The 144,179-nt window shown below is 42.0% G+C and overlaps 1 protein-coding gene across 4 annotated transcripts; it reads left to right on the top strand.

The window, feature by feature from the left end:
* Positions 1 to 36,461: 36,461 nt before the first annotated feature.
* CACUL1 (CDK2 associated cullin domain 1) lies at positions 36,462 to 92,258 on the top strand. 4 transcript variants are annotated; one of them, XM_055803467.1, is made up of 10 exons: positions 36,463 to 36,928; positions 43,451 to 43,577; positions 48,161 to 48,263; positions 58,567 to 58,662; positions 64,615 to 64,717; positions 67,136 to 67,216; positions 77,816 to 77,905; positions 82,205 to 82,343; positions 87,602 to 87,645; positions 88,796 to 92,258. In XM_055803467.1, exons 1-10 carry the CDS (start codon positions 36,628 to 36,630, stop codon positions 88,834 to 88,836), a joined length of 1,125 nt encoding a protein of 374 aa, XP_055659442.1. In that variant the 5' UTR covers positions 36,463 to 36,627; the 3' UTR covers positions 88,837 to 92,258. The 4 variants fall into 4 exon arrangements, with proteins under 4 accessions (XP_055659457.1, XP_055659442.1, XP_055659462.1 ...); XM_055803482.1 differs by lacking the exon at positions 58,567 to 58,662 and having other exon boundaries at positions 36,462 to 36,928; XM_013301031.3 differs by lacking the exon at positions 67,136 to 67,216 and having other exon boundaries at positions 36,465 to 36,928.
* Positions 92,259 to 144,179: the final 51,921 nt, after the last annotated feature.

Below are 144,179 nucleotides of genomic sequence, written 5' to 3'. Positions count from 1 at the left end.
CTGAAATACTAGTGTTTTGTAAAGATATTATCTAAAAAATTGAAAATATTGAAAATTTTGAAAATAACCCTTTTTGAGCCTATTTGTTTACTGTAGATTTATTTAGAATAAACTTAAATTGTTTTCTATCTATGATGAGCTGGGGGAGTGTCGTGATACGTTACATGGTGTAGTTATACACTGGAGTTTAACAGAAGATGCGATTCCTGGGTTACAGATCTTGTCGCAGCTTTGAAAGAGTCCAGCCTGAGCAGTGGTTTGCTCTGGCTTTTGAGAACTTCGTTAGCTGAGACTGAAGTTGATGTAGATTTCTGGCACTGGTGAAGGTCTGTGGAGCTTGAAAGGTTTCCTGTAGACTAGAAGACTGTCTAGCCTGTGGGCTTGGCTTAGACGCAGCCTTAGTCCAAGAAGCATTTATTGGGTATAATATTTAGACCAGCTGAGGAAGGTCTGCTCCAGTTCAAAAATACAGTTTTAGCCTAGGCAAAAGGTAGAATAATTCAGCAGGAGGGAAGGAGAGAATGATTTTTTATTTTTTTTTATTTATTTATTTATTTATTTTTACAATTTGAGAATTGTATGAGCATCAAGCCATCTGTTAATCTTTTTTCAGCCTACTTTCTATGGAACTCAGAATCCCAGCAAGCTTATTTTCCCTGTGTTTTTTTCAATGTCCGATGTGTCGGTTTTTCTGTCTCTACCCAACAACACTTCTGCCTGCAGCAGTGCTGCATGCTTTTGTTCCAGGCCCTCATACAAGGAATGAAGTGAGGTGTGATGATGTCCAGCTGACTGCTTTCCCTCATTATAGGAGCCTGGCACCCAGGACCTCCCAGTTGTCTTCTGGGCCTGACCTGCAACCCCAGAATTGGTGGATGTGAGATTACTGTGTGCATGGGTTTGAGGACAACTTTAAAAATATAGGGGCCCCTCTCCTGGAGAGGTGACTGGCACAGGAGCAAGCCAGGACCCTTGGTGAGATGAGGGAAATGCACTGGGCAGGACAGACAGCATCCTCTGAGCTGGAAGGGTTAACAGGAGATTGCTGCTTTTCCTCCTTTTCCTTTACTGTTGTCATGATTTATATATTTGAAAGCAGGGGTGATTAATAATCCACAAACCCTCAGCCTGGAAGGAGAGCTAAGGCACTTAGCATACCAGAGCGTACTGTGATACAAACAGTAAGAAATGATTAACAAGACTAGCATTTCTCCTCCTCCCCAAATAACTCAAGAGCAGCACCAATGGCCCCCTGCACTTCATGACTCCCAGCAGGGGGGTGAGGGCTACCAAATGCCTCCTCTATCAAAAAGCCATGGCTAAAAGTGTGTGCTGCAGGTACCATGGTGATGAGTCTGGCACAAAATGGAAAGATATAGTTAGCATGCTGTTCCTGGAGTGGGATATAAATGTCTCCATTCCATATGTGCACTGTTACTCTCAAGAAAAGGAAAAACTGGCCTATAAAGTCCTTATTGATCTAAGAAGTCAATTAAAGTACAGAAAGAGACTCCGAGTACAGTGGTGGGATTCATCTGCTGTTTATCCACTTGGACTTCAACGCTTTCCCTGCTTAGCACTGGGGTAAGTGTAGAGGGAGGACAATGTGGCCACAGAAGAGAGAAACAAAACCAGGAAAGTAAATTGGAGGGAATTATTCTCTGGGGTAATGGCAAATTGAATGCTGAGTGGCATTGGTTCCCAATATCTCTTCAGTTCCTAAGGACTGATCACTACCAGCTTTGTTCTGTGGTCTCTGGTGAAAAAGAAAGAATCTACTTAATTCAGAAAATACTTTGGAGGTCAGAAGGTGTTTTTCTTTCCTGGGGGGGTTTCCATGTCAGCAGGGTGGGGGAGAGATTTGGTTTCTTAAATACAAAGAGGCATCCTAACAAGGTCCTGTCTCCGTGCTGATACGACAGGTATGAGGGGAAGTCCTAGTAACCCAGCAAAAAATGTGCAGAAGAAAATCAAATGGGAATGTGGACAGCTTAGACTTCCCTTTTTCATGTGATGGAATTAAACATGAGAAGGTAATCTGCATCATTCTTACATAAGAAAAAAAATAACGTTACCTTTTTTTGTGCTAACCCACATCAGTAGCAAAGTGGATAGATGGGAACTGGTAAGGGTTATCTGTGACCTACTTCTTTCATAATGGTACAAACAGCCCTTTTAAACAAGACACAATGGCAAAGCAGGGCCTCGGCGGAGATTCTGAGTCCCCTCCCTTCCTGCCAGGGTCAATAAGAACTAAAAGTCTTCAGCATCTTGCCAGCTAGCACTGTGGTGTTCATGGTGAGAGAGTGTTCAAGCCACCCTGTGCTCCTTGCATTGGAGGGTGAGGGATGGCAGCGTGCACCTGCAGTGATGCAGTTACTGCAGTAACACCCATGTGCAGTGATGAGGTTACTACACAGTAAGTGTGAGCGAGGCACTAAACAATATTCTCCTGGATTTTAATCAAATATGCACCATAACCAAGTACAGGCAGGTTTTGGTCTGGTATATTCTTTTAGGAATCTTAAGAGGAGGTGGGATTTAATTTTTAAAGTGAGACTTCCTTAGCAAAAAAGAAAAAATCCCATTAAGCTTCTTTCAGTAGACACCACAGTTTGCAGAGCTCCTCCACTTTCTGGGCAGCAGCTTTTCCCCAAACACTGCCCCAGCCATGCTCCCCTGAGCCTGTGGACCAAAGTGCCCACCAGCACACTCCGCTGTGAGCCATAAGAAACCTGTTAATGTGGCTGAGAAGTCCTCTGACATTGTTTTTAACAACTAACTGGACTTCCAGTGAAGTTAAACTTTTTGAGAAAAGTCCCTACTTTGTCCTTTACTTCCCTCCCCCCTTAAGTCAGATAACCGAGAATAACATTTTATTTAGAAATATTGAAAGGATGTCTTATGGGAATTTTATTTCCCAGATGGATGGCTTGTTCCCCCATGCACCACAAACAGCTGTCTCCTCACCCTGGAGAATATTTTGTAGCGTGTGATGAAGATATAACATGACAGGGTACGTGGCTTCTGGAGAAACTTGGAGTATAGGAATGTTACTCCAAGGAGGTTCCATGGTAGTATTTCAGTAGCGATACTGAAGTTTTCACTTTCCTCCTTTTCCACGATAAGCTTCAAGGGCTTTTTTTCACTCTAAAGCAGTCTAGTCTTGTGTCAAATGTGCTGTACACGTTTGCTGTGGCACATCAGCAAAGCTGAGCAGAGAAGGCAATTATCTACTGTACAACCATTGAGCTACACCACAGGTTTGGGAGAAGAGACTCTACAGCAATAGGTGGAGCCAGACAGGGATTATAAACAAAGGAGGTGTGTGTCATTCTGATTTTGTTCCTTAGGATGCTTTCACTGGCCCCCCCTACCTCTGCACAGGGTCTTTTAGCTGCACTTTGGCCTTTTTCCAGTACACTAGAGGAACAGCATCATTTCTGCAAAGTTATATGGGTTATACAGCCATCACTGTTACTGAGACTTATGATGGACAGGGGTCAACAGGAGGGTTTTCTTTGGCTCCACAATTACATTTCACCTAGTACCAGACGATGTTCTAGTCCTTCTGTAAATATGTTAATGAAAAGGCAGGACCAAGCCATGGCCAACACTAGACTAATGTCTCTTAAGATGGTGATTGGCAGAGGACAGAATGACCTGCTGTCTCTCAGTACCCTCCTCCTGCTCTACCCAGAAAGCACAGGGAGATGAAGTCTTGTCAAGATAATCAGCAACACTGAAAAAAATGAAAATGTTCTTCTGGAGAGTAACAGCTTTCAAGGATGGGGCAATGTCCTCCCAAGAGTGGCTGAATGATTTTTAGGATGCCCATCTGTGTTTTCTGCAAGAGGAAGGACAAGGCAACACTGATCACCCTCCCCAGAATGAAGGGAACAGCGCAAACAAAAAGTGGCAGTACGTCAGGGTGTTGGGCAACTTCATCTTCTGAGAAATTTCATCATGGTGGACAAGGATTGCTTTGAAGAGGTTGTAGAGAGTATGTTTGGTGCGTGAAGCTCTGCTGTCCTGAAGTGAATAAGGAGAGACAAGGGAGTCTTCAGAGGTTCAACAGGAGAGTTGCTTGAGAAATGCTTGTTCTTGATCCTGCTTTCTGCGGTGAAGACAGTACCAGTACGCAAAACCTGCTGGTCCTTGGAATGAAGTACCACAGACGGGATTTTAGTTACCCAATGAAGCGCTTCAGAAAACGAGAAGGTCAGAAAAAAAGATTAGTGTAAAGGAGATGCTGATAAAGAATGAGGGAGCTCCAGTTGTTCAGACACATCCAGGTTGCTTCCTAAAAGCCTTGGCCTTTGGCTGGGGGGAGGAAGGCTGTCTAGAAGGCAGACTGCTGGGGTGCAGCCAGGCAGCGGAGCTCAGTGGTGCAGCAGGGACTGAGAGACTTTCTCTGCTGCATCGCAAGGTGCAGCACAATGAGGAGTTAGCACCTAGGGCTGCCAGGTCACAGAGGGATGAAGTGACGGTAACAAAACTCTGACAAAAGCTGCATTCTGGAGTCCCTTTCTCTCTCCACTCCCTTCCTGGGGCACAATATACTGTGCCCTAGATTTGTACCGAGATGGTTTTGGTGGCATGTCACATCCAGGCCCTGGAGACCATCCTGCCTGGTGCTTCCAGCGCAGCATTGCTCGCAGCTGCAGGACATCTGACAGCTGCTAGGTCTTTTCTGTGCTCTGGTCTGTCCCTAAAACCAAACAGTGAAGGGTCAGCACTACTCTTCCAGGATCAGAAAGGCTTCCGGGGGGGGAGCTCATTACAGGCTCTGATGCATGCGTGGTAAGAGGACATGTCTTGGGTGTGTCAGTGGCTCAGGGCACCAGGGTAAATCCTGCATAACCCCAGTGTTACGTGGTGCAAAGGAGACCAGCATTTGGCCAGCAAATCCATCAAAAGGAAATGTTTCAGTCCATCCAGTTTGCATATTCCTCTGCCCCGTTTAATTTCTACATTTCCCACTCCTCTTTATTCTCTGCCATCTCCTCTCAGACCTGACTGCTTTCATTATAAGGTTGAAGGGCAGCGCCGAGTGAGTACATTAATCTCATACATTTTCATGAATATCAATTGCAAATTGGATGCCAAAGATTTTTCTTACTTTCAGCAGAGTCAAGACCTAATTCTTTAGACTGGCCTGGTCTCAGGTAAAACCTGGGAGCTTTTTCCAAAGTCAAGCCTGCCATTTCTTCTTCCCACACCTTCCCACCACGCTAATAGCCCTTTGCCTTCTTTCCATAGTATCTATATAGACAATGGTTATTAGGAAAAGCCATTCCCCTTTCTGCCCTTGAAAGGCAATATCCACACAGGCGCTCAGGCAGAATTTGGAGTGTAGAATCTCTTCTGCTCAATTACCATGGAGCTTATCTCTTTCATGTGTGACTAGAAATTGTATTTTTTTTTCTCTCCAGCAAGACTGAAGTTTAAAAGGACAGAAAATTTTCTAGTGCTTGAGATGGTGGAAAACATCTGGTGTTGAAAGGAGTGGAGTTTATGGACTACTGGCAAACAGGACTATTTCTGAGACAATAAATGTTTCTTTTATTTTGTAGTCTCTGCACTGTTGGTTAGCAGATTCAGATCATCATGACAACAAAAAGGTCAAAAGCAGAGTTTACATCTGTTCTTTTCTATGTATGAAACCATCTTTTGCTTTCATAGAGTCCATTTTACCTATGGTAAAATAAACCCTGACTGCATGGCAGCAGAGGTAAGGCCAGAGAGAACTGGCAATAAGTCTGCGGAGTTCTTTATTCGAATTATAAAAGTGCCAGTGAACTTCACTTACAAGTTAGCATTCCCCTTTGCTGGCTGCTCGGCAGAAATCGAGCAAATAGGCAGACCCACCCAAAGGGAATTTGGGTTCAAGCCAGTGGTTTCCACATGGAGTTTGCTCAGGTACCGCTGCTGCAGGAGGACTGAGAACTGACGGCGGCAGCTCTCCCCACCACCTCCAGTGCTGCAGCTCCTTGCAGGAGATGAAGGGCTCAAGCCTTCCTGGTAAACAGACCACAAACCAGCGGTGCTGGCACCTTCCCTGCTGCGGGAGCTTGCATGCTCCTTGCTGGCGAAAGCCCGGTCTAAGTGATTGTTACCAATGATAATTACAGCTGTGTCTCCCAGAAACAATGATCTTACCCTTGTGCAGTGTCTTTCAGATGCACTCCTAAAATGGTGGGGAGCTGGAGAGCATCTATTATATGTACACGGACTAGGCAACTGAAGAAAGGGGAAATATATGATCTAAGGTACATCTATTAATTTTGGGTCAAGATGTGGCAGCCTACCATGAAGTTTTATAGCTGTAGATAGTAACAGGAGCAGTGACCTTTAATTATAGCAAGATAATGGGCACTGCTCTAATACAGAAACAGCTAAAAATAAAAGGCAGTAAAAAAATTAAAAGTATCTCAGAATGTGATCACTTCTTCCACTAATGGAAAACATAGCTCAGCTCTCTGCATTACTGAAAAATGTTTTCTTTTATAGATACTAAGGTTACATTGAGATGCTGAGTTGGAATGGCTTAATTCAAGGTATCATATTAGACTTGTAAATATAGAGTAACCAGAAAACTGTGGATAGTCCCACTCTGGATTGAGCTGGAGTTATTAAACTTTGGTTGAGTTTGATTTGATTTGGTTCAAATTGTAAGTAAGTGAAAGCCCCCGGTAAAAAATTAAATTTACCACCCGTGAATTAAAACAAAAGAGATTCTTTGATGAATTTACTTTAGCAAGTAATCCGGTGCTGTAGATGTGGAGGATGAGATGGTGCTGAGGCCCTGATGTCCATACTGTGTATGTTTCTGGTGGGTTGTTTCAGATTAACTCAGCCCTGCAGACTCGGTGCCCATTAAAGACCGCGGCATTACCACAGCTCATCCAGTGGTTTAGTTTCATCCAAGAGGAATTTACAGCGTGTGCTCCCAGACCGTGTTGTGGATGTTGCCCAAAGCAAAGTGGGAATGGTCAGGACAGTTGCTTTGAAAGCATACTTCTGATCTGGACTAAGATGCGGATGTGGTTGCCCCCTGGCTACCTAAATAGCCTTTGATAAGCTGGTGCATGTTTGTGTCAGAAGGGCCCACGGGAACTCCTAATACCTCACCTGGACCCCATTCTGTGAAATGGCTGGTACTGGGGCTCCCATGTGAGCAGGCATTGAAATGGGTGCTCCCAGAAAAACCCGTTAAATGTCTTTCCTGGAGGACAAACTTCCCAAAGTATCTGATATTTCTTCTGTGAACTGAAAATACGTTGCTTCGCTTTCCAAACTTTCTAATGTGTAGCTAAAGCTTCTATTAATGCAGGGAACTTAGCTTCATTTTTCTCTCATAGAAAGTTAAACTGGCCCATTGGAATCAAACCAGTGACCCAAGATAGGAAAGGACCACTTACAACTCAAAGCGTCTCAAAATAATACAGCCTATAAAAGCAGATGTGGTTCTCAACTTAGAAATGCACTTTTCACTTTTACAGAACTGTGGGCATCTAGTTTTTGGGTATGTGTTAGAGGCGAGGAAGAATTCCCACTTCCCAGGTTTTGCTGACAAACTTTCTGCACTTATTCAGATAAAGTGATTTGTGAACTGTCTCGAAGTGCACCAGCAATTGCAAACTGTGAATAGCAGCTCTATTAATATGCCAGTCAGGACTACCATTACGGCACAAATTATAGAGTGAGCTGAAAAAAAAGTTTGAAGAGCCGACTTCTGAGCATTGAGAAGCAATCAGCCCCCACCCCTGCCCCGGCACATATCCTTCCACAATAGGATCTTCCCCATATCTGTTGACAAACTTTGGCTAATGTTTCTGCTCGCTAAAAGGTTTTTTGCCAATACAGCAACATATTGCAGATAAAACCTAATGAGCTGAGTTTAACAAAAAAATGCCATGTGGCTTCCTTACAGTGATGCCCATCTGTCGGCTTAGTGAAGCAGCAGTGTGCTGCAGCTGTACTTCTTTGCTTTTTATCAAATCAAAATAAAGCTGTGCACCCCAGAGTCAGGTATGATAAACAGGCCAGCAAATTGCCTTACATGGGTATCACACAGCTCCTTATCTGTCTCACTTTTCAGAGCAGCATAACCAGATGGCTCCTAACGGTGGGTGAAATTTTCTCTGTTATGTTTTTGGCATTGAGCTAGAGGGACGTAGCCCAGAAGTCCACCACCAAAACAACAGATATTTAAATTGGACTGGGACTGAGATTACAGCCTGCAAACAGAACTTTTGAAATTGAAGCAGATTTCATTAATAGAAAACGAAATGCCTATTTAGAGTGGGTCTGGTGGAACAAAAAGGACACAAAACAATTAAAAAAAAAAAAAAAGGGTCTTTGTGAGCAGCCTTGCAGAACAATGAGGAGGTTGGCCTTCTTCCAACCTCCCATCCGGCTGGTGCAAAGAAACTGGCCTTTCCACACCTCCCTTATTTATCACAGGGGCAGTGGGAATAGGGAAAAGCTCCCTGGTTAACGCGTGGTGGCTGGAGGCACCATCGCCCACCCGTCCTCTGTGGTCAGGGGTGCAGGGGAGAGTATGTTTCTGCTGCAATTGGAAGCAGGGCTATTAAGGAGGGCTTGGGGATATGGAGCATCTGTCCATGATAGAAATCCCTGCAGAGAGCAGGATGTCACAGGCTAAAAGCTTCAGTTTTTCCAGACTCATCTCATTCCTGGTTCATTTGTCAGACCAATCTGAAGTTTAAAATTTAAAAGGAATTTGCATTTCCTTTAACTGGCTCCTAAACAAACATTGGCACTTTTGTCTTATCTGTGGTTTCAGCATCCATTCCAGATTTGGGGCACAAGTAAAAAGGGTCTAGATTCAGGGTAGAGCACTACTTCCTTGGTACATTGGGAACGGGTACTTTGTTAATGCGTGTGCCATGCTTCTGTAGGTGGGTTTTAAGGTCAGTTGTTTCTAGGTCTCAAAGCCGAATGTGAAATTCATCATTTGCTGCTGACATGTGTGCAAGCCCCTTCTATTGCTGGGAACGTGCAGCAGATTTGCATGAGGTTTTGCTGTCACCAAGAGAAATGAATGAAATAAAGCAGATTGAAATTTTTTAAAAATGTGATTGCTGATGAACTTTTTCAGCACATTATGCTGCTGCAAATTTGGACTTATCTGAACATTTGTGTTGTAAGCACGTGTGTGTGCGCTGGTGCCTGCCTTGTGGGCTGTCCCCTCCATGGTCGTACTAACGTTTCAAAGGCTGGAACCTGGAGCTTCTCAGTCATGTGTGCTCAGGTGACACGGAAAATAAAAATGTCATATACCGAAAACCAACCAAATAGAGGCAAAATTGGCAACTTTTGTCCCCAGGTTATTAAAAATTATCTGAATCTACCATACTTCTGAAGATCAGACTCTTTATACTTACGTGCTTTTGCATGTAGGTAGGAGCCTTGTTTTAGGCACAGATATCTAGAAAAGCTGTTCTCTCTTCTCTTGATGCAAGCTCTGTATGCCTCAGGAAAATATGCCTCTGCTGAAGACGAACAAAGCAGTATCAAACAAACTGTAGAGATGCTGAAGACTGGTACAGAGACAAAACCCAAAGATACCTAATTCTTGTGCGTAAGACATTTCAGGATGGTCAATACTGTGAATTGTGGTCATGCCTGTGTGGGTGAGATGGTGAGGGGTGTATCCACATCATATATGGTTGTCCTGCTTCAGCTATGATCAATGTCAGAATCAGGCAGCCCTGATTCACATTTTTTCTGTTCATTGTGTTGTGGCTGCGTCCTGTGGATATAATGAAATGGGAAGGCGCTTGCCTTGAAAAGGGTGTCAGAACTAACATGGAAAGTAATGAGTTACGTACAGTGCGATGGCATCTAAATGTAGACGAATAGAGTGTTCTTGTTTTGGAAGTGATGACAAATGCCGTGTTGAACTGGTTTTGCTTGACCAAGACTGTACAGTGGTGGCCCAAGGTTTGCTGGGAAGTGTTCTGTGGAATATATAGCTCCCTGTGACTAGAGTAATTTTATTACTATCTGACCAGTGTTTCAATTTCTGTCCCATTTGTTATGTTCCTAAGGTCACATCTTTTTAACTCTCCCATTTTACCTCCGAGCAGTGAGCTGTATGGAAATCCTCCTAAACAGAATGAAGAAAGCTGTAGAAATCCAGCCCTTTTCTGGATGCTGTAATGTGCCTAAAAGCGTGTTGAACAATTTGACTTTCTTCCTGGTATTTTATTCATGACTGCAGTTTCTCCCTTTTAGCCAAGCTGCAGACGGCAGGACGAGTGAGCAAGATGGCTGAGTTAAATATAGTGCTGGGGCTGAAGCATAGCAGACTGTCCAGGGCTGCAGTCATAAAAGAAGAAAGAAATTACTTCAGAGAGGATTAAGCACTTTCTTGCTATAGAAGTTGTACATGATGTCAAAGAGTGGAGAGTATTGAACAGCATGCTAGGAAAAGGAAAATCCTGGGATGCTGACCCAGAAAATTAACACGCTGCTCAATGGTTAGCTCAAAATGGAAGAGGAGTTTCACAAGTCTTTTTCCCGAGCTGGTGACAGCTGTGACAAAGCCATACGATGAAGTTACAACTCCAGCTTTATCCTGAGCATGTGCGTGTGTGCGTGCCTGTGGGTAAGGAAAATCACATCTTTGTACAGCTACAGTGAGTGAGCTACAGGGTGAACACACTGTGAGCTGGACTAAAGCAAGAAATACAGCCAGTCTCCCTCCACCCCGTAAATCTCTGCGCAGACTTCCAGGGGGAATTTTCTCATGCCAGGTCCTAATACTTGGAGGCACGAGAAAATTAATCCTGGAGGTATACATGAAACGCTCAAATGGAGGGAATGTGTTTGGATGCTGTCCCTGAGCCTTTGCAGAGATGGAGGTCTGTGGACCTGCTGTGGACAATCTGTGTTGCAGCCTCAGGTTCTGCATCTCTCATTGATCCATGTGTACAGCTCCAAGACCTGGCTAGCAGCTCCCTGCCCGTGCTGGCAATATTGAACTTTCCAAATCCGAAGATAAGAGCTGGGCTGCACCCAGACAAGGAGCTTCTGCCAAGGCAAAGGGAGAGGCAGGCAAAGGAGGGTAGAGCTGGGTTTGAGAGCTGGCGGTTGGAGGCAGAGGGGCTGTGTCTGCTAACACTACATCTCCATCCCCTGAGCATCCATCCCCTCACTTGCCACAGCGGCAGGCACGCTGCCTTCAGGACTTTGGCACAGACTATGCCACCACTGCAAATCTGCAAAAACCTGTTGGTGTGGGGGTGCTTTGCCTCCTGAAATCATGAGGTGCACAGTTTGTGTGAGTAGAAAAATACATGAAACAGTGGCTGCATTGCTTATGGTGTGAGCTGTGTGAGCGGGAGGGAGACTGCGTGATGGGGCAGGAGATGCTTGGGATTGCTGGGTTAGCTGTGCTGGAGGAGATCTTCCACCACCAGTGGCCAATGGTGAGAAAACATTGGAAATAGTTTCCAAACCTTTGCAAGTGAAGCAAATGCTGGGTTTTGAAGAGGTGAGAGGGTCTCGGTCACCTTGTTTGGTTGAACAAAGAGTGCAGCTGAAGCAGGAGGGGAGTGACTTCTCTCTTTTCCTACATGGTGAAAGCTTTACCTGTTTTTTAGTATCGTTATAAAATTGTGCTGTGTTGGATGCAAAAGGGTCCCTGTGGTGAAAGTCAAGCTGTCCTTACCCCATCATGCTGATAGGTGCTGTGTAAAGACCTAGAATGTTTTATTGCAGAGACATACTGGAAATTGTGTAGCTACAGAGAAGAAAATGTTACAACAGCAAGGGACCTGTTCGCACTGCTGCCTTCTCCTCTCTCTACGTGAATGTAAATGCCCCTGCTGCAAAGAGAGGAATGAAAGCAAATTGGACATTGAGAGCGAGACCATTCATCTGCTATCATCTATTTATTAAACTAACCTCATGATAGTGATGATTAGCAAAATGTTTCATTGAAATACATCCAATACCTTTCCCTGTACAGAATCCACTATGGTAAGATGCTACTTACGCTGAATGGGTAGCAAAATCATCATAAAATCTGTTGAACAATTTAAACCACACATCCACTAGCTTCTGGAAAACCATTCCCCTTCAATACCCACCTTTTGTGGAGAAAAGGAGATGCTGGACACTAGTTTAATTTCAATTTGTATGTCTCCAGATCTACACGAAAGCCATGTGCCCACTGAATTTCGTGCCTTTTATTAGGAATGACTTACTGGAAAAGAATGTGTTTCACATTTAGTGACCCTGAGCATTAGAAATGGGTGAGGAATTGATTTTTTGGTTTGCTGGCTGACCTAGGAATGTGTGAGGAAAACACTTGTGGGTTGATCCCCCCAACTTTTTTCATCTTCCCACAGAAATGTAAAATAAAAAAGCTAAAAAGGATTGCGTTGTCCCAAGATTCTCCTTGACACAGAACAGAATACATTGCTCTGAAAATGTGAAAACAAATGGCCTAGCATGCTCTTACCAGAAAAAACCTCAGTATGTTTCCAGTGAAAAACTAGTATTTGTGAACTATTTCAGTTAACCAAGGCTGCACTGTGTTTTGGTATAAACATTCTCTCTTGCCTGCTCGCCTCCAACAAATGTAGACATTGTAGACAATTCTGCTAGGTGCCCTGGGAGGCCAAGCATGACTGACTGTACCTGTTATGACTCCTGGAGTCTGAACTGGAGTTGGTTTTGATTGTGCTAGGTGCTGTATTACCGCTACCCTGCTAAGCTGGGGTGTTCTTCGTGGTATTTCATTAGCAGGATGTGAACATCTGCAGCTCCATCTGATCCTGCCTGTGCTGTCATTCCTAAGGAGCAATGACTCCCCCGCATGGCATCTCAGCTCCTACTTCTGGGAAAGAGTAAGGTCCAATCCCCAGCTCTGGCAGGTCATCAGTAGAGCCAGCTCATCATGAAACGGGGACAACCTGCGCAGGAGCAGCGCCTGGTTCTGCTGGGCTCACAGAGCATCCCCTTGTCCTCAGGTGGGAAGAACTAGCTGTCACTACTGCCTTGTCCCCGCTCGCTTCACTCCTGAAACTCTTGCGTTGGTGCAAACCATCAGTACCTTCAAATAAAACAAGAGACTAACGTACAGTGCTATAAAGAGACCATTAATTGCTTGTGCTTGTCTCTACTGATTCACCGGATTTTTTATGAATGAGCAGCAGCGCCAGCAACAGTAAAACACCTTTGCCAGGATTTTCAGTGGCAAAAGCTTTGGCAGAAATGGAAACTGCACCCAAAATACCACTTTTTTCAGACAGTTTCTAAGTTTTTATTTGAGGAAAAAATGCGGAAAAGTATGTTTTCCAGCAACTAAATCCTAAACTTTTGTGATTTAAAATGAAAAAAGATCAGTTTTTGAGTTTTTTGTGCAACTTCAAAAATTCTCAAACTTTTTTAAACATGGAAAGGGAAATGGTTTGACTTGTTCACATGAATGTCTCTGAAAACTAGTTACATCTCCATATATACTTAAATGCGGGGCAGTCAGAGCCCTAGCTTCTTGTGGTTTTTGTACTCATGGAATTCATCACAAGGCTTTTATTCACTTTCAGCTTGGAAAGGGTGATACGACTGTACATGAAGCTTTTGTGCTTGCTCTCAGATGAGCTGGAACATTTTATAACATTTTCTGGTCTATTTTCCAGTCCTGTATCAAGTAAATAAACTCTTGGATGTTACCAGCTGAAAGCCTAATCATTCCTATAATGATTCTTTGTAAAGTTACCTCTTTGCTTGTTGCCTGTGAAGATGTTTCCTATTGCCTGAGTTCAAGACGTTCTCTGAAAGGCCATTACGTGATACATTTTAGAAGTTTTTCCATAAAATACTTTGGAAACTTTGAATCTTGGTTATTGAAACAGGAGGTGTTGCAAACAAGTGTCTTGAAAGCCAAGAAAGATAACCTTGAGAGCTCTGCAGAAATGAAACTGCTCTATTTTAAGAGCACTCTCTCTTTTAACCGCTTTTGTACACTAGGCATTCTGTAATCTTGGGAAGGGGGGTGCTATTAATGGGAGAGAAGGGAGAAACATGAATAAATAATGACCTTCTGTCAATCAGAGCAAATCACTGAGAAGAGGAAGCCTGGTTTGTTGCAGGGCCGTGCTGTCTCACCCCAGCATGTTTCTGGCTGGCTCCAACCCATGCACCACTCAGCTTCTGAACCTCGATCCTTCTTGCACGGAATCAAAAGGCCTTAAAAGTAGCTCTTGCTGCTTCGAGGGAAGGCATGAATCCCTCGTGTTCATTGTACCTCTGCAGAGCAGAGGAAGCGGATCTTCCCACATCTCTTTACAAGGACGGTCGGGTGAGTTCTACCATGTTATTCCAGTCACAAGTTTGCCTTCTTGGCTGTTTCCAGCAACTGAGTGTCTTTTTCTCAAGTATTCCTTCTTCCCCAAACATGGTTCCCCAGTTGTGTTTGCTTAGCCTGGCTAATACAGACCTACTGCAGAAGTGGCCATTGGATGTGATTATTAATGCTGTTCCTTTTGTGTGTGGCATGGAGAATCTTCTTTAATTTCAGACTCACAGGTGCAATTTTCTAGTCGCTCTTTGTTTATTCATTATGCAGAAAACTGCAAGATTCAGCTGCGGGCTATTCCGTACCTTTTGCCCATCCGTTCGTAATTAAAGCTGTATGATTCTTCCTGCTGCTCTGAACGTGAAACACTAAATAATATGAGGTCAAGGAGTCAGTCAATAGAATTGATAGGAGGTAAACAGAGAAAATTAGTATAAACCAGCTGCAAAATGAACAGGGGCTGGAAACTGGCAGAGAGCTTTTAGGCATTAGGGGAATATGGTCTTGCAACAGATGCCACAGAGTTAATTAGTTTAAGGAGAGAGTTTGATCAATCTATGTACAATTTTACATGGAAGAGCTATGTGTGATAGCAGGGGTGAGTCTCAGCAACATCACAGGTCTCTTCCAGCACTAGGGTGTTGCTCTTATGGTTAGAGACACATGCAGTAAATGCTGCCACGTACACTTTTTCCTTAGGGAGGAAATATACAGTCTCCTGTATGACCCATTCCTGCTTGGTAATTTTTCATTGCCTCAGTGGGTTAGAAACATCTCCATGGCCCATGCTGTGGGAGAAGAGGGTCAGCAGCACAGGTGGGCGTGTTGCTCATTGTGCTTGTGTGTTTGGGGCAGGGGAAGGCGGCTGGCAGCGCCGTCTGTGGAGCTGCTTGAGGTACGAAGAGATTCTTGTCCTGGTGGCATCTGCCAGAAAAGACTGGCTCGTCTGTGAAAAACTCTGAAACAGGAGGCTGAGTGGGCAGTATGGGTTACATCGTTCAGGTTTAGGATCTGCGTTGAACAATAGACCAGGCTGCGAGTGAAAAGAAGCCGTTCCCTGCAGGTTAGTCTTTGCAAGCAAACATCCACGCTGCCAGGGATTTGTTAACAGCACATAGTGCCTAAGAGAGTGCGGAGCAGCTTAGTTCTCTAATGGGAACAAAGAACAGGCTTGAGTACAGGAGATTTATCATCTAGGTTAGATGTAAAGCACCATGAGTGAAAAGGGAATAAATGCCAAGGGGTTAGTAAATTCTGTGTAGATGGTCCCTGGGCTGTCTCAGCCGCCTGAAATGCATCACATGAAGGCCTGAGAGCACTGCTGCAAGGGTTGTCCCTCTGCCCCCTTTCTGGAATCCTTGCTCACGTTCTTGTTGCTTGGCCTTGTACTGGCCGTGGCATAGTGGAAACTTCATGTGTTTTTGTCCCCCAGATTTGATATCTGCCTTCTTAGTGAACTGAATCAACTTGAAGGAGGCTGGGGGTCAGTATAGGGGCCAGCACCAGGAAAGAGGGCAGGAATGTACCTGAACGGCCCGGAGGAGCAGGGCTGCCTGGCTTTGCAGGCAGGCAGTCGCTGCATCACTCAGCCCCACTGCTCTGACAGTGCCCTCAGTCTGTTTGCAATCATTGCACCTCAGGTTAGTGGGCAGGGAGCAGGTCTGCTGCTGAGCTGGCATGGGATGCCAGCTGTCCCCAGCACTGACAAGCTGTACCTTTTGTTACGAGTGCGAAAAGCACTTCAGCTGAAGAAGAAAAAGAAACTGGTGAAGCGAGACCAAGATATAATCCATTGTGAAAGAAAACCTCTGCCACCCCACAGAAAACACACTGCATCACATGCTCTGGCAGAGACTTCAGGTTGGCCTAATTTAATCAAATATTCATGTTGTGGTTAACCCTCCTCCTACTGTGATGGCAGCTGACATCGATCACCAAGAGCCTTTGACAGAGATAATTGTCCTTGTTGAGTCTTGCTTCTATTTCAGCATCCCGTTTAGCAGCATCTTTTCACACCTTCATAGATCTGCACATTTACTCCCATTACCTGATTTCAGGAGCCTTCAGCTTCCGAAGTTCTGGTGTCTCACAAGAAGCTGTGCATGCACATGTTGATTCGAACACAGCGCATCCCCACAGAGCCTGCATGCAACCTCCCTTGACAATTTTGGTATGACATGTGGTAATGTGTCATGGCACCTTTTGTACAGCTGACAAGTGTGCCACTTTTTAAGAGCTAAAAAAAGGCATTCATGAAATCCTGCCTTGTGTTATTGGCTTTCCATTATCTTGTCGGTGTTGTTCTCCCTCGTTATGTAGAATCAAATTGTGTGCCTGCAGAATCTGATAAACTGTAGCACTTCACACATCTGCAATGGACTAACTTGATTACAATAGTCTAATTCTGCTTGATATCAATCAGCTCTGTACACAGTAAGATTAATTATTGCTGTCACTTTGTCAGCTCTGTAATAAGAAAACGTAGATTCTGAATGACAGATGAAAATCTGCTGGGAGCAGGAAGAGTGAGTTTTCCTCCCCTGCTCCCCAGGGAGGGAGAAAACCTGCAAAAGGTGAGCTGACCTGGGAAGGGTTGCGCAGGCTGGAGCTGGGATTATCACCTGCTCCAGGTCGCAGATGGGTGCTTGTTAGCATCTAAACTGATTCCTCTCTTCTGTCAGCATGCCAGAGCATCTCACAATTACATTTGCCCAGGCAGACTAATTTTATTTGCAGGTATGTGACAGTGAGCATGGAAACTAGCTGCTGCCAAGTGTTTGTCTTAAGGAGACTGTGCTATATATTTGCCTCTCTTAAACTGTACCTCTTTATAGCGATTTTCTCTGATACAGAGTGGGTGTAAAATGCCACCAGATCAGAACAGCAGTGATTTCCACCTGCTCTGTGCTGCTATAAATGCCTATGCAGGAAACTTGGACTGAGAAGCTGCCTGCTGTTGCAGAGGTGACAGACATAGCTGTTATTTTTGCTTTGTTATTGTGCACGGGCATTCTAGTGCAAAAGCTATGCTGAGCTGTTGAATAGTATTTAATTCTCCTGGTTCTCAGCTGGTATGAGGTACTTCAGTTATCTTACTGCAAGGGAGTGAGCTAGAGCATCCATAAGCTGCTCCAGCCAGCACAGGGTATGGAAGGCTCTGAATCAGGGAGTAGTTGCAACCTCTTTACTCTTCCAGTTTCATCCTTGACATAGGGATGGAGCAGAGCTTGGAGCAGGGAAGAAAAGCCTGTGTTTTGGTGGGTGGCTTTGGTAAAGTTAGCCTTCAGGTAGTACAACTGGGAAAGGAACAGGCTGTTACAGTGTGACACAGTGTGGTTTTTCTCAACAGAACTTGCCTTTCTGGATTTGTGTCTTCTCATTTGCTGGGTCTGTGGCACCTGCATGAAGTGGTGCAAGATCCTCTCGTCGTGAGGCAGGGAGGACTTCTGCCGTGATGCTGATGTTGTACTCCTTAACTTGCAAGTTGAACAGCATAGCCACCCAAAACAGATGGCAACAGGTTTTCCTTGTTTCATTTTTCTTGAAAAGCTGGTGAATACATGTAATTGTCATAAATACACAAACAGGGCAGTCTTCTGGTGATCAAAAACTTGTATGTTTTTATATTGAAACAAGATGGGGCCACGCTATTCATGGGAGGTTGCTGAGGTGCCTCTCCATCTCCCTGTGCTAGGCTAACCAGGGCATTTTCTTGGAAGCTGATCCAGCTTTGCCTTAGAGGTACCTGTGCTGTGGCCGAGTTTTCAGGCTGCTTGGGTTGAGTGGGTGGGGAGGACTCTGAAGAGAGACAGGCTTAAAAAATGTTGTATGACAAGTGGAGCTGAGCTGAGATCCGCTTTTCTGTCCCTTCTGCTGGAAGCCCTCTTGATCTTGAGTTAGAGAATTGAATCAAGCACAATCATCATCTTCATCATCATCGTTTGTTGGTTGATGCTGTTGATAATCAGTCATCATCAAACATTGAATCAGTTGTCAGGGAATGGGTGGAGCAAGCTATGAACAGCCCCCAAATCCCAAAGCCTTACACAGGTTGCAGCAATGCTTACCTTCTCCCCAAAAGAAGTGATCACGGAAGGTATGGTCTGTAGGCTGCAGCATGCACTTAGCCACCTGACAGGGAAGTCAGGTGGCTCCTTCATCCTGCATGGAGACTCCACAGCCCCAGAGTATGTCTACAGAAAGCCAGCAGCAGGACTGAGTTGTCTGTCTGTCATTCTCAGACATCAGCCAGAAGACTCTCCTGGATAAGCCCTCAGTGCCCAGCCTGCATCATCTGCACCTCGCTCGTGTAGTTTGCCCTATGCTCAGAAGTGCTCTGCTTTCCAGATACAGCCTTTGAAACCAGCTGGGGTGGTTAAGCTTTAAAACCATGGCTTAGCACGATTAAGGTGATGAACCATTATGTTGTGTAATGACTTTGTGTCCTAATCATCTGCTTGGGTGTTTGTGGCCAAAATAGACAACAACATGGGGTTTTCTAAAAGGGAAGAGGCCGAGATGGAGGGAGCGGTCCCAAGCCTTCCCCCAGGGAGTGGACTTGGCTTAGGGTGAGCTTGCCCTGACCTTTTGCTCAGGGGGATGCTCGTATTCCCATGCCCTCTCGCAGCATGACTACTCTACTCCTCTGGAGCCTAAAGTCAAAACATCCCCCCTTCTCTTTTTTTAGACAGCGAGCTGGGTTACAGGTTTCCACTGCCATCACTGGCTAGTGGACTATATGGCCTTGTTTATTTTCTATAAAACCAGTAAATTAGGACAGTAAATGTGTCCTGAGAAGAGATACAGTTTAAATGCTTCTTTGGGAAGTTCTTTTCCTTACTTGAAAATAGAATTTCTGTTTAAAATTACACAAGAATTTCCAGATCAAACATTTCTGTGTGTGGGAGAGTGTTCACAGGCTAGTTTTAGATATCTAATTTATTTCTCTCTGCTGGTTATATGGGGAGCTGAGGTGGTGTGAACCATCCCCTGGAGAAGCTGAAGTCACCTTTGCTGACTGTCAGAGGAACCTTGAAATCTGGCTTGGCTAGATTGGCTAAAGGTCTTACAGCACTCTCAGACTTGCAATTTGTAGGAATAGTTTCAACTGCAAAACAAATGGCAGGCCCACAACTGAAATCTATGATTAAAAGCTTGTTATTATCTCAGCCTGTGGATGACTAAGAGCTGGGGCTATGCAAGCTGCGCTCCTGCCTTTCGCTGACCCATGCGGTGAACCTGAATCTCCATTTTCCCCAGTGCAAGAGACCGTTTATTCACCCATCACACCTCTGTTTGCTGGTCTCTTCTGCCTGGTACCCAGTGACAGGATGAGTGGGAATGGTTTAAAGCTGCATCGGGGTAGGTTCAGACTGGACATGAGGAAGCATTTCTTTATGGGGAGGGTGGTCAAACACTGGAACAGGCTTCCCGGGGAGGTGGTCAATGCCCCAGGCCTGCCAGCATTTGAGGCATTTGGGCAATGCCCTTAACAACACGATTTAAATTTTGGCCAGCCCTGAAGTGGTCAGGCAGTTGGACTAGAGGATCATTGCAGGTCCCTTCTGACTGAAACAGTCTGTTCCACTCTGTTCTGTATCAATTAAGCACTAAGAATCCTGCCTTACCCCAAAGCAACAGGGTGCCGCAGCCTTCCCTGCCCAACGACACTAGCAAGAGAAATGATGCATTGTGCATAATTCCTGTTTCATTTCCTTAATATACAGTGCATACATCACTGCGGTGGCAGCTGGGCCATTATGGACTACTCGAGAGCTGCCTCCAATATATCACATATATGAAAGGATGATATTATGAGGACTTTAATGTCATATGATGATCCCCTGGCATTGTTTGTCAGATTCCTGTTTTGAATTGGTTTGATGTTTGTTAAAGCCCACTGCTGATGGCTGTAACTGCCACAGTGCGTAATTCACGCTGTCCTCAACGTTCACTACCTGATGTCATGCATTTAAGGAAAGTGAATGATGATAAACTACAGGAATATATTTAACCTTAACTGTTATTAAATGATTGCTTTTCTCACCGTTTCAGCTGTCAGTGGTCAAATAGACACTTGCTAATGACTTCTCCTTTTAAAGTATGTGTTGAAACTCCTGAAATTCATCAGGGCCGTTATTCATGCAGTCATACTAACGTTTTTATAGCAGTAAAAAAGGACAACTAGCATAGGAGGAAGGGAACAAGCACTTGCCAATCATTCAGCAGAAGAGCACCATCTCACTGAAAACCCCACATCCCTCCCCAAGAGCTGTGCTATGGGCCATGAACCCTTGAGCTTAAGGAGGGGTTTCAGCCTGTGCCATCACCCGGAGCACGAAGGTCTGTCTTCTCACAAGGCTGGTGCCACTAGGGTAACCAGTCCGAGGGGCTGAGGTCAGCACGAACAATTCCGTAGGTTTGGAAGGCTTTTTTTCCCTTCCTGTGCCTATGATGCCGTTGAGCAGTGCCCTCAAGGCACAGGGATTGGGTCAGCAATGTCTCTTTGCTGCCTGGGCTTTGAAGATGAATCATCTTGTCCGGGGGATGGGCAAGACTTGAACTGGCAGCGCTGCTCTGCTTCAAGAAGCCAGCGGGGTAGTAGGTATGCTGAAGGAGTTAAAGTTTTCTTGGTCTTCCTCAAATGCTTAACTTAATTTAGGCATTAGACTGAGAAGAGGGGGCATTGGTGCCTGATACAATCCTGTCTGCAAGCACTGAAGAAAGCTGTGCTTCACTAGAGGCAGGAAAGCAGGAGATGGCATTGCTGCTGGCTGATGATCCTCTGCAGTGGAGACCCTCGCCACACGGTTTTGAAGGCTCACAGCTCTCAGATGCTGCCTGTGCTTTGTTGTCTCCCTCTCATCCATTCACAAACCAGCAGCTAACAAAAACCCTTTGCACATCTTTTCTTTGCTTTTATGGTTAGATGGCAAAAATGTTCTTCTGGTAGTGGTGTTTATTCAAAAAATAAGCATAATATTTTATTACAAATATTTTGATTGAATTAGTCAAACCAACAACCTTGCATTGTCCTTTGCTAAAATTAACAACAACCGTTTTTGTGATGGGGCTATCAAATATAAACCCAGCAGAGAGATCTCTCGTCTCATTTCTCCAAAGATACAGAAGACTCATCTTCACTTTTGGTTTAGGCTGGACTTGAATAGGTGACCTGTCTGAATGGGAAGGACTTTCCCAGTTGCCTCAGTTGCTTGCTTGATAGTGATTTTGATCTTGCTTCCTTTGATGCATTTCTACTGCTAATCTTTTGTTGATGACAATTCAGTGTTTTTCTCAGGTACCTTGCCTTTACTGAGAAGTACCTTGATACAAATCAGCTACTGTAGTATTAGGGAGATGTTCGAGGTAATGCCTGATATTGCAAGGCAAGTAAAGGCTTGAAACCAGAATCACTAAAAAGTATAGGTGTCTCTCCCTCTTTTTAAAAAAAATATTCTTTTTTTCCCTCCTGCTAAGAAAATCACACAAAGTGATTCTCAGTAGTCAAGAATACAGAAAGGGGAGGAGGTATTTATCACAGCAGCTTGAGTGCTGTAAAGGGACCATTTGAAAAGGACAGAGGATAAAAAGCCATGAATCAATATTTCTATGCGCCTTCTGCTGCTGTTTATTTGAATCCATTTGTTTTGCTGACATATTTCCCATGTGGCTGGAAATGCTATTTCCTTTGATAACATCAGCAATTGATGTGTTGCATTTGCTGTACAGCTAGGTGCATCCTCAGCAAAGGGATGTCACTCTGACTCTGTAACTCTGCTTTAAAAAAAAAAAAGTGCATGTTTCACCTTTATCTCCCAGCTATGCATCCTGCTATGACAGGCACTGGGTTCTGCCATGAGGCAATGCCGCCCTCGCAGGGAACCAACTGACAGACAGGGAACAAATTGCTGTTGACCAAGGGCATACTGTTATTTTTATTGCATGAGAGCTCTGGGATTCATGTGATACAAGGTCTCTGGGAATGAATGCCATCGAGGTCTAGCAGGTCTGTTGCTGATTCTGTAACCAGATAGTGGTGGGAAGATGACTAGATCGGTAGAGAGAACTTCTACAAGTTTTTAAAGTTAGAAAGGACCGCTGCATCAGAAGCCAGAAAGCATCACCAGTTTGCTCGGTGGTGATGCTTATAACAGAGTCCACTGCTTCCTTCACTGGCCACATCTCCCAATTACTTACTTTCACTACTGAGAATGCATCCCTTTTTGCATAATATATCTTTCCATTTGTTGATTGCAGTGGTGTAACAAATGCTATACATTTAATCCAATATTATTTAAATCTGCACACTTAGAATGCAAAGAATTATAAATGGTGAAATATTTCACTAGGAACTGATTTGGCCACACTTGGAATAATGGAGAATTAATTTTGTTAATGGTATATACACGTAGATATATGTACATACCAGCTTGGGGCTGATATTTTAACAAACCCAGAACTCCTATGAGAACATGAAAGACAGGTTTTGTTAAGCTGCAAACTAGAGTTTGACGTGTTGTGTAAAAGTAAGAGCAGACAACTTCTATTATTTATCTGCCTTCCTTTCAATGCATGTTCTGCGAAGACGGCACTTCTGCTAGAAACTCCCCAAGTCAAGCAGCAGTAATTTTAATGACTGACATATTGCTTTATGTAAAAAATGCATCTCGGTCTCTCTCATCATTACTGGTGTATAGAGAAAACAACTACATTCTCTTTCAAGATTCAACAAGAAGAAACAGCTTTCCAGTGAATCACAGAACTATTTATGTTTGGGGGGGAGCAGAGAGGAGAGTGGAATGGCAATAGAAAACATTTCCTGTGTTTTGCCTGCTTTCACTGACCTAGAAAAACGTTTTTTAGCCCCTCCATAGTTACCAGAATATCCATTTTTCTTTTTTGTTCTGTTTTGTTCTCAAAGCCCAGCACCAGCAGGAGGCGATTTCTGTGCTCTTTGAGCATTGGATCAGTAAATGGAGAAGAGCACATCCTTTCTTTGTAAAAAATGTGCAGTCTCCTATAGTTTTTCCTATTCAGGAGCTGCTCAAAAGAACATACCTTTCAAATATAATTCTTGCTATTCAGGAGGTGGTGCTGAACAAAGCTGAGGTTGGATACGAACCTCTTAGGGGGAATTCTTCCCTTTTCAACATGAAGCTGGCTGCATTCCAGTTCAGACCGGCTGCTGCTTCTACTTTTTGAAAGATGTAGAAGCAGATACTGACATAAAGGGATTCAGACTGCCACATGCCAATTGCCATTAACTTGAATCGTACTGTGCACGCTCACACAGGAATTGTGAATCTGTGGCTTCAGAGCCGTTGGGGGTGTGGAAACATATAAATAACGTGGTATGGTGAGGTTCAACTTTGGAGGACTTCTCCCATCATCTGGATGGTTCTTTATCTTCTGTCCAACATCTGTTCAGTGAGTTGTGCAGAGTAGAGGTTCGTGGTTGGATTGTGCTCCTCTCCAGTGCCTGGTGCAGCAGCCCTGGGGCTGGGCATGTGTTTCTAGGTAGACCGCTGCCATGGATGACTGAGCTGGTGCAGACCTTCGGTAAAGTCTAAAGACTGTGTCAACACACCCCATGGAAACCTGCCCCCTTCTTCCCCTTGCCAAGTCAAGTGAGAAATCTTATGACCTTTGAATTCAGGCCTCCTGGCTGGAGCCTACCGAGAAACGTGAAGGTTTTTCAAGTCATGTCACTAGATTTTTAACTTCCAAGGATGATACACTAGATATGTGTGAATGTGGTCTAGCCTTTGGTTCTTTAGAGAAACTGGGGCAGTGTGCAGCAGCCACCACTTTGCCCACTAGTCCTATGGGAGAAACTCTGGAGATTGGGATGTGGCTGGTCTCTGGACTGGTGGCTTTCCATGGCACCATGTCTGTTGGAATGAGGAGAAGGCTACCAGGCTCCCCCCAAAAGAAGGATGGCTTCTCAAGGCTTCTCAAGGTTTCTGATAGTTATTTCAGCTAAAATTCAGATGGCACCCAGAGCTGGAGGGTGGACACATGGCAAGAGCCTTGTGGTCCCTTCCATGAGTGTTGTTCTGAGTGGACCAGGCTAATTTTCCTTAGGCAATGTGAAAAGCCAGAGAGACTTTCTGGCAAGTTGCAGAGAAGGAAGAACTTGTGCATAGCGGCCTGGGTACACTGGGATCTTGTAATCAGCTTTTATAACAGGAAGGATGTGACATCTCTTCTGAATGGCAAGCACAAGCCATGGCACGATCCCGCTCCTTATTGCCCAGATCAGGCACCTGCCCAAAGTGCATTCATTTTTGACCCATGCCCCCAAGTTTTTCTTCTGGTTAAAGCAGAGCATCAAGGTCAAGATGGAGAGCGTCAAGGACTTTTCATGCCTGAGTCTTATCTTCACAAACCCAGCACATGGGCCCTGACCCGGGAACTGCAACAGGATCTGGGAACTCATTTGAGGTAAGTGTCCCCGATTGGTTACAGTACAGGGTGATTGGAATAAGAGCATGGAATTTTTCAGCAGTTTTCTTTGGGTGGAAATTTAGAATGTTTGGGTCTAAGGCAACTTGTAATTTTATAAATTTAAAGATTATTGGCCATCTTGTCTCTGGCATCCAACCCATAAATCAGCAGCATTAGTTCATTGCAATGTGTTGATGGCTGATGAAGTTCTGTAAGCTTTTCAAGGCAGTTCATGAACACACTGAATTATAAGTGCAGAAGTAGTCTTGTGGATATAGCATTTCTCAGCATTATCTGAAGCATGTTCTCTTGAACCATATTTGACAGGTGAATGCAGTAGAGGAAATATGGTTCCAGCGTGTATATTGAAAACAGATGCAGTAAACTGAGTTCAGTGGCTCAGAAGGGGGCAGCTGTTGCAAAGCTTGACGTAGAAGATAAATTATGAGGTGCTATTTCTGGCCTCTGGCAAAAAGAAAGGTGGGTGATGGAAGGTTGACTTGAAAACAACCGCTTCAAATGATTTTGGAATTGCATCAGCTGGAGATATACTGCATTTACACTGATGGATGAGTCCAGAAGCTAATCTAATTCCCCTTATTTTTGTCATACAGGCTTTTCTTTACTTATTTCACTTAGTGAAGAAACATTTAAAAAGCAGTTAAAGTAATTTCCTGCCTGTGACAGTAACACACATGACAGGCTACTTGCTACCTTTTTATTTATTTTTATTTAAGTAACAGATTGCTAAGTATTTCATTCATTTTGTCTAATTCAACCAGTTCCTCCACAGCGATTTATTAATTTGGGCTTTTCTGCATGGAAGTTAACTGCTTTTATGAAGCAGCACATAAAAGCTCACCTACAATATGGCAATTCTCATTGCATCTCAACAGAGAATACTTGAAGAAAATGATATGAAGGGTGGTTAGATTCAGCTGAGATTTCTGGCTGTAACAGTAAGTAGTCCCTGTGCTTTCCTTAATTATGCATTGCAGCAGTGAGTTTTGTAGTAAAATTTCAGCATGTCTTAAGCCCCACTAATGAATACACATAAAAAGAAGTGATTTGTTCATTATTGTTCTGTGTCCTTTTATTCACTGTAAATAAAGTTTATTTTGTTTATATTTACTCCTGCATTGTTTTCCATTTACTTTGTTGATTTGTAGCACCTCCCTTCTGATTTTGATCCTGGGTGACATTTTCAGCTGATGTATTTTAAAGATATTGCACCAATGAATTAAGCTATTTAAAAGCTTAGTCCCTCTGTTCTAGACTTAGGCATATGTCAAACTGGTAGTGTTTGCAGCACAAAGCATCAGGAATGCTATGCTAGCTCTGCTGCGACTATAATTCTGCCAGCAAAAGTTGCCTTAGAGAAGATTTATGGCTTAGAAATTGTTGTCTAAGAGGAAAACACAATGTGTTTGACCATATGAGTATGAAAGGCTATTTTCTTTGAATTCTGCTTTGACTTCAAGAGAGACATCTATGAAGCCAAGTGGATAGGTCTCTGATTTAGGAATAAAATCTGTCCTGGTGAATCAGTCTTGAAGCAGGGAAGGAGCAGCTTGCAAGGAGTGGCGAGGGCAGAGAAACTAATTGTCCTGAATCGTGGTCTGTTAATGTTGCTTATTGCCATGGAGCAATGACAAAACAGAATGGGATTTGATATTTTTTTGCAACATCAGAAGATGACATTTAAAGGATGCTAGAGTCTTAAAATCCATTAAAAGCCTCCTTCTCCTTCTATTTGTATTTACCCGATAAGGTCTACCAGTGGTTAGATACAAATACTGGACAGAAGCAAATGTGTGAGCTTACAATACTGTACATATAAAAACCTCCTAGGAATGCTTCTGCATGTTTTTTGTGCTGATAGGCCATCAGGAAGTTCCATATTTATTTTTCCTTTCATTCTGATATGAAGTCAGAACTAGTCTTCAATAACATTCATCGATGTTCTTGCTGGTTCGTTGCTTCCTTTCATTATGCAATGTTACATGTGTCGTTTGCACCTGAACTCCTGCAGTCCGTGGTGAACTTGGGACAAGTACACCATCAATTAGAAAAAGTCTGAAGCATAATTTTCATGGGAAAAGACCATGGATTGATTTACCCCCCTACTGTTGTAATACAGCAGCTGGTCATGGATCAAGACCCTGTTGTGGTGGGGGCTGTGAAAGAGAAAGGCGAGGTCTGTCCTTCAGAGCCTGAGATCTCAGCATCAGACAAGAGCTAATGAATGGACACAGACAGGGAGGGAGGCAGAGGGACATATGAGCCACTGTTAGTCAGAGGGTTTCAGCACACCGCCAGCCTAACACTTAAGGATTTTATTGAGGTAATGTCAAAGGAGAATTTTGAGGATAATGAGGATAGTTTCACAGATACTTGAAGCTGCCTGGGAAAAAGCACAAAGGTGCCTGAGTGAGTGTTTTAACAAGTGGGAGATAAGGGCTTTTATCCTGAATGGACTGGAGGACAGGGTTGGTTTCCTGATACTTAATGAAAGACAAGAACTGGATCATAAAGAACCTTGAAAGTGAAGCTTACGTTTGATGTGATGGAGAAGGGGGTCCAGAAACTCAAGAGGGGTCTGAAATGGTTTGGTAACATGGCCAGTTTAATGGAGAAGAGGGGAACATGACCGCATTTGCTGAAGGGAACTGAAAAAGTCACTGTAACTGAGGGAAGAGGAAAGAATCTACTCAGGCCACTCACACCTTCGGGTAGGTAAGAGAGGGCATATGCCAAAACGTTACTTGCACCCATTTCCAGGAATGGCAGGATGTGGGACATGGAGGCCCCAGCCAGGGCAGCACCCGGGGGTGGGGGGGTGGGGGGTGGGGATGATGGGACTGTGCCCAGGAAAAGAGATAAGGGAGAGAGATAAGATAGTGAGTCTGAAGGGAAATTAAAAGCTCTCTTTGAAGTTGAGCTTATAGTTTTTGGTATGTTGAGACTGTATTACTGCCAGAAAGGAAAGGAGGAGGAGGGAAAGTTAAGCCAGGGACACAAACCCAACCTGGGTGGAGGAAGAGAGGCCGAAGGGAAGAAATAACTGAAGAAGTAGGAAGAAAATTAGAAAGTACTGAGCAAAAAGCCAGGTTAAACAAGATTGTGGGTGGTAAATGATGCCAAAGCTCTGGGCAGACTGAGGAGGATGAGGCTGGAGCGCTGATTATGAAGTTTGATTAAGATAAGGCCACTTGCTGCGCTGATAAGAACAGTAATCACGAGGGCTAGAGGTTGGTGTCCCTGTGTCTTTAGTCCTTGAGTAACAACACTATGAATCTATTGCATTTGTTATTTCTGTCTTTAAGTTTGTCTATAAAACCTCCTGTATTTGTGTAATTCCTTTTACCCTGAAGTATTTTACCGAGGGGGCATTGGTTTGGCCAGCTGAGATTCTGGAGTCGATCAAAGAGCAGCTGCTGACTTCTGGACACCTGGACAATGCAACATGGAAAGCGGGAAGTGATACCAGCCTTACCGTGTATTATTGTTTGCTTCAGTATAAACACTATGGATAATTATAACAAATGCTAGCTGTGCAGCATTATATTGTTGAGGGAAAGTTAATCAATAACACCAAGAAAAAACTAAAGCAAAGACCTTGTGAAGCCGGATCTGAAACCATACTTGCCAAAAGAAGTTGAACTGTGGTCAAGACAAGTCCATACAGGGAAAGCAAACAGGTTCAGTTCTCGGTCAGCTGTAACTAGAAGGTCGACTGTTGTTTGAGACCCCCAGAAGACTCTAAAATACAGGTAAGGTGCATGCACAGTGCTTAATCAACGAAGTCCCACCTATTCTTGGAAGATGAATAACTATGACTCTTCTGAGAAATGTAATGCATAAACATATGCATGGTGTATATAACTTAGCCTAAGTGTAACATACGGCATGCACATTAGATGGAGCAATCCCCTGTGCATCCACTGCCGCAATACAGGAATGTCTGCTTCTTAATGCTACATTGTGTTAAGGAGTTTTCTTTATTCCCGATTTCGGTGACACCAGGTCCTGAAGAATACATGAGTGGAGCTTCTTTTAATTATTGAGTTGAAAGCAGACCAAGAAACCACACGACAGCCTGTCATTAAAGCCTTCCCCACCATGACAGCTTATTGGAAAAAAAAAGTTTTAATGGACTAGTATTTCCTCTCTTATAGCTGTGGAAAGATAGCGGTCCAGTTTAAAACTTGAGACACGGTGACTTCATGCCTAATCTCCCAGCAGAGGAACTACGGATGCTATTTTTCCATGTCCTGAGAAAATACCAAGAATGAGGAAGTTGATATCCAGTATCTAATACTAAACAAAGACTGGGCACCAGTTCTTCTGTTGCTGCATGCTGGTGGTTCATGCCAGCCAGATATATGCTGTGCAAATTATTTTCCAGAATGTCTTAGAAGTGCAAGCAAATGAAAGATGCAATGAAGAAAGCTTTCCTACTATCTGATTAAAATGTCCTGGAAAGGCCTATTTTTGAAACAGCAATAGAAGTGCTGCCTAACACCTAGAAGCACTGTGCAGAGAGTAATCAGTGGTGGGGCTCTATACGGTATGGTAGCAAAACATCGCCCTGTAAGGGAGGCACTACCTGTTCTCTTCCCCTTTATGTATTGTTTTAGTTTGTGCCGTGATTCTTCCTCCCTGCCTGTCTCCCTTCCCAGATTCTCCCCTGAAAAATCATCTTGTGGCTATCACAAATGTATTCTAAACCTTCCAGTTATCTGCTGCTCGCTATTGGTGAGGATGTATCACACACATAGAGCCATTATTCAAGCAAATACATATGTTATTTTTGCCCCGCCAGTTTTCCTGCATTATTGCTCAGAAAATGTTCCTCTGTGTTCAGCCCTGCAGATGACTGGCTCCACCTCTAGGCGAATGACAGTTGGCTTTACAGGGTGATCTGCCCATCACTGTTTATGCTGGGCTTTTTAATTTTCAATTTGGAAAAATCAGATCAGAATGTTTTGTTACATTGGTGGCTCTCAGTAACTGGCACCACGCTGCTGTTACACTTACCTGCAGGAAGTCTGGGACAAATAAAAGTTTTCACCCTATTCACTCTGTTATGAAAACTCCCAAATTTTTCCTAGATTTTATACCTAAATGTATTGATAATGTCCCTTTTTAAAAAGTTCCTCGCTACTGAGAAAATCCTATTGGCATCAGTTAATATCAAAATCCTTTTCACTTTTACTTTTTTTAAATTACTAAATTATTGTGCTTTTATACCCAACACATCTCGGTATTTGCATTCACAGCCAAAGAAGTGGAAATGGGAAACTGGATTGAAGATTAAAGCACAAAAGCTTTGGCAGATTTTCTGAAAATGTTACTTAATTTATTCTATTATGTACCCTTATTTTACTGGAACCAAAGTTTTCATGGACTCATGCATATTCTCTAAATACATTGTGAGAAAGAAATGAAATAATGATACAATAAACAAAATCTGTTCTGAGAAGTCTACAGTTTCCTTTTTGCTTTTAGTCAAGAAGCACTTGTTTGATAAATGGGGCGCATTTAGAGAGCTGACGATAGACTGCACACACGAGCAGAGGCGGAGGCTCGGTGGAAGATTACCAGGAGATAATGGAGTAAGTCAAATGTGAAAACATGATGAAACTGCAAAAAATTTACATGCTGTTTTGCTTCTTACTTTTGCATTAATAAAACTGGGGCTTTTGTATTTATTTCTACATGCTACCCTGTAAGCATATGTCATTGGATACACCCATTGCAACCTGCCCAGCACCATGGTCCCAGGGGAGTGGGCTGACATCTAATGATGAGCTGTGTAAAAACAGCATTGGTGAAACACCTTCTGCAGCTTTTTACTGCATTAAATGCATTGGGCCTCTTCTGAGAAATCTGAATCCATCGGGGAGCCAGAACGATGCATCCACTTTGGCCCCAGTGAGACCACACTGGTGCCGGCTGAGCTGCTGAGCGCAGGTGGTGCGGGCCTGGAGCCAGTTGTGGTGGGGACCCTCAGTGGGGAACCTGTGTGAGCAGCAGCCGGCGTGAGGGCTGACAGCCCCGGGTTTGAAGAGGGCTGCGTGGAAGTGGCATCAATCCCCTGCAAGGACCACGTGGTGCCAGGGCCCTTTGCCGGGAGTGGGGCAGCTGGACCTGGCTGGTGGGAGCGTTGTCTTCAAAGGTGTCATGCAATGGCCAAACACGTGCGACCTTCCTGTGTGGTATTAGCCACCATGGGTAGCTCAGATATGGCCAAAATCTCACCTTTTGTGTAACCGCACACAAGAGGTGGTGTGTGCTCTGGCCAAGAGCTGTGGCTGGCTGCCTGTGTGCATCCTGGACTGTCAGATGCTTGAAGCTTTCCCTGGTAAAAAGGTGATTAGGTCTTCAGATTTTGTGGTGCATAAGCAAGGATAGAGTGCACTCCAAATTTTTCACATATGCTGGAGGCAAGTGGCTGGTTTTGTAAAGTGTTGAACACAGTTTCAGAGACTCATTTCTATTGCTTACACTGGCCCAGTGTCATCCAGACGTACTAGACTGGTCAATCAAAGGCCCAAGAACCAGCCAAAATGAGGTTACTAATGAATACCAGCCCATATATTTTATTATTTCAATGTGAGTTCCTTTTGATACTGGCTTATGGGACAGAATAGTCACACCCATAGTTAGAAGGATTAACCCATATCACATGCCACAAAAATGCTTTTTCGTATTTTTGCAATTATGCTAAAAGAATTGTGCTTTGTATCGGTGCTGTAGAACCAAACCCATATGAACAAAATACATGCTGTAAAATTACAGGATACACATGCCACCCATCCTGCTACCTCCAGGGCTCAGGTGAGTGCATTGCTTTACATGCCTGGCTGACATGACAGAGCATCCAGCGCATGCTCAGCTGGGGCTCTGGGCCAGGGAACGTGGCTGCACAGGGCTGCCTCTTCTGCCTGTTCCCATGGGCCAAATACTGAGTTATCCTCATAGGCAGGAACTGGGTGATACAGCCCTTGAAATAATCCTGTTTGATAATTTATGAGGGTGAGCATAACATGCAAGACTTGATAAAGAAAGGTAACAGGACACAGGCAAAGAGTGAACCTCAAGCTCTGAGCTTCAGTGGCGCTCCTGGATGAAAGGGCAGAAGGTTTATGGATAGGGGTCCTAGGTGAGGCTGGTCATGTTAATTATAGCCAATTAGCACACTCAGGGCCCTCACATCAGGCACAGATGATGGAGGGGATGTGACCATTAGTGGGGAAGTTAGAAAAATTTCAGTGGCTATACTACTGTAGTCATTGTGCTCTTAATAACTTGCTGCTGATGGTGTTTGGCCAGAGAAAAGGGAGCTTGTTTGAAAATACATTTGCATTATAAAAGCTTCACACAATTCTGGGTCCTGTTCTCTTTGTAAGTCTGGAGAGGAGGAATACAGCCTTACTTGCGGAAGCAGGTATGCACTTGAACCAAATGTAAAGCTTTCCCACTTACCCTAAGTGCAAATTATTTGGCTGAGTTTTTGGCATATGCACCCAAGAGTAAGAGACAGCAGACTGCAGCGTGTCTGCTATGACTCTCCTGTTAGCTACAGGAGAATAGGATCTGATTTGACTATGTATTTTTGTTGCACTCTGCACTGCAAAAGCATACCTGTATGTCTGGCACAGTACAGGAGAAAAGCCAAACTTCTCTGGAGTGTTGTTTTTTTTGTTTTGATCAGCAGCATACATTTACTCTGCTGTTCCCTGGCTGTGCAACAAGTGTGTGCTTCTCTTCTCCACCAAAGGCACCATGCTGGCACCTGGCAAGAGGCTGCTCCTGCTGCCTTGGTGGAGGGTAGTTAGGATTTCTGTATTTTCAAAATACATTGTTTCTTTTGCTTTCTTTTGCTTCTGGAAGATGGCAGAGATTGTTCCAGTTCAGGCAGCTGATTTCTACTTGTGCTGTTTCTTTCTTCTGAACTCTCAGAAATCAATACTGCTGATAAAAATGTGTTAACAGCCTTTAGTGCCCCAGGACTTATCACATAAGCTGGTTTTGTGTGGTTTTTTTCCCTAGGCAGAGCCCAACTAAGAGATTGTAATACAACCAGACAGACTGTATATAGTCTGTGTTTGCAGACAGTATATGGTCAAGAAACACTAAGGGTGGTCTTTCCATACTGTAACTGGCATGCTTTCCATGAAAACTTTACACTAATCAGCTTGCCCTAAGCAGCAGTTGCTGTTGGAAGGGGTATGCCATAGATACTGCCAGACTGGACTATCAGTTCCCTGAGCTCAAGCAAGTCATCTCCCAGAGATTGTCAAAATATGTCTCAAAAATAATGAGCACTTGAGCCTTCCCTTTTGGTTTATCTACTTTCTGCCAGTATTCTGCAAGGGGCTGTCTTATTTGCCATTGAAAGAGCTATGTTTCATGCTCTCCCGACAGACTGCTATTTAAGGCTCTGCTTAGCATTCATATTTCTTTCTTGTCAGAATTATTTTCTTTTTTCATTTGGTGTTTAGAACTAGAGCTATAAATCTAGGAAGCATTTTACATGCTGTGTTAGGGCTTGATTGAAATCCCATTGAAATCAATGAAAGCTTTCCTATTGACTTCAGTGGACTGGGCACTTGGGAAATAAGGAAAAATGGTCTGTTTTAAAATAAGAAGAATTGTATCCATGTCATAATGTTTATTACCAATAGCATGAAATAAAACAAAACGTATTATGCATGGCTTTTCCCAACAGGCCTCATATATCATTTAATTGCCACCTACATACACCCAGATGTGACATGGAGTGCAGCAACAGCTGTCCTGGGGTACTTAATAATTCTGCTTTATGCACACAAGTATCTGAGGAAAAAGAAAATACCCTTATCTGTCTGATACAAATGTTCATATAAAATCAAAATGACACAAGACAGAAACATTCAGCAGAAGCTAGTGTTGCAGCCTGCTTCCAAGCGCCTGGAAAGAAAAGCTCCCTTGTAGCCTCATTTCTACAAATTTCTCTGTAGAAATTAGTTCTTTAATGAGTCACACTTTCCGTGGGTACTGTTAGGAAACCTTGATCTTCCCTTTTAATTTGTAGGAAAGCTTGCAGCTGTGACCTGGTTATCAAAAGTGCTGAGCAAAAAAATAAAAAAAAGTAAATATTATGAAGATGTAACAAATGCTTCTGATACTACTCCATGTAATTAAATACTGATCCAGGAGTCTGAAAGTGTGAAATCTGCATATTACTTTGTTGGCGAAAGTACTGTAGTCTACTGATGAGCTAGTTACAATGAAGATGAGTCTTAAGTCTCCAGGGATTTTTATGGAGATGTGAGGATACTCAGGTCTTGTCAGAATTGCATTTGTATGTGGTGTTCTCAACTAATATTGAAAATAATTATAGTTGTGGTATTGCAAAATGTAATTTTGCTAAGACTGTATTTAAAGCCTGAATCAAATTTTTACATGCTGACGAGGAAAAAAGGAAACGATGCGGAGAAGGCTCTGAGGTGCATGCAAAAACAAGCGTTGCTTTAATGATGAAGTATTTGATAGTGCCTTTATCAGCATGCAGTCATGTGTTTAAATAGCATGAGCCATACATCACTATTGCAGTTTGTCATTTGCCTTATGGGAGGGAAGAAAGAGCTTCTTGTTTGATCTGTAAGATGAGCTAACTTGTTGCACCAGGCAACAGAGGAGGCTCTGTAGAGAGCTCCACACTGAAGTATTTCCTAATCTTTTTTGGATTCCTGCCACAAGGAAGTGCAGTGAGGGTAGTCACAGTGCAAGGAACATTGTGAAAGGGATTAGAAAGGAAACATACCTCTAAAGATCATGGCAAAAAACCCAATCCCAAAAGACCCCAGCTGGTCAGTAAATTACAGAGGTGGTAAGAAAAATAGCTGTGTGCAATAAAAGAGTACAAAACAAAGGAAGAAATCCTAGAACTGAAAAATGCTGGGTTTTTCTTACTTTTTGACTGCTCTATGATGTCAACATAAGCACTTTCAAAATTAATAAAATGAAGATAAAGCTCTGCTGATAAGGATAAGTTCCTGATTTCTCCTCAGGTCACAGTGTTTTTAAATACTGGCAAATAATCTGAGACCCAGTCCTGAGATCAGTGGAAGTGGATGAGTAGGAGTTGCCCTGCAGGTTGAGAACACAAACATGTCTTTCTTGAAGCAGCAAAGATATGCAGACTTCATTTACGTTTCTTTGTGATCACCAGAATATTGCAACACTTACCTAAGCTAAAAATGGTTTGCTGCTTTAGCTTCCCAACTTTAATATTCACCATAAATATCTGTGCTGATATTTGCCTTGTATTACACATCCCACTCAGTAAATGCAAAGATGGAGCAGAAGTGAACAAAAATGTCCTTTCTGTCCTTTTTCCATCTGTGGTTAAGGTGTAGATAGAAATAAATCAACAGCCAAAATAGCGTGTGAATATGCTGAATCCATAATCTAAGAGCTATGCATAATGCGCCAAATCAGCTTCTGGTCTCCAAGACAGACTGTGATTTGTTGGTGTTTACCAAGTTAGAAAATGGAGAGGTTCAAAATTGGTTTGAACAATCCATTGATGCTCAGTGTGATTTTTAAATCTAAGAAAAACACTATTAGTTAAAATACATGAGAAAAAAATGCAATAGGGACAAATTCTTTTCATCACTTGCTTTTATCAAAGCAACTTGAGATAGACTGTTTCCACACTGCAGTGAAATCAGTGGCATCTTCTGCTGTTGTAAAAACAGGAAAATTTTGCCTCATACTAAAATACAAATTGGTGTTTCTATTTGGAAAACAAATCATAAGCTTTTCACTTTTCATGAGACATTTTAGAAAGAAGGCTAGGCATCTCTGCTGTTATCCTCATTTTTTGCTTTTTTTTTGTTTGTTTGCCAAATAAGAGCAAAAGCCCACACAGCTGATATTTATTTTTGGTAAAAAGCCGCTGTTGATGTCCGTTCTTCCATCGCAGTAGCCAGTTGCAAATGAAAATAAAACCTAAGGGAAGCAGACTTGAAAACAAGTTGATAATGCTGAAATTGGTTTTAACTGGTACATTGTTAATTGACAAGATAAACGACTTTCTATGTTATTTGTGCGGGCTTTTCCTCCATTCACAGGAGAAAGGAAACATTGCAAAATGGCAATGTTGTCTAGGCACTTCACAGATCACAAAGTAAGAGCGGTAAGGGTGGTATAACCGCCACAGCCACGTTTGCTTTTCTAACGGGGACTTTGCCGCGGTAGCGCCCCTTTGCCCGCCCGGCCCCCCGGCGGCGGTGGAGTGCTTTCCCGCTAGAGGGGGATGCAGCCCACGCGCATGGCAGCGGGCGCAGGCCCTGGCCGCTGAGACGGGCAGCCCTGCGGATCTCTCCTCAGCAAGAAGGGGAAGCCAAACGCAGGACCTGCTGGAGCCTCCCATCTCAAGTTAAAATTAGTCACTGGGCCTGGGACGAACGGAAGGGGGAGAGAGCAGCCCCCTCCCGGCTCGCCGCGTGCCACAGCTCCACCCGCCACCTCACGACGCCGGCGGAGCCCGCTCCGCCCCACAATGCATAGCAGGCGGCCCCGCCGCCTTCTGCGCTCCAGCCAATCACAGCTCCGCCCCTCCGGACTACACTCCCCAGCGTGCCCCGTGGCGGGGCGTTTCCGATTCTTCCGCCGTCTTCCGCCTGCCGCAAAGTGTCGCGCTGTGCGGCCGGAGCCTGGGCTGGCGGCCGCGGCCCGTGCCCGGAGCCGTGCCGCGGCGAGCCCCGCCGGGCGAAGAGCGGCCGCCATGGGCGGCGGGCGGTGATCTCCCGCCCCGCCCCGTGCCGCGCCGGCAGGCAGTCGCCATGGAGGAGGAGAGCATGGAGGAGGAGGGCGGCTGTGAGGCCATGATGGACGACCAGAACCACAACAACTGGGGCGCCGGCGGCTACGGGCGGCACCTGCTGGGCCCCGCTGCGGCGCCGCTCGGTGACCGCCTGCTGCGCGGCGTCTCCGCCGAGCCCCCGGCCGGACCGGAGTTCCCCGCGGTGTCCGAGGCCAACGGTGTGCTGCGGGGCTGCGAGCCGGGGGCCGCCGCCGCCGCCAAGGGGGGAGCCGGAGCCATCGCCGCCGCCATCAACATCAACGCCTCGACCTCCAAGTTCCGTAAGTGACCGCCCTGCCCTCTGCCCCGGGGGCCTCGGGCGCACGGAGGGTCACCCGCCTCCTCCGCTGCCCCCCTGCTCGCTTCTCCGTGCCCCTTGGCTGGTCTCGGGTCTGGTCTCGGGTCTGTCCTGCGGTAGGCCCCTTCCTTGGGTCTTGGCCCGAGAGGCTTCTCAAAGCAAAATCAAATGGGTTGCAGTGCCTTGGAGGGAGAAAATAACCTTTTTTGCTCGCACTCCAACTGCTGCAGGTTTCCTGTCATGGCAAGATGACGCGGTAGATCTGGCTGTAGAACTGGGAGAGCGAGTGTAGGCAGCTTTTATAGCTGTACAGAGGCACTGTTGAATTTCCTGAAGGTTTTAGCTCAGGTTGTGTTTTCCTGGAGGGTTTTTGTTTCTGGCTGAGAAGCCCAAAGCTGAGCCTGAAACCTTTTTGTGATTGCTGACAGCAGATGGCAATGAGTGCAGAGCTCCTGGGAAGGGTGTGCTGTCCTGGAAGGGACAGATGTCTGCAAAGGCCTGATGAGAACAACTGAAGACTAATTTACACACACATCTCTCCCCGCCGCCCCCCCCCCCCCCCCCCAAAAAAAAAAAAAAATAAAATAAAAGTCTCAAAATGTCTTTTGCATGTAGTTTTTAACAGAAATGGCAAATTTTTCAGTTGTTTTGCTGAGCTAAGGATGAGGCAAGGGAGGATTTTTTGCTGTTTCAATTATACTTTTATTTCCAGATGTCACCTCTCTGGGCAAAATATGCCCTTTTCTCTAATGGCTGTCAGAAAACTTGGATTTGGCTAGTTAAAAGGATTCCTAGAAGTGTAACTATGTAACTGCCATGATGAAATTTTGATGGGAAACACGTTTTTTTCATTGTTTCCCTCCTTTCCCCATTGCTAGCTTACCTGTCCAGCTCCTCAACAGCTCAGCTCTAGAGCTGATCAGAAGCTTGATGTTCAGGCTTCTGGACCCCTGCTTCCCTGGTGGCCTGGGTTTTGTGGCTCTAGGCACCTGGCCAAGGCAGCTGCTTTGAAGTTGAGTCTCCCAGACTCCATAAGCTCTCTGGCTCTGCCTGCCTTGCTTTGCTGAGCTCCAGGTACCTCAGGGTGGCTCATAAATACTTGAGACAGCTGAAATGAGATGTCCTTCAGTCTTGCTTAAACTAAGCTCTTGATTTCCCAATCCAGACATTTGGAGTCTTAGTTTTTCCTTCTGTTTCAGAATGAAAATGGTCTTCAAGCTGGATCTTTACCAAATGGGAAGGTGATTTTCCAGCTAATGTACAATTTATGTGTGAGGGGACGAAGAAGCAGCTGTGCGTGATTTTGCTTAGAGTGTGGGTTTTGAGTTCTTGTTTTCACTTCTCCACCACTGGTATCCCGACATAGTATCTGTCTTACTGATGTTATGTATTGTTTTAAAGAAAATTTAAATTCCTGTAAAATACAAAATTCTCTGACTTAAGTTCATTAGAAGTTTTCTACAACTTTATGATGTGGATAGTTTTGATGGTACATGTATGTGAACAGAACAAGTCCAGTGAAGTAGTACAGATTGAGAAAGTACAGGACCTGAGTTAGGATCCTGCCTGTTCTAATCCTGGCTCTGAGTGAAGTTCCCTTCGTCTCTTCTGATACATTTCCATGTATAGAAGAAGGAGGAAAGGTTACTTTTGATGTAAACATAGAATGAGAAGGGAGACAAGTGTGTGCTAGATTCTCTCCTGCCTTAGTTATGGCAGAGCACGTGTAGAGAAGCTGATTGTCAGCCTTAAGCTTGATAGGAAGGTTGTCTGTTCTTTGCTGCATGAAGAACTTCTTGCAATTGAATGAGCAAGGACTCATGCCTTGCTTGCTTCGTGATGTACAGGCTGAGTCTTAAACAGGTTATCCTACAGGTGACCTTAAAAAATGTGGGTGCTGTATGGTTTCCAAAAATCCTATATGATAAATTGGAGCACCTCTTGACATTCCGATAGGTCTCCTTCCTGATTCTTTCCTCCAAAACAAAAAAACCAGTGCCTGTGTTCCAGTGCCGTAATTACTTGCAGAGTGTTGGTCTTGTTTATGTTCATAGTAGCGGACTAAAGCTGTCTGGTGGACCTTTTTTGGTCTAATTTAGCCAGCAGAACAATAGAAGAAGAAGGTTAGATGGAAACCCATTAAAATCATTCGAGAGGGCCAAATCCAGTTCTCCTTCCTTGAGATCTTGGTGAGACTGAGAACTAAAATCAGATATAATAATGCATGGTTCATGTAAGTAGGTTTTCTTCTAGTTAAGAAAACTTAAGAAGATTTTCCATGTTGTAGTAAACTTACAAATAAATCTGTGTTTACAGTTCATCAGTTTCAGTCGTAGTAATGGATTTATAAAGCAGTAGCATTATGAAAAATATTTTTCAAAGGCCATAAGGGAGAAAAGAGTAAGAACTGTTAATACTTTAAGCAAAAGTCTTCCATAGTAGTAATTGTAGCATAACTCAATTATGGTGAAAAATGAAGAGTGGTTTGGTTGTTTGTTTTTTTTTTTAAATCCTTTTCAAGCAAGGATGGTTATAAATGTGTTTGATGCCAGTCCCATTTAGGGTGGGCACATGTGGCTGTCAGTGTTGACTACCCTGTTGCATAACATAGTTCAGCACAGTGTCTGTGCATTGCTGCGTAGGCAAATTGTCTGATGAAGAAAAAATTCAACATTACTTTTACTAACCAGTCTTAACACAGACTGAGAAACATGTAATAAAAATAGAATAGAATTGAAAGTAACTATGGGGCAGACTCGTAAACTTGCTAATGTATGCTAGGATGTGTCAGGCAGGGGTTATAGCAAAATCTATTGTGTAAACATGCACATGACAGCTGAGATTAAGGAAGGCGTAGAGCCACAGGGATAGCTACAAGTCTGTAGATTAGTCTCAGGCGTCTGCTTGAGGAGTTTGTACACTTTGAGAAAATATTTTAGGATTGTAGGGTGCGTTCCAAATTAAGCAGTAAAGCTTCATATATATGTCATTTTGTGAGATGAAATAATGCTTCTGAAAGATGCCTAGCTGCCGCCTTTGATTTTTATTGTCAGAATAAATGACAGATAGTTGTCAGACCCATATCTGCTTAGTTGACAGCAAGTTGGATTACCCGTCCTGCTTTTTTAGCTATAGTTTTAAAAGAAGGAAGGTTTTTTTATATGTGAATGTAGTGAAGTGTTTTGAGCAGCTTTTCAGGTTAAGTTGTCTCATCTAAAAAAGCCCCAACAGTATCAGTGATTTTTTTTTTTTTTTTAAATGGTATTCTATTTCTTCTGTCCTCTGCCTCTTATGTTCCAGCATCTTTTTTGAATTATGTGTGTTTGTAGATTTTTCTTATCAGTTTCATGGGGGATGTATACAGAGTCTTGGACTTTTTGGGTGGTTTTTTGTTGTTTTTTTTTAATTTTCTTGGGTTTTTTGCCATTCTTCTGATTGAAGTTATCAAAGAATTTGTTAGCTTGGAGCAGGCTGTGTTTCAGTTATGGCTATGATACTGAAATATCTAGGTTATGATGTAAAGCTCATGCATATTCTTTTTCACTTAAATGGTTTCACTGCTGCATTTGACTTCAGCAGTTTCTCTTTTGAAGTTTTCTGTATATGGAAAAGCAGCAGTTGTTTCTCAAGCTTTACCTGTGAAGTCTTTGGAAAATGCTGGCTTCCTTTCCATTCAATCAGACTGATTTCTCTCCCATCCCCTCCCCAAACATGGCTGTAGCTGCATAAATCATACATTCTAGGATTCTTTGTTATAAAGTATATGTTACTTCCAAGAAATTTAATAAATCTCAATGAAATGAAAGTCATATTTTAGTATTGCCCTTTCCTTGCGATTTGGAAATGGAGGCTGTTGAACAAATCCTTTTAAATTTTGAATAACTAATGTAGGGATAAACATTTAAGAGTGACTTCCTAAAAAGGTGGAAAAGTAAAAAATATGTTTCTAAAAGGGCAGTCTGTCTGCTTTCTAAGGATTTGGGTCATTCCTTTCTTTCTTGGTCTTGAGGTTCTGGCAGTGTTTGTAATTCAAGGGTGCTACTTAAACTCATCCTTCACTTTTTGTGTGTATGTAAGCACTGCCAGAAAAAAAAGGTTGTTACTAACTTGTGACAGTTATTAACATTTTAAAGTAATTTGTTTTCTGGATTAGAAGAATAAGTGATTGTTTGGTGTGTAGTCTTGGACTATTAACTGTATAAATGCTATGGTTGGCTTAGTTTCAGAACTGAAATTTGGAAATCAAATGAAATAGTAGTTGTAAGAGTCTTTTGAATAAAAATGAAGCTGTTCTGGAATGTTACTTTGAACTCATCAGTGTTTCCTAGGCAAGTGTCCCAAGGCTGTTCATAAAAGCATTTTGTCCTTTACCTGTGCAGCACTTCTAATGGGCAGGACTCCCTGTCTGCAGGTACTTGTATTTTTTTTTTTTTTAAAGTAATAAATGGACATCTCAACAGCCTGTTAAAAGTTATTTTGCAGCGTTCTCAATTCTTCCTTGACTATTTTCTTCAAATGAATAGAGCCCATCTAATATGTTAACCCAGATGTGGGTGTGATTATACATTGAAATCTTAAATCAAGACTTGGTCTAATATTTATGCTGACTTCAGTTTAATATCTGCAGAACAGAGTACTTCTGTGGAGACCCACCTTGTTTGATGTAACGAAGTAAGACACAAATGCTCAAAATTTGCTGCTGAGTGTAAGTGTGAGTAGTAAAGCTACTATGTGGAAGCTGCTTCTCAGAGGATCTGCCCAGAGCCTGGGCTCTGTAAGGGGCAAGAATTCAAGCGAGGCATTGCGAGAGAGACGAAGAAGGGGTGAATTTACAGTCAGGCAGGTGCTGTGCTGTTCCTGACTGCATGGAGGCTTTTACCTTGTAGAGGTGACTTGCTGGACATGTTAAGTTAGGTCCTACTAGTTGTGTACCCAGACCCTGTAACCTTTATCAACTTGTTAGCAAATGGTGGTGTACTTTCAGATTGCAGGGTGCTGTGTCAGGTCAGCATCCTGCAGCACTTGGTGGTGGTGATCCGTTCACTGCTCAGACACTTACTAGGTTAACTAGATCTGTTTCTGTAACAGGTATGAAGCACGAGTGAGCCATTGGCTAGTTGAGTGAAGAGAGTGCTAGGAGAACTACAATACTAAACAGATACACAACAGGAGTCTGTAATACCTGCTCTTACAGCTAGCGTTCAAACACCTCCTTGTCTCACACCTCTTTTTATTCTGCGTTCTGTTTGTAGTCTTCTTTTTCTCATGATACTGTTAAGTCTTGCCTGTACTTCTCTAAAATTGTTCTTCATAATGCTGCCAAAAGTGACTTAGCCAGCTCCTCTCAACCCCTTGTGAAACTTAACGTTTCAGAAATTGCTCTTTAAACCCAGCAGTGAATCTACGTTTACGCATGTATTTAAAATGCAGCTTGATCAAAATATTTCTTCTCAGTGTGGTGTCCAAACTGCATTGTTTGGGGTGGGAACTGTCTTTATTCTCTGTTCCATATAGCCCAGACCCACATGCAGAGTTTAAATGAAGAAATGACTTTACATTTCCTTGGCTGGATAGTTTTGATATGAAGTACACCCTGTGCTGTGAGTTACTGAGGGCTTTGTTTTCAGTGAGTGCCGTGAAGTTTATGGAGGTGTGACAAGCCAGCTAGGTAGTCCTGTGAGTACATCCTTGAAGGGAAGGTGTTAACCCTTCTGCTGTGGCTGCTATTGGAACTGAGCCATGTGTGGTTAGTTCAGAAATCCTCCCTGAAAAGAGAGAGATTAAAACTCTGTGTCTGTGAAGGCACACCGACTGACTGGCTTGCGTGGTAGGGTGCAGTGGGGAAGCTCAAAGGGAGAGTCAGGGAGTGATGGGGAACGCTAATTTAAATACCTCCTCTTCTTCCCTGTGTTGATCCTTATCTGGAAAAGGAGTACTATTGTGCCTGCTAGAGGGGGAACCGTAATACTGATCCAAAGGCAGAGGGAATTGCATCAGCTTTTAGGCCAAGGGAGTTGCTGGTCCTACCTGAGACTTGTAAAATATATGTGCTAGGAAGGAGTATTCTGTCAACTACTAGTCTTGGCCAAAGCTTGTCCTCCTGCATGTGAGGACCTGGTGTTAATTGTTGATTCTGGACTCCCACAAGATTGCATAATTCATTAATGTGAACCAACTACCTAACTAGTCTTTTTAATTGTTACTGTGTTGTCATGGTAGGACTTCCAGGAGTTTGTTTTTCAGTGCTACTTGGGCCCTTAAGAAATATCCAAGCACTGATTTGGCAGGTTTTCTGATTTTATTATATTTTCTGTAAATAAAAAGTTACAAATTCAAGTCTGGGTTTTACTTTTAGATTAGGCTATCTTAGTGGAAGTGAACTGTTCCCAGCTTTTTAGCCAGTTTACTGGTGTAACCTGAAATTGCAGAGCATTCACTTGCTTCTAAGCTTTTAGCTTTAAACTTTTAGCAAAGTTACTAATGTAGTTTTGTCTTTTTCTTGTAGTAATGAATGTTATAACAATTGAAGATTATAAGAGCACATATTGGCCAAAGTTGGACAGTGCCATAGATCAGCTTTTAACTCAGAGTCCTGGTGACTACATCCCTATCTCCTATGAACAAATATACAGGTAAGGAAGCTATGGTTTGTTTTTTTTTTTTTCTTTAAAGTTAAATGTTTGTTTTACCTTGCAGCTTATGTATATATCATATTTTCTTTGTGAGGAGGAAAGTGGGAAGGTTATGTGGAGTACAATATTGTTTAAATAGTTGGAATGAGTGAATAATAGATATATATATATCTTGACATCCCATGTTAACAGTAATAAATGGTAAAGAATTAAAATGTGTAGGTGCTGAAAACATTAACATTAAAGTAAGATCAAACACAGTTACTTGGTGTAATATATTAAGTATTAAAGTCTCAACATCCCTTTCCTCAAAGGGTAAGAAGACGACTGGCATGGTAGGTGTTTGACTTCTAATGTTTCAAAAGGCTTCTTTGTCATGTCTAATAGCAACCAGTTTGGTGCAGTAGAGGTGCAGAAGTAAATAGAAGCAACTAGTGCCAAGATCCATCCGTATAAACTGTCATTTGTGTGTTTTGCATTAGGTAGATTTGGTCTTGGACAGCCAGCTGACTGCATGCGCAGTTAGAGGCTGTCTGAAAGACTGATAAAAGGTTCAGTCCTTTATATCTCATTCTTGTCTGGAGAATGTTTGATTTGTACCTGGCCTGGGTTTACTTTGCTTTAAAAGGGATCTAGGCACACGCCAGAACTCCTCTGCAGACTAAACGAGTGCACGGTAGTGGGGATGGTAGGGGATTTGCTTCAAAACCACACTGCTGCTCCAAACTAGAATGCTAAATGCTTTAGAGACCTGGCAGTTTCTTAAGAGAGTGACTGAAACGGAGATTTTTGGTTCCGTAGGTGACAGGTATTCAGGGTGTTGGTAAACAGGATGGAAACTGGGTAGCTGCTGCTGCATTTATGGGCCAAGATGTTGTTAAAACTACTGGGCCTTGCCAGTAACACCGCTAGTAGCAATGCTGGCTTGGTTTTCTTTACCATAGTGTTGCACTCTATGAAATAACGCTGGTGGCTCTGTCACTGATTGCTATTTTTAGAGGCTTTCAGCACTACTGTCTACTGCCCACTTGCTCTTAGCGACTTGGTCTCTCCAGTTTGAAACTTTGAGTTAGGGAACCAGATACGAGAATGGCAGGTGTTTGGTCTTCCCTCTTAATTCCAGTTAAAAACTTCATTAAACAACTTCTTCCCTCTCCAAACTTTTGGAACTGCTGTTATCAGGACTTGGACTTCATCATGAGTATAAATAATTAAGATGGTCATTTGAATTGAGAGACATTTTGCAGCTTTAGTCTAAGTCATCAAAATCCTTTCCCCAGCTTGAAATCCCCAATGTGCAAACAGCCATTGCTAAGAATTAAGCCAACATCTCATCTCTTGACAGTCATCTCTGACGACGAGTAGGTGTACAAAATTAATGATTTAATACTTAGAGTAGTTCCATATCTAGTTGTGGTTTTCAGATAACTGGAGTTCATCCTTGTCACATTTTTATTCCTCAAAAGTTTTGTTTATTGAAGGCATAATGGGGTTTAGGTTTCTGCTAGATAACCCTTATACCATCAAGGTGACACTTTATGCAGTATTGTAATGATGCACAGATGTCTGCTGCATGTATTTTACAATTACCAAAACAAAATATTTTCTGTACTTAAGTGTTACTGATAAAGCTAGTGTGTTAATTTTCTTTTAAAAATTATGTCTGTGGTTGTAATTACTCTGACACAGCCTCCTCCAACCAGGAGATTGATATTTTATTTTTAAATTTTTAAACTATTTTTAGTGTTCCTTTGCTTGACAATCTAGATTGTTTGAGAAGGGAAGGAAAACTGATTTTTTAATTTTTTTTTTTTAAATTTATTGAAGTTAATGAGGATGCTTGCTTGGAGTATTATGGAAAGTCTGTAGCAGAACTGGGGTTTAGATCCTTTCTGCTTCCCTAGGCTAAGTCTTTAGTCTGAAAAACAGGGTGGTTTTTTTAAATGTTTTGAACAGCTACATATCTCATATATTTTTTTTTTACAGTGAAACTGAGCTGCAAATACAGTGGTGTTTTTGATCGTCCTTGTGCTGACTAAAGGAATCAAGGTTTCCATAATGTAAACTCAAAATATGTTATGAGATACCCAAACTATTATGTTTGTCATGATCAGTGATAACTGTAGGTGTCTACTCCGCAGCAGTGAAAGCTAGGAGATAGCTTCGAAGGTGTGTATGCAAGTACTTCCTACAGATCAGTTTACCCATAAGGTGTTGGTGTGATCAGTGACTGTTTTCATTTTGAGTCCAAAGCTTGCCTGCGCATAGTGCCCTCCTATTAAAAGGGTTAAATATATTGACAGAGAGATTTGAAGGAAACTTCGAGATGAGGAAAATACGAACAGCTAGGTTATGCTTGTGGCAACTTTTACAACTGCCTCCCAGGTACAGTGCAGTTAGATCAGTGTTCTTCAAGACACCTTACAGATCTCAGATCTGCATCGCTTTTACTAAATGCTTACCTTCTAATGCTCTGCTTGGCTCTTCCTTTTCCCAAGGTGTTTGGTTATGCTAGAGGACTAACAAACTGGTGACTTCTTTGGGGTAATAGCAGGGCAAGGATGATTCACAGAAACAGCCCGTAATCAGGAACTGAAAACAGGATCTGAAAATGGGGAAGGAACCTCTAAACAGCAGTGTTCAGATAAAATGTAAATACACTCTGCGCATACATACAGAGACTGGTGTTTGAGTAGAGAACAAGTTGCAGAAGTAGGTATAGTAGTATTATAGGTAAAACTAAGCAGAAGTACTTTAAAATTCATTTTGATTACGTTGTTGCAAATGAAGTGCTCAGCTTGTGGAAGTGGCTGTGCACTGGTTAGTTACAGAGCAAACAAACATGGCCATTTGCTGTTGTCACTTAGCTGGCTGGTTTGTAAAATACCACAAAAATCAGTCTGCCTTTTCTTGTCAGTGTTTCTATCTTTGATCCAAATTAAATTGATATTTTTCTGTGTACTGCATCATACCAAAATGTCCTTTGCACTTGCTTGTTCCAGAATAGGATCTGGTATTGGTAGACTTCATGTAAAAAAAAAGCAGGATGACTTTGACTGTTATTTTAAAGAATATCAAACTACAGATACTAAATTATTTAAAAAATATAATAGTGGGAGAGGTGTGGGGTTTTCTTTTGGTTTTAAAGAAATGGCATGGTTTGCCAAATGAGTAGACCTTGTGTAGGGATGAATGCTGTATTTTTGGAACTTTTGAAGTTTTCAAAGGGAATAAACACAAACTTCTGAAAGTTACTGATAATTCCCCTCTAAAACCTTCCTCCAGAAGACTGAGAGTGGCAGTTATTGAGTGAGAGCACTGTCTTGGCCCCTGAAGGCTTGGAGTTGGTGCCTAAGCTCTCACTTGCATTTGAAAATTCCAATAGCCCATAGTCTATGGTTGTTTTAATCCCATCTGCAGTTTGTCATCGTGCCACCTTCTCAGTAGAGAATTGGAATGGCTCATTCCCCTGCAGAGACACAGTGTTGCTCTACCATAGCTTTAGGCTTTTGGTGCTATTAAAAACCTGCAGAATCCAAGTCTGGGATCTGAACCTTGCTGGAAATTGTTTGCATGTGTCCTAAGGAGCAGTCTCTGCTCTAAGTTATTTGCTGTCATAGCACTCTGTACATAGAGATCATGGGAGAGGGGAGCAGAACAGACACGTGGGGAGGGGGTTTGGCTTGCACAAGATAATGGGTGAAGTCTTCTTTGTGCCTCTTGACTTTTGGCAGCTAGCTTTCAAAGTGCTGGCTTCAAAGAATTGAAGTGCTCAAGAGAAGTAAAAGCTGCTTGGTATAGATAATGTTGGTGTTACTCCTGATGGTGATGAGTGCCTTAACGTAACTACTTGCTGAAAGTAATAAATGTCTTTTGTTTTACAACTGTTGTAAATATGTTTTCAATACGTAGCCTTATTTTGCAGATATGTTATGTTGCAGTATGAGAGCAATAAAATGTTCTTAAAAAACAAAGGTAACACTGAAGACCAGGGTTAACACAGCCAAGCTATGGAATGTACAGTTAAAGTTTTGTTGCTCTTTCTCTGTGTCTGTTTATTATTACAATGTATGGTTTTCTTAGAATTTAAGTAACAAAGGATGGAGTAACACACTTGGGTCTGTAATTTTAGCACTTTTGTCATTTCTTTTTAAAACCCTAGCACAATTTTGGTACAACTTCTATGACTCTTTGTCAGTGTTGCCCTTTTTTTTTAATAAGAGTTTTACCCTAGAATATGCAATAAACATGCTTATTTTAATGGAGACTTCGTTCATATGGGAGAGGCAAAAGCCAGAATTAGGAGTGTGCTGTTGACAGAATTATCCTGGCTGTTCTGAAGTGCACTATTAGCTAAAGTGAGATTGGGGAGGGGGAATGGAACGGACACACTGGGGCTTCCAGGGGAGACTTAAGAGTCTGCCGGAACTCATTCCAAGCTTAGGGCTGTATTTAAAAGTTCAGCAATCATTCAGTTAACTCTGTCCTCTAAATTGAGACTTGAACAAAATAATTTTAAGTCTGTTACTCTTCATTGCAAACTGTTGTAAGTTCATTGTTTGTTCCTATATTTGTTTCTGCAGTTGTGTGTATAAGTGTGTATGCCAGCAGCATTCGGAACAGATGTATAGTGACCTAATAAAAAAGATAACTAACCACTTAGAGAGAGTCTCAAAGGAGCTGCAGGTAAGAAGCTGCACAATCTAATTCTGTCTTTCCTGGGATCTGTGATTATATCAGAGCAGCATGTAGGTGGCCCATGGAGGGGATTGCCATTTAAGACTGATTTATGCTAGTTCACTAAATTGTGGGCTACTTCATTCACTAACTGGCTGTCAGATAGAATACCAACTACTAGATCCAGGTGCATGGCACTGACTAGCCTTAGAGATCTGGAAAGCAGTGGCTAAACTTGAATATGTAATATAGAATCAAAGACCAGAGAATGGGAAATATACAGTGTAATCTAGGATGTAAATGCTTCAGTCAATCTGAGCACATGCCGTAGATGTCTGCCATTGCTATGTTAGTCTATATAAACTGCTTACGGTCCTTGTGCACCACAAGTAGTGTGAAAGGGAAAATCTAAAGGAAAAAACTGAAGTGAAGTAAATATGAATTGTGAAATATAAATTAGGAATTATTGCATATGTAAGTTTTCTGCTACATTTTATTCTGCATTTTTCTTGCCTATCTCTAGATGTCAGTGGTTTACAGCAGTCCTAATACAATTTGTATATCCCTATCCTTCTCTGCATCTTATTTGTGCATCCATGTTTGTTTTCATATGTGTTCCTTGTTGAAAATTCCTTCTCGGCTAGAATCTCCAGACATGTTCTTGAAATTGTCGTTGCTGTAGCAGCAACACTGTTCTATTTCCCTACAGCTTTTGTCATTTCTGTAACTGATGTTTGAGTTCTGTACTGACGTGCAATGCATCAAGTAGAGAATGCCAAATACAAAGGAACCCTAAACTACAGCAGCTCCTTCAGTGCTTCTAACAATTGATAACTAATTTCTGTCAGTCAAAAGCAGTCTTACTACTTTCAACTGCATCAGGTACTTCTGGCTAAATGTGCATTCCCATCAAAATATATAGCACTGTGATCACTCTGTCCTTGTCATTTCACTCTCTTTCACTTGTTGCTTTCCTTAGGAAGACAAATAACCACCCTGCATTTAACGAGCACGGTCTTTGGGGCAGTCTTTGACTATAAAATACCTGGGTTGTCTTGAGCTAGGTTCTTTGCTTCTTTTCTCTTTTACAATTTCTTTATTCTTCATGGAATGATGGCCTCGCTGTTCTGTAAAAATCGGTTAGCGTAGATGGATGTAGTATTTAAAATAAAGCCTACCCTTGGTCTGCTGAGCTCGTGCAGCTTGTACATTTTCCTTCTGCTTGTGAGAGCTACGAATCATTGCAGCTGTACAGGTTTGGCCAGTTCTTCTGATGCATCCCATGGTAGTGTACTGCATTACTTTGCTTTGAATTTGGGAATACCCCAAATTCTTTACTCTGTGGCAGACCTTGGCGTTTCCTTTAAAGTTCCAAAACTGACTGAGGCAGCTGCTTTTGAAATTTGCTTTAGCACATACATGCATTCAGTGCTTCTGCCTAAAAAGAAGGCTGCCTTCTGAATATCAGCTGTTGCAAGAATAATTAAGACACCTATTTAATGTAATCTTTGTCTTGCAAAAGTTTTTTTTACATAGGTTAGACACACCTTGTGGCAAGAGAACTGTAACATAACATGATATCATCTTTGAGTGTATTACGTGAGTTTTGTCTGATGCAAATGTGACTTTGGATTTGGATGGTAAAATCCATCTTTTTGAGCTGCTGGAAGAAAAGCTCATGTGCCTTCAAAAATTGTTCTGTAAAGAAACTGTTTTAGCTGTGAAATTTACCCTTAAGAAATTACTTGACTACAATATATTTTATTGTCCTGATACTTCTGTGATTTTAATACATTTCGGTGTCAGTCACTTGGGTTTTACATTGAAAATGTGGTGCTAGATCTTTAGTGTAGCAACAACAACAAATTATTTTGTAAATGTTGGTCACTTGGGAATTTCTGGTTCACACAGGCAAACAATAAAAAAACCCCACTATATATATGTGAATCCTCAAAATGCACAATGTGGTGTTTTGCTTTCTCTGACATAAGCTCATTCCATCTGCCAACAATATTTAATCTAATTGCAAAGTTCTGCTTAATTGGCAAGGTGTGACTTGGTGCAAAGTAATCTTCTTTTTACATGCGGAGATGCAAATGTAGCCCAATATAAGCAGGAATGTTAGTTTGTGTGAGAAAGCAGATGATCATGAAAACTGAAATTGCACGTAAATGTAATGTCTTATTCTGGACAAGCCATGCAACTTCTTTGCATAGAAGTGCAACAGTGTAATGGCAAGTGAATTGCAGAATATCTGCGCATGTAACTAACATGCCAGAGCAAGCTGCTTCCTACAAGAACACTCATCAACAGCAAAAGCAGTAAAACTGTCAGATACCAAATTGTAAAAGTGGGAGCATCTCAGGGAGCTGGTCCGACTTGCTCTTGCATGGTCGTGGCCATTTTGGATTTGTCTTCTTTCTGCGTGGCGTTCACTGCAGTAACTGTCGACATCTATATTTTTATGTATTTACCACCCCCACCCCCCCCCCCCCACCCCCCCCCACCCCGCCGCTTGCCTGGCCAGCTGGCCTCAGCTGAAGTCAGCTGAGTGGGGGGTGCTCAGTGTCCTGAGCTGGGTGTCGAAGGCACTGCCACTGGAGCCCCATGGTCATACAGGGACATGCACACACTCCCTGGTCATCCCCTGTGTGACTTTCGTTCTTCCACACTGCAAGACACCTTGTGTGGCATTTGTTTGTTGCCACATATATTCCTGAAAGTCTGCTTCACGGATTGTCACCACAAAAAAATAACTTTCAATGGTGACAGAGGCATTATGAAAACGTGGGTGTGCTGAAGTATTCTCTGCTTGTTAAACATTGGGTGAAAAGCAGTGAATGTTGCCTGCTGAGTAATAAATAGTATGTTTAGTTGGGATGAACTGCTTGTCATCAGACCATCAGCTCTTTATGGGTACTCCTATATCCCAAGATTTTCTGACTCCCTCCTTACTATGTGTGTACATAAATGATGCTCTCTTCATGCAGTTTGAGTTACGGAGAGACTCTGAGCAAAGGTTGCCTTCCTTTCTTGCAATTGATGTCTGACCAGCTTCTTTGCATTAATAAGGTTGAGTTTTGCCATGTGGAGCTTCCACTAATTGAGAATTAAATTTCCACAGTTCTTGAGCTGATCAGAATTTTGGATTTTGTGTGCTTTTTTTTTTAAAAAAAAAAAAAAGGATGGCTGCAGAAAGCACAAATGAACATGTTTCCTGTTGTCTTGGGGTCTGTGAAGCCTGTAGTATACAGATGATTTTTTTTCCGAGATGTTTTATTTGGAAACATTTTATTAGTGATGGACATAGCCCATTATGTTGTGGTTTAAAATAATGACAGCTGTTTTTGTGGGTAAGTGCTGAATCATTCAGATGTATGAGGTAGGGTGGATACACAGACATATGCTTTCAAATGAAATGCATCTCTTCTTAGAATGAATAAAATTATATTTGCATTAGGCACTAGTGTTTCTGGCTTCGCTTATTCTTATGCACTCTGATGAAGTAATTTAAAATCAAGTACCCTGCCTGTTACATATCTCTTCAGCAAAAGACAATTGAAAGTACTTCAAGCACTGGCAATCAAAATGCACGGAGGCGTTGAGATGGCCCGTAACAAAAGTAGATATATATTATTTTTTTTCTTGGTGGAAGTACAGTGGAATATTTTCATTTTAGTTAGAATAATATCAATATTTCCTTTAGGAAATGACTGAGAGCTGAAAAGCAGTTGTGTTATACCCTCTTTTAATTTAGAGAAAAGAGAAAAAAGGATCTATTGTTTTCTGCTTGTGTGTGTTTGGTGTTTCTTTTTTATTATGAACAATGTTTTTTGTTTTTTTTTTTTTATAAAGAACATGACTGAACTGAGCAGCCGCTGGTGTTGTAGATAATATGTATGACTGCTGGTGGTCACCAGGACCTGCAGATTTAGGGTCTTTGCTGTGCAGTGCCAGAAAGTTTTCTTGCCTTCTGTTAATCCTTACAGTTTCTCGAACCAGTCAGTACAGTGTATGAAAATACCTTCTCACTCATTGTTTCCTTGGAAGAATATGCATTGGAATCAGGTTACTGTAAAAGCTGTTCTGCTATTTTGAGGGCTGCCAGATCTCTGGGAACTGAGTGCCTTGTATCATGTCAGTTATCTGTTGCCATCTGTTCTTAAAAATGTCAGCAGTATCTGTTGTGGACAATTTGTTCTTTTCTTGCCTTTTCCTTTCTTTGTTTCTGTCTCACGTTTACCTTCTACTTGTCCTTTGGGATTATATGGAGTTTTGCCATCCAGTGGTGAAGAGCCTGTGATTCCTGACCCAACTCTTTCTGAAACACTAATCTGATAAAATACAGATGCCTTACTCCAAACTTCAGAACCTCATCTGAACTTAATTATTTGTCTTTTAGAAACACTGTGTAACTTCCAGCTTTTCCCCTGATTGCAGGAGTAAAAGCATGAAGCCTAAGTGGCTTGTCATGTTTACCTTGTAGGCTTTGCATATGGTCAGGGTGGTAAAAAATGCATCCCAAGTAGTGCTTGGAGGGACTAGTAAAACTGACCTAATTGTGGGCAGAGTTACGTGCTGGGTACCACCTCATAGCAGTTCTTGATATTTATACTTCAGGGTAATTTTACCCCAGATGGTTTTGCAGATATATTTTGCTTTCCTTCCAAGGTACACATGACCTTTATATAGTGCTGTATTGTAATTGAACAGTTATGCCAGTCTGTAAAACAGAGCTTTTGATGACATCATCTGTGGCTCGTTTTTGTGTAAACTTAGTAAGTTAGATTGCTAATGAAGTTATGAGTTTGACTTTAGTAATGTATTTATGAAGAAGCCCATTCTTATTACACTGTTTGTATGCGCATTGTCTGATTCACTAGCGAAATGAGAAATAGCGAGCCGCCTTCACGATTCATGTCTCATCATTTGTAGCATAGAAATAACACTCAAATTAGCTCTTGTTAATTTGAAATTAGTTGATTTGCTGGAATAATTTCCATAGTTGCAGTAGTTTCTCAAACACTTATGCAGAAAACAAATCCGCTTCCTCTGTTCTGCCTGTAGAAAACCTCAGAAATAGAGGTGGAAAATGGAAATTGAGAACTTGCATTTCCTAACTCTTTTCTTACTAAACATGTTAAAACCCTAGTGTTTCTTAAAGTCCATTTGGGTTAACTGAATAATCTGTTAATATCAGCAGTCTGTTTTTTAAAGAGGAGATTCAGACTAGCCATTTATCAGGTCCATAATACTTAAAAGGGGGAAAAAAAAACCAAACCAAAGAACACAACCACCAGACATCCAGTGCCACAGGCATTTATCTATCAGTTTTGCTAGGTGAACATTGCTTCACTGTGTGTGAAACAAGCCTTTACTGCTGTGAAACGCACTGAATTGCATGAGAACAAGTGAATGATCAGTATTAGAACTGAGATGGCAGAAACCAGAAGTGTTAGAAATGTGTGCATCTTCGTGTGTGGATGTCAAAAAGGTGGCTTTTGCTTTGAGGTAGAGGTCACCATGTTGCCAGAATTGCCATTAAAAATGGCATTGTCATGAGCAAGCTAACCTGAAAAAAGTATCCTTGTCTGCAACTTTTTGAAAAAGATTGTATTCCTGCAGTCATTTTGAGTTCCTTGCCACACTACACTGGGTGCTGCAGGCCCTTATACAATTATGGAAAGGTTTAAGTAAATATGGCACAAATTAGTATGTTTTTACTAGATGGAATTAGGACGATTTGATGGTCCTTAGATAAAATGTCATCTCGTTTTACAGACATAAAGAATAGAAATGGAAACATGTCCTATGTCTGCTACCCTGCTCTAAGACAATTATATGAGGGTGCATAACGATGATGTACAGCTTTGAACAGTTTTGAGTGCAGACTTGAATAGGAAGACACAGTCAGTCTTTAAATGAATTGTATTTTGGCTTGATGTCTGGCTTTTGTAAAAGGTTTTAATAGTACTCTTGTCTAGTGAGGTAGACCTGGGCATCACATATATTGTCTGCAAGGCAAAGTAAACAAATTACATTTTCTTGAAAAGAACAAAAACTGGTTTAAAAGATTCAGACCACTTGCATGAATAGCAGGTTAATTTGTATAGTCATAGCCATTCTCCCTTTTCACTTGGCAGGCGTGGGAGAGGTGCTGCAGCATGTATGCTGGCATTTTGGCAGTGAGCATGTTCCCAGGAAAATGGAACTGCCCATTCAACGTAGGAATGTAAGCTTTACTGAATATATTGCTGATTGTGCCAGACGACTATTCAGAAACAGATTAACTTTGTGTTCCTCAAGCAAAGAGCTGTTGTCACTGTTTCTTTCTTGTGAGCCATTTCTGAGTTGTCTTGAGCCAGCAGCATGCCTTCTGGTTTTGTTCCTATGTTTAGTTAAAGAACAATTTTCAAACTAAAAAAACCCACATCTTTTTCATGTGTACAGTTTCTTGCCCACAAATTCTTTGGAATGCCTAGATATTAGATTTCAAATAAGGGAAGGGTAATTGGGTCTCTAATAGCTTGCTTTGTTTGAAGATGTCTGTCTTACATGTCATCCTTTCTCAAATGTGTTTTCTTGTTACTTCTCATGTCTCTTGGTGCTGAGACGTCCACTATGGTGTGTAAGGAGGTTAAATGATGTCTTTAACAGCAGCCGTAGTATTTTATGCTAAGAAGTAGTTGGCTCAAAAGCAAGCCTGAAGACGTTGAACAAATGCAACTGCATCATGGCATCACGATTTGAGAAACCTGACCAAAACATCCAGTGGACAGAGGCACTATATATAGTTGCTACTAGACAGCTGTTCTTAACCCTGTGAGTGGTAGATGAGTGCAAATGGAGGAGAGGAGAGGAGCGATGTCTCCCCATACAGAGTGTCTTAAGAAAACCCCCAAAACAGCAAGCCCAGCGTGAATTGACAGTTTGATAGGATTCAGGATAGGGAAGTGAATGAATGAAGGAGCCTCTTCCTTCCTGGAAGACCTTAGGCTAGCAATATATTTTTGTTTCTTTGAATAGCTTCTGTAAATCATCCCTCAGGTATGATAGGAGTGGATTTAAAGACTTAATATTTTCTGAGGGGTTGTAAGAAGTAAATGTCATGCTTAATTCCACTCCTCCTTCTGTAATTAAAAAAGCTGAACGTATGTGTTATCTTTTCTGGACCAGGACCAAGAGCGAAAAATGTCAGCCTAAGCAGTTTATTTTCTCTAAGATTTTTTCAGTTATAGCTAATATATAAATGCAAGTTCTAATCTAATGATAGCCTCTTAATAGAAAAATCTTAGCAACATCTACTTATTCATTAATTTGGTGCTACGCACTGCTTTTTGGTTTATAAACTTCATGTAGTTTATATAAAACTAGTCCCACTCCAGTTACTGTCTCATTAATGTGCACGTAGAGATGTGGAGAAAGTTCCTATGCTTAAACAAGTCATTGACTTCAGTCTAGCAGTTTTGAGCAACCATACAGTAACACCATAATGAACAGAAGACAGATGGTTCTGTTTTCCCCACACAGATTATGATAATTCATAGATGAGCTGTGAAAATACTATTATTGATTTCTCCTTGGCCTGGGTTTTTGTTGGGGTTTTTTTTGCTAGTTTACAAGCAATAATTGAGGATAGTGTTTGATTGTGAAATGTGTGTGGGGGTTTATTTCGGGTTTTTTTTTTATTATTTGGAAACAAGCAGAATCAGGTAATATGTGCTTTCCTGTTAAGTGTCTTGACTGTTGAGGCTTGACATGAAACGCCATGAGAATAAAACTGGAAGGTAACATCTCATGCAGATAAAGCAGGTAACACTATGATTTTGCGTTCCAGGGGTTAAGACCAAGGCCTGATATTTGCCTGACACTCGTGGTTCCTTCCCCTGAAGCTGTCAGAACTGTTCTTAGCTTTTTTGTCTTTATCTATAGCAGTTGTTTTCCACTTGGTTGCAAAGTGCTGGTGGTTAACAGCTTCCAGATATCCTTCTATTAAACAGCTCTTGAGGTTGTTGTTGGGAGATAGATGAGTGTGCAGTTGTTCTTCCCTCTTAAAACATCTCTCAATATGACTTAGGCTTTGTGAGGTGAGCTAGCAGTTACTTTCAGTGGAGGAAAAAGATAGCAGTCCTTAATATCCCCTGTAAACACTGGCAGACTGGCTGTACACTATTGCCTAGTGCCTGTTCATGGAATTAAATCACACATTGTCCAGACAACTGTCTCTGGGTTTTTGTTGTGGTGGTTTTTTTATTTGTGTTTTGTGTTTTGTTTGTTGTTTTTGGTTTCTTTTTTAATGAAAAGTGCAAATTGTCAGTGAGAGAAGAGTGGTGCCCTGTGTCAGGCTATGGTCTCCTTTTGTCTGACATGTTCTTTGAAGCAGAATTTTCCTTTTTCTTTAATCTTAGAAACTGTATACCAAGTGTTTTCAAATCAAAGGGTATAACCATATTTAAAGTTGAGGTTGAAAATGAGCGAAGCAGGAATACACACTGCTTAGAAATGCAGATTTCATTGCATCTTATTTGCAAAAATTTATATATGTAACTATATATGAAAGGGAGTCCTTTGAGTTCATAGCCACTTTTATACATTGTTGGCATTTTGAACTAAAATTTGTTTGGCCACCCCTGAGAACTGCATCTGCAATAAGATTAAAAACTTAAGATCAAAATGAGGAATAACCATATATAACATTTGGCAACCACATATGGAATAACAGTCTTTATTCCTTTGCCAGTTTTGCTTTCCTTTTTTGAAATGTCTGCTCTGTATCGGTGTTTGCTGTGAAAATTATCCACATGTTCATTAAGCATATTAAGGAGGGAAGCAAAAGAAGCTAGTTTAAAGAAAAAAAACCCAAACTTCTATAAATTTAGAATATTAGTAGAGCAAGAAGTCAACATAAATTTTAACTGTTCTCTTAGGGCCCCTGGTGAATGTCCCTACAAAGGCTGAAAAATCTGCTTTGTAGAGATAAGAGCTTTACGTTCCAGTAAGGTGGTTGAGGTGCAGCTAGCTTTGAGCATTTCTCATGCCACACACGCTCTGGCTTTAGAAAAATCTTTGAGCTTTTTTTCTTGCAGGGTCCCAGTCGCTGCTGCATTCTCCATCCTCTTCTGGCTTGGTGCAGTCAGAGAGGAAAATAGTGCAAGGGAAGAGGAGTTTTGCATCTTGTTAGCAAGCAACACTTGTCCTTGGGTGTGTGCAGGTGTGCACATGTATATGAACAGTAGAAACTCAGTCAGCTACTCGCCTCCCTCTGAAGAGACCATGGTAGGGAAAGCAGGAGTTGGGCCAGAGCCAGAGCACATGGGTAAGCTGGGATGGAGGTGGGATGGTGAAGGAGTATGTTACCCCAGCTACACTTCCATCCCTGGGCGTGTAAGTGCACTCCTGAATGCCTTAACGCAGCTCCCCTGCATCCCTCCAAATAAATATTTATAAAAGAAACAGTGGTTAGTGCTTCCCATTTTTCTGGTCACTTTCTAAATTTAACTTAGCTTGCTGCAGAGCAGATCTTTTTAGCTGCCTTATTTCCTTCTCTGGGAAAGATGGTATTGTACACAGAACACAGAAGCGCTGTCACTGTGGGCTCTGCAGGGTCCATCATAAAGCAAGCTGGCACACTCAGGTTTTGTGTAGGGGCTACAGGGTAATGCTGTGTGTCGGAGCACTGCCGTAGATTTTCGTGGGCCTGATCTGGAGTGCAGGACGCCAGATGTGGGGCACTATCTGCAAACACTGCTTCACAGTCCCTCCAACTCAACACCCTGAGTACTTGCCTTGCCTTAGGTCACCCAGCAAAAATTTTAAAATGTTTTCTGTGATGGAGAACATTCCCTGGAGCTGGAGAATGTGCCACTTGCTAGCTCCTGCAAAGCAGCAGCTTAATGCCACCCTGCTGCCTTGGAGTAAAACCCTGCAGGGGGGTCAGAGCACACATCGCAGCACTTGCTGGAATTTGGTTACGGATTCTAGGTGTAGATAATTCTTCAAAAACAAAGGTTTGGTCTTTAATATGTGTTTTTATTTGCATATGCTAAATGCTAGTTTGTTACAGTCATACTGTATTTCTTATTGAATGGGCATTGACATGGTTCTAGGCAAAAACCAGTTATTGAAGAAAAACTGTTTTTGCTGGAGGGACTTATAGCAGAAACTCTGGAATGGTGTGTGGCTTGCTTTGTGTTTCAAATTTAGTGTTTCAAATACTTGGTAGTTTTTTGAGTTTGCTATGAAAGCATAGCCCATACTGTTCCAGATCTTTCTCTTGTTCAAATTACAACCTGACTTTTACGGTTTCTTGCAGGCCAGCCCTCCAGATCTCTATATTGAAAGATTTAACATAGCCCTTGGACAGTATATGGGAGCATTGCAGAGCATTGTGCCTCTTTTCATATATATGGTAAGTTTTAGAAAATTCTTTTCAAATAATGTCCATACACAAGATTCTGACTGAAAGTGAAAAGAATAAAACGCTGCTGTAATGATTTTTAATTTGTGGAACTTATGAGTCATGCTTTGCTTTGCTACCTGCATAACAGTACTAACCAAGTAGTGTGGGGAGAGGGAGAGGAAGCTGTGCTTTTAAATGTAGAATTTTGCAGTTGGTTTCTGCCCTGACATTTCTTTCCTGGCAATGGGGGGGGGGGGGGGGGGGGGGGGGGGGGGGATGGATGTTTTTTGTTTTGATTGGAAAAAAGCTGTCCCAAATAGGTTATTATTTATATCTTTTTTGAACAGTGATAATTATTGGCTTGTTATATGTTGACTTGGCAGTTTGGGCAGGTTGCAAAGATGATTGTTTCTTGCTTTTAAATTGCACAGATTCAGACAAGACAAAGAAATGTCTCTTGGAAATGTCTGTGTCACATGATTGAGCATTGACTGGATGAAGACAAACGTGTTCATAGCACTGTCAGGCATACTTGCAGAGTTTCCAAAACTATTGGCTATAAGCATATGTCATGCTGATTTTGTAATTTATGAAGTGTTCTGTACCTCTGAAGAAATGAAAAATTTTTGTCAAAATGTCAAGACTTTTGTTGGGTGTTTGTTGGGTTTTTTTATGGTAATGAATAACTTAAGCTTGAATTTATCCTTCTCCCAGAAACCATCCTTGCGTTGGCATCACTTAGAAATAAAACCCAAAGTGTCTATGTGTTGGGCAAGAAATGTTTTTATTTTTTTCAAGAAAAAAGTATTAAACTGATTTAGAGTGAATAAATCTTGACCTCTTCAAAATTATTCTCAGTGGTAGCTTCCCAGAGTTTGGGAAGCAGTATCTTTTAGAAGGGTCTCCTACATTTCAGAGAATGTGTCTGAAACGGAGTAACTTGCCACAGTCTTTCAGCATAGAGTTACCACACAGATTTGTTGCATTAAAGGACTAATTTTCTTCTTGAACTGGGTGTCTTCTAATGTGCTCTTTTGTCTAGTTAATACAGAGTGAAGTTCAGTTGCTATAGCTTCACTTAATAGCTGGAGGATGTGTTCCTAGTGATGATTTCGTTTTATTATTTATTTATCACCTGTTCCTGTTGTGAAGTGCTGGGGAAAAACTAGAAAGGGAGTTTTTCCCCCTATTGCATTCAGATATTTTTAATGTTAGCCATTTTTTTCACTTATGTGTGCTTAACTTGTTTATTGCAGACAGGTGTTTAAGCAGTCTCATAGTTTAATAGCCATTTACAGATGGAGATAAGCTGGTCAGGTGTGTACTTATTGAATGCTCATTTATGCTCATTTCTGTCACTGAGGTTCTTCCATCACAGAAGTCAAAATCTGTCCTTAACAATTAAGACTGTAGTAACTAAGATTGAAAAAATGTTCATGAAGAGCATATAGACAGACAGGTTTAATCATTATAGGCCTTGTCTATATGACCAGACAAGGTATAATTAATTGCCAAATAGATTTTGATAGCTTGTGTTGTACACAGTTGCGATGCGGTGTTTGTATCTTCAGAGGAGGAGTGCTGTCTATCCTGTGGTTTCTTATTTAGAATTTGAGTCTGATATCTGAACATATTAAAAATGGTTAATGAGTAATAAACCTGTAAAATGAGTAATTAGTAATTTTTTTATATTTGAGAACAAAGAGAAGTCAAAGTACTCTTGCAGTTTTAAAGGAGAAGCTTCTTTAAAGCATGACTAGTGATTTCTTCAGACAGTAAAACTCTGTTCCTACAAACACTTTCTCATTTAAATGACAACTCAAGTTAGACCTGAGAGTTACAGAATCACAGAATGGCTTGGGTTGGAAGGGACCTTTAAAGGACATCCAGTCCAACCCCCCTGCAGTGTGCAGGGACATCTTCAACCAGATCAGGTTGCTTGAAGCCCCATCCAGCCTGACCCTGAATGTGTCCAGGGATAGGGCATCTACTGCCTCTGCGCAACCTGTGCGTGTATCGCCACCCTCATAGTGAAAAATTTCTTCCTTATATCTAGTCTGAATCTACCTTTTCATAGTTTAAAACCATTACCCCTTGTCTTATTGCTACAAGCCCTGCTAAAAAGTCTGCCCCCATCTTTATTATAAGCCTGCTTTTGTGTAGAGTTTAGTGACCTAGGTGTTAGCGTTGCGTTTGGCAGCAAGAGGAGCTGATTTGGCTCAGCTATATAGCTGGCTTTGAAGACTAATGTCAAATTAAGTCTCATACTTTTTCTCTGAAATAATTTATTAACCAGTGCTGTGCATAATGTGGAAAATATCTCTAGAGAAGTCAGAATGAAAAATGTTTGCCTCATTTTTCTCTGTATGCATTTGCAAGTACTTTTATGTACAGCTACTCCTGCAATTTTACATTGTAGGTTCTAATCAAGTTTTCTCTCATGCAGCAGCAGTGGCTTCCTGTATTTAGACAAGAAAATACAATTAAAAAACAATTGCAAGAAGTGAAAGCCTAATTACAGTATAAATTAAAGTTTTGCAGTTACTTTAATACATACTTTCAGTGTATTTTTAAGTGAAGAGGACTAAGTTGTTGAGCTCTGCCTTTTTAGCAGAGGTGGCAGGGCTTTCCTTTTTTGGTAGTGATGTGATTGCTTTGGGCGGTTGAGTTGCAGTGATAAACTTTGTTCTGAAAGGGTAATTGTATCACTGCTTAGGAAAACTTTTAATATACATTTAAATATTATTTTTTTTAATTCTGTGATGCTGAGGAAAAGCTCAAGGTTGTTTGTGGGGGTTTTTTTTGTACAACTGGAATCTTGGGTTTTGGCCTTTGGTGGCCAGAAAAGGTACAGTATTTTTGCCTTGGGCTTAGTCCTGTGTGTTTTGGTATCAACAGCAACACTTTTTGTTTTTCCTGATAGATACCAAATAACGTTCTTGTATGTGAATGGTGGGAATACAGGAAAGATGTTTTCTTAACTTGCTTGTGTATGGTGACCAAGGTTTGTTTCAGAGCTTATCCTGAGTGATGTTTGAGAGGGCTGACTTTGCAATCAGGGGAGTTTTTCCTTTTTTTGTTAGGAGCATTAGTGGTTTTCTTTATCACATGATGATGGATTTTTTCGGTCTTATGCTGCTACAATGGACTTCTCAAGAAAGCATGGAGACCCAAAATGCTTTTATCCCTCCAAAGTTCTGTGCGTTTGAACTCCTTCAAAAGTTCTGGGAAGATAAAGCAAATTAAACTAGAAGTCAGCTTAGCACATAGTGTTTCATTCCTAAGCATAATTCCTAAGGAATAACTTTGCTTTGTAATCTAAGTGAGGCTATTCTGGATGCTTACAGGTTGTACATATCACAGTATGCTGCACATATGAATGATTAAAACTCATATTGCCTCTAAAATATTACTGTTCCTACTAGGTGGTATTGCACTTTGTTGCTTATGAGCTAGAGGGCATTTTGTGTGTGTCTGTATACGTGAGTGTAAGTGTGTGTGTATATATGTATATATATAGTTATATGTGGATGAGATGATAAGCACTCATACACTGTTTTTTCTGTTTCTAGTATTTATTGATCTCCTCTTAATGGTATTAACACAAATACGTCTCTTAACGTTTGCCAGATTGCTTTACTGATACAGTGTTTTGTAGAAGAAATGCTTATATCATATCTGACTTTCTCAGTTATTTATATCTGCTTATCTTTTTACCTGTCATTTAGACCTTTAGGTGACTTGACACACTTCTCAATAAATACTGGTACAGCCTAGGTAGTGACATCTTATACAGAAAATCTTCCTGGTTTTCCACTAACAAGAATGAGAAAGGTGATAGTTATTCTGCTACCTCCTTTCAGCACTGTGGACTGGAAATGAAGTACTTGGTTAGATCATTTTTCATTGTCTATTTAAATTCATGCAAGTGTAACATCTTTTTCAAAAGGTGTTTCCAAGTGAGCAGATGTGAAAGTATTTTACAGTTGTTCTATGTGAAAGCATTGTGTTGTAACTCTTCTGCTTGAAACTGCTGTTGGGGTTTTTTTTTGTTGTTTTTCTTGCTATGAAACTTAAGGCATAAGCTTTCCAACCCTTCAACAAAAGGAAGCGTCACAGTTTGTAGGTTGCCAACTGCTTTTAATGCAAGAAGCTTTTGAGACTGGGAAAGGAACAGAGTAAGCTATTTCCTTAGCTGCGTGCATCTCATCTGTCAACTCATAAGGATCAGCAGAATCAGTAGTTTGACATTGTCAGGTTTGACTCGGGTCGGTAGGCTTGTGCTGTGATGTTCTGGTCTCTCCAGTGTGTCACACCAGTGGCTGTGTGGTAGAATGTGGTGAGGAAGCTCAATGTGGAAGTGGTTCAGGAAGTTAGGTCAGATGAAGGAGGTAGTGTGGTGTGTTGCTCAACACTTCCTAGGAGATGTGTATCTTCAGTTGCTGTGAGTTTCTGTTGCAATTGAGATTCAGCATTGATCAGAAATATTACAAGTGAAGTTAGTCTGTTTCTTATGAGACAGGTTATTATGTCTATGGAGCCTTTCCCTCAGTCTCTTCAAAGAACAGGCCTAGGTGAGGGGGAAGCAACTGAGTAACAGCCCTTTATAAAACCTCTGCAGGTAGGATAGCTTCAGGGAGGGAACCAGCAGTAGGAAGTTACTCAATTTTTAAAAAATATCTTTTTGAGATTGTTGTCTATCACTGCAACAAATCTAAACTTCAGTAGGGGCATGTATTCAGCCCTCAAATTGCCTTCATTTGTGATTAATAGTAAATAACTGCTTGCCTTGAAAATTCAAGTGGTTTCTGCATGGACGGTTTATTATGGTATGTGTAGTTTTGGTAATGGCCAAGAGAATGGGTTTCACACAAAAAATGTAAAGATAGCTCTAATAGTGTTCTAAGGGTTTGTTCCAATTATATTAAATGCTTTAATGAATAGAAGAACTTGATTTAGTGTGTGGAAAAACCTTTCTCCCTTAAGATATCCATTCCTCTAGTAAATCTTTTAGATAAGCGTTCCAGGTCTTTATTTCTTGATTAAGTTTATTTTCTATTACAGTCTCTGCAATATCTGGTTACCTCTTCTACACAAGTTGTCCAGATGAATTCAGTTGTTCTACTTGCATGTTAGTGCTGTAAAATGATAAGAGATTTATTTTGAAAGAATTATTTTTTTCCAGCTTTTAAAGCTCACCTATGAATAAAATACAGACAAGAAATCTTGCTACTAATTGCAGGCTGGAAACTGAGAAATAACACCAAGTAGTACGTTGGGTATAGAGGCCCTCAAGGAACTCATGAATAGAATTTCCTTTAAGGGCTGAAGAGGTGAATTTATTATTAATGCTGAGTGGGTCAAGATAATTGAATCCTGCAGATCTTAATACAGTTCAGTTTTCTGTAGATTTGTATATGTCACTTCCACTGTTCATTAGCTCTGAGTAGTTACCCTCTTGAGACTGTCCATGATGAACCACAGAAGTGTATAGTTGTACTGATGATTTGTCTTTATTTTAATGGCTTAATCACTTTTAGACATTAGTAAAAACGTTTTCTTTTGTTGCAAACATGATGTCCAGCCCTACTTTGGTGTTAGAGCATTTATTTGGTGTTAGTTCTAAAATGAAGTGTTTTTTCTACAAACTCACCAGTCTGGATTGATATGGAGATGTATCTGTAGATATAAAGTGAAAAAAAAAACCCCACCCAACCAAACACCTATATGTAAGTGGGTTTGTTACCAGTAGCACCACATGTGTTCTTAATTTTAAATACATGGTTTTTTATTGTACAGGAATGTTCTATTTAGTATAAATGCAGTCACCAAGGAGGCACTTTTAAAGTTCTAGAATATTTGACCTGTAAATTTTGAACTATTTTTATTCAGGAAAAAAGTAAGTTTGCTTTATTTGCTATTACAAAAAACAAACTTGAAACCTTCTGTCTTATTTTCCAGAATAAATTTTACATAGAAACCAAGCTTAACAGAGACTTAAAAGATGACCTTATAAAGCTGTTTACGGAACATGTTGCAGAAAAGCACATTTACAACCTAATGCGTAAGTAAACTTGTCAATTTTTTCTTATAATGGGAGTCTGGAAAGCTACAGTGCTTTCAGATATTGCAGAAATCCACAGCAAATAGGGAGAAAATGGCAAAAGATTAGTGAAGTTAAATACAAATTATTTTTAAGACTTCCACATGCAGAAATGTGGCATGCTTCAGTTTTGGTTTTTTTTTTTTTTTTTAAATATGACTTTGTATGAAGTTATGTTTTTCTTGAGCAGCTGGGGGTACCAATATGTATTTTCTCTTAGGACTTGTGATTATGACATAGTGAATGTTTCATTGTCCTGTTGCTTATGCTGTTATTCAATTTCATTATCAAAATACTGACAGGTGTCATTAATAATGCAGTGTGGTCAAAGAATTATGATACCGCTGGGGATACTGTCATGATGTACTGGGATAATCCCTGCTAGTTAGGGAACTGCATAATGCTGACAACAATTTCTCTGTTAAGCTAATGGGTTAATGCAAATAGAGTATGTGTTAAGTGATACACTTCCCATTAAGTGCTCCTGGGGTAACTCCTGTGGCGAATCTGAGTCTGCCTGCAACCTGCCACCATCTGTGTGTGTTTGTGTGAGCGTAGGGACCTTGGTACTGACCTAGTTAGCCCCTCCAGAGGGCAGTTAGCAAAGGCAGAGGTAATCAGACTTGGAGTTCAAATTGGAAGAGTTTGCAGAGTGGTGAGCAGTTGACCAGTGTGCTGGAAGAATTGCAATTGTAGGTGCTTTGTGCAACTGGATGGTTCCTGTGCCCTGTGTTGAGTTCAGTGCCCAGCCAGGTGTCCTCCTTTCTGTAACTCAGCCCTACTGCAGTGTCTCTGTCTTCATCTAGCTGCTCCCCTCCTCTTTTCTCTGAAGCAGTTGGCATCTGTATGCTAAGTGGAGGCCAGATGATGGGCTACTAGAGTCAAGCGTATTTCTCCTTTTGTATTTACTTGGGTAGCAAGGCCCTCCTCTCTCCAATGAAGGGCTGAGGGAAAGGAGCTTTGCTGTGGTTTTAGGGTCGCTGTGAGTTGGCATCCTGGGAGAGGGGTGGGTGAAAAAGGTGACTACCCACACATCAGGGAGCCTGGTACCCTACAACAGTGGGAGATCATCATCTCTGATGCCGTCTTGCTCTTGCCATCTGCAAAGGTCTCCCGAAGAAGAGATTTTAGCTGTGTAGCAGATCAGATCACCTTGGGAATAGCAGGACGATGAGGAATGTCCGCCCATAGACCTGATGTTTTATTTTGTGCCAAAGAGGTTTAATGGTATCATGAAACCTAGTAGGAAGATTATTGTGACAGGACCATGGTAAATTCTGCTTATATTGCTTTAAAATTTAATACATTTTAATATATGCATATGTATACATTTTGCAGGTAATGAAAACATTATTATGATATTTTTTTTAATAACAAAGCAAAGGTAACAGGTCAAATCTTTAGAACAATGTCAGGTGTATGTTGCTATGTAATTAGTTTTCTGTGGATGATAATATGAGAATCAAATAGAAATTGCAGGTGAACTATTGAAAGCAAAAGACCTGTGGTTGTGTGTGTGTGTGAAACCTGAAATACTTCTCAGCTCTGTATTAGTTGCAGAAGTAAAATCAAAACAAAACATTGAAAAATGAAAGTAAGCTGTCACCAGCTGTGTTGCTGTATATGGGGTCTGTTGTTTAGAGCAACTTCAGTCTTACTGTCGGCTTGTTAAACCTAAGTTATTTAGTCTTTATCGTACTTGTAAGTAAAGTGATATATACTGACATGTATAAACTCAGAACTGTGATCTGACTTGGTTAAATCTTGGGTAGTAAGATCTTTAAATTGAGTAAAAATATACCTAAATAAAATTCTAAACCTGCTAATGGACTCCTGGGAAATAATTAAAGACACACAGCACATGATATAGTGCTCTGGAGGTGCTGAAAAAGTTCTAGTATTGTATTATTTTCTGCCACTCTCAGCTGTTCTTTTGTGGTCTGAATTTCAGCAAACTAGAAAGAATCTTGCCTTCAGTTTTGGAAGTGTAAGGGCCCTATGAAAATAGGGTCAGTCAGTGTTTGTTAATTACTTCCTGATGTTATTGTCAGTGTGTGGTGCTGTTTCCTGATATTTGATATAGATTTGGTTCAACAGAAAAGTGTTCTTGTATGAAAAAACCAAGGTTTTGAGTGGGTACTCTTACAAAATTAAATGAAATTATGATCTTTGTAGAGAAATGAAATCCTGGGGCTATTTTTTAGGGATGCTGCAGCTGCTACTTCAGTGAGAAGAAGCATGCCTTTCCTCTCTTTTTAAAAAACAGAGTAAAATGGTTAATCAGTTTGTGATCTAGGCACAGGGGACAAGAATAACATCTGCTCTTGCTCTTGAAATTTTGTTGCTATGTTTTTGGTACAAAGGAGTTTTTGTTTGTAGCTTCTTGTCATTCTATCAGAGCCTGGAAGCTGGCATTGCTGTTTGAAGCTGTGTTCAGGAAGGACTGTAAGTACATTTCAGGTCAGTTAAAGTTCCTGCTCCTCTTCAAAAGATGGGGGGGGGGGGGGGGGGGGCGGGGCGGGGGAAGACAGAAAAGCAGTGCAGCACAGATCTCTAAGTGTTTGATCTTGCTCAAATTCCCAGTGGTTGGGTCAGTCCTAGTCCTTGTGCTGTGTGGTTGAAGGCAGGAAGATGCAAAATGAACTTGTGGTACAATGGTCTCTGTGGTGGGAGCACTTATCTGAGCACTTAGTTGCAGAATATAGAGTGATTAAGGTGTGAATTCATTATTTACAGAAGAAGTATTGCCTATGTGACCTTTACTTGGACAAATTTTGCCTGCCCAAGCACTGATCTGGTTCCTTTTTTTGTGTAGAGGAAATGTGTTGGTATTTTTTTAAAAGCGCGTTACTATCTAGAGTACTTCTGAGCAGTTAAATACATGAAAAATAATATAATACACAGATCCATGAACACAGTTGTGTTTTGTGAAACAATTTTACACTCACACATATTTATCAAGTCAATGTTCTTCAAATTAAAGTGGATGCATTTGAATTAAGTGAATATAACCTGATTATTCTCCTTACAAAGCCAAAGCTGGCTATTGCTGATAAGACTGCTCTATTAAATGGCTTGGGAGAAGTTGCTATATGCAGAACTACTTAACTGAGTGTAACAAGGAAAGATACAGCATCTTAATTTACAAGAAGTTTTAGAAACAGGGTGGGAGGTGGGAGGGGGATGCAGATAATATCCCCTTGCCACTAGAGAAGGGGTGGCAAAGAATGTTGTCTTTGTTCCTGCTAAAGTCCTGCATGAGTTGACTTGTAAGTAGAAAAAATCAGAAACACATGGGTTTTCTCCTTGTGCAGCCATTGCCTCTCCTGGTAGGTGAGACCTGATCTCAGTGCTCTGGAAACATCCTGCCTGTTTGTTCTTTTGTCTAGAAGAATGACAATTTATTGCAAACTTTTAACTGTCTTCAGTGGTGAAAAGGAGTAACAGCTCCTGAAACTCTGTTTCTAATCCTTGCAGTAGGTAAAAATCCAGTGGCAGAGAGTATTTGCAAATAATTGCTACTTTTTTTCAATATTGGCAGCTTAGTGCCTGTAACAAACTTGCTTTTGAATCTTAACAAAAGGGAAAAGCTATTAACAGCTTAGTGGTGTTTGTCCTTGGTGGGTAGATCTCTTGGTTTCCAATTACAAGAGTTTGCAATTACACCTGTTCTCCTTCCCGAAACTAAAACGAGGAGGGTGGCTGCTGGGCTGGAGTCCTGCTCTGGGAGGTAGATCAGATTCTCAACATCTGGATACTGGAAAAAAAAACAACAATAACTTAAATGTGTCATATAGGTGAAAGCAGTTTTAGAAGCCAGTCTGAGGAGAAGAATTCTCCTTGGTCTTTGCCTGTGATGGTGTTTGTGGGGAAAGTAGGCTGTATCAGATTGATTATAGCACTTCCAAATAAGCGGTAGCCTTAGCAGATCGCTGTAGTACTTCAGCTGTTTATATCTGTATGTGTGTGAGTTGTTTCTTTCCTTCCATGTTAGTGTTTTGAGTTCAGGAAGTGGTTTCGCCTCTTGTAGGAGCAATGTACTGGGTGATATCACCCAGTACAAGCTGGTTCTTCCCAAAGAAGCATCTGTCTGTACTTCTGGACAGAAGTTACTCAACTAGGAAGACAAATGAACTCTATCAGAGGGAAAACCGCTTTTTTCAACACTTCTGATTTTGTTCCAATTGACTGTGCTAAGGAGCGAATATGTGCTTGTTCCTATCTTTAATCAGCTGAGTAAGGAATAGATTATAGAAACAGATCCTTTTGATCCAGAGGAAAGGAAACCTCTTGGGCCTTGGTGAAAATGTTATAAACAGAGCCGAAAGACTTGATGGGTCATAAAATTGTTATCAGGATCGAAGGTGATAACACAGCCTGTGAATGAGGCAATTTCCTGAAATTTACTGTTTCAGAACTAGACCATGGGCTTGAAAACAAGTGACATACAGGCAAAATGATTATTGGGGATTAAAGCATGAGCTCTCAGCTTCTGGCTGTCTCAGATTTTTGTTCGTGATGTATATCAAGATAATTACAGAATTAGCTACTGAAAGCTAAGCATACAGAGCAGTTTTCTGTATGCAAATTCTAATAGCATGTAGGCAATTGTTGAATGTAGTTTTCCTTGTCAGTGCTTGTGTGAGTACAGAGCTAAAACCCAGTGTAAAAATTTATCATGTATAATCACCAAAAGTAGCAATTTTTCTCATGGTTTTCCAAGAAAACAGACTTTTTACAAAGACATGAGGAGGGGGAGGACTCACAGCCTATTTCATTATGTTAGCAGGTTCTGATTAGTTACTGTGAAAAAGATTCTTACGTATGATGGCTTTGTCTCTTTCCAGTTACGTCACTTGGATTCGGCTGAGGTAAAGGTATCTTGCTGCTCTGTGTTCTTAATTTTTATTTTTTTATTGGAGGTATATTGTAGTTCAATAGAAGGTTGTTTCTGTTGGAAAAAGTTTTTCTTTATAAAGATGGGTGTAAGAATATTTCCACTGCATTGGTGCTTTCTGAAAGGTACCTGAAAAGTTAAATCAGATGTTAGAAAGCTGTTAGCAACTTTTCTTCAACAATGAAGTTGTCCAGCTGTCCTTTTTTGGTTGCAGCAGGTACAAATTTAATACAAAGTTATAAAGAATGAATCTAGTTAGAGCTGTTAGAAGTTGATGAATGTATCAAGGAGCATGTTTCCTGTGCAGAGATTTTCCTGCTGCTTATGCAGTGGTACACAGGAGAGGGTGTGTTGCTCTGTAGGCACCCAGACCTACATACATAGCAGATGTGTTTTGGTGTGGTGACCTCCAGAAGCCTATTGATGTCAGCGAAGCAAGGAACCCTCATCTCTTATAGCAGTACACAGCCAAATATAATGCATTTCATTAATAAATTCCATATCTAGCTTTTGTTTGTGAGTACCCCAAGAGAAGAGGAGTAGTGCAAAAGGCTGAGAGAAGGACTGTGATACCAGGTTCATAGCCTAACTATACAGCTACAACAAAGGACACAGGTTTTATTTTGATGTGTTGGGGGCTTTTTTATGCACTCCCCATGCCTCACCCTTTGGCGGAGATAGACAAGAAAAAATGAATTGGACTGACTTTTTTCCCTGCTTGATCTCACATCCCCCCCATTTTGACATCTGTCTCAATCTGCATATGAGAAGCAACCTGTTACTGGCTTGATGCACAAACTGCAGAGAAAATCTCCTGTAAAAAGGGGGAAAAACACTCTCATTTTTCAGCTTCTTACGAAAGACATTGCCCCTACCCTTTCTGTATGCTGTCCTTCTGCATTTACATTCAGGAAATTACTCTTTGTGCCTGTCATTTTTGTTAGATCTAATGCTTATGTTTCATAAGTAAAAAACATTTAGTTTCATAAATGGGCTTGTTCTTGAATGGCTGTACTGAGCTGGATCGAAAGTCAGTTCAGTCCAGTGTCCTGGTCTTGACAAAAATCGATAGAGCATCATTGCAGGTTTGGTGCAGCAGTTTTGATGACCATAGAGATGTGTGCCCTGTAGGAAGAGCTGAAGGTTGCCTTGCGCGGTTTAGGCTATGTCTATGTTAATAAGTGGTGTGAGGTAAAGGGAGCAGGTCTGCAGAGTATGAAACACTTGTGTGCTGGTGTTGAGGACTCAATGTTTGCCTTTACATGTGTTTTGACGAGTTTTATTTTGCACTTGCTAATGTCTGGTCCTGTGGATAGAATGCCAGTTAGTAGTTCAAGCACATCTGGTTTAATCTTGCGCAAAAGGAGTTAATATACTCCAAGGCAGCTCTGTCATATGAACCATGGAGCAGTAAATGGGGATGATCTGTGAATTTGCTTCAAAAGCACATTTCTAATCTGAACTAAAGCATTAATGTAGAATCTGCCTTTAAGCATTTGAAATCACTATTCTTTTTTTCTTCGAGACACAGAGTGACAACTGTGGTGGCAGAAGCGATACGTTGTGTATCTTTCTTTCTCTAATATATTGGATGTTACTCATCTCCTGGACACTGCTTTACTTACTTTTTTTCCCTTAAAGTGTGCAAAACCACTATGAGAAGACAATCTGCACAACCTTACTCTGCCACCTTCATAAAGCTATGTTTCTTGCTTTTTAAGTTTAAGAATGATACAGAAAAATAAAACAATACGTTTCTTACAAAAAAAAAATGAAAAAAGGCAGAATTACTTGCCTGTAGAGTGACTTGCTGTCTGTCTTTAGAATCATGCCTCTGGATAGGTAAAATGAAATGAGAAGATTCCTTCCTAAGGGCCTTAAAAATGAAGCAATGTAGCAGAGCACTAGAAGAAAACAACACTGATTCATGCCAGTGCATTTGTACCACACTAAAATGGGATGATTTCTGTTAGAATCCCTCTACAACAAGAAGCTAATTTACTCTTTTTTCCCCAGCAATAAAGCTGTTGAAATACCAGCTTTTGACAGCAGATGTTTTGGGTGGCCAGAAGGTTCTGTAACATAAAGGATCCTTTTCTGAGATGTAGGGAAGGGATGCATTTATTGTCACAGTCTTTGTTAAAAGTAATTTTACAAGATTTTTATGCATCTACAAGTTTGTGAATTTGTTCACAGTGTTTAATATCTGGCTAATTCTACATAGGCAAATAGTTTGATCTTATGACCTTCATTTCAAATTCCTAATTCTAACCTTAAAATCAACATACTCCTTCCCCTCCTTCCTTCCTGTCTCCCTTCCGAATATTTGTAGACACAGATAATTGATAGTGAAAATCAACTGCACTTAACGTTATACTTTTCCAGCATGTGAGGAGATTGCTGGGATGCTGCTACTGCAGGATAATTGACTGTTCCTTCTTTAAAACACTTTTAAAAAATCGTCACGTTAATGTCAGTCTGCTCTTAAACCTCAGCAGGTACCCCTACGCTCTTAAGGACTATAGGATAGATTTTGTAGCTATTAATCTTTCTTATACCTTCTGTGCTCTGCAGATCTGATGGAATAATCAAGAATAACATGCTCACCAGTTTAAGGGTGGTATCACTAATACTGAAGTGGTAGCTGTAACTTGACAGCTAAGAGCCAAGTAATTGTATTGTAACCATATTCGAAACAGCATGTGTTGTTACCAGGTATTATGGAACACACTCAAACTCTTTAAATAACACTTAATCTACACACAAATTTTGTCACTGAACTAAATTTTTTATCGGAGAACTGCGTTATTTTAAAAAGTTACAGCTATCTTTCTTTTCTTATTTCATGTTCAGTAAATTGCAGCACCTCAAAGGAAGGGAATTTTTTAATAGGAAAATAATAGTTTTAAGTAATAACTGTCATCTTTAGTCTGGCTCCTTGGTAAAGAAATAGGAACAACGTTCCCATTTCAATAAGCCTTCGTAAAATTGGAAACATGAAAATATCATCTTATTTTCCAATTATAGAAGTCCAAACGTATGTATTTCTACATTTATAGCTTCCATATTTATTCTTTCATATTTATTTCTTTCATATTTATTCTTGCTACAACACTGAATATTTTCCTTGTGATTAAGACTTGATTTTTATTTTGTAGCATTTTTATTAGATACTTAGTAAAGCTTTTGGGCTAGATAATGAGTATTTTGAAAGTAATCTCTGGCTTTCTTAAATGCCTGGTGGGAAATGATTAGTAATAAATACAACTTTTTATTTCTAATCTAAATTTTAATTACAAACTTTTGAAGAATTTAAGTTGCTAAAAAATTATTTTAGCTTTTTTTAAAGGAAAATGAAAATGCAGAATCTTGAGGAGTTTGATGTAACTGCAAGCATGAGGGTGAAGCCAGAGGATTTTCATGCAAAAGGCTTTTGAAGTTCTAGATTGATAGTTATGTACAAATTGTACATGGGTTAAAGTAATGAAAAGGTAATATATGCTCAAGGTTCATCAGTCAATTTAATAATAAAATAGGCAGCAGGTAAAAAAAGCCAACAAACCCAAAATGCCAAAGAACAGGGGGGAAAAAACCCCACCATAAAAAAACACCAACCAACCTCCCAAAGAACCTCAACCCAGGACAACAACAAAAATCTACAGCCGCATCTGGGACACCAGCCATAGCGGTTCCCTCCCTGTTTAATTGCTGCTGGCATGTGGGGTTCAGTCAAGTGCTTTGCATGGACTGGATTTGAGAGTAAAGGCTGGGATACAGGAACCATTGGAATTCATTTAAGGTGAATATGACTTTACCACAGTAAGTCGAAGGGTATGTATGGTCAGATGAATCCTATATGTTTAAGCTGAGAGAAGGTAATTCATTACGCTATAGATTTGTCTACACGTGATCTGATGATATCTGTGCTATTAAGGTTCGGTTAGGCTGTGCACTGATGAGAGCTCCATTGTTCCTGCTCTGCATCCCTGTATATCTCATGCACAGTTGTAGAAGGGCTCAAGTTTTCATTCTGCAAAACAGTATAAATATTGCATACATATTGGAATTAAGCACTAAAGAGAACAGTTTGTACAATGGGATAAAGATCTCCAGAATACATTTATTTGACTTCGTAGCTTCGTTAAGCAATCAGTTCTGCTTCTGTTGGAGACTGGAGAGCAGCAGCTGACTTAATTAACACCTTAGTTGTGGAAGCTGTTGGGGTTGTTTTTAATGGGAATACACTTTATAATTTTAAGTGCATTGTTGAATAATAACAACTTTGAACACATCTGCCTAAGGTGTACTTATATATGATTTGTTAAAACATCTTGCTGTGAACTTCTATTAGATTACTGCAAAAGGATGAAAATAATCTTCTGAGCTAACACGCAAAAGTTGTAATCTTTTTGGCAGAACAGTAAATCTTTGCCAAGCAAAATCTATTTTGAAAGGAATGTCGAAGTATAGAAAAATATTTTTTTAGAACAGCTAAAAATCTTGGGTTTTGCAAGTGAATCTTGAGTTATGAAGAAGTGAGTTTGAACTTGTTAAGATACCATCTACTATTTCTGGAATTACTGGGGTCCCGGATCTTGCCTCAGGTACCCCACTGTAATTAGGCGGTAGCTTAAACCTTCATAAAGGGACAAGCTTCTTCAGCGTTACTGTGCGGTAATGGAGTAACTCAGTTACTGCAGTGCCTGAAGTGCTGCAGGTTCATACCTCACTTACTCCACCATCCCTCAAAAAATCCTGAGGCCATGCTGGGTATTGTCTTACCTCAGTTCGACAATATTTCAAAGCATCTTGTATCTTTTCTGCAATTAAAACATTTTATCATGGGAACCCACACTTCTCTTCTTTGATTCTGCCATGAGTTATTTTCAAGACTATTTGCAGGTTAATTAACTTATTTGCATATTGGTTACTTAGTCTGTAGAATGCAATATTAGTTCATAAACACTGTGGAGGTGGTCAGATACTATCATAGTGTCATTACCACTGTCATTCATCTGAGGCTTAGTTTTGTTCTGCCTCGCCCTGCTCTGTCTTTGTAAGTGCCGCAGGTGGAGCTTCTGGGAGTAGGTAGAAGGAATCTGTGCAACTTCTGTGCGTAGAGTCTCATTAATTATTCTAATAAGGCTAGAGCCAAAGCCGTAGTATTTGGAGAACTTTTGTAGGATTGTAAAATAACAGGTAACTTCAGTATGTCTAGCACAGCTGTTTCTATTCCTTGAGTTTAAGTGACCCTCTCTTAAGAAGTAATACAGGATTGAATGTTAATGTAGTTTCGCTGCAAAACTGAAGATGAATTTGTGCGTGAGGAAGTTTTACATCTTTTATTTATTTAAATCTTTGTCTATAAACTTGCACTGAGATTTTTCACTTCTATCCAGAGTAGTCTTGTTTGTTCTTATGGAGATCATTCTGAAAATGCATGTTCTACAGGAGTGCTATTTATTCTTCAGGTATCAATGTCTAGCTTCTGGAAAACGTGTTGGCTGGATTAGTTTATACTGTATGGTTTAATGAATAGTATATTCTTTTAGTTTTCTTTATTAGTAACAGGAAATATATGCATTACTTTGTTATATTGTTCTTGAAGATAATACCATCATACCTGTATGCGTTAACTGCAGTTTGCATTGTAGTGTGTGGTGTAGTCAGTTGCAGAAAGATAAGAAATGTTAATTTCTGAAGCTGCAATGAAGTGGTGAAGAAGATAGTTCTGTAGGATTGATTTCCAGGTGTATTCTTCCACTGATTCTATTCATACAATCTGTTTCTAATGCCAGGTAATGTGGTCAGTAACCTAGAACAAAAGCAAGTGGCTGCTCATTATACTTGCTTTGTTTTGCAAATATATCTCTTCGTGTTATCTCAAGGGATCCCTAGTGAAATGAGCTTCATGAGTGAATATTACCTTAAAGTAACAAATAGTATTGCATGTTTATGATGGTGAACTATCCTGAAGATATGGAACATCCTCTTAAACTGTTGCTTCTACAAATAATTTGGTTGGTCAGCACCTTGAGCATGTTACGGGGACTCCTTATGGGAATGCTGTGGGGGTTTCCATTAGCTGGAAGGGAAGAATAAAAGGTGGAGCATCTTGCATCTCTAGCGTGTCTCCAATACCATGGACTGACAGAAATGAGGTGGGTCACCAGTCTGATTTACTCATCGCCTCTTGCCTTTGGTTCTTATATACCATAAAATAAAAAATTTGTTTCTCTGCCATCTACTTGTTCTCTCTCACAAAAAAAAAAAAAAAAAAAAAAAAAATTAAAAATTGAAAGCTGACCGTACATACGACTGCTCAGAGTATAGGCACTGTATTTCATGTTTCATCTGTAGATGGGATAAGTGTGGCTTGCAATTTTCTGTTTCCTCAGAGGTATCAAAGTAGTCAATGCCCTCTAATTAGTTATGTAGTTTTGGACAGCTTCTGTTAATGCTTGTGTTTGTCCCCAAAGCAACTCCAAATGACATCTTTCTCTCCCACAGTATGTCCTATACATGTACAGTTATATAAAGTAGCTTCTGAAATATTTTGTAATTCATCTTGCTAGTTATAACTTGGACACTACTGAGAGCACAATTTTCAGTTTATCAGGAATAAAATCAAGAAGCTATGTTTATTTTCTTAACGCCTTTCAAAATGTTAAGGGACTTTTAACTCTGGACTTCATGGTCTGTGTCAGTATTAATTCCTAGGCTTATTTTCATTTAAATAATTCGTTATACATATTTTAGGAATATAATTTGATGTCTGCATACAAAGAACAAATGTCCAGAGAACTGTATGCTTCGCAAACCTATCGGTGAAGCTTGGGCTGAAGTAGCTCCAGTCTAATTAAATATGTATATGTATACACACACATTGTTTGGATTATGCATTACTGTCTCATATCTTCCTTATAAACCATTATGTCCTGTATGATGTGCATCTTTCTTGGCTGTCAAGAGGCTGTTTGAAAAATCTTTAGGGAAGAGGCTGTAAATATGTCATTACAAAACAAATCACAGGCTCTTCACCCCCCTCAAGGCTTCAGCTGAAATGAGCAAGCACTTTTAAGATGGTTCTTTTTAAAATAAATTCATCTATAGCAGTTAAATATAACAACTTTGATTACTTGACGGTTAGAAGAAATACTTTATTTTTTGATCACCCTATTATATGAGCCACATAAACAGTTTCAGAAAGAGAAGAACATGCTACTAAAGATATTTTTTTTTGTGGTAAATACTGTAGTGGCAGATGCTGAAGCTGGAACTGGAGGTGCTCTGAAGCTTAAAAAGCAGTCTCTACAATGTAAACACTAGAAACATGCCCTTTAGGTAGAATTGTAAGAGTCAGTTCTCCGTGTAGTACAGAAATGTGTAAATATATTACTCAAGCCTTTTTGTAGAGGAATAAAAACTGAGAGGCAGCAGTTGATTTAAACCTTACTGATTTATTTTCTCTTTTTTGGTGTTTCTGTAATTCAAATGCACGTATTTGAGGTTTGTACATACAAGGCAAGATAAAGGGCTGGATATTGTAATATAAGCAGTAAACGTGTATTGGCAGGTTTTTCCACAAGTGGAAGATGCAATTATTGCAATGTTTACTACAGAAGATACAAGAATGAAATAAAGATATTCACTTGTGTTCAGAAAAACAACTTTTCATATATGATTATTTACTTATTTTTTGACACTACTTGTACTTAATTCAGACATTCAATCCATCCTTAGGTTTATGTTCAAGATTCTAAGTACTGTAAGGCAAGGATTTGTGGATCTCCAGGTGTTTAGCGCACACAGTATGAGTGTGCTTCTAAAAATAAATTGTTTGCTTCAGTTCTGCATCAGAATACTTAGAGCCATCACTGGCTCGGTTTTTTCTTGCAACTCCTGCTGCTTGTCTGAAAATGGATGAAAAATAACTTATTTCACATTTTCATCATATAATCTGAACAGAATGTCTATTTAAAGCTGAAGTGTTATTACTCTTAAGAACTAAATTGTCAATCAGGTACCTGGATGTTTCCTTTGTCAGGACATCAGATAACAAAAAAAGTACAGCTACTGTATTTCTTTGATACAAAAATGTATGTGTAAGAGTTGCTATTTCTTGATTAGAAAAATTGCTAATTCTCTTAATTTTATTTCAGCTTTACTTTTGGAAGCTCAGTCAACACCGTTTCAAATAACTCCTTCAACCATGGCAAATATTGTGAAAGGCCTGTATACACTACGACCAGGTAAAAAAGAAAAATATTTCCAGGAGTCACTCATACTTTGGTTGTGATATATTTTCCTAAATATGTATGTGCTCGCCATCTATCTAATGCATGTTTAACAAATGAATGTGTGTTCTGTTCTGTCCATTGTAATGCTTCTATCTATAATTCTACTATCCAAAGGCCCTGGTTCTTATTGTTGCCCATCTCTGTTACCTGCACAAGGTACCATGTGAATACCAAAGTCATTTTTTAAAAAAAACAAAGCCTCTGCTCTGGAGTCAAAGGGAAGATTTACTACTTTTGCTCTGTGGAAATAAAAAACGCTGTTTAATGAGTCAGTCGTGGCAGAAGTTTAGAAGTACTGAAATGGTGAAAATTATATTGAGTCACACTTAGAACAGCCAGATCTTTGACATGAGATGAATGACCGTTTCGTCTATGAAGCTATTATTTGGTTGATGATATTTCACAGAAGAGCTTAATTTAATTTCTGAGTACATCATGACCTCTTGTGCAACAACAGTTATATTGAAAGGAAAATAGTGTTGCAGTTTTTAATAAATTTTGTATCAAAATCTTTGGTTCTGTAAGTTTTGGAGAACCGAGTAGAGCTCTAGCCTGTGTTTGAAAAGACTTTAGAAACGGGAAGTATTCAGAATATCCATAAATAAATAGTACCTGCTTCTCTTCCTTTTACAATACTGATACTTTCTTCTTGGTGTGACAGAGAGAAGGATAATGTCTAAGCTTCAGTCTAGCTTTGCTTTGCAATCCCCATTTATAGAAATAGAAATGAGAATGGGAAAGCTTTACAGAAAGTTTTAGTGCAATGTTTAGCATGTGTACGAGCCAGGAATGGGGTGGAGTCTCTGTTTATAAAATGCTTGGATAAAGCACTTTAGGCAAGGATTATTTTTACAACAGCAAAATTAACATTGCACCATCATTTTTAAGGCAATATTAATTTCATTTTTATGAACTGTTCAGTACCAAAGAAAGTAAGGGTGTATACATCAGTATAAAAGTATAATTCTTTTGCAAGTAGCTCAGTGTGATTTTCTTTTACTGCACTTAATATTGTAGATGATGGACTTGTGATTTCCCAGTTTTCAATTTCATATGATCCCTGTCTTGCTGTATACTTCACAACACAGTAGAAACTGGCGTGGGTTGGTATCATGGGCCTAATCAGATTTTGAATAATTGCCTTATGTGTGTAAGATATTTAACTATAAATATTGTTCCTTCAATTTGTGATTATCTGCCTTTCCACAGCTGGGTAGGAAGACCCAAGTGACTGCCTTTAAGCTGTTGCTTAAACAGATAGACATTTGCTTTAATTACCTGCCTCTCAAACTTCTCAGCCTCTGAGAAAATGAGGAATTTTAATGTTATTCCAATCAGAAGAGCACAGGATAGACTTCTTGATGTAAAAGGCTGTTCTTTGGTGGTGCTGGTTTTTGAGGATGAATTCTGAAACAATTAAGACAAGAGTTCCTCTGAGGTAGTGCTTCTCACTTACTCCATGGGATATACTCTGTTGGATGTATCATGGGGACTGGTGAGCAGGTGACTGGGAAAGTAAAGCAAAAAATGTGGCCAGTGGGAGATGCTCAGGGATTAGAGCAGCACTGGGAAGCATCTGTTTAGGCAGTGCAGAGAGCAAGAGGAGAAGCAATGCTGATGTGGCTGGTGGCCATGAGCTTTCTCTTCTCTTTCTCTTCTTTTATTTTATCTTCAAGTTGGAGATACTTGACAGCCGTTAGATTCAAACGTTGCAGAAAAGACTGTCTTCTAACTCCAGCACATGGTGGCTGCAGTAGAAAACACTGAAGCCTGGACAGGTGCTCAGGCTGCTAGCTGGCCCACTTGGATTTAATGTGAAATGCTTTTTTCACCTCGCCTATAATGATTTCTCAGAGGCATGAAATACCCTACCTCAGTATTTCATGTTGTGAATTCCAAGTCAGTTTCTTGGCTTGGCTCAGTTATTCAGTAGCAGTAGCTTTTTGGTAGGGAACACATTCTACATGTACCTTTTTACTGTATTTCATGAGATGAAAAGTACCATTTCATGTCTGTAGAGGGTTTGGGGTTTTTGTTGGTTGGGGTTTTTTTTTGTTTTGAGTGGTGCTATGATCGGGGGGAACAGGTGCCAGGGAAGGTTATGGAGCAGCTCATCCTGAGGGCCGTCATGCAGCACATGCAGGACAACTGGGGCATCGGACCCTGCCAGCCTGGGCTTGTGAAAGGCAGGTCCTGCTTGACAAACCTGATTTCCTTCTTCAACAAGGTGACCTGCTTAGTGGATGAGGGAAAGGCTATGGATGTTGTCAACCTGGACCTTAGTAAAACCTTTGACACAGTTTCCCACAGGATTTTCCTGGAGAAACTGGCTGCTCATGGCTTGGACAGGTGTATGCTTTGCTGGGTAAAAAATTGGCTGGATGGCAGGGCCTGAAGAGTGGTGGTGAATGGAGTTACCTCCCGTTGGTGGCTGGTCACAAGTGGTGTTCCCCAGGGCTCAGTTCTGCTTAATATCTTTATTGATTATCTGGATGAGGGGCTCCAGTGCACCCTCAGTCTGCAGACAACTCCGCAAGTTGGGTCAGTGCTGACCTGCCGGGGGGCAGGGGGCTCTGCAGGGGGGTCTGGGCAGGCCGGGCCGATGTGCCAGGGCCACCTGCATGAGGTTCAGCCAGGCTCAGTGCCGGGCCCTGCCCGTGGGTCACACCAGCCCCAGGCAGCGCTGCGGGCTGGGGCAGGGGGCTGGGAGCTGCCTGGGGGGAAAGGGCCTGGGGGGGCTGGCTGACGGCCGGCTGGGCAGGAGCCAGCAGGGTGCCCAGGGGGGCAAGGGGGCCAACAGCACCCTGGCTTGTATCTGAAAAAGTGTGGCCAGCAGGACCAGGACAGTGACCGTCCCCCTGTACTCGGCACTGGTGGGGCCGCCCCTCGAACCCTGGGCTCAGTTCTGGGCCCCGCACGACAAGAGGGACATGGAGGGGCTGCAGCGTGTCCAGAGCCGGGCAGCGGGGCTGGGGAAGGGGCTGGAGCACAAGGCTGGTGAGGAGCGGCTGAGGGAACTGGGGTTGTTCAGCCTGGAGAAAAGGAGGTTCAGGGGGGACCTTATTGCTCTCTTCAGCTCCCTGAAAGGAGGTTGTAGGGAGGTGGGAATCGGCGGCTTCTCCCAAGTAACAAGCAGCAGGGCAAGAGGAAATGGCCCCAGGTCATAAACCTCCACTGGGGGAGATTTAGATTGGATATTAGGAAAAAAATCTTCACCAGAAGGGTTGTGAAGCACTTGAATAGGCTGCCCAGGGAAGTGGTTGAGTCCCCATCCCTGGAGGTATTTAAAAGGTGTGTAGATGTGGCACTTAGGGACATGGATTAGATAGAGGTGGACTTGGGCGCGGTAGGTTAATGGTTGGACCTGATGATCTTAAAAGTATTTTCCAACCTAAATCACTCTGTAATGAGTGAGGCTAGTGCACTGGTTTTTGTTTAAACCACCTGTATACTGGCAATGATTGTTCAGTGAGTTTGCTCATTGAAAAAACTGTTGAAGCTTGGCATCAAGCAAGTAAATGTGGGAACTGGATAAAATCCAATTGCATTCTTTGCTCAGTCTTCTGTGTTTGTTATAATAAGCCTTGAAGCAGCGCTGAAGTCTTGCTCTTGTCTTGCTCTTGTAAGGCAATGTTCAGTGTAGTGAAATTAAATCACATTTCTATCCTGAAGCTGAATTAATACAGGTTAAAATTATATAATGAACGTTAAAAAAGTGTTCATCTAAGCTTTGGAAGATCACGAGAGAATTGCATTTATTTGTAATGGGGAATGGAGAAGCAGGATTGTATGGTGATACTACTGTACTTTCTAGAAGTAAGGCTCAGGGAAGAGAGGTGTAAGCTTTGTGAATATGCTTCCTGGAGTGAAGTGTTACAAGTGGTCTGATTATCAAGGTGAATTTGCTGATCATCAGTGCCTGTCCTTGAGAGTGCCCAGAGACTCAGCAGGCCCTGTGAGATGCAGCAAGAACTGAATTTCAGTTTGGTGATGAGGTTGATGACAAAAAGTAATTACTTTATCTACATGTAAACATCTGATTTTAGCAGGCCGATTATTTGTTCTGCTTTAAAGCTTGGTTTCTGTGGCTTTTGGGGATGGTTTTGGGATTTTTTTGTTTGTTGTTGATTGTTGTTTTTTTTTTTAATTCAGGATCCTAAAATGTATTTAAGAGTAAAGTTACATTTGTCAAAGAGTAAAATTTTCATAAAATCCCTTCCACCTGTTTTGTTGCTTTTCCTTTTTCTACAGAATGGGTACAGATGGCACCAGCTTTATTTTCTAAATTCATCCCAAATATCCTACCCCCTGCTGTGGAATCTGAGCTTCAGGAGTATGCTGCTCAAGACCAGAAACTTCAAAGAGAGCTTATGCAGAATGGATTTACTAGGTAATAATTATTAGTCTGAAGTAGTAATTGAGCTGGACAGTGCTGAAATGGTAAAACCGGATACACCTAAAAATCCTGAAGAAATAATTTAAGAATTAATAAATAACCTTCCCATCTGGAGTATCATCACATATCTGAAGTATGGCAAACATTCCAGATGTTTTGAGCACTACCAACCCTGCAGATGGTACCAAAAAGTAAACTATTTGAAGTCTTGACATATTTTCATGAAACAGATTACTTTCAGTTCATGCATCGCTGTGTTTTGATTGTCTTCTAATGCATGATCGTGCTTTTGTTCAGCCTTTACTTTGGCCGTTTATTTTCTGTAAGCTCACTTTTTTCTCATGATGCCTCTGAAAATGTCAGTTGATGACTTCTTACTCCACTTTCAGAGCTATTTATACAGACGAGTGTTTATTTTAAATAGGTATTTATCATCCAAGTAATGAAGGGGGGTGGGGAAGAACAAACAGTAAAAGAGACAGTGGAAAATGTTCATATCCTGTATTGTTCACCCTGGGCAGTGGCTGTTGCTCTGTGCTCTGCTATTTAATCACCAGACAGAAACACAGTGCTTTCACCACAGTAGTCTATCACTTTTGCAGTAGTTTGACAATCTAAGATCAGACTGGGGAGGCTGTTGCGCTCTGTTCCCAAGCTTCTGCATGAAGAGAGAACATAATCTTTCCTGTTACTTGTGCAACACTGAGAACCTGGTCCTGTAGTTTGAACACCTACTAGATGGGGGTATGTTTACTATTAGATATAATCCTGTATTTTCTTTGAAAGTAATCTCTCTCTTCAGAGCTTGGTCAATTATTGAGCTTCAAAACTCTACTACTGATGGAAATGGTTTTGTAACTCTCTCCTTGTAAAGCTTTCCAATGAGGAAAATAATTTTTTGATAGATATGCATGAGTTAAGACACTAAGAACAAAGCCATAAGCACTTTGGCTGAGAAAAGCAGTGCTTTTGGCCCAAGAAATAAAAGTTTGAGACTTTGAAAATGAGTAGGCATATAATGCTGACAAAAGAACGTAATGCACAGAACAAAACAAAAAAAGGAACTTCTAGTTTAGTCTTAACTTTCAGTCTTACTAGTTTTGTAGGTGACTTACAGTAGTTCTGCTTACAACTGCATTTCAACAGTCCATGGAGAATTAAAATGAAGTTTCGAGTAGTAACAGTCTATATCCACAAAAACAATGTTTCAAAAACATTTTTCCACTAAGTACCTGAGAATAAGACAGGCTTGTCAGCTTGGCTGTGAAGTTCTTTGGCTGGTACTGTGAGGAGGATACTGTATAAAAGGCTAAAGAGTAGTAGGAAGGATACTGACCATTGCAAAGGCTAGATGCTTCTGTGGTGCTGTTAGTTGTTAGAGACTTGGTGGGATCCTCAGAATATATTTTAGCAACTCCTGTTTCATCCAGAAAAGTAATTCTCTACCACTGGAACTAATGCAAATCCATAGGAAACTATTTGTGTCCTGTATTGTAGATGGGGACAAAGAAGAAATTAGGGCTTGAGGATAGTCATAAAAGAAAGAACTAAGTCAAGGTTTCTGTGTTGCATACTCTTTGCAGAATCTAAGAGTTCCTTTTCCTTTTGGCTTTCTGCAGTATGGGATCCTCTGGATATTAGACGTGTGAAGAGTTTTGATGTGCCTTGTAGGCTTAGAACTGGCCCACTATTGTGCAACTGCTGTTTCAATAATCAGCTGAAAGCAAGCTGTGTAGAATGCTTTTAGTCTCTGAATAGGTTTTGCACAGTATATTTTATATGGTTGTACTACCAGGGAGTCACTGTAGTCTGGTAAACATGGAGGCTATATAAAGTGTTGGAGTCTGTCATCATTAAAATGACATAGGTAAAAGAAGACTGAAGTACAGGTAATGTGTTTGCAACATGACATTTTGCAGTGGTATTTGAAATGCATTTTGCCTTGTAATGTGTCTCACGATGTAATAAGGTTCTTCCTGTGTTATGAACATAGATAATATTTATTTATAACTTTACAGAATGTTTCTGAGTTTATATTCCTACACACACACATATAAATTTTATATATATATATTTATATATATATGTCATGGTTTAACCCCAGCTAGAAACTAAGTACCACACAGCTGCTCACTCTCTCCCACCCCCAGAGGGATGAGGGGTAGAATTGGAAAAGAATGTAAAACTCAAAGGTTGTGATAAGAACAGTTTAATAATTAAAATAGGAGGGGAATTAAAACAATAACTATAACGAAAAGGAGAGAGCAGGGGAGAGGAATAAAATCCAAAGGGAAGGGAGAAAAAAACCCCAAGTGATGCACAATGCAATTGCTCATCACCTGCTGATGCCCAACCATTCACATGACACAATTTGATTAATTGGCTGTTTTCACCCAAAATGAAATCCCCTTGAGGCACACATCAAACTTTCCCCATCCTCCCACATTACTCACCAAGTGCACCAGTCCCATGGATCAGTTTACCCTTGCCCGGGGCACTGCCCCAAACTGTTTTCCCAAGCATCTTTCTAAGGCACACTACAGGAACTTTATCCCCTTCTACAGTAGGTAAAAGCTTTGATTGGGCAGGACCAGCTCACTTGGCAGTTCCTTTGGCATTGACTAACCAGGTGGCTTTTGCTAAATGTGTATCCCAAGGTTTGATGGTCCCACCACCCGCTGCTTTCAATGTAGTTTTTAACAGTCTTTTTAACAGTTTTTAACATGGTTTGATTTTCCCAGAGACTGGTGTGTGGTAGGGGATGTGATATACCCACTCAGTGCCATGCACTTTGGCCCAAGTGTCTATGAGGTTGCTTCAGAAATGAGTTCCCTTGTCTGACTCATTTCTTTCTGGGGTGCTGTGTCACCGTAAGACTGATTTCTCAAGATCTGGGATAGTGTTCCAGGCAGTGGCACAGGCTGTGTTTCCAGCCATCTAGTGGTTGCTTCCACCATTGTTAGCATGTCTCAGCTATTAGGAGCAAGCTCCCTTCAGCCCGAGAGGGAGGATCTAGGAGGTACGCACCATGGGGTACCCTGTGGTTTTACCTGTGGGACCACAGAGGGCACATGGTGGGGAGAGAAGATATAAGTAGATTCCATGATTGGCTCTCCAAAAAGGAAAAGCTAAAGGTGCGGTTTATCAATAATCTCTGCCAGAGAACACCTGAATAACAGGGGTGACAGCAATACTGAGTATGCAAACTAGATTAGTTTCACAGCCAGTAAATATTATCATATCATAAACCAGTACTGTGAAGGACAGTGCAATGATAGCTTTAACCCAGACCCCATGGGCCATCAAGAGCACCACAAGGAACACATACTGCAAGTAAGGTACATAATGCAACCCTGAGATCATGAGCAGCAGCTGAGAGAAAAAAGAAAATAATGAGGCCAGTGAGTATTTAACCAATACAAAGAATACTTATAATAATTTTATTTTAACACACTCTAGTCAGATCCGTTGTTATCTTAACCCTTTGTGCCCCATGTTGGGTGCCAAAAAGAGCTGTCATGTTTTGACACCAGCCAGACTCCCCCCTACCCCCAGAAGGATGGGGAGGAAAATCGGAAAAGGATGTAGCACTCAAGGGTTGAGATAAGAACAATTTAATAATTAAAATAAGAGGGGAAAAAAACAAACCAATAATAATAATTGTAATGAAAAGGAGGGAGAAGGGAAGGGAGAAAAAAACCCCAAGTGATGCACAGTACAGTTGCTCACCACCTGCTGACAAGTGCCTAGGCAGTTCCCCAGCAGCAATCCACCAGCCCCAGCCAGTTCCCCCCAGTTTATATACTCAGCGTGATGTCCCATGGTATGGAATATCCCTTTGGCTAGTTTGGGTCAGCTGTCATGGCTCTGTCTCCTCCCATTTTCCTGTGCCCCTCTAGGTTTCTGGCAGGGCCTGAAAAGCTGAAAAATCCTTGACTTAGTATGAACATTACCCAGCAGCGACTAAAAACATTAGTGTGTTATCAACATTGTTCTCACACCAAATACAAAGCAGGGCACTGTACCAGCTACTGAGAAGAAAATTAACTCTATCCCAGCTGAAGCCAGGACGATGTATACAAGGTTTTTTTCTCTTTTGCTAAGTACTGTGCCCAGTCTGTTCTCTACTGGCTTAGTATGAAATGTCATCTGTTCTCCTCTAATTGAGTTAAAAAATGATGATGTCTTTGCTGTTGCATTTCCTACAACAATGAGCATGAGGAACATGGCACAGCGAAGCATCTTCAGCAGCATTAATGGCATGTCGGGTTCTAGCCGAAACAGCTTATTAATGCTATTAAATACTGTCGTTGCAGAAGGTGGAAAGACAAGCTAGTTCCTTGGTGGTATTTCTCTTGTGAAAGACCTTAATTAAGGCATATACAGTGAGTGCACCACTTTGAGAGTGGTTTCAGGGAAGAACACTTTGTATTATTAGAAAAACCTCCCAATTTCTGCCAACTACCAGCAGATAACTGTGAAATTATAACCACTGTGATGAAAATACATTGGAATCTCTTTCTTATATAACAGTATCAGTAGCATATCTGTCATCACAAGAAACTTGAGAAGCACTAAGATTTTCCAGCTTTAAGAGTTTGTGTGTACAAGGATAAAAGAAAAATATTTTTATAAATAGATGGGAATTTGACATTTGGGTTTTTAGGAGCAATGATGTTAACCAGCGTTTATACAACTTTAGCTACTTAAATCTTCTGCTTGAAGAGGGAATGCTGGCTGTCAGCTCAGACTTGTGTAGAGTCTGATTGTTGGATTTTTCAGGAGCATCTTACCTCTTTAGACCGATAGACGCAGAGTTTTTCATAGTTCTATAAGGTTTGGTTGAGGAGTTTGCATTGAAGACAATTTTATGCGTAATTTGAGATTACACTGCATATGAGCAATTTTCCTCATCTTCATTTTGTAGAAGTCTATCGTATAAAATCAAACCTACTAATTTTAACAAAAGCGTGAGCTAATTGAATCTGTAAAAAAATAGCTTATACTTCTGTTTCAGTAAATTGATGATTCCGCAGTCACATGTTATTGCTACTATGGTTGCATTTTGTTTCTAAAGTCCATAAAAGTCAATGATTGTGCTGAGGTATTTCACTATTTTTCCCCTTTTTTAAAATCACAGAATGATTTGGGTTGGAAGGGACCTTTAAAGGTCATCTAGCCTGCAATGAGCAGAGACATCTTCAGCTAGTTCAGGTTATCATGAAAATACCTTTCTTCCCCTTCTTTCCTAGAGGTGACCAGTCACGCAAGAGAGCTGGAGAAGAGTTAACTTACAGTAAGTATGCATCTAACCCTGCCCTCCAGTGTGCTGCAGTCCCTGATGGCTTGGGCACAGACAAGTAGTGGTGGACTTTGGGTTCTCGGGGGGTGGTGGAGTGTCAGAGGCTGCATGTCCACATGTAGCTAGCTTGTCTGCCAATGTAAACTTTACCATTCTAATTAAAATTCAAAATTATTGGATTTAGAGCCTGGCTGACTGTGCTGGAGTCCCACAGCCACCTGTAAGGTAGTAACATACCCCAGCAGCTACCGAGGCCAAGGTACTTCTACTTCATTTAAGTGGAAGCTGAGGTTTTGACAACTTAGTTGTCCCAACTCTGTCTGGTCAGGATACACATAACAGGCAATGAAATGATGAGCCAGTCCAGCTTGGATATAAATCACCTACTAGTGATGTGTGTTTCTGTGGGAGTTTGGAGGGCTTGTGCTTTTCAACTTGGAACCCTAAATTACATGTCTGATACAACCTGGGATCCAGCTGCATTGAGATACTATAGGCAGTATTTGGCTATAAATGTTTGAGTCATGAGCAGGGAAGTTCTCTTCCATTTTTAGATGGAAGTTTCTTGCTGCATGTTTAACTGTGAGGTTCTTCACTTTGTTACTCCGTTAATCTCCCCCAGTATAGATTAGGGAACTGGGGGATGAGACGCAGGGAGAAATGAATGATGTTTCCATACTCAGTTGGTTGCTCTACTCCAGACAGCCCTAATTTGGGTGCAGTCAGCCAAAGGTCCTGTCTTCTGTGCTGACTAAATATTTGGCCAGGAGAGACTCTAGTCCCATACATTGTAGGCTAGGACTGAAGTACAAAGTTCTGTTTGTCATTAAATGGCTTTGGGGACTGGGGAATACCTGGCACTGTGTACTTCAGTTCATTTTACCACATACTTCCCACCAAGTTCCTTCCTGTGCTTTCAGCTGAGTATGTTTGCTTTATTACCTACCATAAAATGTCATCCAGTTTTATGATGAATTCTTATTACAACCTAAAGTGAACGAATGGGTGTTTTATGTGGTAGATCAGCTTCTGTTTGCACTGTTAACATTTTGCAGGCAATGCTGGGTTTTGGGGCTGCTGGGGGAAGGGAGGCAAAACCCTAAGTTTAATATGAGAATTTCTTTAACTTTTTATATAATTTCAGATGGCTCGTCAGCTTGTGCAAGCTCCAGGGGGTACAGATAGTGAATATACTGGATCAGCTTCTATTTCTAGCCGGAACAGACACTGGAGGAGCACAGGTGGTATCTGGAGCCTCCTTTGGCGACTGCTGATACTTGAGCTCTGACATGAACTATGCCTCAAAGAAGAGTTTTGGACTTTCTTCTTTATATAATAAAACGTCAGTTGCTGCTACAATTGGGATACCTTTGAAAGACATGATCCCTTGGTCTAGCCTATCAACAAGTTCGTGTTCTGCGATTTTTGTGAGGAATGCACCTTGAAAAACAATCCTTTCGAAGTGGAAATGGGCAGCCGAAATCAGCAGCTTCCAAAAGTGTTAGAATGGAAGAATCTTTTTTGCACTCTTTTCTTAATATTAAGGACATTCTTAAAACTAGTTAACACGTCAGTGTATTAGTTTTTAAACTTCAAGGTATTTTCTGGAGCTTTTACTTAATAAGAATAAAGTTATTTTGCAGTATTTGTTCGTTAGTTTAAAAATTGTCAGCTTTTAAGAGTTGGTCCCATATAAATGTATCTTCTGTCAGGGAGTTTAAAATTCCAGATTTTTCTTTTATCTTTTTTTTTTTAATTGGTATTTTGAAATCTGTTTTCCTATGTGTTTGTACTCTGTGCCTTCAGCTTGTGCACTTTGCAACTTTATAGACCATATTTTGTTACTGCAAAATGTGTTCTTGAGGAAAAACTTGATGCGAACAAACATGCTGCAAAGCTGCACTTTTCTCTTGCATTAATGGGAGGTGAATTTAAGGAGGAAGGAAGAAAAGTTGAACCTATATCACCATCACTAATAATGACTTGGAAGTTTGTCCCCTTTTATGTTTCATATGTATTAGTGTTTAATGCTGGGACCAACTCTTGTAGAACTCTCTCATTGACTTTTTATTGGCTTCCATAATTGCAATAGATTGAGATGTGAATTCCAGACTGAATGAAATACTAAGATGTGTTTTATGCTGTGCTATGTAGAAACATTGTGGGCAAAATTCTCCAGTCAAGTAGGTCTGCAAAGTGCATCTCTGTCAGCACAAACCAGATTTGCACCTGGTTGATCGGCGAACAATGGTACCTGTCCATGATCACTTTGTGGTTCCTGTACCATTTCTCCTGTTTCAGGGATGTGATGGGGGTATGCTAGTGGATGTAGTCGGAATCAGGGAGTTGAGGAGTGATCTAATACACGCATGTGTACTCGTCACCCTCCTGCTTCCAGTCTTGTGTAAACTCAGCTGGAGATCCAGCTGAGCCCAGTTCCAGGAGATCTGGACCTATGGTCTAAATCCTAGTGATTGTGACATGGTTTTTAATCAATAGTATGAGCAATGTGATTCTTTCAGGAGGGGAGAAACATACTTGAAAAAGCAGTTTGAATACAGGTTGTTTTTTGTTATTACTATGGATTTATTTTTTATCACCTTTAGTTACGAAGAGAAATGAGTTGGTAATATAAAAATATTTCTGAAGTGAAACAAAAGTTTGTTCAGGTTTGTCTTGCACAACTCTTATGCCCGTTTAAAAAAACAACACAAAAAACAACACAAAAAACCAACACAACCCCCTTTATGCTTGTATGGGTTCATTACAAAATGCAGGAAAAAAGAAAAAAATAGATGCGGCAGGGACAAAGATTTTTTTTCTTTTTGTTCTGTATGCAGGCTTCATGTAAATGAATTTAATTCTGTCAGTTTCACGTCAGCCACTTTGGCAATGCCATTAGTTCGGAGGGTGGTGGGGAGGAAGAACGAGGACGACGCTGCTGTGATTGACCAAGTCTGATTTACCTATATATTCCTTTGCATATTTGCAAAGCCTATTTAATTTGGAGGAAGGTTTTCTTTTAAAATTAAAAATGAATGCTTTTGTTTTGTTTTCTGTGTAGAACATTGCCAGCAGTGTGATCTCGTCCCCAATAGTGGAAACCCAAACCACTCTGAGCACAGATTTTTGTTGGTAGTAGGTGTTGGTAGTGTTTGCTTCAACGTTGCTATCAGCTACTTAAGTTGAAGCAGAATGAGATAAAAACAGGGGGTTTGAAAATTTGGCCGAAGTATGCAGTAGAGAAGTTAATGAAGGCTAATAGGGAACAAAAAATGATTTACCAGCTTCCAGGTTTTTATCAGTTTTGGTTTTAAACAAAATTTAAGTCTCTGATAGTGTCCTTAGCTTTAAAAAACACTGCTGAAATGACAATATTCTTGAGTTAAGAATAGATACATTAACCTAATTTGGTTGGTTTGTTTACAACTTCATTAGCGTTCTAGTTCACATAATACAGTAATCAAGCTCTGTCATCTTTGTCAAGTGATCATAATTCTTTTCTGTTCCTAAAGTGGTTTTACTGGTTCACGTTTGTAAATAACATGTAGTGCTTTTGCTTCATATTTGAGGCAAGGGTTCAACATTCATTTTACATTGTGTTATGTTTGGGACACAGACTTCTAAACCAGTCATTCCATCAAAAGGTAAAGCATTCCTGTCAGCGTGGTTCGCTTCATACTCACTGAGTAGCGCTTGGATGCTTCTCAGTCCTGTGTAGCATTCTCACTTGGCCACCATACTTGAGAAATCTGTTTGTTAAGCACTGTATTATGTTGTAAATTTGGCATTAAAATTCCTGTGTGTTTTGGCATTATTAACACAATGCTGAAATATTGTTTATCTGTTAAAGACGTTACCATTGTGACTGAGCATGAAACAGAATACAGCATACTATACTAAATTATTTTGTTCCTCTGTAAACTTGCATTTTACTTACAGTAAAACTAACTCAGCCAACTTGAGCATTGGTACTGCAAAGCCACAGTCACCAACAGCATGATCCTAACTGCAGTATTTAATTTAACCAAATAACTTGTGGTAAATCCGTTGCACCTGTAGCTTACTCTGTTAAGATTAAGCAGTAAAGTTGGTTATACAATGGGTGTCCTCTTTATGTTGCACTGGTTCTATAGCCGAACTTGCTACATTAAAATATTTTTAGGTTAATTTCACTTCTTGATTTGGGAAGATGAATATTTACATTAGTCCTGCTGACCACTGTAATGGTAGGCCATTGTCAATATATGGTCAAGGTGGTCTTTGATACAAACAATGAAGGTGTGTGGGGGTCTAACTGGATAAATACTCAACTCTTCTGCAGTTGGATCTCCTTGATGACTTTCTGCAGTTGTTGAGGAAGTGTTTGTGGATGAATCTTTTGAAGCAAAAGGTTTTGACTCTTGTCATTTGATAGAAATATGACCAGCCAGATTCATTGCTTTTAATTTTTCCCTGATGTGATTGTTTACTTTCTACATGTTAAAAAAAACCAAACTACAAAGACCATGTTTTGAGCGACTGAAAAACGTGTTTCATGTACACTGTGCCAACCCTAGTGAAAGGACTATTCTGTAGAACTACGGAATAAAAACCAACTGCTTGAATTTGACTCCTGTCTTCAACCCAGCTCCAGCAGAGAGAAAACAAAGATTTTTGATGCCTTGACCTGCACCAGATACCCAGAGGGCACTTAGTGCAGCACATAGTGGGGACTTTTAGGATCAATTGACCACAACCAAAAGGTACTGCTAGGGAGAAATCGTTACTGCTTGGGTTAGTGTACTTGCCTTTCTGCTCTGCTGGGACAATGTGATGACGTGGGGATAAGTCACTGTGCTGATGCCAGTTGAGTTGAAAATTCCTTTTTTGAGGGTTGTCTTATGTTGACGACTCATTTAAACTTAAATTCAGAGCTGAATACTGTAAATTAGTTTCTTAATGGTAGTATTTGCTTGCATCAGTGGTGTCTGCTTTGCTACTCTGAAGAGTTCCTTCACTGCTCTTGGAGCACCTCTACTAGAAGCCTTTAAATGTACGTTAAAGATCGCTGCATCTCTGTGGAGACGTTTGCATAGTGTAATACCGAGCTGCAAACTGTGCTCCCAACATTGGGCAGGAAAAATGTAGATGGTCAGGCTTTGTGTCCCCTGCTTACTCAGACCTGAGGGTCTGCAGGAACAGACACACATGCTTTGCTAGTAGGAGGTGCAGCCTTCTCTGTGCTGTTCTTTGGCTGAGCGTAAGCAGGGGAGGGGGGAGCCCTGCAGTGCAGTTGCTTTGCTAGGCTGATGCATGTGAGTCACGTCAGTGCTATAGCATGTACTCGTGTCCCACCATGCACGTGCTCAGCACAGAGTCTGATCTTCATCCATGACTATTAAGACTTTTGTGAAAAGAAACGGAGGTCTCGGTCCCATCCAGTCTTTTATTTCTAGGCAAGACAGAGGACAATTTGCAGGTAGAATCTGGTCTTTCCTTCTAGAGCTTTCTTGCAAAATATTCTTTGGCTGGTAGAGGAGAGGGAATCTCTCCTCCTCCAAGGAAAAGGACTATGGGTCATCTGTCTCTGATTTTTGTCTACTGGTCTCCAAGGCAACGTGGTGCAAGACAGTCAATCGTATTGAGTACACTATGCTTACAGCACAGCAAGACTTTAATTATGGATTTAATCTGGGATAAACAATGGTCTTTTTGGTAGGCTCACAAACCTCAGGTATTGGTAATCGTGGAAGGTGTGAACCAGGGATGGGCTTACTCTAGCAGGTGTCATTCTGGTAATTACAGGTCAGAGGAAGTTTATTTTTTCCCAGGGGACATTACTTATTATAGTGTAAATTGGTGTGATACTGCCCCAACAAGGTATTTTTATACCCATAGCGCCTGTTAACAGAAGGTCAGAGAATCTGAATTTTGTCTTTATCAGCCCTGAAATACATTGGCTTTGAATGGGGAGCAGCATCCCGTGCAAGGGGAAGCCTTGCCTTCCGTCAGGAGGTGCAGAAGATCAGTGTTCCTACATGACTGAAACAAGACAAACAGCTGATTTGGCCTCAGTTGAAAGCTCCTTGACAAAGTGCTTTGTACTTGGCTAGAGGGAGTAGAAAGATTAAACCCATGTATCTTGACCTAACTTGAATGACTGGTTTAAGGGAATTCCAAAATTTCATAGGCAAGGAGTACTTGGAAATTCCTTCCGGCTGTCCCTGGGATGCTCCAGATACAGTTGGTTATTATTGCTCTTTCTGTGCTGCTGCTAACTGATCTAATTAGCACAGGACAGGAAAGTTGACTCCCCTAACGATGACAACAGAATGGATTTAGGTAATAGCACTTGCTGCCTTTTTAGTATTGTTTTTCAGCCAATCCTGGTTTAGTATTAGAGGGCAGCAGGTAACTTGTTTATTAGCACCATTTGCCGTCTACCAGCAAATGGAATGATTTTGTGTAGAGAACAGCTCAGAAATGAGCATCTTGGGATGGTTGGTACCTGTTACCCTGTGGATGAGAGACATTGTCAGGACAAGTCTGAGTGTACTGCTGAAGAGCTGAGGTGGTCCATCCGCTTAGGTTCATGCTGTGACTGTCCTATAGAAGCATATAGCAACTGTGAAGTGAATTGTGCTTTGAGCACACGCCCAAAGACTCTACAGTCAGTTACCATGGGATAGCCGATGCTCTGCAAATTCACATTTTATATTCATAATAACCTGTTCCTGTAGCAGGAATGGCTGTGCAGTGACATACGACTCACATTTGAAATCGGTCAAGGCATGAAATCTTAAAAGTAACCTATTTGTAAGGTGCCTAACGTAAATTCCCTGTATGGTCAATGTGAAGCCAAAGATTTTTCCCACAGGTACCGCACAGCACTAAATGGATATACTTTATGATTTCCATTTTTGGGTCTCTGTTACTAGCCGTGGCTTGCTGGTAGTTGAACCGGTCTCATCAAAGGAGAAGGAAGCAGATCTTGCCAGACAGGACCTGGCCTACCTATGCAAGAGCAGAAGGAAAACAGGCCTGTTTAGTTCTTTTTACTAATGACTTTTGTACTAAGCCTTTACGGAGCAGGCACCTGCTGTTCCCAGCTGCTTGGATAACCCAAGTTGTTCCAGGTATGTAGTTTTGATGGTTTTCTCTGTTGGAATGAATCTTTGGCAGAATGTCACCGGAGGTATAGAACCATTTCCCTTAAAATACAGAGATGCATCATACCTGGTGATTATCTATTTGTAATCTAAGCGATCTCATGATCCTATTTCTTCCCTTAGTTACAGCTTCTGAATGTGTGTTCAAGTGATGATGTGCTTTCCAGTTATGGCTTCAAACTTCTACCTCAGAGAATGTTGTAGTTACTGGGTACAGATATGCAGGAGAGAGAGGCCTGTCGAGTAAAATTAAATTCTTCATGCTTATTTCAGCTTCATGTTTCCTTCCAGGAATGTGTGGTTAATTGAAAAAGTACACACACGATCCTTCACCTCTTTCATAATTTGGCATAATAACATTTTATTCTTTCTTTTCTAATAATTCCCAGCATTGACTTTGCCTTTTCTTAAGCTGTGTATCAAGCTAACACTTATTCAAGCTATCTGTTGTAATCCCCAGATGTAGTTTGTGGGTAATAGTAGTTCCTCCTTGTGGAAGTAAAATGAGGACTATGTTTTCCCAATGCATCATTTTGTCAGTCAATATAAACCTATGTAGTCTGTATCTCTCACCCCATTGCATAGTGAAATGAAGCCCTGTAGCTCTTTGTAGTCAATCCTCTTCTTCCCTGGATGATGGCACATGAACTTTGCGTTTCATTGTTCACCTCAGTGCTTTTTTTTCAGCTTTTTATGAGCGCAGCAATTAGAATGACCCCAGCACTGTGGAATTCTGCTGGTGCCCTCTCTGTGTTGTGAGCACTGTCAGTTCCTGCTCTGAAGCTTTCCAGTGGCAATTTATTCATGTGGAAAAGCTGCCCCATTATCTCGTGGTAGCTTTCGTAAAGAGCTTTTGATGAGAGAGCTCACCAAACACCCTGTGGAAATCTGTGTATATAAAGGATCTCAGTTGCCACGTGCTTGTTGAATGTAATTCAGCTACGTCTGTCGTCATAGAAAGCCATGTATCCGTGCTACAAACTACTGAAGCAAGCCCTCATCACTCATATTTTATAGCTCTCTGTTTTAGCATGGTGGTGTCACTGCACAGGCTCAACTGTCCAAACTCTGACATCGCAGGTGACGAGAGTTCAAATGGGAATTTGTGATGTCACACTCTGATCCTGCTGAAGAATTGGGAATTATCAGGATTATTTCCTTGGGTAAAAGGGAACAAGGCAGACTTTTAGCATGATAATATTTGGTTTCTTTTATTTAGCAGAGTTTCTGCTGCTCTTTCTCTGCTGCAGATTCTCAGAACTCGGACTAACCGGTTGTGAGCCACTTCATGACTCGCTGCTGCAGGAGAGGAGAGCGAGCCGGCTGAGTGCCTTTGCCTGCCAGCACAACTGCTCATCTTCGGAGAATCTACTTGCATCTGAAGATCCAAACCGAGCAAAGGAGACCGAGCAGAGCAGGCTGGCCGCCATTCCGCTGCTCCGGCTGAGGTTTGACATCTGCAGTTGTTGCTGCAGAATGGTCTCTTTCACCTACAGGGCGCTTTAGTGCCTTGTTACTGAAATTGCCTGTCATGGCGCTTGGCTTTGATTGTTAGTTAAAACAAGCCACAGTCAGTGATCAGCAGGTTTCAGGAGTCACCTCTGAGGCATATTTACCAAAGCCACTGTGCCCTCCCTGAAGCAGGTCATCTCTGGGCTCTTTCCTAGGAAAAGCTGTGCCTTTCTGTTCCTGAAACCTGCGCGGGATCGACAAGGCTGCTCCGAGGGTCCCTGCCCAGTGCGCGTGGGCTGGGTGCGCAGCACTACCTGAGGCCCTTGCCCGTGTGCTCTGTGCCTTGCAGTAAAGTTTTTAATTAAAGATTTAATGACTGTGTGTATGGCCCACAGCTAACCTTTGGGCTTGGTAGGCGGTTTGCCTAATAAACAGGGGAACAAAAGGTTGTCCTTAGTATTTACATAAGTGAGTAGGAAGGACAGCTCCCTTGGGCTTTGGGGAAGAACGGGTTGAAAGCTGAATCGTGAAACCACAGCACTAGTGCCCTGCCAGAGCAGCAGTGGCTGTGCTTTTGACTGAGAGAGCACTTTTCCACATGCTCCGATGTGTGGAGCTGCGTGCTGACAAAAGGATGCTGAGGAGAGCAGGATTCCCCAGCGTGCGTGTAGGTGCTGGTGGTGGAAGAGCTGCTCGCTGCTGTGCCCGGCTGGAGGTGTGTGTTATGCTGGGCGGGATGGCTATTACTTGTACCACCAAATGGTGCTTGTGTTTCTGTTTAGCAATTCCCAGGGCAGAACAAATTTCCACTCTTAAATTGATTTAGCCACTTTGCAGCCAATGTTTGATTGTATTTGAAGTATTTCAAGAGCTGTATTGATTTTTAAAGGCATCCTGAGAAATCATGCATGTGAAGTTTGTTCCCAGTGGAGATAATTTAACTTTCTGTTGGTCTGCATCGTCAGTGACTTAGTTCAAGCTTGCTTTAGTCTGATGAATTCCACTTGTGTGGAATACAAAAGTTTTGGCTATTATCACATTATTCTCTTTATTTCTTCTGTGGGCTACATGTGCACAGAAAAAACCCCAACATATGTGGCTGCTTTTAATGGAGACATTGTAGTTTAGCTTACTTTTATATCAGTCAAATTAAAACTAAACTGAATTTAAAGCAAAATAGTGATATTCATACAGAAGAAATAATTCTTCTCTTGGCTGGATAAATTTCAGAAGATAACTGCCTCAGCCCTAGATACTAATCTCTGAGAATTTTCAGAGTTGTGAAGAGCTAATAATAAAACTTCCAGGTCGTGTTGAACATGACAGCTCCTGAACAGGAAGGAAGGAGCACTTCAGCACTTGGAAGTGCTTGCTTTGATCACATACTAAGATTATGCAAAACTTGTGTGTGTCTATAGACACAATTTCAGCTGGTTTCAGCTTCTCCAGTGTATTGTCTGACTTGTCTCTGAAATTTGTAATTTTCCATGTGGTTGTCAAATATTGTCTCTATTTTGGCTCTCTGGTGTCTTCTGACCTGGAGATGCTGAGCACGTTCAAATCCCCATCTTCCCTTCCTAGCCCTAGGGCATGGTCGTTGGGCTACCCTCTGCATCTCTAAAAGCAGATGCTGTGAGGACAAGGGATGGGACAGGACAAGACTACTTGGTTAAAGAGGAACAACAGTGAAGGTAGGTGGTCTCTTTGTCCCTTTCTAAGGAGAATAACGTGACCTGAATATCCCTGGGTCTAGTAATTTTGCCAGTTTTAACCGCTTGGCAATCTCTGCTGCTGGCTGTCCAGATACGCTGTGAAGAGCCTTTACACTGTGTTGAAGTTCTCTGTACCCTTTTCCCTCTGGGCTGCTGGCCTTGAGCGCTGCTCAGGAGTAGGCTGTTTATCATAAGCAAAGTTCTGTGGCTTGGGTGAGGCTGCAGTTGTCAAAGCAGCTTTAATCTCTCTCTCTCCTGCATGGATGATGTACTGGCAATCATTTAGCAATGATGCATTTTAATTTTCTTTAATAGTCGTATTGCAGAAGAGATGGAAATATCAGCAGCTTGATGTTTCAAAACAAATTGAAATCTTAGGTACTTCCAGTGTAACATAGTCTTTCTCGGGAATGGGGGAATTCATTTATATATATTTAAGTTTTCTACCAGCCGTTCTAGTCTGTTATTCTGTAGTTGTTGCTCTGCTGTCAATCAGGTTCTCCTGATTTGTGGGTTCCTACAATGCATGATTTTCTTCTTCTGCCGCATTTTTGTAGTCTGCTTCAATATGTATGAAGTTGATGCCATTTGCAGGTGTACTCTCTCTGGTTTTATTCTCAAGCTGTCCAAACCTGTCACTTCTTCTGCCTTTCACTCTGAGTCAGAGCGGTCAGAAAGGCTTATTCCTACTTGGTGGAAAATTCCTGGAAGTTGGAGAAAAACACCCAACTTTCAGTAATCTGTCTGATTCCTGAAAGATACTAAGAGAGATTGCTTTGGGACATCTGTATGCTTGAAGATGGGTTGAACATGTCTAGCCGTCAGGCAGTGCTGGCTGTTACTTCAGTATGTCAGAGGTTTGTTTCACCACAGAGTAACGTTTTTTCTTGTCTGTATTTAATAAGAAAATATGCTTCGGCTTTCTTTAAACCATAAAGCTGCAAACAAAGCTTGCACCACAAAATGAAGTGGCAGTTGTAAGGAAAACAGTGAAACAAGGTGATGCACAAAAAGAGCGGTGAAGGATGCCGATGTTACAAAGACAGGTTGAGGTTCTGCACCTGCTGAACTCGGCAGAGGTTTCCCTGCAAAATACCAAACGCTGCGGTTTTGACCCGAGGTGTTTGTGCAGCAAAGTGCTCAGACATGCGGCTGCATCCACTCTTATGCAAGGAAGGAAACGGCATTTGGCTGTTCCTTAAATTATGCACAAACCGAACAGGGATGTTGTGTGGAACAGTGGCATAAGTGAAGGATCCAGACGTACAGAAACTGGTTAGACAATAAATTAGGCAAGATATTAGAGTCTACTGGGGTCTTGGAGAGTTCATGACAGATCATTTCCTTTACCAAGAAATGGTAAAGGAGATGATGTGGGCTGAGTTTGCTTGCAGTGTTTTCTGAGCATTGGTGATGGAGGGGTGGAAAGGCTTGCCCAAAACAAATGGCTGTGCTCACAGCTTCTGAGGGATGGCAGTACTGAAAAGCCTGAAGAAAATGTATCACGTGGCAATACAAGAGGTTAGTCTGCAATGCCTGCCAAACACTCTGCGTTTGATTGCAAGGTGGTCTTTGGGCTGTTCCCTCTCCCTCTGGCAGCAAATATAGTGCTGCTGAGGAGCAAATGGGGTAAGTGCCCAGTTGCTTTGGGCAGAAGAGGCAAACTTTATCATATCTTGTCAGGCCTCTAAGTGCATGGGATAGACTGATTTCTCCATCAGGTAACAGAGCCGTCTGGCCTCTGGGTGAATATACAGAAGCCTGTGGGTTTGAGTAACAACGCAATATTACACAAAATGTCATTAAAAGTGATCTGATCTAACATAGGCGTTTGCTGTCCGACCCGAACTCCTGCGGTGATTGCTGGGGAGAGCAGAGCCTCCTGGCGAGCTCATTAACGGTGAAAGAGTGATGCCTTCTAACCTACCTGAGCTGTTGTCGAGCCTTAAACAAAAATCCCAACGGTATGCCACGTGGGAAGCTCCGCCACTCTTTTTCTAGCAAGCAGAAGCAACGTACAGCCCTCCGCATGCTGAGTGTCATTCTGCTGGATGGAGGAATGCAGGAAGCATCCACAGCGCTTCTGATCACGTTCGTACAGCAGGCTGTGGTCATCTACCCTGACCTGCTTGTCTTTCCTCCTGTCAAGTTTCTATTCCACATGAATATGTGCTTATAGACCCTGGAGGAAGAGACCGACGCTATCTGGAAGAGCTTTATAGTGTGAGCTTAACAGCAACTTTGTGAGGTTTAAACTTACTATTGCACTTCATGTGGGCACGTCAGTCCCACAGCGGCAGCGTGCTGCGTGCAGGAATGGGGTTAGTGAGCTGGGATGGCTGGAGGGAGCTTTGTGTGTGGGAAGCCGCAGGTTTGGTATCTCTGGCTCTGCTTGTCTGAACCACCTCAGGAATCCAGCAGCTCCTCGCAAGCCTCCGCATGTGGTGGCTGCCTGCATGCTGGGATCCCAGGGTAGCTTTGGGAGGACTGCATGGGGTCTTGTTATTAAGTTTTTATCTGTAGTTCTCAGCATTTCAGGTGATTTTCTTCATAGCGTGTCCCTGAACCTGGGAGATGATAACATCTCCTGGGGAGAAACAGGCAATCTTGACTGTGTGGGTTCATGAAGGACTTCTGCTGGGGAGTGGGGGTCTGAACCTGTATCTCCAGAGTGTAAAGTCTGTGCTTTAAGGCACCCTTCTTCTCTGTAGGCTTCACCTCCTGCATGCTCTCAGGCTCTCCCTCCTACCACTGAAGTGCTCTGGCTGGGGATTCCAGATTATGTTCTTGAACACCATCATCATCGGTCCCTTCCCTGCCCCCATGTCTTCGAGTACAGCGACAGATACCTAGAACGGATACAGTTATAAATTAAATTGCCATAACACCCTGGCCCTCCAAAGGATGTTGAACTCCATCTGCAAATCGCAGCTTTGGCTCAGCGGGAAAGGATCCTCTGATCTCTGCCCGTGTCTTTGGGCTGTGCTCCAGCTGGGGGGGCTGGCTGTCCTCAGCGGGAGTTCGAGGGGCAACAACCTGACAGAAGTTGCTTGTAGTCGCAGTGACTGCATCAAGATCAAAAGCAGGTTGTTACTTTCTATGTCAGGAGTTGTATACCTCTGTGGGAAAACCCCCAAAATGGCTTTTGATAAATAACTGTATGGCTTCAGCATAAAGAAACTTTTTGTTCCAGTTGCAAGATCTTTTCCTTTGCTCAAAATCAGATTTTGCTTGGTGTGGTGTAATTCATTGAACGCCACAAAGTACAATTATTGACTAACATCAAAATTAATGCTAATGTTAGAGTAAAGCAATTTATGGACAATTTTAAAAAGCATTTGTCGTTACATTTAGGACAGAATTACAAGGTTTTTTTAAAAAGCAACCATCTGCTTTTCCTCACACAGATTACTGGTCTGGCAGTCCCTTGGACAAGGATTCCACAAATCCTTCTGGAATAAGGCAAGTAGGAACACCCTGGTTTTCCCATGATTGCTTACCCACTGGGAAGCCAACAGGAGAGCTCAAAGAGTAGGAGGAGCACGCGGATCAGGTCTTGTGGGCTCGGGTGCTGCCGCTGCCCAGCTCTGTGCACCGACATTTGCAGGTACCGTGTTTCCTGGGTGAATGTCTGGAATATTTCTGAGACCTGAACCCACAAAGGCTGTAAATCCTAGTGCTGCTCTTTGCTGCCCACTGGTTTATTTGCTGGTTGGCTTTTTTGGGTCATCCTTGTTGAAGTGATACCAATTTATGCTTTGCAATCTCTCTACTTGCTCTTTCTCTGCTGTTGCTTCTCCATCTCTTTGGCCATTGAGGGAGCCTGGGGATGTGAAAGCTCCCCATGCCCCAAACTGAGGAATTGCACAGACTATGGAGATTGGAATATAATTTTTGGAGAGAAATTGCACTATGGTAAAGGTGTGGGTGAGAGGAAGAATGACAGTGATTTTGGAAACTTATACTTCACTTCTCGCTCACCTCAACCATAGCCATTTGCTTCGGTATCTACTTCAACTTCTAAAAAAAGCCTCTGGGTATGGAAATGCTACTGAAATCAGTGGAGCTCAGTGTCAGGTACTTTATAGCCTTCTTCTGTCATATCCTAGATGCTTTTCCACACATTGAGGTACTTAACCTTTAAAACGTGACTTTTAGTCATGGTAAGCCTTCATTCCTCACCCATGAAGAGGACATAATTGCTTTTCCTCATCTCAGTTTTGGATATTTCAGAGCAGGGTACCTGTCTGTCTGCTTACCAGCACCACCGGTTCTGTTTCCCTGTAGATGCTGCTGCACAGAGTACAAATGCAGGCTCTTCTTGCTTCATTAAATAATTTACAAGCTTGAGATAGTTTTTGTTGGATTTTGACATCCCCTCTGCCTTGCTCTTACATTCCACTGTCTGGCTTAGGCTGTTCCCTGACGCACAGCGGGGTTTTGATGGAGATTGCACCTAAATACTGCAGCAGGTACAGCTGTGGCTGCTGCTGCTCAGTCTCTAGAAATGGTGGTTTTGGTAACAAGGTATCTATTTCATTCAAAAGAGTAGTTGCCTAGCGCAGCTGGCCAGGTTCGACGCAGCGTGTTCATTTGCTGGAATTGCCTTTCTCAGATCATGTTTCCTCTGCATTTCTGCCTCGCAGAGGGATGTGGAGTTGGTAACTGCTGCCGGATGAACAGATCCTGTCCTGACTCTGATGTTCCTCTTGCCGCTCCTGTGCTGCCCAGTTGATTCGGCTGCTGCCTGGAGATTTCATATCAATAAAATAAAACCCAGTCACCTGATAGCAGGAGGAAGTGTTAAGCCATACAAGCAGCTCCTTCCTTGCTCTGTGCAATGCAAGAGATTAAGAGGATTGGGTGTAATTTCCACTAGTTAAAGTCCACAAAAGTAGCATGTGGACAGGGGTACCAGGGAGGCTGATGGGCACGTTGCCCACTCCTGTGCAGTTCGTGGGCCAGACCAGTGCAGCCTCTTGCTCTGTAGCTGGAGGAAGGCATGGTATACCAAGCTCCTCCTTTCCCACCTAGCATGAGGAACGCGGTGGGTCCTTGTGGTGACCCCCTACACCCAGTAAAATGTTTTATGTTAGAGGTATTGCATCACTTGGTGTTCAAAATGTGGTGGCTTGGCAGCCTTCCAGGTCCCTGTGCCGCCTCCTCTGGGCACTCTTGGAGCATGGGGGGCAGTGTGAGTAGGTGGCAGTCTCCATAGCTCTGGGTTTGGGGGAGAAGCTGAAGGATACAAAGCTACAGCTTTGTGCCTAGCTGTTGTGGCACTGGAACAAACAAAAAGGTGGGCTAACCTTTTCAGTTCTCTGCCCTGATGAGCTGGGTGTGGGGTCTCTGCTGTCAAGTGTGGCCTGGGGGTGCACTGTGGCAGAAGCAGCGCCGCCGATGCACCCTATGCGCCCCCATTACTTCTTTTCTGCTGAAGCTGCCTGAGGGAGAAAGACGTTCATCTTCTGAGGTGTGGACACCGACAGAAGGCAATCACCAAAGCCTGAACCAGCACAGTTATCCCAGGCAATGAGTGTTTTCTTGAGATTATCCCAGACAACGAGTGGTTTCCCAAGACAAAGTGTAAGCAGACCAAGCCCCGAACGTGCCCAGGTGCCCCGGTGCCCTGCCTGCCATCGCTGGGGCTCTCGCTCCCATGGGGGCTGCACTTGTCACCAGGCTGGCAGCACAGGCATGGGGCAGCTCACCACGGGGGGCTTCGGTAGGGATCCCTTCATCACACCTGAGTCACGGGCTTGCTGCAGCATCTTCAGATGAAACAAGCTCTCTGAAGGCCAACCAAGCCTTTCACAAAGACTTCCTCACTGAACTCTCTGATTGCTGATTTCTCATTGCCTACAGTATAAAAGCAATAGCAGGCAGCAAAGCTTCCTCACATCACAGCTCTTTGTTCCTCTTGCTGCGTGAAACTCCAGTTTACTCTCTTGAACTAGTCTCTGGCCATCTTTAAGGGCCGCTCTGTGTGTATTAGCATCTTTTAAGTGGCGCTTTTTATTGACTGTCAACTCTGTAAGCACATGATTAATGTTCAAAGTGATGATATTGGTGCTGCTTTTATTTTTTTTCTATTTTTAATCCCAAGGTGAGGTGGTTCAGGGAACTAAACAAACAAAGAAACAGCTCAGCAAAACCAGGCAAGTGACTGGTTGTCTGCTGCCTGCCCTCCCTGAACCAGCTGCCTGCACAATCGGACAGATACCAGCACCTATGTGGTAGAATGGCTCTTGGGAGCACTAGTGCTAAAGTCAGCTTTGTAAATAAGACTCCCTTAACTCCTGAAAAATCACATTTTCAGGCTCCTGAGGGATTTCTCCATTTTGGTGGCCATGAACATTGCTACTTTTCTTAACAGTCACATAACGGCTGCCAAGTGATATCGGTGATGATCCATGTGGTTTGTAATTGGTAACTGCTGCTCCAAGGTCTCGGTGCAAATACATCCTGTGCCAGCCTAAAATGATTCATGAAGGTAACAGCACAGTTTGCTCTCTGTGGTAGGTCACTGCGTTTTTTTTGACTGAAAGGCAGTCTATATAAAGATCTGTTTTGCAGGCATCTTTTCACCACAAAAAAAAAAAAAAAAAAAAAAAAAAGGCTAATTCATTATTAGAACACTATCAACTTGAAGATTTTTCAATTCCCTGCTGTACAAGACTTTTCACGTGTGTCTTTGCCCTAGTGACTGCTCACAGGAGCTTTAAAACTGTCCAGTTGGATACCCAGAAATCAAGCCCAGAAGTGTCCTTTTTGGTAGTGTTTTGGTTTTGCTGAAGCCATTTCAGTACTTAGTTTTAATGAGTCGATTCTTTTGTATGCATTTTATCAGCTCCCTGCTTGCATTGCTTCCCTGTGGTGAAAATATGATGTAAAGTAACTTGCAGCAAAAGCCTATCCTCAATAAACTTAATGTTCTTGGTTGAAAGAAGAAGGTGAGCAATAGAGCCTAGAGGTCTTGCCTTCTTGATTTACATTCAGAAATACTTCATTAATTTGCACCTAGGGGATTGCTCATCATACAATGGCATCTATACTCCCATTTTATTCATGGTATGATCTGGCTTTATCTCTAAATTCCTGAAATCAAAAGAAATAAGATTTATAAAGCACATTGCAATTCTATTGTTAAGAAATGCACAACTATATCTTGAACCTGTAGCTATGATCTCGTCCAAACAAAGGCAGATGAGAATCACTGGGCAGACATTTGATCAAAGGCAAGCTGAACACTGCAGTGAAAAACCAGCATGATTTCACCTGCTATGAGCAGTGCCCAAGTGTATACCTGAAGTGACAGCTGAAATAAACATAACCGGTATCCAAAGGCCATTAAGTTCTTCATGATTCAGAACTGTGTTGGTCTGCTTTAGAGATTTTACAATGAGCAGTCATTAGTAGTTTCCATGAACTGTCTTTGAGGCAAACATTGTTCCACTCCAGTGTTCCTGATTTTGCGGTGCTGACTACAAATTCTTCCTTTCTATTTTTGGCATTTATTTAGTATTAACAAACTTCCTGGTCCCATGCCTCTTATTAAAGATGTTCTTAAAAAGAGTGACACAAATTACTGTTGGCTTCCCATTGGCCATGAATTCACTTTTCATTAGGAAATGCCACAAAAGCAGTGCTTGCTTTAATCAGCTCTAGCGTCATTGTTTGGGAGGGCTTGCAAGGTTGACTGGCTTTATCAACTTGATCTGTGCTCACAGTAATGAGGCATCAGGCTAATGAGACCATTGCCATTACAATTACCAGCTTATTAAATCCTAATTAGGGACCAAATTCTGCTAGGTGCTGAGTGCTGATTGTAAGTAGTTGAATATTTTCATGTGCCCATTTTTGATCTCTAGTTGAAAGCGGTACTTGAAGAGTATTGAAGCTCCCTGTTCACGTATTAAGGTCTGTTTCAGTGCTAATGGGGTAATTGACCCTAATGATGTTGGCTGGTGTGTAATGGACAGAGCTGCCTTTCCTTCCTCTGAGAAGCCTAGCATCAATGTCATTGTTAAATGGGCTGTGATTCACATGGCAGAAGGCTGCATGATGCTGAAGGACAATATTTCCTATGTAATATTCTGTGGCAGATTGTTTTCTGCACATTCATGCACTAGTGAAAGGAGTTTGCAACTTTATTGTTCATCAGTGCCAATTAAATGCAAACTCAATGTTAGCCAGACGTGCTTCCGCCTGAATAAACAACTCAATTCTGTCCTCCCGAAGCTGGAGATTTTTCAATGTGTAGCATCTCTTTTAGAATTTAATTTCCAAGTGACCTTCACGCTGCCTGCTTTCTGTTCTGTTGGAGTTACTGAGCGGAGCAGGTAGCGTTGGTACGTTGCAGAAGTGCATTAAGAAACGTCTCTCATGTCTGCCATGGGCTGATTGTTTTGCTGTTGTTTCTGTCAGGGGAAGATTGTATGAACTTCACCCTGTGAAGATGAAGTTTTAGGATCACCTTTGCTAGCCTGTGGAGTTCTGCTATTCACGGCCAATGTGTCTTTGCAGGGGTTGAAGCCTTTTGGCTCAGTCTGCCAGCAGCAGCTGCTCCCAGGTTTGGAAAGGCAATGCTGCCTGGACAGTATGCCTCTATAACCTGTCAGCCCCCAAAGCCTGAGCTTAGGGAGAGCCCTCTGGGGTAGGTCCCCTACAGAGGAAGGACTGAGTTTTGTACCTCAGTCCCTATGTATGCTTATGTGCATGCACGTATGTGAAGCACATTCTTTCCATTGAAGAGCCTCTCAACCATCAACCGAGCAGCTGGGGCCCCTTGTGTTGGTGTGCAGATGTGACATTCTCCATAGATGCTAGGCAAAATTAACATTGCAACAGTCTTGTCATGCCCCAGTCTCTCATGCCTTTTTTTTTTTTTTCTTTTTTTAATGCCGTGCCACTCCTATTTCCCTCTCAGAAATTCCTGCTGAAGCAGCTTTCTGCTTAGTACATTGTATAGAGACGATGCTGTTCCCTGTGAAGCAGCATAAGTGTACGATGCCAGATTCTTGTACTGCGAAAAGCCGCATAAAAGAAGACCTCAGTCTGGATTTCATCGTAGGTGCCTTTTAAGACAGATACCCTTAACTTTTAGTGCTCTGTCTTCTCACAGTGGAATCACTTACATCTCTAAAATAGAGCTCAGATGGGGCTCCTGTGAAGCCATTGCTCCCAAATGCTGCTCTATTCACTGTTGAAAAGCTAGTGGAATAGAATGTGGTTTATTTTTCAGGCTTAGTTGAAGTAATTAATTTTTTGTGTTGCTGTTGCGGTACAGATGAAAACTGATTTCCTGAGTTTCATCTTGATATCTCTCACAGTGCTCTCCATGGCTCTGAAGAAGTGGTCTTGAGTGCCTGAGGTGCCTGGAACCAATTCTCAGTTTTAGAGGGCTGTTAACACCATATAACAGAACATTCAAACACTTGGTATTAATCACTGGTCCTTTACTCGCCACGTTAATTGGAAGAACGGTGTCTTGTCTTTGTTATGTGAGTGGTGAATTGAACGCTAAATGTAGCAGCCAAATTGCATTTCTGCTTCTTTCCCTCTCTGACTCCTCTCAGATTTAGAGTCATCGCACTGTGTTGGCAGCCCGCATCACTACTGGGACTTCGCTGCATACACCTTGTGACCTTCAGAGGTCACCCTTCCCACTGGCTGCTTACCAGCCTTTCCCCTTGCAGCTGGTCCTTCTGGGTCTGAAGTCAGACCTTTCACTTAGCAGCCTTGCTAATGAGAAATGAGATTGAGACTGAGTGAGCGTTTTCCCTCTTGGAGATGACAAATTGACGGATGCTCACTATAAGAAGCAGTAAAAAGCAGGACTTCGGTTTCATGCAATCTGTTAATGTCCACGCAGAACATGCCTGGAGCCTTACCACACCTGGAGGAAACCACCTGGCTTCTAGTAAGAGAATAGGTTGCAATGCTGCATTTGTACCTTCTGTTTCAGTTTTAAGCTACTCCCTGAACTTGGCAGTAAGGCAAAAGTGTGTAAAACAGGTAAAAATCCTTCTTAAAAGGCAATTCCGAAAGTTCATTTCTCAGATATTTAGTAATGGAAAAGGTCTTACCATTTTAGTTTTCCCCCCACAGTGTAAAATTAGAACAAAGTACTTAGATGTTACTGTGGTAATTGGGCTTTAAAGCATTTTGGAATACGTAGAGTCCTAAACCACTGGCACGTGAGATGTCAAAGGAGAGGCTTTGAGCTCAGGAACATTTTCCTGAGAAAAATCAACTTATTTTCTGACTTGCTTTGAAAATAGAAATGTTTCTGGCATGACCCTAACCCCGCTCTCTGGTTTCATTTTGAAAATAGAGCAAAGTTCTGATTCCATCCAAATGAAATGTCACTGGCCCAACTGTTATGCTTTTTGTAGGATAGCAATGCTTCTTTCCTTCCCATTCCCTTCCATTCTTGGTACAGGCACTGTACAAAGCTCTGGGAGATGTGAATCTGTGATATCAATCTCTTAATTACAGTGGTTTCATTTCCTGAAACCTTTCTTCTCTGACATAACTTCGTTGAAAGATCTTGGTTGCAATTAACTTTTAAATACTCAGACATTTACAAGGACTGCTGAATCCCTTAATGCATTAAGAAATTAAGGATGCCTTTTGATGATGGGAATTCAGCTTCTGGGCTGTCTGGGGTGGGTCACTTCCATTGTCTCTCCCCTACTTAGATGTTGTGCTGTATGCAGTTCCTTCATACTTACTCATTTCCTCCAGGTCTCCACTGTCAGGCTTTCATCCATGGCCTTGGGCTTGGTGCTGCAGCCAAGGTAAAACCGTTTAAATTCATGCATGAATGGCTGCTGTCCAGGGTAGGCTTCCAGAAAATCTGTGGGCTTTGTTCTTATTGTTAGCAAGTGTTTCTCTGCAAAGGAGCCCCAGATGAGGCACCTGAGCACGCTGCATCCCTTTCCATTTGCCCTGTGATCAACGCGCACTGCAAACCACGCCTCACCATGGTCGTAAGCTCAGAAGACTCCACTTGCCGCTTGAAAGAAGGCTGTTGACAGCCTGGCATGTTACACTGTTCAGGGATACAATTCACCAAAGTAAATATTCCTAAACTTCTCCAGTTTTCCAGGAATTTGACTGCAGCAACTATTTGTGTACCACACTTCTTCCTGGGCAGGAGCACAGCGAGCCGTTAGCTGAGACAGGAGTCCTGAGATATATCTGTTGCTATGTGAATAGCATGCTCTGACTTTCACATCTCTTTGTGCATCTATTAAAGTGGAAAACAGTAATTTTCACTATCTTGCACACAAGCTATGAGGCTTAATTTGTCACTGGCAGTGCTCTGAGGTGATTGATTCAATGTCCAGGAAAATATGTCTGGTAAATAGCTCTGATATCCAGGTCTCAAGTAGGCTACTTGAATAAAGGAAAATTTTAAGTGGTGGTGGTGGAGATGCCTCTGGCATAGCAGATCAGAAAGAGAAAAGGGTAATGAGAACTTGTAATGATTGATAACTAGAGGAATTTTGACCAGATGATTAAGGCAATTACTGATAGGATAATGGTCATTAGTACTTTAAAAAAAAAAAAGGAGATGAATTGCTAAAAAGCAGAGACGTGCTGAGATGAACAGGAATCTTTCAAACAGTGCTTATTTTTTTTGCTGGTGTCTTTTTTTTTTTGTCTTTTTTTTTTTTTCCTCCTTGCTAATTGTGATGCAAACTAGTTGGCAAAACGGAGTGGCAAACCTGAGTGACTAAGCAGGGGAGCAACGCGTGGGAGCAGGGAAGGGATGTGGTGCCTGTGGGTGCCGCTGGTGGGACCACCGCTGGGGAGACTGTCACCATCTGTGTCCTTAAAATAAAGTAGAAAAAGTAGAGAGTGGGTAGTGAAGAACGAGAGACAAACAGCCTAGCAGCAAGGGAACGTGCCTGTTTAGTTAGTGGAAATGCTGCCAGGGCACTAGATTAGAGCATGCTAAGACCTTTGTGGAGATGATTCTTGGTCTTAAAAGGGCTCTTTCATGTAGCAACAGAAGTAATAGTGAGAGGGACTGATTAGAAGTGAAGCTGAACAAATTAAGAGCAATTCCTTTTTAAGTATCAACTGCTGGACAGAGCTGCTGGGAGGATGGCAGATTCTCCATATCCAGATGCCTCCATGTCTAGACTGGCTTCTTGCTAAGGATTTAATCTTTTGTCAAATATGTTTTGTATTTCAGTCAGATGCAGATTTTTCCATTTCCAACACAGGCACGTTGGAGCTACAAGTAAGGGTGCTTCAGCAGAGGCTGGGTGACCATCACCCCTGCCTGGCTGCAGGTTCTGCATGGGTCCCACTTATGGACGGGGTCTGGGGAACAGCAGCAAACCCAGCCCTTGGGCTTTCAAGCGTCTCCTTTGAAAAACATCCCCCCATCCCACTGGGCCAAAGCCAGGTAAGGCAGAAATCACCTGCAGCCGAGCTCAGCCCTGCCCACAACTCCTACTGAAGTTAAACATTTCCAAGAGGAAAAGTAGATGCTTTAGTGAAAAATTCCCGTGATAGGCCTTTAATGTGCTTTAAAATATATGGTAAATTACAGGCTTCTGCAGACATGCACATGTTGCCATATACAGTAAAACCCCCATAGTAATCATGCGAGCTGTGATTAATGAGCTGGCTCACATGGGTGAGGCATCCATGGCTGGTATTGAATCAGGTTGTTAATCCTTTAAGGTGAATTCCTGTTACTGATGTTGTTGCTGATAATTTTTTTCTTAAGTTAGAAGAGACAAACATGAGATCAGCCTGTTGCAGCTGGCTGCCTCTGCTGGGAATGGGGATGTGTGCTGGGGGTGAAGGTGAGGGACACTGACATTTACACTGGCAGTGCCCAGTTTGGATGTGTACCAAACCAGGATGGTGGCACTGATGAAGTCTAGCTCTGCTACAACGGACTTGAAAATAAATAACTTAAGAAATTAAGTCAGTTATGGCATGTCCCCTGTGACCTGCATGGGAGCTGATGCACAAATCCCTGTGCTGGGAATGGGGAAGCCCTGTGCCCTGGGCAAGGATCCACCTCCTGCCCTGAGGAGTTTCTCCCGGGTGCGGGGCTTTGAGACAAGTTGTAATATTTTAGTTCCCTTCTTAAGTAGGAATCCCTCTGTGCTCTGTAAAGTCCGCACAGCTTTCCGGAGGTGAAGGAGAAGTGAGGCTGCTGCCTGCTCCCTGGGTGCAGTGATGAGGTGCTCACTGACTCTGTGTGCTGCTCGGCAGCAAGGGGTGACGGTGGAAATCAGGATGGGTGCACGTGGAGATGCGGTGGCTTCAACAAGGGAAGGGGAAGTTGGCAGCAAGTCTGTGACCATGCCTTGGCTCCGCTTGGAGGAGTGGATTTATTCACCTTCGTTTCAGAGGGGATTGCTCAAGGGAGGGGATGGCTCTCAAGGTGACAAAAGGGGAAATGGTGGACTGCAGGTGAGGAGGAGAAGGAAGGACATCAGGTTTGATAGCTGTTTGCTTTGTGTTTTCCTTCCAGGCAACTGTTATAACCTACAAGGGGTAAATAAATGGGCAATGACTCTGTAGCTGCCTGTTTCTCTCCCTCCCATCACCTGGGTCTGGCAGAGCACCCGCACTGTTCCAGTGAGCTCAGTGTTTGCCAGGCTTGGGAATGCAACCAAGCTCAGGGCAAAGGCCCAAGTTAGCCCCCATCTTTCATGAGCTTGTGCTTTGTATTTGAGAAGATCATCTATTCACCCGTAAGATAAAAAACATCAGCTTGAGCCAAATAGATGTAACGCCTCGAAAATCAAAGAGCAGCCTAAAATCAATATGATGTACTTCTCCTTGGCAAGGCAAGCCAGGAGAAATTGGAGGACACCCTCAGCAGGATTTGACTGCTGCCCTTCATGCGTGAGGGGATGCATTTTCATGTAGGGAGACAGATACTTACCTGCTCCCTGATCCTGATGTGATGGGCCAAGTTTGCAAAGACTGGGGAAAAATCTCATTTAAAATAGGTATGTCTCCCTACGTCTCCCATAACATCCTCACAGGTAAGCTCAGGAGGCGTGGGTTGGATGAGTGGATGGTGAGGTGGGCTGAGAACTGGCTGGATGGCAGAGCTCAGAGGGCTGTGATCAGCGGTGCAAAGCCCAGCTGGAGGCCTGTGGCCAGCGGGGTTCCCCAGGGCTCAGCACTGGGTCCAGTCCTGTTCAACTCATTCGTCAGTGACCCGGATGAAGGGACTGAGTGTGCCCTCGGCAAGTTTGCTGGTGATATGAAACTGGAAGGAGGGGCTGATACTCTATAAGGCTGCGCTGCTGTCCAGCGAGACCTGACCCCAGGCTGGAGAGCTGGGCGGAGAGGAACCTGATGAAGTTCCACAGAGACCAGTGTAGGGTCCTGCCCCTGGGGAGGGACAGCCCCAGGCACCAGCACAGGCTGGGGCTGGCCTGCTGGGGGGCAGCTCTGCGGGGACGGGACTGGGGGTTCTGGGGGCAGCAAGTTGCCCGTGAGCCAGCAGTGGCCCTGTGGCCAAGGAGGCCAGTGGGACCCTGGGGGGCATGAGGAAGAACATGGCCAGCAGGTGGAGGGAGGTGATCCTCCCCCTCTGCTCTGCCCTGCTGAGGCCGCCCCTGGAGTGCCATGGCCGGTGCTGGGCTCCCCAGTTCGGGAGAGACGGGGACCTGCTGGGGAGGGGCCAGCGGAGGGTACCAAGATGGTGAGGGGACTGGAGCATCCCCCGTATGAGGAAAGGCTGAGGGGGCTGGGGCTGCTTAGCCTGGAGAAGAGAAGGCTGAGGGGAGCTCGTCGATGCCTACAAACATCTCAAGGGCGAGTGCCAAGAGGACGGGGCCAGGCTCCTTTCAGTGGTGCCCAGTGATGGGACAAGGGGCAGCAGGCACAGACTGCAGCACAAGTTCCATCTGAATATGAGGAAATTACCTGGAGGGTGACGGAGCACTGGCACAGGCTGCCCAGGGAGGCTGGGGAGTCTCCTTCTCTGGAGACATTCAAAACCTGCCTGGATGTGACTGTGCAACCTGCTGTAGGAGAACCTGCTTTAGCAAGAGGTTGGGCTAGATGAGCTCCAGAGGTGCCTTCCAACCCCGACCATTCTGTGGTTCTGTGAGAAGTTAAACACTTCATGTAAATGTATGCCTGGATATGTAGGCACTGAAGTAAAAACTACCAGCCTTATTTAAAAACAAACAAGGAAAAGCCACAGCCTTTGGCACTAAGGAATATTTCAGAGCAAGAAAGCAAGACAAACCTGGTATTTCTATAAATCCCACAAGGAGAAGTTGTGCAAGTTTATTCATTTGCTTTGCATCTCATTTTAGTCTTTCATTCCTTCTGCATTTTCTGTGAAGTGTTCCAGTTTCTTGGCTGCCCTGGGTGCTCTCTTCTCTTGCTTGCACATACAACCTGGGGAATCTTGTATGCAAAGAGCTGTTTTCCCTAATTTGACCTTACAGCCATGATAAATCTGTGCAAATGAGGTGGTGCAATGGTGCATAAATAATCACCAAAGTTTTCCCTATAATGTGCAGGTGGATGATCTGACACTGTCTCAGCACAGTGCTTGTTTGTGGGTGTTGGCCCTGTGCCCCTGCTGGGAGCATCTGCTGGTGGCACTGACCTGTGGAGAGCTCCAGGAGGAGCAGTTCCTCCTTGGGGCCATGGGGTGTGGGTGGGAGGCGGGATGGAGGTGAATGGTGCTCCCCACCCCTGCAGGGGCTCTTGCACAGTCCCTCCCTCTTGATGTGCTCAGAGGAACCATGCCAGCGCCATGAGCGTCCTCCTCCTGCAGTAGGAATAACCCAACAGCTTGGAGGGAAGCTCCAAGGAATGGTGTTCTGCTGCCTCTTCCCCTCGTGTCTTTTTATCTATCCAGAACAGACACCTCCTCCTCTTCTTGACTTGCACAAGCAGCAGTATGGCATTGCATTGCTGGGCTTGGCTAAAAACATATTTTTGTTCTGATTTTGGGCTTTTGTTCCCTGGCTGTGGGCTGGCTTTTGCCTTGTGCCATGCAAGACCTTTCCCTCTTGACGGTGGGTGCAGAGGGCAGACCCAGCCTGGCCTGTGCTGAAGACTGAAGTTAGTGCCCGAAAAGGGGACGAACAACAGAAGAGGGTGGAGGCTTTTGTGCCTGTGGGCTTGCCCTGGTGGAATCAGAAAGCAGCTCCCCTTTGTGATGCCAACAGCTCCTCCTGCGCAGTGTGGGTCTTGGGCACACAGTCCTTGCTTTAGGGTTGGGCACCTTCAGTGTCCTCTGTTCGAAGGAGGAAGCCAGACAAACAACCCGAGGATCGTAAATAGCAGTAGCCCACAGCTTGTGCATGCTGGCTGTGACTGGCTTCTGCTTGGGAGGTAGATGAGGCTTGTGATTTGGAAATAACAAGACATGAATGTTAGTAAGGAAGGCTGGTGAATAACGTCACTTTGCAGGTATTGTTTTGCTTCTAATCCTATATGGCTTTTGGATGGTACTGATGATGAGGGATCTTGTCTGAACTGGAATTTACAGGGAATCTCACGTCCTGGAACTGGCTGAAAATCCCCAAACCCCAAACTTATGCAAATTCAGTGCAAGGTTTGCTTTAATTTTTATATTAAGTCATCGCTATTTGTAAATGGCCTACTCTGACCTTAGGTTGTCACAAGGACAAAACACATTTTCGCCAGGCATGTGGATATGGAGTCAATTTTCACAGCAGCAGGAAACTAGCCAGGGCTTGTCTAGCTGCTAGAAGCTTGCTTCATTGGGAAACAAGAGAGTATTTCTGATCGCCAGGCCTGAAGTCAGGCACAAACCAGTCCTTAGGATGCTGTACAGCTGCATTTAGTTGTGGATCTGCACTCTGTCTTATTCTTGGCTGATGAGATGATTGGGGATGACAGGTTTCCCTAAGGGACCTCAGCTCTGGTCCTGTCCAGTCTTGGGCTGAGAAGGTAATAAATTTAACAACTAATCTATTTAGGCTGAAAATGCAATTCCAGAAGATGTTTGCTAAGTGTAGTCCCATTCCATGAGAGCAGGTGCAGTGAATATTTCCCATACACATTTGTAAAATCATTCTAAATATATTCATTTATTTTTATAAGCACTTGTCCAACAGCCAGCAGTGTACCTCTGCTAGACTATCTCTGTAGCAACCTTGCTGAAGCAAAGCAGTAAGCAGGCTAATGCTTTTATAGTTGATTAATGGCTGCAAGAGGGCTCTGCTGGCTTCTTCTGGGCTGCAAAGAGCACCAGTGGAGAAAAGCCTTCTGGCTGAGAGCTGGGGGCAGGGCAGAGCCCTGGGGTCTTGGCTCTCCCTTCTGCCTTCTAGTTCCCCCAGCTCTGCTGCAGGCAACGTGCCAGGAGATGTTCTGCCAGACTCGGGGTACTGTTATTGAATGAGAAACATGTTGTGTTTGGGTAGAGGTCTATAGCCACACTCCTACGATCCATTCAGTCTGGATGGTATTTGAGCAATGCTTTTGTATAACTAGTGAGGAAACTCTTTGAAAGTGGTTTTAACTAGATGTGGGTGAAGAGTTCTCAACAGAAGGGATTGACACCCCCCCAAAAAATGGATGTGTGTTGTGAACGTAGAGAAAGGTTAGTGAATTGTTTCAGATGTGGGGAAGAAAATAATCACTTTCTTATTTGGAAGCACTGACTTTCTTTTTATTTGAAATGTTAACTTTTTCTTGAACTGCTTCCTTTGTTTAAAATTTGATCCACAGCAAATGTTAGTGAATGGATTTAAATGACCTTTCAAGTCAAACAGTTTTGTAGGCTGACTCCAAACGGAGTGTTCTTGTTTGCTTGTATCAGTGACAACTTGAAAAAAAAAACAACTCTAGTTTGATTTATTGGGAGACAAACCATTTTCCAAAGTTCATCCCCAAACTCTGAAAAAATCATTATTTATCAAGTTTTAGTCACTAGCTGGAAAACAACATTATTTTACTTTGGCTAAAGCAAATTTATGGGAATTGCAATTAACCCTAGATAATTTTAACGTTTCAAACTAATATATAATGATAATTTGGTAATGACATGCAGTTTCCTTTAAGGTTGCCTTAATGCTTGTGTTGAAACTGGACCTATGTATTGTTTTTTGGACTTTAATGCTAACTGATGAATTCGCCAACATCTTTCAATGACCTTTATGTCTTGAAGCTTTCCAGAACTAACTTAATTAAAGATGAGATGGAATCAAAGTGAATTTTAAAAAGTCTGGTTTATTATTCCCTATTAAAATTCTTCTGAATTACTCAGCTGTCAGAGATGGAATAGAATTTATCATTAAGTTATTCACTTAGATAATTAAATGAACCTGTAGCATTAGTTAGAAATGAAAGTGAAAAAAGGCAGCAGGGTGCTACATGTGACACGTTCGCTTCCTGGCAGACTTCTTGGGATTATTTAATTGTTCGCCCATAGTTTGAGGAGGGTCTATTGAGTTTTTGCTTTTGATATTTTAAATCTATAATAGAGTCTGTGTTCAGCTCAGCTCTTCTTTTTGTGTTGAGCCTGAAGGGGATTACAAATGAGGATTACAAGATCTAGCCCCTAATGCATCAGTTATTCCAAGTGCACCCTAAAACACTCTTTCCTGCCCTCACCATTGCATTGAAAACTAATTGCAGAGGAATAAAAGAATGGCTGGAAAGAACAGCGCAGTGTGATACAGAGTCTTATACAGGGATGCCTGCCCTGCTGTGCATCAAGGACATTTTTGCCCAGGCTGCTTGCTCAATTTCTGTTCTGCGGCTCACGGTAAGCGTGCTGGAGGAGGGCTTTCTATAAAGTGGGTACAACGCGCGTTTGGCCATTAAGACAGCCAAAACTGGTCTAATGAAGCCATATGTTAGTCATAATTAATTTCACAACACCTGCTGGATTCATTTTAAAATAAATATCCCAAAATGTGAGGAAAGCCTAACTACAGACAATCCTGACTAATGGGAGACAGGGAAGCCTACAGTGCCTGGACCCAGGGGTGCTTTTGTCCATTAACAGTTTAGCAAATTCTTTAAGAAGGGGATGGAGACAGCAAAAAAGTTGAGTGTTGAAGGGACTATTATGGTGAAAGCGTTTGTTAAAACCCCAAACCGAGTGCACTCTGTACTTCCCAATCCTATGAGCCTGCTTGACTTGGCCTGTGTGGAGACCAAAGGAAAGCATCGTCTGAAAGGGAACAAAGGTGACAAGGAAGCTGAAGCAGACCAAAGACTGCTGATGAGAAGGCCCATGCAATTTTTGTCTAGTGTGTTAAGCTGGTGCAATGCCTTTGGAGAAGCTAGATTCAAACTTCATCTTTAAAAGGAGGCATAAAGCCATGCTCGCCCCACAACCAAGTGATGTTTGAACCTGCAGGTAAATGTCAGGTTGCTCTCTGTTTTTCCCCTTTTCCACAGGAAGAAAGTTGCTTTGTGCATCCCTGTTCTGGGATCTGACTGCTTCCCTGCGAAGCTGGCTCAGCTCTGCTGGTTGACGTTTCTTGGCAGAGGGCAGGGCAGCGCTTGCTTCGAGAGCAAGCTTCAAGCTTTTATCTGCTGGTCCCAGAGAGGATGCAGCAGCCTGCTGAGATTGCTGTTCCCCTTGAACCATCACACAGGCTGGGACGCTTTTCTTCCCAGCATCAGAAAACATGCGGTGCCTCAAAGCCGTTTCCACTGCGGCAGCTGTCTGGAGCTGGACACCCATGCCCTCTCATGTGAAGGTGGCCAGCTTTCTGCTGAGTTTTTGTGTAAACTGCATTCTGTAGGCTCTAAAACCAGCGTGATCAGGGTCTGCTGTGATACAGGGAATCCTGCTGAATGAAGTGGAAAATGTCAAATCCCCAGGCTGTGCCTGTACTGTGCACACAACTGTGAAAGCACCTGCTATTTCAGGGGCTAAGCTTCCCCCTGGCTGGAGCTGAGGGTGCTGGAGGCAGAGCGGAGGGGGCTCCCTGGGTGCAGTATGCTGGGCTGTGCAGAGCTGGCTACCAAAAGAGAGCATTCCCTTCAGTCACTGTTAAACCTCCACCAGTTTGGCTTTCACAGGTAGCTGCAAATGAGATCACAAGTAATAAATCCTGATCTGTTTATGACAGAGCAATTTCCAAAGTATGTAATCTTAATTTGAATTAACAAGTCTGGTGAAAACAGAATCTTGTAAATTCAGTGCTCTTTTTGGGGCTCAAGAGATTGAATGCAGCACTAGTTTCAAATTTCTGTATCTCTTCTATTGCACCTGCAGCTCTTAGATACTGCTTTTCCTGGCTGACTGTTATCGCTGCCAGTGAGTGCTGTCTGTACCAAGAGTGCATAACAGGAGAGACGTTATACTGCTGGCTGTTGCATTCCACAGATCTTTCCCTTCACTAGGGCTACTCTGAAATGTTTAGCAGTCTTGCTGAAACATTTCCTAGCTACTTCTCCAAGTACGGGTTTTCCAAGCCCCGAAAGTAGTCTCTGGATTTCTCCAAAGATTCCTACTACCTCCGCTTACAAAGAAGTCTTAGTTCTTAATGATATGAAGGTAAAAATAGATATTCTCTTGCACAATGTTTGTTGTCACAGACTTCATTTCTGGGAGTCTCCATAACTGCTGGATCAAGCCAGATTGAGGCAACATTGGAAAGTTCTACCTCCTGTGTTCTCTTCTCTGAACAGCGAGAAAACTGTTGTTCAAGGTGTTGAAGGTGTATGAATTTCTCACATTCATGTCAGATCTTGTTGATATTCTTTTCCTAAAGAGTGGACAATGCCTGTCAGAGAGCCGTGCATTCCTAACCAAGAGACAACACAGGGGTTTTTTTTATGCGTCTCATTACATTCTGCCTTGACAATAGTAGTAGAAGAAAAATGCAAAGACTGAAATCCATCATTCCAGCAGTGACTTCCACACCTATGCTCCTTGACTATGAACAAGCCTGGGTAATTGCTCCCTTGGCTCTTGGACACCAGGACTGATGCGTGCTCATATATACATCATGCACCCTCATGAATGTGTCATGAAGCCTTCTGGCAGTCACCCCTTGCAACCTGCTTGGTGAAGGAAGGTAGCTTTGCATTTCTGATCGTGATGGGGTGGTGGATATGGTTGGAAAAATATGTCTTTAATTTCATAAGCATACTTCGGTTTGCATTTCATTTAGGTTTAGTTTTTATTGGAAGAAAATACATGTTTGCTACAAACCCGTGTGATTGAGAAACTGATCCATCCACTTTAAACCCTCCAGGGAAGGTGATCAAAGACAAGCAGGAGAGCTGCATGCCTACCGGTGGCAGTCTGCCTCAGATATCCCAGCCTATATGCTGAACTCATTACCTATACATAGTGGTATATGATTATTGATGAGATTGTAATTAATTTTCCATTATGATGATGAATTTTTTCCCCTTAAATATTTTATTCAGCAGTTTTACTGTGAACCAAGGAAAGTAAAAAATTTGTGGGAGGAGGTTTGCTGTGGTGTAATGTATGAAATCAACACAGGAACAGAAGAGTTTAAATAAATAACAGCAGAGGAAATAAATTAATTAAGAGCATGAGTGTTTACAAAGAGTTAATGGAAAGCAGCTCAAGGGAAAAGGGAAAGATGCTGACTGATCTTTTCTTATAGCATGCACTAGGAAACAGAAATTCATATCTATATCTAGACAGCAGATATCACAGGCTGCAGTTGCTAAAGAAAGATGGTTTTGTGGTTCCAGCATTTGTGTTCATTTTTAACTCTTCTTCCAGGGAAAGGTGGTTTAAATCAGGACTGAAACCTGCTTGTGTCTCTTCCCCTGTCCCCACCCTGCCCACTGGCCCTCACCTAAATGGAGAACTTGAAGCAGTTTGCAGCACGAGCAAGATGTCCAGCTCTGCTGATCCAGTGAGGCACGTCCCACCTCTCAGAGGGCTCTACCCTCTTCCCCTTGTCTGTATTGAGACCGGTGTTTCCAGAGATGTTTGGTCCATATCCAGGCTGACAGAGAGTCTGAAGTCTCCATGGTACCTACTGCCTTGGCTCCAGGTAACGCTACCTGCTGTTTAATGAAAGATACCTGCATTGGCATAGCATTATTGGCTTTGACAAATTGGATGAATTCACTTTGTACAAATTCCCTGGGGACGCTGAGGATTTAAAAAACCCATGAAAACTCCAATTTGATAATTCTTCTCTCCTACTTCTAAATTTGAGTTGTTAGTGAAGCGATTTTTAAAAATAAGTACTTCTAAATAAAAACAAATCACTCATTTGAGTTCATTTCAGCCTCACTTAGAGGGCTTGCAGGTCTCGGGATTTTTTTTTTTAACAAACTTGGGTTAAACAAACTAAAACCCAGATAATTACTGCATAGCTTGAATTGTGTTTTGTGAGTGCTGTGCACATCTCTAAGTGCCCTTGAAAAATAGAAAGCAGCATATTTATTTATGTAGCCACATACTTCCACAGCCAGCTCTCTGCTCTTTAGCATTCAGAAAGCAGAAGTTACTGTGTGTTCCTACACGAAAATGTGTCCCGGTGGCGGTAAAGGAATATGATTCATTCCTGTGAGGAAAATGATAGTAATACAACATAATATAGTGGCTCCCTTTGGTTATATCACAAAAGATTACTCAAATTACAGACACCGTTCTGTACAAAATGTACATGACAAAATGTAATGCAAATAGAAGAATGGTCTGTTGCCTAATCGAGGGAAAAGACGTGCCTCCATCAGCTTCCTTTTGTTCTCAAAATAGTGTGTCCTGGTATATAATCTGCTGCAGCATGCATCTGCTCCATGGGAACTTCACACCGATAAGCAAAAGGCAGTCTTAGGCACATTTTTGAATTCCTGTGACATTATAGGACTCCTAGATGCACATAAAGTGGATATGGGAGTGGATTAGAATAGTGTTATGGGAGCGGTGAAATCACAGTTCCTTCACTTGTGTTATTCTAAGTGCTGAGTTTCTGAGGAGAACCCCAGGTCTTCAGCTTTGCCCTCAGCATATGTCCTTCAGGCTGATTTACTCACGGGGACCCAGAGAAATTATGAATTTCCCCTGAGCTCTGGCAATGGCAAGCAGAGGCACGCCGGGCCATGGCCTGAGGGGGGAGGGCTGTGCTTGCCCCCGGGCTCATCTGGGGGGGCCGCGCTGCCCCCAGCTGCTGCGTGTGCAGCCCCCCGGGGCAGCCGCCCCATCACCCCTGCTGGGTGGCTCTCCCAGCAAGGGAAGGCAGCTGGGCCGGCTCGGCTATCCCAGCTGGTTCCTGGGCCAGGGAGCGGTTGTGTGACCAGCTCAGGGGCATCGGATGGGACAGAGAGAAGCACCCGGAGGGTGGAGGTGAGGAGCGAGCATCACCCCGGTGCTGAGGCTTGGCCAGACCCGAACTGAAGGAGCTGCCCGGGGACAGAGCTGAACACTGTCCCTTTGCTCCTTTCCCCTCGGCAGTGAAGAGGAGCCTAGACTTTATCTTTAAACAGTGATGCAGAGTTTGAATACCTTTAATATTTTAAAACAACTTTGCTGCAGAGGTGAGGGCTGCCTTTCCCCTTTGCTTCTGCTCTGCAAGGTTTTGTGAAGGAGCTGGTCTCTTTGCCACAGCATCAGCAGTGTATGCAAATCCTTATTTTCAAAGCAACAAAAATATTATAGGGTGTTAGTTGTCCTTTGTTCTTTGCAGACAGAGAAGTTTGTTGCAAAACTATTATGATTATCACCCTTCTTAGCAAGATTTGTTGATCTCTGCTGTTATCACCTGAGAAGCTCTATGACTGTTGATTACTTCCCTTGAGAATGTTCGTGCCCCGCTGATGCATGGCAGTGCAAATGTGTTATGCTTGGAACATGTTAGGTCTGCATGAGCACCCAGAAAACAATCGAACTGCTGAGTTTGATAAAAAGAAGGCACCTGAAAAGACTCCAGTCCTCTCTGCATGCACCAAGACAGACAAGGATTGCTACTTAGAAACAGCAAGCAAGGAGTCTACAGAGTTGGCTGTTTATTTGGATAAATACCTCTGCCCTTTGAAGGCAGAAATGACAATGTTAGCTGCTAGCAATTACTTAGGAAGACAGTGTATTTGACAGCTGATAAGGTTTATCCTCCCCTTGTATGTGTGCCAGAGTGACTTTTATTTTTTTACATAGGTGCAAACTGGATTTTGTGAATATTGAGGGAGTTCTCCAGGTCTTACAGACAGTGAAGTATGTTGTAGAACGCTGTGATCCAGCAAGCAGTGATGAGTATGGTAGTGGTGTGAGCTACTGTACCTGGTGATCTGCACATTTGGACCTACTGGAAAAATGTAGGCATTTAGACTCAAACTACTATACTCTGCACAACCACGTTGCCTAATAGAACAGGCTGGAAACTGGATTTTCGCTTTTACAGGTGACGCACGCTTTTGGTAAAATGTGACAGTTTCTAGCAGAATGAAATTCTGAAAACAAATTTTGAACTAATGGAAACATTTTGATAAAACTGGAAGGTTCAGTAGAAATTTAATGCTGGAAACCTTGGAAATTTCTGGATGAAAAGTCTTTCAAGGGGGAAAAATAAAAGTACTCTGAAGGGGAAAAAGGGTTGATGGGCTTGTGCCATTTTTCATTTGAGCAAATTTGATCAGCCACAAAATTCCATTCTGGGGGATGAACTATGTATGTTTGCATATGGAACATAGGTCAGAGCAACCTTTAAGCTATGCTACCAGTTTACCATCTTACAGAGGAAAGCATTCTTATTTTTTATGAGGTTGGAGTGGGGTCCCAACTGCATTTTCTTTGACTTGCCCCTGTCAGGAGGAATAGAGCTTTTAATTAAAATGACAATGTTAGACTAGTCAGACTTCTATTATCATATTTAAGGAGAGCTTTGGGGAGTTATTAACATGACAGGGTTTGTATTATCGGTGTGATTTCACACAAAAGTACCTAATTTTCTAAGCAGTTCTCTTAGGTATTTCAGCATGCTTCTTTGGGTATTTAATAACTCTAGCACATCCCATTTGCTACAGGACCAAAGGACGTGCTTTGCTTTGGTATTTGTACAGCTCTTTGTATCCTGAGTATGTAAGAATCATTTTTAATGTTTTTGAAGTAAGTAATTGTTCATTATCATCTTTTAGTTCCAGCCTCCCTTACTCTCTCCGCTTCAATTTATGCTCTTCAGTGCTCCCCAGACCTTAGCAAACCCTGATCTTTCTAAGCCAAAGAGGAAAATGAATCCCAGAGCAGAGAGAGACCCTTGGCAGGGCATATCCCCACGCCAAACCTGTGCCACCTTGCCAGCCAGCAGCCTCCGAGCACTCCACAGCACCGCAGTGTCCCTCCACGTGTTGCTGACCGTTATTGACGTACTGGAAGAAGCAAATCCAAAGCCAGGACTACCACCTGCCAGGTGAGGCATGGATGCAGGAGAGGGCTCTGCAGAAAGGGAGCTCAGCCTGGGTCTCAGACTTGAGCCGGATCTGGGCTCGCTTTAGAGTAGACAAGGATTTGGGAAGTGAAAGGAAAGATGCTCTGCATGTACTAGCTTGTTTGGTCACATCTCTGAGACAACAGGGTTTATGTGAGGCATGATCTGGCTCCAGGCAATGGTTATTTTCTGTGGCAGAAGACAACTATTGCACAGACCCAGGAGCGGAGCTGGCCCTGGGGTTGTCCCTTGAGGCTTCAATTGCCTGGAGACTTGAGCACTGGTTCCTTGATGAGGCTTTCCATCCCTTTGTTTAAGTGTCTTCAAACGAACACAAAAAGACATAATTAGGCTCTTCAAATAGGACTGTTTTCTTGCTTTTGTCTATGTAAACCTAGATTAATCTGTTTACAAGTTCTCAATGACTTGTGCAGAAGTTCACAGCATAACTGAAAGCAGAATATCTCCGCATTTATTACAGGGGAGATACAATTAACCTAAAAAGCTGGCAGAACGACCAAATTACTGTTTCAACACATTGTCAGGGTCCTATTTTTTTTTTTTTTCCATTATTAGGATTACTGAAGAACAGCTTTCAGCTGAACTTTCAAATATGTGTCCAGAGTACTAATATAATTACTAGTGTGGTTTAGAACTGGATTGTGTCCAATATCATCTGAATAACCAGATACTGATGTCTATTTTGAGAGCACTATTTTAATTCTCCTTTGGTGACCTTCCACAGGCATTCAAGGAGGGTATAATGAAGCAACTAACACGTTTTAATTCCAAGTGTAGCAAAGTTTTGGTAGAAGTTGAATTTTAGTGTTTCCATTTTATGGGTGCGGAAGGAATACTGAAAGCCGAAGTGTTCTTAGGGAGAGACAGTAGCGAGAGAAGTTCTCTAGAGTCCTGCAGTGAAGATTATGGTTGTTATGGTTACTAGATTAGCTATATGGCTACCACATCTGAATTCATCCAGAGTCTCATGCCCACTGGAGGATGTGGAGTTCCATCCTACACAATGCACCTTGGCAAAGGGGCCCACCCATTTGTCATCATTCAGAAATAGAAAGGGCCCATAATGATCCTCTTTTGTCGCAGTTGCTTCAGGCTCCCTAGCTGTGTCTGTGGGCTCCAAGTGCATTGCTGTTATGACAGTTGATTGAAATGGCTCAGAAATTATACTTCTCAGAACAGAGCACTGTTCCTTAATAAATCTAAGAGCAGAATATGAAGGGTACAGTTATAAGCTACAACCCCCCTGTAAATATTCCCTTAGGAAAATATTTTCTCCTTACTTTTTGAAGAAGCTTAGTGCATTTCTGACCTGCACTCTCATTAGCACAGTTAAATGGGAACCTTAGAGACAAACATATCTGAGCAAGAAAGATCCCCAGAAGATCATGCTTTTAGCAAAAGGATCCTTTTTAGTTTCAGCTGGGACTAAAAGAGGCTGGGTGCACAAGAATGGCCTGTGGAAAAGCTGCGTGGAGAACAGGAGACCCTGAACTGTAATATGAGTCTCAAAATGCTTGAAAACAGTAAGGAATTTAGACAGAGACACGCAAATGGGACTTCTGTTGCTATCCCTTTTTTCTTGGCTAATTCATGAAAATCACCCTCCTCCTCTCTGTAGGATTGATCTGTCAGAAGGATCAATGTCCTTTGATCTCTTGAAAGCAAGCCTTGTTAATACAGCCCTGATGTGCAAGGCTGGGTTGGATTCCTCTGCCTACATTTATATGTTTTTTTCTTATCTGGGGTGTTTTACCTTTGGAGCGTTGTTTTCCTCTCTAGTGACTGCTTTGCCTGTGGTGATTTAACTCTGCCTTCCGACACACAGCGTTTCAGTGGTGTCACTGCTTTGCTGCCACAGAAGTATTGAACACCCCAGGTGTGACTCCACCACCTCAAATCCTTGGACCCAAACCGTGACCTTGCTGGTTCTGCAAGCCTCGCTAGTACCTTCCTGCAGGTGTTAAGCGAAGTCTTTACTGACGTAAAAAGGACATGGACCTGCCGGAATGAATACAGGAGGCCACGAAGATGACCGGAGGGCTGGAGCCCCTCTCCTACCAGGACAGGCTGGGAGAGCTGGGGTTGCTCAGCCCGGAGAAGAGAAGGCTCCGGGGAGACCTTAGGGCAGCTCCCAGCACCTAAAGGGACTGACATGAAAGCTGGTGAGGGGCTTGTTACAAGGACATGTGGTGACAGGACAAGGGGGAATGGTTTTAAACTAAAAGAGAGTAGATTTAGATTAGATATTAGGAAGAAATTCTTCCCCGTGAGGGCGGCGAGGCGCTGGCCCAGGCTGCCCAGAGCAGCTGTGGGTGTCCCATCCCTGGGGGTGCTCAAGGCCAGGCTGGATGGGGCTGGGGGCAACTGGTCCGGTGGCAGGTGTCCCTGCCTGTGGTGGGGGGTGGAGTGGGATGGTCTTTAAGGTCCCTTCCAACATGAACCATTCTGTGATTCTATGATTCAGTACAAAAATATGAACAGTACAGCACTTATGACAGCTTTTTTGTGATTTGTTTTGCATCAGCTTCCCTTTTGCATGTTTGGGTGTACCCACACCCCCGAACTAAAATCTGTTGGTAGGAATCATATGCTTGTGACGTTATCTGAGGGACAACCGGGGCTACAATGGTTTAACAGCTGTAACAAGTGGCCTGAGGATTTAACTGCTTTTGTCATAATAATCTCTCACAAATTAGGTAGCAATCAAACCTTGTAATCTGGTCATCTGCTTTGGCTTTCAGAGGACTGTGAGTCTCTTGCAGGCTGACACAAATGTTTATTATAAAGCTGACTGCAAAACAAGTCTTGTGAGAGATCCAGTTTAAAGGCTTCCTCCTGATGTGCATGCAGGAGTTATTCACTCACAGAAAGCAGGGATGCTGGGATGTTATTCTGCAGGTAAGATCCCTTGTGGGAGGGAATCTGAGAAACAACAGTGTTCAGCTAAACTGACAAGAAAAGTGAATTCAGCCACCAGGAGACCATGTCCAGAAAAAACAACTGAACAGTAAGTGATGGTCAGGAGCCATCAGCTCTTAGTTTCAGAAGCATCAGCTTTAAAGGCACAGGTGCTCTCTGGCCCTGAAATTATTATTAAAAAAAAATAGCTTGTACCTGGAGAGGTGCAGCCCCTGCTGACAATAGATTCTCTGCTGCTGCAGAAGTCAAGCAGAGGTGTTGGGTGGTAATTTGTTTTTGTAGCTTCCTTTGGGCAGTGGGATTAGGAAGACAGAGAATGAACGGATTAGACAAAGAGGGCACTGAAGATGGCAGAGACTTTGCTTTTTCAGCTGCTTCTGTTTTTTTCCAGTACTTGTCCTTCTAATATGATGATGGCTCCATTGCCAAATGGAAACTGAGGGAGGGAAACATGAACAAGGAGACTGGAGGGTGAATTTTGCAAGGAATTATGCATCTCTGTGGACCACAGTGAAGCATGTGGGTATTCATCATATTGCAAATCAGGCCCCAGAGTCTCCCAAACATGTAGTCTCATAAAGCTTGTTTGTGTTCCAAGAGGTGTATGAAGTGCAGAATTGACGCTGCAGATATTACACAAATGGTCTAGTTATATCACTCTATTATAAATCATGTTCAATGTCATTGGGACATTGTTATTCTAGAACCACTAAGTAATTACAGCTGTTTATCTGTGATTATTAAAGTGTATAAAACACTAAAGAGAGAGTTTTTTAATAATTTGCAATGCTTTTTCGTGTTTCTGCAATATAAAAAAATCAAATTATGTATAAAAGTTCATGTCTAGGACACCTTTTTATGTATCAGATTAACTACAGGAATCTAGTTAAGTCCTAGTGATTTCTCTTGTTGATTTAATTTCTGAACTCCTGACAGCTTGTGTTATAAAACAGATCAGAGTGATGCCTTTAAATCATCTGTGTAAAGCAGTGCTTCTCAGCTATACCCAGTGCTGTGGGAACCTGATTACCTGAGTTTCTGAGATTTGCTTGGGCCAACAAACAAGCTCCAGATTCTGCATCAGACAAGTGAAGACTGGTAAGTATGATTTAAAAGTAGAAATAGGTAAATTACCCTGCTAGTTCAAATAAAAAAAAGACTACTACTGCATATTGGCTGATATTTAATATAACTCCACCCTCAAACTGTAATTCTACCAGCTATAGTGTGTGAATAGAGCAGTTAATTACAAAATAAAAGCTGTTAGAAGCTGGTGTCATCAGGGATAGGACTTTATGTGACTCAAGCTTGAATGAAGGAGTCAGAGATATATATGATTGTTTGACGACAGCATGGAATCCCTAAGGATGGAAAATGCAATATGATGCACTTTCCGTGGAAGCATGTTAAGTAAGGGATTTGGGAATCCATTGCACAACAACTGTAAAGTCAAACTCTTAGAAGCTGGTATTAGAAAAAGTTTTTTGATGAGTAAGTTCATTCCTTCCCCCCCGGAATCTGGAATGATATTTCGGAAAGGGTTGCTTTCTGTGTGAAGGTGCTTCTCCCACCTGGATGGTTTCTAATGTTCCTTTGTAATGACTGTGCTTGTGCTGGTTTTGTAATGACCATCCGTATTCTCATTCCAAAGGCTATAATAACCTACCTATGAAATATCACCTCAAACTATTGCAGGTGTCAGCTCAGAAATGCATTCCCAATATGCAGAAGGAGAATTGTGCCTGTATGAGTTATGAATGCATGCACAAACTGAAGGGCAAACTTTCTGTCTTATTTAGATTGCAGGGCTTTGACATGAGTTACTTCCTTGAGTAAGTATCAATAGAGTTGATTCTAAACTTCCCCATGGCTGGTGCTGCACCAAGCACATAAATTATTGGACTTGTGCTGTCTTCTTCAATGCAAGGCAAACTCCTGGCATAAGCAAAGGCTAATCCCTGCCCAGCTGCAGGAGTGCATGGTTGGCTCAAATATGTAGATTACAATTGATTTTGCAAAGAGTTGTTTATGGTCTTGGTATTCTGAGGCTACATAGTCTATTGGGAGCTGTCAGACGAGGCGAGAGGCTCAGCCTAGTTCAGGCAAACCCGAAGTTGATAAACTCTAACCTCAAGGAGGATTATTTTACTGATTTATGGCATTGCATTGGCAACCTTGATCATTCAGCTTGACCTAGCTGCCTGATCCACAAACAGTTTTAACATCTCAGTGTGTTGTATCTGTTTCAAGATGTGATCGTGAGACAACTGAAATAACCAAGTGTTTCTTGTATATAATGTGAATTTGTAAAACTTTTTCAATTGCTGCTTGTTAAGCTGCCTCGATACATAATCAATCCAAAAAGCACAATTAATTGCAATTCCTGCTCTCAAAGTCACAGTCATGTTCATGGGCAGCTCCGTTACATGACCAAATTTGGCTTTGGTGTATTTTGTAGTAAAGCCACAATTAAGATTAGTACTGAGGAAAGCTCTCATGAAGAGGTTTGATAGAATGGTGTAACTGGTAAATTCTCCTCACTCAGCTGTGGCCAGTCTTTTATAGTTTTAAAGTCTTAAGAACGTCAGCAGCACGTCTTTGGCTTCTCATTCTCCTTGCAGGTGTAACTTCTCTCACCTCTTCAAGGAAGTGGGCTCTTCTGGTCCAGTAATCCCTCACCCTCCAAAGAGTAACTCACCTCTGTGAAGAGACCCTTGTAACTTAGGCAGCTGGTCTTGAACCCTGTGTGTTCATTGTGGGTTTGTGCCGATAGGAGCCAACAGATCCCTGACCTTTATTGCAAAGTGGTCCAAATCCAGCCATTCCTGACTCAGTCAAAAGATTTTTTTTTTTTTTCCTCAAGTTCTCTTCCTGTTCTGAAGGATTTTTGGCTGCAAGTCACAGTGCTCCAAGTCAAAGATCACCCACTGTCTGTGCGACTTCTTCTCAGACTCCAGGAGTCCTTTCTGCTGTCAGATGCTTTTTTCCTCTGCTGTTGATACAGCAAAGAGCTTCCTCCTTTTCTGCATTTCTGTTTTTCTCAGGAATCCCTCCTAAGTGCCAATGCTTCTGTTTTTACTCTGTTGGGAGGTGGAGAGTTTACTCCCATAGAAGTCAGAGAAAACAACTTCACATGAGCTGCATAGTTGTGCTCCCAGGCAGGATGCACTGAGCTACTAGCGTTCCTTTGTGCTGATCCAGACACGGGTAGGCAGATTCATCCGTTGTGTGTGGGTTCAGCAGTGCACGGTAATGATAGTGTAGGGATCCTGCAGTCTGGACTAGCTTGCTTAGATATCTGGAAACCTGTTGATGCAATCCAAGTTTCATATTTAATGTCAACTCTTCAATTAGAAGTGAATTAGCATGTCTTTTATACAAGGTTGCTCATTTTAATAAGGGTTCGGCCTTGCTTTAAAGTATTTTTTATAATATATAAATTTAAATTTTTATATTTTATATACATATATATAAATCTTATAAATATAGTTTTAAAAAAATAAAATAATATATTAATAAAGCTCGGTTGCTTCTCATGCCAGGGTGCCTTGTGGTGTATCTAAAGTGAGACAAGAGAGAAAGCCCAAACCACCTCACTGGTATGATGAAAAACTGGTGGAAGGGGGGATACAGCAGAAGAGGCAGGTCCTGGTACGTGTTCTGCTGTAGCTCACAGCAGCCTAATCTCCAGAGACACAAGTCACCTTCACTTACTAGGGCTGCTGAGTTTGGTTGCCTTCAGCTTGAAAGTAACTGCTTTGGTTCTTGTTCAACTTTAAATTTTTAAATGACTGGTGATAATATAGGTGAGCTAATTTCGCCAGGATTCCTTTACTCTCATAGGTTTTCCTGGTCCTCCAGGCCTGGTTACAGCACAGGGGTCATCTTCCCTTGATTGTGGGTTCTTCCGGCTCTGGCCACTGGTTTTTCTGATAGGAGACTGGAAGCATAAAGATGCCAAGGTTTAATTCCCGTAAAGTGCCAAAGTAACATTTTTTTAATTAAACTATTTCAGTTCTTTCCTGAAATCATTGTTCAAAAAAAGCCTATCATCTGCAGAACATTTTGATGAGATGTTGCTTTGCTTTATGTTTCAGGGAAAAGAGGAAACATTTCCAGTTCTACAATTCCAGTTGGCTTTGAAATGCAGCTAAGGACAGCAAGGCTAACACAAAATCCTCCAGCTCCTCAGAGGTCTAGAGACCATTTTTGCCTGTCTTTCCTCTCTTTGTAGTAATAACTTTACTTAACTTTAGGTGTCTAGATACTTATGAGAGGTTGTTTACAGAAATATCACATGAACAGATGAAGGCAAGGGAAATAAGTGCTTTGGTTGATGTTGGGAATTTTATGTAACATAGGAATAAGCTCACATGTGTGTATATCTTTTGTCTCTAAACTTCAGAATTTGTTAAATATGTGACACTATATCCTCTAAGACTCGCAGTTTGCCATCATTTATGCCAGATCATTGTTCATTTTTTCTATGTTTATTAATTGTTACAAAACCAAGCCTCAGTAGCTGCAGATTTAAGAAGTGCGGGTTAGAATGTCAATCAATACCATGCGGAGTGGTAGAAATTTGCAGGAGTCACATTTTCAGCTCTGAATTTTTGTAGAAAAAGGTAATACTAGTTTACTTTAAAAATACTTTGGACTTTTCCTCTTCATTCATCTATCTTTCCTGTTTAATCTTTCATTTTCTTAATGGGAATTGTCTTTGTGATTCCTCTTTTTTTTTTAATCCTAAAATAGGTTAGTTTTCCTATTTCTCTCCACCTGATAATATGAAAATGTACCTCTGTTTTCGTGAATTGTCAAGTTCCATTGGGTAAAACCTGGCAAGTGCTTACACTCTGGACTTGGACTTCTGGCAAGTGAACAGTCAGCAGAATGACTAGAAAGCGAACAGCCTGTGTTTCTGGAGGTGCTGAATATGAAACAGCTGAGAATCGTTTGGGTCAGTGGTAATGGAATAATCACACCTGGTTTAGCAGCCCAGAAGGTAGGTGTCTGATCTTAGCTGGTGGCCCAACAGCCCATTACAGAAAGCGAGGTGGAAAGAGGCAACACTGCCATAAAAGGGTGTCTGCACTTATTGCAGCTGGAAATGAATCACCATCTATCTTCCACTGAATATAGGCCACCTCAATAACTTACTGAGATTAGATAGTTACAGCTAAAGAGGATGAATCCCATTCTTTCTCTTTTGAGACATATTTGGCTCAGCCATCCTAGAATTTATGTGAACTGCTATAAATGAAAGGTCATAATACACTGCTCCTGCTTGGTGTCCGGTGATGTAGAGTTTAAATCCAGGTATCTTGCTGTATGCCATGGGCTGCCAAATTTGTGGAGCATTTGCTATTCTGGACCCAATATTCTGGTCTCAACTAAAGTACAATTTGTGTTTTTGGGCTGAGGTGTGTGTTTCAGGAAGGCACATCAAGTTTTACTAAGATGATTGGAAGGAATGGAGACTGATGAGTATTTTGGAAGGAGTAGAAAATGTCTTGAGCATTTTGAGTTAATTTTTTGTTTTCCTTTCATTTGAGTTTGTCTGGCATAAGTTTACTGCTGTAGGCTCTCACTGCTTGAAAAGGAACCTTCAGTATACGTTTCATACCCACGAAAGAATTTGTTGCTTTTTGTTTGTTTGTTTGTTTTCAATTAGCTCTGTTTGTAACATAGTTCTGATTGCTTTTGTTACTGGCCTTATTCGACCAATGGCTGATACTAATTTCTGCTATTTTATACTTTCATGTACTCATGGAAGTGCTGACTAAATGCTTCCATTTAATAATTTATGTGTAGATAACATGGGTTTAGGTTTTTCATATAGCAGATTCTTCTAGCTGTTATGTCAATTGGGTCTTGATTAATTTGCTTAAATGCAGGGATCTAATACGTTTTTATGTAACTTTCTTGGCCACCAGCTGTGGCTCCAAGAGGGTGCTGGTCTTCTCTAGCTCCTGCGTCCTGTCTGCTCGCCCCGTGTGAATGTCTTAAATACTATAAAGTATCTCACCCATGCTAGTTGCCTATGTTTAGACAGCTGAATTGATCCCTTACGGTTACATAGCACTAGCTTTTTAATTGCTCTATCATACAGCCCTTAGGTAAGAGCACAGCGATCACATTTGCGTGTTCCGAGATGTTCCCATCTGCCATCCGGTGAGGCAGGCAATGATTATGTGCAAAGAAAAGGAGATTAGTTTAAATCACCTCGTTCTGGCCTTCTGTTAGGAAGTTATCTGCAGTCTTTAGAAACAAACGCTTTTCTTCACATACCTGAGACTTCTGATGCAAAAGCAGAAGATCCTTTTTTACCAGACAGGCAATTCCATTTGGGGTGTGTTTGGGAAATGTGCTGAAGGAATAACACTTCCTGCTCTCCAGTTTAATTCAGTGGGCAGTACCAGCACCCCACCAGGGCTGTCCTGGCTCTTCCACACGGTCTAATAAAAAAAATAATTAAAAAACACCGTGCAGATGGAGGCAGGAAGGACTTTTGGCCACAGGTATAGCAGACTACTGCCTACCTGTGGGAGAAGAGCATGCTCTGCATCAGCTTCCTTCCCTATGGCTAGATGGAACCATCTGCTCTGCATCCCCATGCTGGCTTAGCCAGGGTTTAGGAGGATAGGAGAGAAAAGGATCCAAATCTTGGCTGCTTGGTGTTTGTGTTCTCAGAGGAGCAGAGGCAATGTACTTCATTTGCTTGCAGCACCCTCAGAAGCAAGTGTCTTGGGTAGCTGGAACCATGAAGGTTCAGGGTCTTCTCCTGTCATATGACCTGACACACTCGTGCAGACCAAACCATGATTTATGGTTAAAAACCCATTCCTTTCAGAAGAATTGCAACACAGAACATGTTTATTGCTTTAGGTATGGCCCTGTGTGATTTGGAAAATGTGTGTTTAATATTAGTGACATTCATATTCCTGATACACCAGATGCTGACTGGTTTACATTTTCTGACAGGAAGGCAAATATCAGTCAAAATGATTTTTATTTCTTTTACTCTGGCTGGTTTGATGCTTCTGGTCAGTGCCAGTGAAGATGGCATAAAATTCAGTTAGTGTGGCTTATCATTTCTTGGAAGTGAGTGTGAGTGTGCAGTCCATCTGAAGCAGAAGAGGAAATATCCAGTTAACAGTTTTCAGTGCCAAACAAATATTTCAGAGTCAATGCTGATGGCCATTGAAAAAGGCTGCTACATGGGTAAAATTAGATGAATAATTTATGTCTAAATCTAAGAGCACATCAAGTGAAACTAATACAAGCCCTGAATTAACCCCTTTGCCTTTAGGTCCTGGCTCCATCACAACTTTTCAGCTTTTCCTGCTTGAGGAAAACATTTACTAAGAGGTCGTGTGGCAGTTCACGTTTGGCTCAGAATAATACAGCTTTACAGAAAGTTCTGTTGAATCTGCAGGCAGAAGTTTCTGTGGAAGAAACACATTTGTCAAGTGCAATGTAAACCTTGGTTAGAAAATTTGTAAGATTTTAATTATGATGTTCATTAAAGGGGGCTTATAACAAAAATGGGGACAGACATTTTAGTAGGGATAAGATAAAGGGTAATGGATTTAATCTAGAAGAGGGTAGATTCAGATTAGATGTAAGGAAGAAACTTTTTACAGTGAGGGTGGTGAAACACTGGCATAGGTTGCCCCGAGAGGTGGTAGATGCCCCATCCCTGGACACATCCAAAGTCAGGTCAGATGGGGCTCTGAGCAAGTCAAAGATGTCCCTGCTCGTTGCAGGAGGGTTGGACTAGACAATCTCTAAAGGTTCCTGCAAACTCAAACCATTCTGTGATTCAACGATTCTATGATTATGCTGCATAAGAGACATAGGTGGAAAAATTATTTGTTGGACTTCAGTCTCATAGAGGTTACAGATGCATGAAAGGACTAAACCATAATAAGCATATGTTGTATGAATAATTTAATTCTGAGAAAGGATGGTTATTTTTTGGGTACCCATGGATAATATCCTGTGGATACCATGCATGACAGGGAAAAATCCTGTTGATTAAGGTGGGCTATATTTCTCAATTTTTCACCTGCTTCACTGCAGGGTCTATTAATTGATACTTGATCACAAAAGTATGTGTTTATGGGGCTCTGCCTCTCTGTTCATGTACTGTAGCCTTAGCAGTTATCAGCTGGACAGTTTTCAGCTGTTTTTAGAAGTATTTTCTACTTGAGCCTATCGCCAGAAAAATAATTTTCCTCCTTAAGGACAGTTGAAGATTCTATGCAATCTCTGGAATTCTAAAATAATTTCTGTGCTTTTAATACTCACTAATCAGATATTGCAGTCTAATGGCATAATTTTTTTTGTCCTTAACTTTTTGGATATGTGCAAAATCAGGGCTTGGATACTGATACTTTAACAAATGTTGTACTCCAGAGATCTCCTTTCTCTTGTTCTGTGAATAAGACTAGAATCTTGGTGCTAAATTTTTTGCAGTAATGTCCCTAACTGAGGATCTGATTTAAGACCACTTGAAGGCAATAGGGAGATTGTGATCCATTTCAAAAGGTTTTGAGGCACATCTGTAAGGACTAGTTGAAACAACTGCTAGCATTTCAGGGAAACCACAGGTATACAGCTGAATTTGGTAGCATGTAATTAATTACTGAAATTCAATATCATATTGCACAATATTTGGCTCTTCACATAAAAATGTGGGTGCTTTTCTTAATGTTTCTATACTCCATTGCAAGACACATTTTAAAAGTCATTGCCATGAACCAGAATGCCTTTCATTATGTTCAGAATTGACTGTGTTTGGGTTTTTCATCCCCATCAGAGGATAATGAAAACAGCTGGAGTTAAATTATTATAACTCAAAAATACTCATTGGCATATTCTTCTCTCAAGATGCTCTGTCTTGTGGAAATGAGTGGTACGTTGTTGAAAAGATCGAGAGCAGTTGTGGAGCAATGTTCCTGAAGTTTGAAATGGAAAATCCCTAACCTCCTCCGGTCACACAGTACATCTCCAAGCCAGGAGATGCTCCCCTATTTGCTACGGTATTTAAACTCATCAAGTCACAAATACTTCCACAAAAAATGCCCCATTCATTCTTACACTGAAAATCTAAGCAGTCAATAGATTGACAGGGTATCTATTTGGTAATCAGTCTCAGCAGCATGCAAAAGCCACAATAACTTCAAGTCCTTGACAAGTTGTTGTTTAGTGGATTTAGGAATAGGAATGGTTGAAGGACAACACATGAGAAGAACAATAAATCTGGTTTATGGTTTACAGTTGCTCCAAAATAAAAAGTCATAAAATACTTTGGAGATTGGCCTCCTGTTCTGCTAAATCTCAGCTTAGTGACTTAGGCAGCAATGTTTTTAGCCTGTTATTTATATGTACATAAAAAACAATATATACAACAATCAATCTTCTCCCAAAAGTTTTCTTTGTTTCCCTTTTACATTAGTATTCTTACAGTTGTCCGAATTTCATAAAAAAATGACTGCAGTGTTCAGTGTCATGATGCTTGTCTGCAGAAGACAGGATAATAAAAACATTTGTGATTTCTGGTTTAATGAGGCTGAAAAGGAGGAAAAGGAGAAAAACTATTGTGATTTTGTATCTCCTAGATATCTATTTTTGTCTTTTAATTTTGTTCTTTAGGACAGACTCAGAACAATGCTTTTTATCTAATCTGTAGTCAAGTATCAAATGAACCATAGTTGCCCCTTATTGATCCGTTGTTTAATTACATAAAATGAATAGCAGTCCTTCCTCCTCAGAGTGAAATAGTCATAAATATGAGAGAAGAAAGCAGGATATAGCCTGAAACCTTATTGCTATAGCAGCACACTGCCAGTCCCGTGAACCTCCACATCTCAGTTCCGTCTCTTGAGGTCCGGCTCTAACACTCATATTTTCACCTTTGGGCTTCTTTGCTCTGTGGCAAACTGCAGTGAACTCGAGAAATATGCTTTGGCATGACTGAAAGAAAGAAAAAAAGCGTGTTGTTTCCAAATGATAGGTGACCTCTGCCTGGGATCAGAGTCTGCCAGCGTGCAATGTCGGGGAGGTCAATGACAGTGTCCTGAACACCTCTGTGCGAAGTTACAGGGTTGCATTTCTGCATCAGGTTCCCTCTGCACCAGGTCAGCTTCTCAACATGTGAGGGAAGCTGATGTGCTCTGTGGAGAATGGCTGCAGATGAGAAACGTTTCTTCTTAGCATGCATCTGACAGCACAGTAAACAAGGGGTCTAATTAAATTCCTGTTTGAACTTCGGTCTCCTGTCTTGCTCTCTTGCCAGCAATGAGTGTTTTAAAGGATGTTTGGATGTTTTTACCAGTACTTTGCAGTATAATTAGTGTTTCTCTGACCTGATTTTCATACGTACCATATCACCTCTCATCTTTGATCCAGCAGAGAATTACTATTTGTCCTGAGAATTCAGAAATTTGGAGTGGTTCACTGTTTTCCTGAATAATTCACACAGGATGTTTGTCCTTAATGCAGTGCAATCTTTATCTGGTTTGACCTTTTCCCTGTTATCTCATACCTTCCTCAACTTGTTTACCAACTTTTCAGTCTCCTCATTAAATGTGAGGAATTGTGCAACTCCTGAGAAAAGGCCATGAATATTGACAAACACTTGAAACAACAGCTCTGTTTCAAAGAGGAACTGGGACTGGTTTACAGGCTCTAAGAATAGTGTGGGTTGGCAGTGTACATCCCATTCCCACTTCAGGCTGTCACGTCGAATTCCCAGGTACTGAATTCTCATTGCAAGGCGGTGGCTTGGAAAGCATCATACAAGCTTTTCTCTCATCAAAGAGCAGGTGTTTTCAACTTTTGTTTGCTTTATGTTCTTTCCCCTGAGAGATATAAAAGAATATACTGTTAGACTGTACATGAAATGTGCATCTGTGAATAAGCTTAAAAAGAATCATGGAAGAAAACAGGGAGAATAAGGGTTAAGAAAAGAACAGGAGAAATCAGAGGGAAGCAAGCAGAACAAATGCAGGAGGTAAGTGCAAGAATTTTCCTTTCTACCCACATTCCTGGTACAGCTACTGGGCACTGACTGGGAATGGGGTAAAACAACCCCGGGAGACACACCACTCACAAAAGACAGAGGGTTTTGGAAGTGCAGGTTTGCCAAGGCTGTACCGCGATGTTAGGGCATCTGAGCACATTACAGCTCCTGCAAAGAGAAACACTACTACCCCTGTGACTGTTTGTTACCAAACAGCCCAAACGCGCCAAGACCATGAGGGTAATACTGGGTGGGGGAATGTAAAGAGGAAAGCAGCATGGAGGAGAGAATAAAAGGCTTGGTTAAGTGCAGCCTGTGTCAGGAGCTGCCACAGACATGCTGAACTGGTAGTTAAAAAGTCTGAACAAGAGGCACAAAGATTTAGAGCTATTAAAAAATTAAATCAAGCATGAGGAACATAAGGTCCATGAGCTGCATGTATTCTGTGGTGCTGCTTCAAGTCACTTGCAGTGGTGCTATTATTAGCAATATGCAATAATACTACAAATATGTATATTAACAAATACCTTCTTAAATGCATTTGAGAAAACTATTTAGATTTCAAGAAAAAAACTTTCCCAATGTGCATTAATACACCAGAGAAAAGGACAGAGAGCCTAGCAAAAGTACCACTTGACAGGAGTGACATGGTGAACATTTTAAAAGCCCCTGAATGCTTTTTTTGAACCAGGAGACCTAAGCAACAAAGGCATAGAAATTCCACAAATATTTTATTCCAGGACACAATGTTCTTCTATTGACAATAATAAATATATGGAAAATAAACTTCTTAAAGGTTAGGGGAAAAACTATTCTGAGAAGGCATTTTTTACAAATGTAGTCTAACCTCATGGCATTTCCAGTCTGGTTACAAGGTTTTTATGTCCTTTTAGAAATAGCATAAAATACAGATGATTCATGTATGAAGATCTATTGAAGAGAAATGCAGATGGAATTTTAGAGAGAAAAAGTTATTTTGGTTATTTGCAATTGTAGGGCAAATTCAGTTAAAATGGCCCCAATCTGAAATCAGCATCCAAACAAAAGGATTGGAGTATAGATTTAAGTTTTGTGTCCTAGCTTGGAAATAAGACCTTATCTGATGAAAATTTTAAAAACTCACGGTTCTTGCCAAAATTAAACTATGAAACAGTCAATTCATAGCAGTTAATGAGAATCATTGCACTTTATTGCTTGACTTTTCTCTCCCTCTTTTTCTCTCTTGAATCATTTAAAGGAAACCTATTTGAAAATGGCACATTGAAATAAATGGATTAAATCTGGTTGTCCTTTTGTTCCATTGGTTGCCAGTGGAAACAAGAACATTCAAAAAGAGCCTCCACTTACTCTTTGCAGTCTAGCTGACAAAGGCCAGTAGGGCTAACATACATTCAAAAGCAAAACGTGTCCAGCTCGTAGCTTTTGCTGATGAACAGCTTCTCCATTACACTTCTTTCTGTCATCGTCTTGGAAAACACCGGGGTATTCTAGCCAGCTTTTAAATTTCCAGGGGGATTTATTTTGTGATTGTCACTCAGATTAGAAACCCAGGTGATGGGATGGACCCAGGTGCCTCTTTGCAAATGATTTATGGAACAGAATTGCAGTTGAAACAATGAAGGATTTTCATAACTTTTCCTTTGAAATCTTGTCATGGTAGTCAACTATTGACAAAATACCTTTCTTCCCAAATTCAGCACATTCTTCGTCTACTTTGTTGTAAAATCATGAGAATCATCCTTTATACCATAGCCTATTTGCCATTCTGAATGGGATTCTGCTCGAGACAGCCTTGATTTAGGTTGAGTTTCTGTGTAACCCTGTGGTAACCTATCAGAATAGAAAATTAACGGTCTGAGGACTGGAAGGGGCACAAGAGGACAACCAGTAGCCCGTTCTGCTCTTATCTACTATGGTGTTCACCTAATGCCACTGTGGCTTCCCTTTTTTTTTGACTCATACAGGGCCAGGACACACAGAACGTATGTAAGTACACCCGTTATGTCGGGTCCCACTGCTGACCCTTTCCCGCTGCGGGAGGTCAGGACTGTGTTATCGCTAAGGTACCGCTGGGTTTATTGAACTGCAAGTTGAAGAAGCTTCTGTGGCAGCAGCTGGATTTGCACCCGTCACTCAGGAGGAGGTACATGGACAGAGAACATGGATACTCTTAATGTTTAGCTGAATCTATTTATTAAAGGGATTGTATAATATACGATGGCTCTGTCGGCTGGAGGCAGTGCCTTAGGATTTCCCTTCAAGTCCTATTCCCTAAATTTAAATTACCAGGGAGCAGTATGATGGGATATCGTGGTAGAATAGTTTAGATTTGTGTAGCTTTCGTCTTCTGGTCAGAATAGAAATTTTTATGGACTAGAGATGGCATGTACTACAATTACTGTTTAGCTGAGAGCCTAGATTTTTGGCAAAACTTTTGATGAAAAAAGTCATCAAGTTCTTTTTAACTTCTCTAGCAGGCCAAACCCTTTGCTAAGTTCACTCATTTCCTTGCCATGTCAAAATCAGATGGACTTGGATGAGAATTTGATTTAATCTCTTTTTTTACTCAATGAGTAGAGGGCAGCTGTGCTTTGCTGCTTGCGTGTGAACGTGGCAAGTCCCAAGGCAGCCCAGCTGCTCTTGTAATCAAGCAGTGCAGTGGAGGTCTGGGCAGCATTGCCACCATGCTTCTGAGAATAGCAGCACCAGCCTTGACAGTGTGAATCTACCTGATTTCAGGACTTACTGTGCTTGTTGAATGAAAAGACCAATGTTTATGCAGGTTGTTATATGGCATTTCTTGCTCTTAATTGGCATTGCTCATGTCATTTGCTTGTTCCCTTCAAAACTTTTAGCGACCTGTTTGAGCTGGGGGTTCTTAACAGGAGGAATCTGCTCACCACCAAAGCATGTGGCACAGCCCATAAACTGTGGGCACAGAACCTGCAACCAAAAACCAATATTCTCACCCGAGTTCTGCTGACATTGGTGAGGCTTTGTTGGGTTGCATCACACCTAGAATTTTGGTTATAATCAGGGTGGAGGAAGTGCTGCTTAGAGGAGCAAGGTCATTATCTGAACAATGCTTTGGCCCTGTAGGGATGACAACACCAGGGAAATGTAAAGTTAATTGAGGAACATGAACTTGGAGCACTAAACTCAGTGTCCTAACTCCTGTATAAGTATTATTTACTCCTTATGTACAGTAGATCTATCTATATGGTTGGACACAGAGTATACCTTACAAATGATGACCATCATTTTAAGAGTGGAGGTTGGCAGGCACAGGGTGGGCAGGCGTAGCTGTGAGGGCAAAAAGCTTGTCACACTCAAAGGTGATGCAAATAAGGGTGCCCAGCTGAACACGTCCAGGGCTGCAACAGTCACTTTCCTCCATGAACCCTTTTCTGGTGTTAGAGATGTCCTTTCTTTCATAACACTGAAAAAACTTCAGAGAGGAAGAGAATAGGAAAAGGAAAGGGTGCTCCACCTTAAATTCTTTGTTCTGTGAGACCACCTAACAAAACACTGTTGGAAACCCCTGTTTGAGAGGGCTCAAATCCCAGCAGGAGAGTACTTGGGCTATAAGATAGGCTACCTCATTGATGAAAAGAACCCAGTCCTTCCTGTTGATGCTATTTCAGCTTTGAACAGTAATAACTCCTATGCATTTGAAGTCTTTCCAGGTCAGAATACTGAAAATTACAGTTAGATGAGGCTCAAGTAGTTAAATCCGCTGTGGATTGAACTCAGTATGATCACAGCTGAAAACCGCTGCTGGGAAGGTGCAGGCTGGCTGTTAGAAAGATTTGTTTGTGAGGAGGGTGCAGCGCTGGGACAAGCTGTTCAGACAGCTTATGAAATCCTTGGAGGTTTTCAAGCCTTCGTTAAAATCAAGTCGTTGCTGAATGGGTGTGCTGTAGGCAGCAGTTGTGCTTTGGGGGAGGTTTGATTAGGTGACCTTCAGAGGTGCCTTCACCAACACTTCTGTGATGCTCTGAACAACAACAGCCTGAAACTCAGGAAAGTCAGATATATTGTGTTGTTAATACCTTTGCTCCTGAAGGGTGTAGCAGTCCTGGAGTGAGCTGCTAGGGCAGGGGAGACGAACAGAGCAAAAGGTATCAGGTGGTACCACGGAAGGAAACTGCCTGCCATGGTGATGGACCCCTGGGAGAGGCTGGGTGCTTCAGAGCTTTTAGCAAAAGGCTGAGTGATTTGTGAGTAGGAAAATCACCGAGACTGGCGGGTTTCTCGAGAGCATGGGGAGGAGAGAAATTACTTGTGAATTTAAATTGAATGTAGGAGATAGATTCTGCTGGAGGAGAAAAAGAGGAGGAGAAGGAATGTTAAGAACATAAATCTCCTCAGCATTTTGAAAAGCTTCACTCCAGAGTTGCCCAAGTAGTTCATTTTCATGTCACTGTTTTTGCCTCAAAAGGCAACCTTGGTTTTTCATACTGACATAGTGTTTTTTGATGATGGAAGAAAAGGTGAAGTCACCCCAGATGGGCAAAGCAATGCCCAGAATGAAATTTTTGTAGGCTCTTTTTTGTTTTACTCCAGTCAACACCCCCCCCCCCCTTTTTTTAAATGTTTATCCTAAGCCAAGTTTTTTTAAATATTTTTTTAAGTCTTCCCTCAAACTGAAAACCCCATTATTTATCCAGCAAGCAGGAAGTCATCCTGCCTGGCAGTGTATTAAGCTGCAACTCCATTAACACAAACTGCAAAAAGGCAGCTACTAATTGGCAAAGCAGAGATGTGCAGGGTTATGCTTGCAGGATAGGAGGGAGTGGATTTGACCAGGCAGTTGAGAGAACTATTTTCATGGCCTCGAAAGGTTTCAGTGCTTTGGAGCTGTTCCTTACACCTGCCAAAGGAATGCATTAGAAATAGCTATTCCTGTATGCAATGGACCCCTTTGGAAAGATTCAAACGCTTGGATTTGTGAAGGTATGTGGTAGACTGGTGAGTCCACATTTGTAATAGTAATAACTAGAAAACCCACACATGTTATTTGTAGAGCTTTTGGCTAACTGTGGATCCATTTAAGGACTTCATACAGTTCCAAGTCTCCTCTGCGATGCCATTCAACAAATAAATCCAACAGGCAGAAAAAAACCAAACCATGCTTTTTTGAACAACTGTTGCCAAAACAAAATAAAAAACAGCCAACCCCCAAACCAATCTCTAAACCTAACTACATAATTTTCATAGATAGTTCAGGTTTGTAAAATGTTTCCTGCTAACAATGCAACAGAAATACAAGTCAGATGCAGAATCTACTGCCTCCAGTAGGCACATTTCCATGATTATCTGTGGATGTGGTTGCAGGTCCCTTGCTTAGCTCAAGAGGAGCTAGAATTCTTGCCTTCCCTCACCTTAGAATAAAGCTACATGGCAGTCTTTGTGCTGAGGAGAATTACAGATGGATCAGAAGCAGAGTGCACAAAGAGACAGTCTGATGAGAGGAGTGTGTCTTAATTCTGTGCATTGCTGCTTGATTAAAATGGCATGAGGAGTGAAGCATGCTTTTAGCAAGTACAATGAACACACATGATATTCTTGAATTGCTTTTGTCTGGCTTTTAAATGTGTCAATACTTGTTCCAGTACCAGTCTTTTGTTTAGGGAATGCTCAGCTGCTGTCTCTGTAATTTAATTTCACTCCTGAGTCTTTGTTATCTCAGAGCTATTTATTCCAGGTTCGATGTGAAATTGTGCTTTTGACCCAGGGATGTAGCATGTGGTTCATGAACATCTTTGCTGATGACTTTAAATAGCAGTTAAAATTCTTAGGAAGATGCACAATCAAATCCCAGGCAAGGAAAAAAGCATGTACATCAGACACAGATGCAGGGTTTAAGTTTTAATGCATAGAGAAGAATATACTCCTCTTACTTCCTGAGGAGTATGCTGTCCTCAGGAAGAGGGGACCGTTCTCTGGCTAATTGGATGCTGTATACAGCACAAGAAACCTCAAACATTACTTCAAGCTTGTAAATCCTCTGTGAGCAGCAGAATACCTTCTAGAAAGGCAATCAACCCATAGATCTTAAAATCTCTAGAAAGATTTTATGACACAGAGAATCCATATTGTCAAAAAATAGCTCTAAAGTCCAATTAACATCCTAGCTAATGTTTTGAGCCATATTTTTAGCATGAATTTATCCAGCTCCAGCTTTGGCCTCCAGCTCTCATGCCTTTAGTAGATTAATAATCCCTCCATTTTCAGGTGTTCTTTTCATGTCTGCATGGATTGGAACATCTTCACCTTTTAACCTCCTCTGGGATGAACTCAAACTGAGTTCCTTTGGGTCTTTCATGAGAACAGTGAAGTCTAGGAAAAGCAGCCCCAGAGTGTTTGTTTTTTCTAGCAGTTTTGAGAGGGTATTGAGAAACTGAGAAGGAGCAAATACCAAAGCAAATGCCCAGCACCCAGCCCTGGTGCTATAAATGGCAGGAGTGGGGTAAGCACAGCCAACAGCCTGCTGCAACAGGGTTTTGCTGGCTATTTGAGGGAGACAGGTCCCCTAAGAAGGACAGGCTACCTACGGAGCTGACTGTGTACCTCAATAAATGGGGGTTTGAGGCCTGAGCAGTGGGGTCATGCAGAAGGTGAGGACACGGCTGGAAATATGTTGCATCCAGGGACTGCAGCTGATCCATCAACAAGACCCATGAAAGCAATCCCTAAATTGGGTTTTGGCTCTGCTACTAATGAGGCTGGGTCATTTACCATCAAACATTCTTCTCCCTCAGGATGGTATTCTTCATCCTGAGGAATGTCAGGCTCATGTTTGAGCTCCAGCAGCTAGAAGCCACCATAGCTGCTCTGTAGTATACAGCCTTACTTAAAGGTGACCGTGAGATGTTTC

This window comes from Falco peregrinus, chromosome 1 (genome assembly GCF_023634155.1).
Source record: "Falco peregrinus isolate bFalPer1 chromosome 1, bFalPer1.pri, whole genome shotgun sequence".
Lineage (NCBI taxonomy): Eukaryota > Metazoa > Chordata > Aves > Falconiformes > Falconidae > Falco > Falco peregrinus.
This window is presented reverse-complemented; position numbering and strand designations above follow the sequence as displayed.

What these genes read in the sequence shown, in the direction of transcription:
- CACUL1 (XM_055803467.1), top strand. Translation starts at nt 36,628, where the DNA reads ATGGAGGAGGAGAGCATGGAGGAGGAGGGCGGCTGTGAGGCCATGATG. An exon ending in GAGTCTCAAAGGAGCTGCAG is followed by an intron (nt 48,264 to 58,566) that starts GTAAGAAGCTGC and finishes GGTTTCTTGCAG; the next exon opens with GCCAGCCCTCCAGATCTCTA. An exon ending in ATGCAGAATGGATTTACTAG is followed by an intron (nt 82,344 to 87,601) that starts GTAATAATTATT and finishes CTTCTTTCCTAG; the next exon opens with AGGTGACCAGTCACGCAAGA.